Below are 106773 nucleotides of genomic sequence, written 5' to 3' on the forward strand. Positions count from 1 at the left end.
TCCAAGATACATAGCAGACAGACACTTTCGGCACATGATAGCATAAATTATATTTCTGGATGAGCAGGAATATGTGTTCTTGATCTTATAACTCAATTGGTTAGGTCCAATAATGGTATCAGCAGAGTGAATATGTGGACAAAGTTGGCAACAGGGTTTGTTGCAAGGGAAAGTTCCTGGGTTGGTATTAGTGTGGTATGTCCTGTGGTTGTTGGTAAGAATCATCTCGGGGTTAGGTGGTTGTCTATAGGAGACTATGGGTCTGTCTCCCAGGCCCTCTCAGAGTTTAATATCCTGTTCCAGTATAGGTTGTAGTTTATTGATAATGTGTTGGACAAGTTTAAGTTGGGGGCTGTAGGTGATGACAAGTGGTGTTCTATTGTTGGTTTTCTTGGGTCTTTCTTGAAGTAGATGGTTTCTAGGTATTCGTCTAGCTCTTTCAGTTTGTTTTTTTATTTCTCCGGGTGGGTAGTTGAGGTTTATAAATGCTTGGTAGAGATCCTAAAGTTTCTGGTCTCTGTCAGTGGGATTAGAGCAGATGAGGTTGTATCGAAGGGCTTGGCTATAGATGATGGATCGTATGGTGTGTTCTGGATAGGAGCTGGAGGCATGTATGAGTCGGTGGGTTTTCTGTAGAGAGTGGTGTCTAATTTTCCATTGGTGATTTGTACTGTGGTGTCCAAGAAATGGATCTCTCGTGTAGAATGGTCCAGGCTGAGATTGATGGTGGGGTGTAGGTTTATGGATTTTGGGAAGCAGATAGAACAATCCTGGTCGGGGTTCAGAAGGTGTTTCTGTGTGGATTTGTTCCTGAGTAGCTGTAGGGAGGCCTTTAAGGAGACAGTGTAGTTTCTTTTGGTATTCCGAGGTGGGATCAGCGGAGAGAGGTTTGTAAAATGTGGTGTTGGAGAGTTGTCCAGTTGCCTCCTGGTTATAGTCGGCCTTATTCATAATGACCACAGCACCCCCTTTGACAGCTGGTTTGATTATAATGTCCTGGTTGTTTTTGAGACTCTGGATAGCATAGTGTTCAGTGCGGCTGAGATTGTCTGTCGCTTGTTGTCGTTTGTGAATAATGTCAGTCTGGCATTGTTGCGGAAGCTTTGTATATAGAAATCCAGATTGTAATTCCAACTATCAGGAGGAGTCCATATAGAATTATTTTTCCTTTGGTGTTGATAGGGGGAATCTGGTAGGTCAGACTGATGTTCATTGATGGTTTGGAAATATTCTCAAATTCAGAGGCGGCGAAAAAAAGCCTCACGGTCACCACAAAATTGTATCCAGTTTGTGGGGGAGGTGGGGCAGAAAAAGAGACCCCGGGATAAGACAGACTCTTCTGCTGGGTTGAGTTAATAGCTGGAGAGGTTAACAATATTATCTGGTGGGTTGAGGTAGTTGCTGTTGTAGCCTGTGGTGTGGAGCAGTTTGGAAAGTTTATTGTCTTTTCTTTGTTGTAGGGAATAGAAGTGTGTATAGTAGATTTCTTGTCTGGTGGAACAAAAGTCTTGTAAGGTGTTAGTTGGTGTGGATGTTTGTCTTGAGATGAGAATCTCTAAGTTAGAGATGTCATTCTTGATGTTTCTTGTATAAGATACTTATTAGGTGGTTCCTTAATTTTTTGGATAGTGTGAGGCAGAGATGTATAAACAGGGGAATGATCTTGGCTTACCATAACATTAATAAACTATTACTGTGTCCGGTTCTGGTACCCCCATTGTAAGAAAGATGTGGAAACAATAGAGGGCAACAAAAGTAGATCTAAAGATTGGAAGTCAAGCCTCACATTACAAAACTTGAACAGTTCAACCTATACTACTTATCAAAGAGAAGGTTGAGAGGTGACTTGATCAATGCATCTCGACGAGTGGTCATCAACCAGTAGATCAGGATCTACCAGTAGATCTTGATGCCTCTGACAGGGGATCGTGACTGGTTTGGCCAGGAAGCTATCAAGTGCTGTCACTACAATTGCTCCTCCCCCCACTGTCATGCTGATTCCTGCTCTCTGCCTTGGTGCTGCCCCCTGGGAGCCTCCTGCTTGCTGTGCAGGGTATGGGAGGGAGAAGAGGTGGGGATGCTGATGTCAGGGTGTCCTTCCTCCCCCCGCTCCTGTACCCCACCTCAACATCTGTTTGCAAAGTTTGATTTTTGATTATGCATTTCATAATTTTCATTTCTCTCTTAGGGTATGTCTACACTACCACCCTAGTTCAAACTATGGTGGTTAATGTAGGCAACCGGAGTTGCAAATGAAGCCCAGGATTTGAATTTCCCGGGCTTCATTTGCATATTGCTGGGCACCGCCATTTTTAAATGTCCGCTAGTTCGGACTCAGTGCCCGCGGCTACACGAACTAGGGTTGTAGTTTTGACATACCCTCACACTTAAATTTAATTCTTTGAGCCAGTAAGTTCTAAAATGCTTAACCTGTCATGATTGGAGTAATTATCCCTATAATAATTGCTGCTCATAGAAGTGGCTGGCATGTCCCTGCAGCCCTAGAGAAGGGCAGAGCAGGGGGTCTCCTCATGCAGTCCTTTCCTGCAGACTCCACTTCTGCAGCTCCCATTGATCAATAATTAGGAACCGTAGTCAATAAGAAGCTGTAGGGTCAGTGCCTTTAGTTGAGGGGCAGTACATGGCACCATGGACCCATTGCTGTACATGCCAGTTGCTTTCAGGAGTGGTGCAGGGCCAGAGCATGAGTAAGGCTGTCTTAACTCCACTGCTCCACCACCCGGAAGCCATCTCAGTTAAGCGATGCCCAACCAAAGCCTGCTTCCTGAACCCACTCCTGGACCTCGTGCCCCCACCTAGGGCTAAGCCTGGAGCCCCTTTCACACGCTGAAACTTTTGGCCTAAGACCAGAGCCTGCAGCCCTACTCCCTACCCCTGCCTGATGAAAGTGAATGAGGTTAGGGGATGGAGTGAGCAGAGTGAGGCCTTCAAGAAGAGTGAGCAGGGAAGGAACCTCAGAGAAGGGGCAGGAAGAAAGTGAGGCAAGAGTATTTGGATTTGAGGTAGATCTTACATTGCACTTAAATTGAAAAAGTGATCTTGTGATTAAAAAGGTTGGAAACCACTAATCTAGACACTTACACATGAAACATTTCTGATAGTGGGGGCAGGATTTCAATCTTGTTGACAAAGATACAACAAATTCAATGGCTAGAAGCTGAAGTTACACACATTGAGCCTAGAAATAAGGTCCTTTCTCCTACCTCTAAGGATAATTTAACACTGGAATAACTCACCCAAAGAAGTATGGACTCACCATGACTTGGACTCTTTGAGATGAGTAGATGTTTTTCAAATATATGATTTAAAACAGTTTCGCAATACAATTGCCTAGCCAGTTATTCCCGTTCAGTGTTTGTGCAATTTATTTTTTATTAGTGTACTACTTGGAGCGTGTCTTTACTAAATCTCATTGATTATAGATAAATTGGAGAATTAATCAAGATCATTTTGAATTGTAATCTGGGAAAATATTTAAAATTTCAGTCATTTCAAAATGTTATCTATGTACTCACAATTCCATTATCCAAGATCGTAATGGAAATATTAAACAGAAATGGACAATCCACATGGAACCCTAAAACTACTCTTTGAGCACACTTTTTTCAATTAGTTGGGTACTCACCTTGTAGTAAATTTCATGTAGACCAAATATAACACATGTTGAATATGAATTAACAATGTGATGCTATTGCAAAAAGGGCTAATATCATTCTGGGATGTCAGAACAGAAGTGTCATTTGTAAGACCTAGGATAGCAGGAGGTTCTTGTTCCACTCTACTTAACACTACCGAAGTCTCTGCTGGTGTATGATATCCAGGTTTTGGCACCACACCACACTTTCAAAAAGATGAGAATACACTGGAGAGAGTCCAAAGGAAAATAAGAAAAAGGACCGGAGGTTTGGAAAACAGGAAAGACTAAAAGAATAGGACATCTTTAGTCTAGAGAAGAAGAGACAGGTGGTGGATAGCTGATAACAAATGACTGGAAGATAGCTAATGTGGCATCAATTTTCAAAAAGGGCTCTAGAGGTGATCCTGGCAATTGCAGACTGGTAAGACTAATGTCAGTACCGGGCAAATTGGTTGAAACTATAGTTAAGAACAGAATGGTCAAACAGATAGCTGTTGGGGAAAAGTCAACATAGCTTCATTAAAGGGAAATCATGCCTCACTAATCTACTAGAATTCTTTGAGGGGGTCAATAAGCATGTGGACAAGCGGGATCCACTGGATATACTATACTTAGATTTTCAGAACGCCTTTGACAAGGAGCCTCTCCAAAGTAAGCTGGGATAAGAGGGAAGGTCCTCTCATGGACTGATAACTGGATAAAAGATAGGAGACAAAGGATAGGAATAAATGGTAAGTTTTCAGAATGGAGAGAGGTAACTAGTGTTGTCTCTCAGGTCTCCTTACTAAGACCAATCCTATTCTACATATTCATAAATGATCTGGAGAATCAGTTAAAATGAGGTGGCAAAATTTGCAGATGATGCTAAACTGCTCAAGATAGTAAGTCCAATGCCAACTGTGAGGAACTTCAAAAGGATCTCACAAAAGTAGGTGACTAGGCAACAAAATGGCAGATTAATTTTAATGTTGATAAATGCAAACTAATGCAAATTAGAAAACATAATCCTAACTATAAAATGATGGGAATCAAATTAGCTATAACTATTCAGGAGAGAGATCTTGGAGACATAGCTGATTGTTCTCTGAAAACATCCACTCAATGTGCTGCAGCAGTCAAAAAAGAAACAATATTAGGAATCGTTAAGAAAGGGATAGAGACTAAGGGTACATCTACGCTGCAACATTATTTCAAAAACACTAGCATTATTCCGAAATAACTTAGTCTGTGTCTACACAGCAGGCAGTTATTTAGAAATAGTGTCAAAATACTGTAAAGTTGGAGGACTTCTTACTCCAACTCCTATAACCCTCATTGTATGAGGAATAAGGGAAATTGGAGGAAGAGTGCTTTATTTTGAAATAAGTACTGTTTAGGCACTCCTTATTTTGAAATAAGCTATTTTGAAATAGCTACGCAATTGATGTAGCTCAGTTTGCATAGCTTATTTTGAGTTAAGGCCAGCAGTGTAGATGCACCCTAAGGCTATGTCTACACTACAGCATTATTTCAAAATATCTAATTTTGAAATAGTTATTTCAAAATATCTCATTTTGAAATAATGCGTCTACACACAAAATGCATTTTGAAATAGCGTGTCCACACTGATTGGATGCTGAATCGCATTTAAGGCCAGCCAGAACTGGTTCCGGCAGGGCATCAGGTCAGAAGTTACCTTGTGGCCATAGCAACCAGCAGGGCACCCTGAGAAGGGCTGCAGGTCTCCTATTTCAAAATAAGCGTTTACACAGCGCTTATTTCAAAATAGACACTATTCCTCATGGAATGCGGTTTACCAATTTTGAAATAAGCCCTCTGCTATTTCAAATTAATTTCAAAATAGCAGTTGGATTGTATAGATGCTAGGAAAGTTATTTCAAAATAACAACTATTTCAAAATAACTTTGCTGTGTAGACATGCCCTAAGACAGTGAATATCTTATCGCCTCTGTGTAAATACATGGTACACCCACATCTTGAATAATGTGTGCCAGTGTGGTCACCGCATCTCAAAAAAGATATGTTGGCACCAGAAAAAATGCAGAAAAGGTCAACAAAAATTATTAGGGGTTTTGAGTTGCTTTCATATGAGGAGAGATTAAAAAGAAAGGGACCTTTCAGCTTAGAAAAGAGGAGACTAAGGATGTATCTACATTGCTGGCCTTAACTTGAAATAAGCTATGCAAATTGTGCTACTGTGGCGGCGCGTTGGGGTTTTCCCGTCTCCTGCACCCCCGTAATGGCACAGACAGACTCCACCAGCCCGTAGAATAGAGGGAATTTATTGCTTCTCCAGGATACAGCACAGATGTAATATGGTTACAGGGCAGGTCTAGGATGCCTCAGCCCCTCTTGAGATGGGGGAGCCTAGGCCCCTAAATCCCAGCCAGTTGCCTAGGCTGCTTTCTCCATGAAACCAGCCAGAAACCTAACTAACTCACTTTCAACCCTGCCCACAGCCAGGGCTCCACTCCCCTTCTTCCCATTGTTCCGCTCCCTGGGAGATAACTGGTCAGATGGGTTCGAAGCCCCCTTTCATAATGACTCATTCCCTGCCCTGCTGGGCCGTGCTGCAGCCAGCAGCCAGTGGAGGTCACTCACAACCCACTGCCCAGCATAACAACCAGCAAGGTACCCCTCACTACGTCACAGCTACATCAATTGTGTATCTTATTTCGAAATAGGGAGGAACTGCACAGAACTTTTTTTCAAAATAGAGCACTCTTTCTCTGACTTCCCTTATTCCTCATACAAAGAGGGTTACAGGAGTCAGAGTAAGAAGTCCTCCACCTTGACAGTATTTTGACACTTTCAAAATAACTTCTTGCTGTGTATATGCGGACTAAGTTATTTCGGAATAATGCTAGTTATCTTGAAATAGCGTTGCAGTGTAGATGTACCCTGAGAGGAGATATGATAGAGGTCTATAAAATCATGACTGGTGTTGAGAAAGTAAATAAAAGTTATTTACTTGTTCCCATAATACAAGAACTAGGGATCAAGTGAAATTAATAGGTAGCAGGTTTACAAGAAACAAAAGGAAGTATTTCTTTATAGAGCACAGTTCTGTGGAACTCCTTGCCAGAGGATGTTGGGAAGACTAGGACTTTAACAGGGTTCACAAAAGCATGGAAGATAGGTCCATCAATGGCTATTAGCCAGGATGGTTAGGAATAGTGTCAGAAACTTTTTTCTGACAGGCCTCTGTCAGAAACTGAGAATGGGCATCAGGAGTTCGATCACATGGTAATTACCTGTTCCATTCATTCCCCATGGGGCACCTGCCATTGGCTACTGTTGAAAAACAGGATACTGGGCTAGATGGACCTTTGGTTTGACTCAGTATGGCTGTTCTTATGTTAGTAGTCTTCAAACATATTAAGGGCTGTTATGGAAAGGCTGGTTAACAACTATTCTCCATGTCCACTGAAGGTAAGATGAGGCAATGAGCTGGATGTGCAGAATGAGAGAGTAAGGTTGGCTATTAGGAAACACTTTCTAAATATAGGGCTAGATACCCACATCCCTAGTGTAACCATACACTAGAACAGGTTCTCTAAGGAGGAGGTGGAATCCCTCTGGGAAGTTTTAAAGAACAGGTTAGAGGAAGAGGATGTGTCAGGGAGAGGCTAGGTTTACTTGGCCCTGCCTCAGCCAAGGTAGCTGGACTTGTTAACCTCTCCAAGTCTCTTCCAGCCCAATAGATTGTTTTCAATTCTAGGAAACCCAGTGGAGGTTGCCTGTAAGGCTTTGGAGCGGACAGGCAAGCGGAAAGGGTCGCTCTAATGCAGCCAGCTTAGGGGCAAGGCGAGGCGCGGAGGCGAGCCAGGGAGGTGTGGAAGTGCAGGGAGTGTTTAGGAGGGCCGGGTTAGAAGCGGCAGCCAGGAAAGGCAGAAGAGGAGCTGGGCAGAGCCGAGCTGGCGCATCCTGGCGCGGGAAGCCCGAGGCCGCTCCGCCCGTGTCCCAGCTGTTAGGCAAATAACGCGGGCCGGGGAGCAGCTGCCCGATGAGGAAGTGTGTGAGCTGAGCCAGGCTGGGAGGAAGTAGCCGGGGCGGCCGCCGCAGAAAATGAGGAAGCGAGGCTGTCACTCCCTCTGAACGCGAGGCTGGGAGGCAGCGCCCCGGAGCGTCTCCTGCCCAGAGCCGCGACCCCCGCGGTAAATCCGCAGCGGCGGCTGCCTCCGCCCTACCCCCTCCCTTTGCGCTGCTCCGGGGCTGGGGGCGTCCCCCGGGGAACCCTCTCTGCAGAGGCGAGGACCCCCGGGTGGCTCAGCCGGGAAGGCTTCCCGCGGCGGCTCCCCGTCCGCCTCGCCTAGGTAAGCGCCGCTGCCTGCTCGGGCAGGTGAGGGAGCCGCGGGCGGGATGCGCGCTCCGGAGTCCTGCGGGCACCGCGGGGTGTGGGTGTAAGGCGGGGGGAGCTTCGCGTCTAGACTGGGCTGCGCGCGTGGGTAACACACCAGGGCAACCCTCCTGCGGGCACGCGGGGGATGCGCCGCCCCCAGCACGGACCCCTCTGCTTGCCCCCGCGGCGCGGCGCGGGGAGGGTGTTTCGCGCCCTGCCAGGCACGCTGGGTTGCATCCAGTAACAGAACACTTAATTGAGCGGCCCCACATTGCAAAATTCACACACAGGCTCACCAAGTTCGGAGGGGTTCGAATCTGCAGCTTCTCTTTGGGCCCACCTGTAAGATCACATTTAAATTGCTTTCCTGGGTAAAGTTTCCTCAATTAGGTTTCTTTGTTTCATCCCAAGCTTACTTTTCATGTATAAATTGAAGAACAAACAAACAATGTATCATTTACCTAAATAATAAGAGGTAAAACACTGACCATGCCATGGCAAATTCATGTGAATCAGCTACTGATGCTTTTAAAAATATTGAATACATTTGTAAGGAAAAAAATTAGCCCCGAAAAGCAACAGAAGAAAGCAATTCCACAAAGCAACTTAATATGTAAACAAATAAAATATATCAGTTTGTGAAGGCAAACACAAAACTCTTAAGTTATAATTGTCTTTCAAGTCAGCATGAACCAGTAAATGAGCATATCTGGATGCATGACTATGAAACTGGTTTGTTCTGTAAACAAAACAATGTTGTTCATAATTTTCATGAGATGTTATTACCGGGACACTAGGTACAGTATTTTCGTTCAGAGTTCTGAAGCCTGACAATTTTTATCAAATGTCTTTTTTTTTTCTAATAAAAAAGCTGTCACCACTATTTATTTCAATTTTACAATAGTGAAACTCCATTGACTTCAACAGAGTGAATGATATAAAAAATGAGAGTATAGCAAGTGATGTCTCAGGCCAATTTTGGGGCAAAGCCAGCATTCCTTTCTCGGGCACAAATACCTTTGATTTCAGTGGTGTTGGATCAAGCCCAGAATCAAATTTCTTAATTTGGCTTAATTTACAAGGTAGTTTTGGAAAGCATTTCCCTATTATGATTAATTTCCATAGTTCAACAAACCATTTACATTCTCATAATTTTGGTTGGTATCTGTTATTTTGGGCCTTCCCCTGCAAGCCCCCTCCCCGCGTACAAAATATTTGCTTTTTCTGTACCTTTGGAATCAAATGTTCAGTCTGATTCAAATGCATTGTCCTGGCACAGACCTGATAAGAATGTCAGGGCCATAAACAGTTAGCCTGAGAGCATTTGGAGTGGGTACTTTTACAGGAACTATGACGCTTTCCTTTCTCAGCCATTTGTTAAGCTTAAGACGGATAAAAGCAGAAATAAGGAAGCTTGAGACGGGAGTGTGTTTTTATTTTGTGACTTTCTGGGGGAAGGGAGAAAGGTTAAGAGAAGGGTTTCATAGATAAAACAACTCAAAATAAATATTTGAAACCATTTTAGGAAGATCAGAATGAGTAGTTTAATGACTAATATTTATTCTGATTTTCATATTTAGTTGGAGGAATAATTAAAATCCACAGTTGTATTTTATAAAGCTTTCAGGTTTTGTTTCTATTAAATAATAATAAAACACTGTAAAATCAAAGATATAAATTTTAGTCAGCTACATTTCTACTTCCAAGTAAGCATGATTGTATTGATGTCAATGAGAGCAGAATTTGACCTATAGAGTGGGGGGGGGGGGAGGGAGTTATTTTGGAAACAGTTAATGGATGTCTTTTTTAAAGTAGTAGGAGCCAAAAATAATATGTTAATACAATTATATGAATGTTGTTTTCAATGTTTTTAACTTTAATGACTACACAATAATGGCATTAATTAATTTGATTCCTTTCTTTTGCACTTCCTATTTAAGTGCCTGCTATTGCTTCCACTAATCATGTCAATGGTAAAACTACTGTTGAAGTTAGAGGATGCAAGTTTTAATTTTTTAAGTCAACTTACATCTTTCTCTTTCATTCCAAATACTGATATGATATACTGTATTGAGACCAATTTTCACAATGGTGTTCATGTTGTATGAGTCTGATATTATTTGACAGTGTTATTTATGTTAATTTTGATTTTGTAAGTCTACCTAATGAGTTGCTCTTCAAAACCTACTAAAGTTATTAGAAAGACTTACACTAATGCCACTGGACTTTGGATCAGGCCCTAGAGGCAAAGGAGCACAGGGAGTGACTAAGCCAAATTCTTCCTCCATTGACACGTCTTTAAATTCAGAGTAACCCTAGGGTATGTCTACACAGCAGTGTTATTTCGGAATAACTGATGTTATTTCAAAATAACAAAATGCTACATAGCAAGCCATTATTTCGAAATAATGTTGAGATGGAGGACTCCAACTCCTGTAAACCTCATTTCACAAGGAGTAAGGGAAGTCGAAGGAAGTGTGTTCTTCCTTTGACTTCCTACTGTGTAGACAGTGTCAAATGCTGAATTAAGCTGTTTTGATTTCTGCTGTGCAATTGACATAGCTGAAGTTGCGTATCTTAATTCGACTTTTTCCTTGCAATGTAGATGTGCCCCTCGTGAAGTAAAGGAGATTAATCTGGCCAATATGAGGCTACATCTATACTGCAGCTCTATTTCTGGATACAAGAGGTATCCCAAAACAGCTATTTTGCATCTTTTGAGCACACCCATTATTTTGGCTCACTATTCTGATGTCCCTGTAAACCTCATTCAATGTTTCAGAATAGGGATGTTTCAGAATAGCAATTTATTTTGAAATAAATGCCATGTTGACAGTGCCAAATTTCTATATTAGCTCTTTTGAAATTAGCACGAAATAAGCTATACCATTTGTTTAGCTCAAATTGTGTAGCTTATTTCAAGCTCTGAGTAAAGTGTAGACATAACCTGAGAGTGCAAAATTTGGCCCTTTGAAACCATGTGGATTAAAATGGCATATTATAGATCCATTTCACTCATTTGACTGGAGTAATTCCACTGATAGCAGTGGAATAGTCCATATTTACACACTTGCGTAATTGAGCAAAGAACTGAGCTCTGCATAATTAGTTAGCCAGGGATTTCAACAAGGCTACTAAGGTAGTTTGTGATTTGGAGACGCAATGCTTAAAACCTCTCAGGATCAGGCCCTAGAAACTTCTCATCAGGTCTAAATCAACTGATACTTTTTTACAGTTTTGGACTGATCCTGTAATATCTTACTGGCATAAGTTGTTGATCTCACATAAGTCAATAGGTCCAGTCATGTAAGTAAAAACTTCAAGCACATGGACAAGCGTTTGAAGAGTTAAGCCCTTTAGTTGTAACCTGAAAAATTATTGTTTTGTTATGAGAAAAAAAAACATATTAAATTGTATCTGTATTTTATTTTCATTTGAAACAAAAAGAACAATTTTAATGTCTTCCCTTGCATTTATTGAAAGTCTTCTCTTTTGGTATGTGAGTACAGTACTCCTAGGCTACGTCTTCACTGCAAGTTCTTCTGGCAGAAAATATGCTAATGAAGGACTTATTAGCATGAGTTGCAATCTCATTAGCATATTTTCTGCCATTTCTTTTTGTGCAAAAAACCTGCGCGCAAAAAAAAACCAGTGTGGACATTTTTGTTTTGCGCAAAAATCCCTTTTTCCGCAAGATCCTTATACCCCCAAAAAGGAAGTATACTGATCTTGCAGAAAAAGGGGGTTTTGCCCCAAAAGAAAATGTCCACCCTGTTTGTTTTGTGCAAAAACCCCTACCGCAAAAATGGATTGGCAGAAAATATGCAAATGAGATTGTAACTCATACAAATGAGTCCCTCGTTAGCATATTTTTCCAAGAAAACTCGTAATGTAGACATAGCCTCACTGATTATGCCCATAAATAAAGACAAATCATGTGATGAAGATTTGCGGCATCCGTCCCTTTCTCCTTATGTCTTGCTCACCGTCTGCATAGTGGAACACCCGAGGAATACATTAAGCCCACATTTCTCAAACTGTGGGTCCCGACCCTCTCCCCTCCCCCCCCCCGAGGTCGTGAGCAACTTAGAGGGGGGGTCGCGGTATCAGAAAGTTTGAGAACCCCTGCATTAAGCAATTATTACTGGTCTTGTTAGTATTATAATTTTGTAAATGAAAACAGATATTTTGTTGCACAATTATAGTTTAAATTACAGAAACAAAATGATGAAATTAAGCTTGCAACAACAATGGTAACTTTCTCATGTGGAATACATTTTTATGATTTACACCTTACAACTCAAAGAATGACAGCTAAAGATATGCATCTAACCAGGAAAAAAAAAGACAAAATACTAAATGTGCTTTATAGCTGCATTAATGTTGCACTCGAAACCACCACCCCAACCCCATCTTTTTGTTGTTGTTGTTTTTTTGTTTGTTTTTTAAGTTTTGAGTGAGCAATTGCAACATTTCATTAACGTGATGTTTTAAACCTCATGGAAACTGAAGTTCCCTTCTTTGGGGGTGAATCCTCTACTTGAGATGATGTTGCAGGGAGGTACAATATGTACTTCTGCGGGCCAGAGAGATCAATCCAGATCTCACTTTAGTATAAGATTATGGAGAAATATACATATATTTAATAAAGTTTACGTTATAACATTTTTAGTTTCTCTCTTGTTATTCACATTCCAAGGTTAAAGATAGCTTATAACTTCCTGTCCATATAGTGAAATTGAGTGAGTGCTGAAAAAAAAACATAAAAAATAAAAAGCATTTTGACTTTATGGTTTGGGGTTTTTTTGTACAGCTGTCCATGCGTTCATTGGGCTTGAACTTTTGCGGCTGAATATTTTTATCCTTTTTCAAAACAGTGAGCTTTGTAGCACTGCAATTTGAAAATCCAGCTTGGTGAAGTGAAGCAGCTTTTAGGCTGGTAATGCAGTTTAATCTTGCACAAACCCAGAGTGCCTGCAGATGAGTTAGTGAAGGGGATGCAATAATAACAGGAAGTATAAGCATAAAAAGTGTACCCAAATGTTTAAGGATTATAAAGTGCAGAAGCATAAGAACGTAAGAACGGCCGTACTGGGTCAGACCAAAGGTCCTTCTAGCCCACTATCCTGTCTGCCGACAGTGGCCAGCACCAGGTGCCCCAGAGAGGGTGGACCGAAGACAATGATCAAGCGATTTATCTCCTGCCATCTCTCTCCAGCCTCTGACAAACAGAGGCCAAGTACACCATTTTATCCCCTGGCTAATAGCCTTTTATGGACCTAACCTCCATGAAATTATCTAGCTTCTCTTTAAAGCATTTAAAGCTTCTCTTTAAAGCATTTCCTAAACCTTTTTTTAAAACTGTATTAATATCTTTATAGTACAGGTTCATCACAATTAATCATGGTCCTCCTCCCCCATGCACATTTTAAAATTCCCCTTCTTTAAATGGTTTAAACTGCTGAGGTAAGTGAAATAAAATCCTATAATCAAGACCTATATTTTGACCTCATCTACGAGTCATATAGAAGTCAGTGGGTTTGCTCTCCATTTAAAATTATGTAACTGAGACTTAAATTAGACTTTAAAATAGTTTAATTTAAAACGTACACCACTTGGCACCAGTGATCAAATTCTTCTCTCAGCTATACACATTTAAATCAATAGCAAATCCGCAGACTTTGAGGGAATTACTGTCAGTTTAAAATGGTGTCACAAAGTGAAACTGATTCTATAGAGTTACTTGTAATTTAAATTAGTGAACTGGGAGTAGAATTTGGCTCAAACACAGATGATTTTTCAAAGTTATACTGTATTCTGATACAGCATCATTTACATTAAAAAATCCTGTGTAGAGTTTTATGTTAAAGATCAGGAAAATGCACAGGAATTTGATTTGCATTCACCAGCACAGGTACACATACTTTTACAGCACAAGAAGACCTGTATTTTAATACTCCCACTTTTGAAATTTTGGCCCTGTATCATTGATGTGTAAACGGAGACAGTTTAATTCACTCATTCAAAAGGATGGTTTTGACATGGTGGGAAGAACTTTTGAATATAAAATCTCCTCCAACATCTAAGCCTTTTTACATATGATGGTCAATTAATGCAGCGTATGTCTGAGTTAAAAGGGTAAATTTTACTGCACATCAGAGCAGAAATGTGAATTCAATAGGATGCATTTTGCAAGGAGGTCTGTGAGGCAGGAAATAGCATGTGGTGATTATTTTTGTAATCAGATAACTGGGCTAACTGTCTTTTTGATCAAGGGAATTTCAATACATTGACAGGAATTATGAGTTTTATCCAAACTATGATCAATTTTAAAAAAAACCAGAGTCCTTGATCTGAAGTTGTCAGGGTGCCAAGAAGTCGGAAGTATCGAAAAAGTGATTGGTGAAGAAGAGATTCTTTTGGGGTGACAAGTAAATCTTTTATTCTCAGTTCTGTTAGTGCTTTGTGTGTCATGCAAAGCCTGGGTAAACTGTTAGGGTCTGATGGACATAAAAATCCCCGAAGATGTCGTATAGAAATTTGTGCCGAAAGAAGAGTGCACAATTACCTTCTTACTATCCACTGGGTATTTCTCTGTAGTAGTAGTTATAGTTGGCCTGGATGCTGTTTAGTAGAGGTATCCCATGTCCAAACAAAGGGAAACAGCCATAACATTAGTACTCTAGAATCACGTTCCTGTAATGCAGGGCTACACAACTTTGGAAGCCCCAGTGGCCACAACGATACTCACAACACATGCTGAAGGCTGCAACTTAAATGTGGTTTCATGTACAAGGAAGTATATATGCAAATAGCTTCTTTCACACTGATTGGCATGAATACAAAAATTAAGGCAAGACTACACAACACACAGGACCCGTTTAAGTCAGTTCTGCTGATATTAATAAAATGCACTATTTACCCGATTTCCACCCATTTGACAGCAATTTTAGGGTATGTCTAGACTACATGGCTCCGTTGACGGAGCCATATAGATGAGTTTACTAGACATAGGAAAATGAAGCAGCGATTTAAATAATCGTTGCTTCATTTACATCAAAATGGCCGCTGCACTCTATTAATTAGCTGGGTAGCATTTGAATCACTCCTGGGGGGCCTCACAAGCACACTGGTTACAGGGAACACTGATAATAATTAAGTTATGAACTGGTGGCAAAGAAGCTATAAGGATATGAAGCTCTTACAAGTACAAAGTAACCATCATATTCTGATCCAGATCCATCAGCGAGGATAGGCTAAACCTTATTGATACCAGTATTAGTTATTGTTCCATACCTGATGTAGTGGACACTGGTACAGTCATTTTTATTCACATCACAATGGCTATTATTGCTCAGACAACATAAGAGAACGCTTTTGACTGCCAAATATTTTTCCAGCATGGCAACTTCTTATAGCAGCAGCAATGCAAAAAACTAGAGACACGTTGCCCATTGGCCCAGAACACTCAGGGGCCAGGTGCATCCTCTTTCTGCCGAGAATGATAAAGGGGCCTTTATCAAGTGAATTTCTCCCTCCTATTTTGAGACTATTTTGATTGCCTTCTGAATAAAATGAATACATTTCAGTAGTTGCAGCTGAGCTGTTCGTTCTGATCTTCTCTGGAATAGTTTAGACTAGTGACTTAATGGAGTGCTAGGACTTGGAGGAGTGAGAAGCCTTTCATTCCATAACATGTCCTTCATTTAATTGTCCTGGTTAGTTTGTGAAAGCCAGCCAGGAAGAACTGGTTCCACTGTTGGAGGATAGTATCAGAGGGGTATCTGTGTTAGTCTGGATCTGCAAAAGCAACAAGGAGTCCTGTAGCACCTTATAGATTAACAAATGTACTGGAGCATACGCTTACATGGGCAAAGACCCACTTTGTCAGATGCATGTTGGAGGAAAGTGTCAATGCTAGGGAGGTAGGTTGATAACATCTCTTAGGGTATGTCTACACTAGTCCCCTAGATTGATCTAGGGAGGCTAATGAGGGTGACCAGAACTGCAAATCAAGCCCAGGATTTAAATATCCCATGCTTGATTTGCATGTTCCCGGCCGGTTGCCATTTTTAGAAATTGACTAGCCCCAAGTAACTGCCCGTGTCTACACGCGGCAGTGAAATGGGATTCCAATTTAAAACCCTAACTCAAATAAGCTGGTATTCCTCCTGCAGTGAGGTTTACCAGCTAATTCAAATTAGGGGCTTTAAATCGGAATACCGTTTCACTGCCGTGTGTAGATGCGGGCAGTTACTTCGGGCTAGTCAATTTCTAAAAATGGCAACCGGCCGGGAACATGCAAATCAAGCATGGGATGTTTAAATCCTGGGCTTGATTTGCAGTTCTGGTCACCCTCATTAGCCTTCCTAGATCGATCTAGGGGGCTAGTGTAGACATACCCTTACAGAAGCCATTATGTGGACTTTGCTTAAGCCCGCCCAATCCCCAGTGTTTGCAATCTGTTAGCCAGTATATACTATCCTCTATTAGAAATTTTTATTTTTATTATTACCTGGGCTTGCTGAACCGTGGCGAGCCCCGCTCGCCAGCCGCGCTGTCTGGCGATCTGCGCATGCGCAGATTGTTCTGCACATGCGCAGATCGCCGGAACCTGACTCTTCTCAGTTGCAGTCTACTCGCCACAGGCGAGTAGATTGCATTATTTGTCAAGCTCTGATTATTACTATTTTCCTTTTGCTCTTTCTTGATGGAACCCTTTCCTTTGGGAGTGAACTTGTCTGCCAGTATAACTGTCTTTGTGGACATGGGGGAAGTGTAAATTGCATCTTTTCTGCACCTGTGAGGATTAATCTCACCTGTTTCCTGTTGATACCTTAATCTTAGTCTAATTTTTCTAACTCAGTTCAGCAAAGTTTACTGGGAACTTTGGTGGAGAAGCTTCCCCCATTGCTAAGCAGCCTCAGCTTCCCAAGTTGATACGCTTGAATTCAGAGAAGTAACTACTATCCCGGAGCTCATGCTTGAAAGTCGTAAATAAGGACAACTCAAAAGCAGTGTGCGAAGGGATGGTGTGCCTACATATTTAGGGCCTGAGCCTGTGAGGTGTCGAGCCTTTCCTGAATGATGCCAAGCAGCCACAACTTTAGTTGCAATCTGTGAGCGTTAAGGATGCACAGCAGTGTAAGAAGATGCTCAGCATTGTGGCTGTTTCTTTTGTTTGGCAAACAGGCTGGAAATCTCCAAGGCCTGGTGATCTCCTACAGGGTGGGCAATAATTTTCGCAGTGGGGCCACTTCATGATTTTTGGTACATGGTCACAGGCCTGCTCTGCCTTTCCCCAAAACGGGTGGGGTCTCGGGTGGAAGTGGTGGGGCTGTGGCTAGAAAGAGAGAGAGAGTGAGTGTGAAAGAGACACACTGTGTGTGACAGATTTTATGATGTAGATTGTGTGCCACAGAGATGGGAGAATGTATGTGGCAGTATGTGTGTGTGACAGTGTATGTGTGGCACAGACAATGTGTGACAGTGACACAGAATGTGTGTGCGCTGGCTGTTGCTGGGTAAGTTTTTTGAGAGAAGCCATGTTTTATTTCTAAGACAGAGAAAATGGTCCTGCTCTGTTGTCTCCCACCTCTCCTGTTCTGCAGAGATGGGGCATAGGGGAAGTGTATGTGTGTTAAACACAGCGCACACCAAATCATTTTTTAAGTTAATATCAAAAAAAGAATTTAGGTGAAAGTTTGGTTCATATATTACCTTTACTGGTTTGTCATAATGGCCTCAGGATTACCGTCCTGATCGCTAAAAGGAGAATAAGCTCCATCTGGAAATGTGCTTCACTGACACATTTACTTCCACTGCCTCACTGATCCTGAAAATATCCAGGGCATTGTATAGGCAGTTTTGGTTATTTATAGAATTTCTCCTTGCAAAAGTATTGAAAAAGTTCTTGTTTAATTCCTAAGCTGTTTTTCCCAATTCTGCTAATACATTTCACAGTTCACCTTTCTCTGCTGTAATGGCTTCTTTTGGTTTCTGTGTTTAGCATCCAAATTATGTTGTTTTCTTTTCATTTTTTGTGTGTTAGTGCTTGTGTTTACTTGTATCCTTTTCAGTTGCTGCTTTTTTTTTTCTTTTCTTTGTCATCGTATTTTCCATTTTTGATGAATTGTGCCTAAACATAAAGCATACAAAATAGCAGAGGAACAACTTACGGTAATCTTACACCAATGTCTGACCAGGAATGAAATGGGTGCAAACAGGACAACTACACATCATTGACCAGTTGCTGCAGAGGAGGGGAAGAAAGGAAGTGCAAAGAGACCATACAACAGCCAAAGCATCCAGAATTAAATCTAGTCAGCCAGATTTCTTCCTGAATGGTCTTAGGGAGCTCAGTAGAGCACTTACCACACCCTTGAGAATGATGCAAAATATTCCCCTTTCTTAAATGTGGACAGTTCTGCAGGACAGTGTGGAGCAATGATGGAGACGTGGTCCTCACTCGTTTCAAGCAATCAGTGGGCACTGGGGTATGAGAAGAGACTCTGCTTTCCCATGGAATTCTGGATAGCCCTTTAGTAAGAGGTAGAAAAGCTCCTTCCATTGTTTCTTATCATACAGGCTTTGTCAGTGTTGTCAACTTGATAATAGGATAGGAATTAATAAACATCATTACTTTTCTATATTCGTGTACACACAACATCAGATGGAGTCAGTGGGAATTCATTGTGTGCAACCAGAGGCAAATCCTGCTCCTTTTCAACCCCATTTACTCAAGTTGTGCATTGAGTCTAGAATCAAACATATCAGACATCTCAGTGGTGTTGGCATATTTGGTATGCTTGTTTAATTATCAGTACACAGGAAAATCTCATTCATGTGCAAATATTGAGGTTACAGGACAGCTGACCAGAAATGACTCAAATGCTTTCAATTTGGCATTAGCAAATCCCCATCAGGTCCTTAAATTTGGAAGCTGGCAGAGTGAGTAAGGAGTCATCCTTCTATCCAAATGATGCAATTTGTTTCACAGCTGAAATGCTTGCTGTCAGAGGGCAACTTTCTGCCAGAGGCATTGGCTGCATTGATGGCAGCATACACTTTCTCTGGGCAAGAAAAAAGGGGATAGTTTAATAACCAGAAAACATGGGATTTAAAAAAATAAATAAAATATTACTTCTGCTTAAGCTAAATATTAAAGGAAATAGTAGGGCCCTATTCTCATCCCACTGAAATAAAATATAATCAAGGAAATACTCTCATTATGCGAGGCACAAATACCTTACTTTACTTAAAGGATCTAATTAGGATAACTAGATTTTCAAACCAACACATGTCGGCGGGTTGTGGGAGATGAGAAAGTGCACCAGGCTTGGTCTTGTTGGGAAGATGAAGCTTCAAGTGGGAAGGTTTTGGGACCAAAGGAAGGGAAAGGAGGCAGGTTCTGCTCTTCTCTCTCCCTTCCTCAGGCTCAGCACAGAAGCACCTAGATTGGAACTGAAGCAGCAGCTTTATACATGTCAAAACCAGTTCCATTTTTTGTAACACAAACTGGGATGTCAGGAGAACTCTCTCAAAAAAGGGATATCCTTGTTTAGTTTTTCTCTAAGTATTATATCTTGATTATATCTTATTTCAGTATTTACTCTCCCTATTCTGCTCCAGTGTTACCAACTCTTTTGATAGCCGCTATATTTTTAAAATCCTTATCTCCTGGAATTATCTGATTACATGAGACTCACAGACATCACTTCAAATTAAAAAAAATGGTTGTAGCCCATGTGCTTTCAGAGAAAAGCTTGACCGTGTGAACCGAAAAGACCCAAAGGCCAAAGGGAAATAAAAAGAATCAATTTCATTTAAACATTTTAGACCTGTTCATTTTTTATTGAAATATATGAAAGGCCAAGAAAAGAGCTGTCCATGATGTATACATGAACTCAGCGAAAATAGCACTACTGGTTCAGCTGGATGGCGACTTTTTACATCGGGCCAGAAATTGTAGGAGTTACAAAAGCCAGACAAAACAGTATTTTCTGTAAGCTGAGTAAATATACTGGGACAGGTGCTAAACACAAAGACATTCCCGAATTCTGGTTACCTTAAACCCATTCCTGCTCGCAATGTCAATGGCAAAGCTCCCACTGACTACAGGAAAGGGGAACTTTTGGGGTGCAAGATGTGACTAAATGTTCAAAAACCTCCTCTATATGAGTCAGCATACAGTATGCCCTGTTCTCAGACCAAAACATTAAACAGCTCTGTTAGAATACGGATTTGTATTTTTTAACTGATTTTTAAAAAATGGCTTATAAAATGACCCCAAGAAATCCTGGCATTCAAAGTTAAGGGTAAATGTAACTGAAACTCAACTACTTTAAAGTATGAAAATGTGCAAGAAAGCATTCCTCAAACAAGATTATTTATATCAAAATTCTGAGAGTAAGTATTAAGACATAAATGGAATATGCTGTAAAAGGTATTATTAGACCTTCTGAATGTAACAATCAGAGAAGTAATGGACAGAATGCTGCTCAATAAAAAGGAGTTGAGAAAGGAGTATCTTAGAATTTGAAGTAAATCAATTGCACAGTCAAACAGTAATTAGAATTTATGATCAAAGTTAGGTGAAACTGGAGTCAGAAACAAATGCATAGTACTTAAAATGATCAAAGGGGACGGACGTGGTCAGGAGATACAGATCTTATTCTTGACCCAGCATATCTACCACCTAAAGAAGGCAGCTTTATTTTTACCAAGAATGAGGAAACCAGGCTAGAAAAGTAGGAGGGAAGGTTGCAGTTATAGGCTTTGACATGGTTGGAGAGGCATCGGGTGAAGTCTGTAGGACTTATGCCTTAAGCTTTCATACATAGTACTGGCAACCCTCAGGGAAACCTCAGTATGCTACAGGAAAGGTGCTGGTGATCACATGGAAGTCAGTCTTTCCCTGGAATCAGTACTGAACTATGTTCCAGCATGTTGTTAAGGAGCATTGTAAGGAAGTACCATCTGTTTTGAGCTATAAAGTCAAAATGTGGACCACCTATTATCATTAAGGAGCCCATAGGATTTTGTGTAATAAAGAGCCATGCAAACTGGAAAGACTAATTTTTCTAAGTTTCAATTACTCTCCTAAACTGCATATTATTAAACAGTTACTATATTCCTCAACTTCTGGATAATTTTCTCTTTTTCTTACCTATGGGTGTCTTGTGAATAAAAACCTCACTTGCTTTTATTCTAGGCAGTGAAAACCAAAAGTAATCCTGAATCAAATTTAGCAATGTAATTTAAATGCCTAGGCACAGGAAAGTTACTAGCAATCATGATATGTCATGTGTCAAAAATATGAAGATGAGATTACTGATATTTGAAATAATCATATTTGTTAAAAATGTAAGTTTCTACTTTTAAACTGAAGAAAAAAATAAGTATGGATTTATGCATATCTATACCCTTAATTTACAACAGCATCAAAGACAGTATTAAAGAATTCTGTGGACTATATGTTAATCTCAATCCACACACAACCCACAAATACAGATATCTAATAACATCTGAATACCTACAGCTCTCATACTGTGTTATAAAAAATATATTACAGGTGTTCCCTTGCGTGTTAATCTTACACTTTTTCTGCCCATGGATCAATTTGTGGCCTGTAAAGCATTAACCAAGGTGTGCTGATGTAACATCCGTGATGTATATATAATATACTGTATATTTCCCCTTGATCCAGATCCAGCTGATGGTGTCTGCTGATATAACTTTATTGATTTCAACAGAGCTTTTAATTACATTTGCTGAGTCTCTGGCTCCTTTTATTAAATAGCAACGTTCTATCAATTCTTGGTTTTAATAATCTGTCTCACGAATTCACTGCAGAATAGAAGCTGATGCAGAGCAGATAACTCTCACAGCTGGACCAGCTAGTCTTGAAACTGTCACCAAGTATATATTTTTCTTTAGAAGTATGCTTAACTCCTTTTAGTTTTAATGGGTGTTGTAGAAGGAGAAACTATACACCCAGTTATTGGACCAAGATTAGCTAATTTTGCTCATGATAATATTAAATAGGCCAAAATCCTACATACTCTAAATGATAAAAGTACAAAGGAATTCCTCAATCATTATCTAATTCATTTGGAAGACCAATAGAGAAGGCAGTCGTGCATCAAATGTTTTAGGAAAATTGAACATTAATGCTGCTTAATTCTCTTCAGTATGTAATCAGATAATTACAGAAGTTAAAGGTGTAAGAGATCTATAGGATAATGATTTACAGTACTAAGATAGGCTTGTTCCTGTCAGCATCATTGTTTTGTCCAGTCTAGTTTTATATGTGCCAAATAATAAGGGTTGCCACTTCTTTCTTGCAAGATCAATGCAGCATGCTTCATCTTGTTGGTACAAAGTTGTTTTTTTTAATTATATTCAGCCTATTTCACTCTATTACTCCTAGCTGTATCCTTGTACATTACACTCACTTCCTCTACATCCTTGGTTTTAACACTATTAAAATATTTGCAGATATTTCCATATTGATGTTCATATTATTTGTTTCAAGGCAGCATCAGGTGCTGAACATGTGCTGGATACTATATAAAATCTCATAAAACAATGGTTCCTAAGAATAGGCGGTAACAGTTGGACATTATGGATGCGGAGGAAACACAGACATAGCACTTTTGTAACTGCTTTCAAATTGGTACAGGGCATCCCCGCTATAAGTTGCCCTAATATACATCCATTCAGCACTAAAGTTGTTGACACTTGTAGGAATTGATGCTTTATAAGTCCTCTCAGACCCCACTCTTAAGTCACGCAAAAAAAACCCCAAAAACAAAACAACCCCAATTTGAACAAACGGAAGTCAGCTGTGGGAAAATTTTTCCCCGCTTTAAGTTGTTTCTCTAAGTCCAATTTTTTTTTACTTATAGCAATGACGGCCTGAATTATCTATAACTATAATTAATGTGCTACTAAACTCGAGTATAATTTGTATTTTGTTTTTCTGCTTTTTGGGTGTGTGGATAGGTGGAAAGGCCTAGTTCCCAGATATTATGCTCTTTATTATACAGCAAGGGTATGCAACACTGACCGCCTCGTTGGCAACTTTTTCAGCCACCTGTGGTAGCACCTAATTTGCTTATATTTTTATATGTCTTCTATTTTCTTATATATCTAACTTCCTTGATTATTGACACAGGGCAAGGTGTAACTTTGCTGTCTCTCTTTGAACTCAGACCTTTGGCAACAGGCTTTCCTCCTTTAACTTCTCATCCTCAGATCCACTCTCTCTTGGATCTCTGGGCTGCAGCCTCCCATTTCCCAAGTGTATGTACATTTGCCTCTGTATCTCTGCATGGAGTTCTGGTCTGGTGTATCTTCGTGTTTATTCTTCTCCGGCCTTTTCCTCACCCCTCTCCTAGCCTGTTCTGGCATTGCCTAATAGTCCCTATGCCATATTAGTCTGGATGGAATCTTGGTGGGGTTTCAAGCAATTATCTCAAAAGAAGCATTTTTTTCCTACAGTGGTTTAGGAGGAGGGGTGAGACTTGTGCCATAATCAGCTTCTCTTCGTCACTACTGGATTATTGATACTACCACTGAATTTGAGTCCCAGAACCAAAGACAAGACCATTATACAGGAAACCACTATACAAGGAACAACTCTATAGAAAAGTTGTCTTGGTCTTTGCATGTGTGTTTGTGTACTAGCGCATTTCTGTGTGCCATTGTATCAAAAGTTTAAGCATTGTCACTTGACCTGAATACTTCTAACAATACTTGAAGATGAATTCAGACAAGCCTAAGGAAACTCTTACAGAACACTGTCAAAGTTACTCTATCACCATGCACACTCAAGTTTTAATTTGTGATTCTCTGCTATGGTTATGAATAAATTGATTATAAATATTGAAGAGGTCTGTAAGTATTCTTGCTCTTATTTCTGCTATGAATGAGAAATCTTCAGCTTTTGTTTAATAGAGCTTCTTTATTTAATCATCTAAAAAAATTAAAAACTAACATTTTGTCCCTGAGGCCAGTCTTAATATTCTGTCTTCCGGCAGTCACAGGGCAGCTGTGCAGAGAGTGTGCAGCTGTTTCTTAGTTAAACTATGTGGCTTTTGGGTGTCCACTAGTTGCAGTGAGAAACAGAAAGAACTGTGAGATTGTTACGTTGATGGACAGATAAACATCTAAATGCGGAAAAGCAGTGCCCTTGGGGACATTATAAGAGTAACCAATCAAACTTCAATAGGGTTTTTTTACATAAACTGTTGTATGAAACTCCCTGTTTCAAATATTATCTGCTTTAAATGTATACATTTACTGATATATAAAGCCTAATCAGAATCCTTCCAAGCTAGCCAGGGTACAGTAGGTTAAGGATATTGGATCCACACAGGATCAATTTATTCAGGGAACATATTGGCATGCTGGAGAGAAGTGACTGTAGAGCTGCCAGAGAGGAGAAGAGGAAGAGGCTCATGTGAATGAGATCCTTCTCTCTTGTAGACTCACCTCCTAACCTGTGAGTGGCCTGCCTTCCTCATTCTGTGACCCTGAAATTCTAGGGAGTTTCTACAGATCTGAGTTATCATAGAATGGGGGAACAGAATATTGCATCTTGGCTTCAAGGATAAGACATGATTTCTACCTGGGAAGAGGCTTTCGCCTGCCCCAGTCTCCTATTTTTGTTGAGGAAAACTGGACTTTTATAGTATTAATATTCCTCATTCTTTCCTGGCTGTACTTCCTGGTGGAGCTGTCACTGAGGAGATCTAGAGCCAGACCGTCACCTGATGTAAATTGGCATAACTCTAGGAAAGTCACTGGAGCTATATGAATATTCAGTAGCTGAGTATCTGGCCTATAAACCTGCAACCAATTCATAATTCTCCCCTGCCTCACTGGTGCCCCTTACAGAGGTTGATATACAGGGCTAAACTTGAACTCAAAGCCCCATTCCTCCCTGGATGTCCTGTGAGGAACTCCTTAAAAGGAATTCTGGAAGATATTCCTGTAATTTACACAAGCCCCACCTCTGATACCCCAGGGATGGTTTAGTGTGTGCTCCTATCTATGCTCAGCATCTGTGCTAATTGATGGAAATGGCAGGGGAGCTGCCTCTTGGAGAGGCCAATGCCACAGATGAGCTTAGCTCTACACAGTGTCGGTTCCTTCCAACAATGCTATGACTGGGTCTTTCACCACTACATAAAGCTGTGGGGAAGGCTTCGTGCAACCTACACTGAATACGTACGATTAGACTGTGGCTGGCCCAATGCAGGTGTGCAAGGTGAAAAGAGAGTGCAAGAGGAAAGACAAATTATAGAATATTCAGTGCATCCTTCAACACCATTCTGCCGAGCTCAGCTCCCATATGATATTCATGACTCTGTGTTGAGGATGGGGCTGCTATAGACTCTTTTATAATGTGCATGATAAAATGCTATATAAGTGTGTGGTAATATTATTCCATAATCAGTGCCCTTTAGAAGTACATCATGAACCTCTCTAGTTTGGCACCCTCAAGATCTGACCGGTCCTAAACCAGAGAATTTGCTGAACCACATGAGGTCTATATTGCCTAGCAGAGTTACAAACATTTCCACTGCTTATTGGGCTTTTAGAAGTCATTTAGGGATAAATTAGAGTAAGTAATAGCACAGAACACTAGAGCCAGGACTAGTGGCGATAAACAAACTTTATGGGACTGCGGGAAACTTGGCCACACCCATGATAAGTGAATATCCATCTTACTAAAATCATGCTGGATCATGGATGTTACCAGACCAGAGAGTGCTGGACTAGTAGAATATAGCTGCATAGTCCAAGAACTTGTCTTCTCCAGAAGATATGAAGCCTTTTTGATAGCTCTTGTTGAGTTGTTCTCCTTCCAGTGCAACAAGAATGTTTCCTTTCTCACCTCTTTTGAAAGATGATTCTTGATGGAATGATATAGGTTTAAAAAAGAACTTAAAATATTCCCTCCATCCCTGCAAAAAAGCAAGGTAGCAAAATCTTGTCCTTAAGTTGTAGGACTAGCAGTAGGGATGAGTCCTTGTTCTGAACTTAGTTTCCTTTCAGTTCACACGTCTTTGTCACTCATTTGAATTCCACCAGCTAAGGGAGGGTTTTTTGTTTGGTTAGGTTGGGTTTTTTTTGCTTTATCTTGGGCTTTAACTGCACTGTGAAAGTGACCTGGCAAATCTACCATTCTTTTACTGTTTTACTTTTAAAATGCAAATATTACTAAATTGTATTAAACAAATATACTTCATTTTCTAAAAAGAAACCAATTCAGTGACTAATTTAGAGTGGCAGCTGTACTTTTATTGCACAGCCAGTCATTTCCTTTGCCAACAACAGTTCTCACAGCATAAATAGCATCTTCCGTGAAAGAAGATCTCTCTTTTACAAGATACTAAAATCAGGCAGATGAACTCTGACTAAATCCTTTGGGAAGCTACCCGAGATAAACTTGCATGGAGATGTTTCATAAATTCAGACTTCTGACTCCCATCATATAGCTAGAAGTCTTAGAAACTAAGAATTGTCAGTTACTGAAATAATGCAACACTAATAGATTTGTTTATTAATCCTGTCTGTTGTTGGAGATTTCTGATGGTTACCAAGAAAATACTTTGGGTTTTTTTTTAATTTAATTTTAAAACAAATAGTAACAAATAACAAATGCAAAATAAATAAAACAAACTGCACTTAACTTTTATGAAAGTTAATTCTGCATGAAGGTATGTATCTATGGCAATTCTATGAGGGTATGTCTACACTAGCCCCCTAGGTCGAACCAAGGAGGCTAATGTAGGTATTCGAAGTTGCAAATTAAGCCCGGGATTTAAATATCCTGCGCTTGATTTGCATCTTCCCAGCCGGTCACCATTTTTGAAATTTACAAGTCCGGACTAACTGCCCGCGTCTACACATGGCAGGGACCCGGTATTTCGAATTAAAGCCCTAAATCGAACTACCTGTTGTTCCTCCTGAAAAGAGTTAACAGTTAACTCAAACTAAAGACTTAGTTCGAGTTAAGATTTGACTGCCGCATGTAGCTGCGGGCAGTTAGTTCGGACTAGGGGGATTTAAAAATGGGGCCCGGATGGGAAGATGCAAATAAAGCCCGGGATAGTTAAATCCCAGGCTTGATTTGCAACTTCGAATGCCTACATTAGGTTTCAAACTAGGGGCTAGGGTAGATGTACCCTGAGAGAATAAATTGCAGCAGATATTTGCTGTGTTCTGGATGTGTTTTAGTAGCCAGGTGGCACTCATACATGCTTACTGTCTCCCAGCAGTGACACTGTAAAAATTTGGGATTACATGTTTTGTTTAGTTTTCGCTGAACCTACACTAGAGAATTGGTTTAAGTAGGTTCACACTTGAAGTTCACTTGGAGTTTTCAGGTCCATATGAAAACTCAGGAATTCCAAATGAACCTCAAGCAACTTCTAGTGAAACTTGTCAGTTTAGTAAGACAGTATATTTGGGGGCTCATTGGCCCCAGAGTTAAGTAAAGAGTGTTTCACTAATAGCAGCAGAACAAAAGGACCATTTTGAGTGTTCCTGCTGAGGGAAATGGGCACAATGTCTGCTCTATTCTTAGAGATATTTCTTATGCCAATAGGTAGCATGAGGTGGATAGCGTTTGTTGGATGAAAGAGTCCAGGGAGATTGAGAGTGTGTCCTGGGTCTGTTGAAATGTTAAATGATATTCCACAAACCTTAGTGAATGTTAAAGTCATGTGAAATCCAAACCATGTATGTTTCAGTGGTTTGATTTTTCAAAGAGTTGTATCTATTCCTAGTAACAGTAAACATGTTCATTCATTTGTTGAAACTGTTATTAAAGCTACAAAGTAGGCTGAGGGAAATCAGAGAGACTGATACTAGTAAATTTCAGTACAATGCCCCATTCTAAAAATGGAGCAGATGAGCAGAATCATGGAATAAGGAACTCAAATGCCTACATCTGTATGCCAACTGTAATGCTGTTGAGTCCACTTACTGAATTTCACCGCTGTTGCAACACTGAATTTGAAAAGCTGATTTTTTTTTCTTCAGGATCAAGAGGTTTGGTTTGAAGTTACTGTAACTTGAACAGAATAAGGTAGAATCAGATATAGGTCTTTAAACAGAGTTAGACCATAATAGCTCCTATGGATTTCATGTACTTCACTAAGACTTCTTCCCTCTTCAGTCTTTTATACAAATGTTACAGTGGAAGAACACTCTAAAAAGAAACCAAAGGAAAGTGGATGTCTCTCTCACATACTCAGACTCTCACCACAACAAACCAATGGCCAGATCCTTGATTAGTTTACATTTTTACATGTGACTTCAATGGAACTATGTTAATTTACACCAGCTGAGTTTCTGGCCCCATTGGCTAGATCCCTCAAATGCAACTTAAGCTTAATATTGCAATATCTAACAGTTGTTCCCCTCCTGTCTATTGGAATCTTTGGCCCTGAAGTTAGGAACCTAATAATGTAATTCACAAAAGTCAGTACATTGCACAGAGAGCTAGCAGGAAATGCTGAGGAGAGGGATGTGATCTGAGGCCTGTCTCTCCAAAAGGGTTAGGCACTTACCTTCACTTGTAATTCACTTTCAGATCTCCACTTGGGTCTGAACACTCTGCTAGAGTTAGAAGCATAAGCCAGGTCAACCCTTTCTTGCAAAAATGGAGAAAGTAGTGAGCTCCATCTTTTACCCTATAACCCACTGTTAATAGAAGTCATATGGAAAATGGTGATAGAAATGTAGCGGTGTTAGTCTGGTGTAGCTGAAACAAAAAACAGGACTATGTAGCACTTTAAAGACTAACAAGATGGTTTATTAGGTGATGAGCTTTCGTGGGCCAGACCCACTTCCTCAGATCAAATAGTGGAAGAAAATTGTCACAACCATATATACCAAAGGATACAATTAAAAAAATGAACACATATGAAAAGGACAAATCAAATTTCAGAACAGAAACGGGATTGGGGGGTTGGGGAAGGTAAATGTCTGTGAGCCAATGATATTAGAGGTGATAATCGGGGAAGCTAATTATCACCTCTAATATCATTGGCTCACAGACATTTCCCCCCGCCCCCATCCCCTTTCTGTTCTGAAATTTGATTTGTCCTTTTCATATGTGTTCATTTGTTTAATTGTATCCTTTGGTATATATGGTTGTGACAATTTTCTTCCACTATTTGATCTGAGGAAGTGGGTCTGGCCCACTAAAGCTCATCACTTAATAAACCATCTTGTTAGTCTTTAAAGTGCTACATAGTCCTATATGGAAAATGGGAGAGGCATATTCAAACTGCAACTCTACCTCATTCAGGGCAATGTTTTGAATCTGGGTTTTGACCTCCCACATCACTATACTATCAGGCATTCTCGAGTAGGTCTCTCTGTCTCTCCTATTGAAGCTGTTCCAGTTTGTATAAAATACTTAAATAATCCTTGGAACAGGGACTGGAACCTGACTTCCACCTCCTATGGGAGTGCCTAACCATTCAGCTACAGAGGGTCATCCTCTATAGAGGGTCATGACTTCTTTGTTTCGGTCTTCAACGAGAAGTCTGGAGGTGTGCCTAACGTAGTGAATACAAGCAGAGAGAGGGTAAATTTAGAAGATAGGATACACAAAGAACAAGTTAAAAATCACTTAGGAAAGTTAGATGTCAGCAAGTCACCAGGTCCTGATGAAATGCATCCCAGGATACTCAAGGAGCTGATAGAGGAGGTATCTGAGCCTTTAGCTATGATCTTTGAAAAATCATGGCAGACAGGGGAGATTCCAGAAGACTGGAAAAGGGCAAATATTGTGCCCATCTATAAAAAGGGGAATAATAACAACCCAGGAAACTACAGACCGGTCAGTTTAACGTCTGTCCCAGGGAAGATAATGGAGCAGGTAATTAAGGAAATCCTATGCAAACACTTGGAAGGTAATAAAGTGATAGGGAATAGCCAGCATGGGTTTGTGAAGAACAAGTCATGCCAAACTAATCTGATAGCTTTCTTTGATAGGATAACGAGCCTTGTGGATAAGGGAGAAGCGGTGGATGTCATATACCTAGACTTTAGTAAGGCATTTGATGCAGTCTCGCATGATATTCTTATTGATAAACTAGGCAAATATAACTTAGATAGGGCCACGATAAGGTGGGTGCATAATTGGCTGGATAACCATAGTCAGAGAGTTGTTGTTAATGGTGCTAAATCCTGCTGGAAAGGGATAACAAGTGGAGTTCCTCAATGTCTGTTTTGGGACCCGTACTGTTCAATATCTTCATCAATGATGTAGATATTGGGATAGAGAGTACGCTTATTAAGTTTGCAGATGATACCAAAGTGGGTGGGGTTGCGACTTCTTTGGAGGATAGGGACATAATTCAAAATGACCTTAGCAAGTTAGAGAAATGGTCAGAGCTAAACAGGATGAGGTTTAATAAAGACAAATTCAAAGTGCTCCACTTAGGAAGGAACAATCAGTTCCATACATACAAGATGGGAAGCGACTGTCTAGGAAGGAGCATGGCGGAAAGGGATCTAGGGGTCATAGTGGACCACAAGTTGAATATGAGTCAACAGTGTGATGCTGTTGCAAAAAAAGCAAATATGATTCTAGGTTGTATCAACAGGTGTGTTGTAAGCAAAACTCGTGAAGTCATTCTGCCGCTCTACTCTGCGCTAGTTAGGCCTCAGCTGGAGTACTGTGTCCAGTTCTGGGCGCCACATTTCAAGAAAGATGTGGAGAAATTGGAAAGGGTGCAGAGAAGAGCGACAAGAATGATTAAAGGTTTAGAGAACATGACCTATGAAGCCAGGCTTCATGAACTGGGCTTGTTTAGTTTGGAAAAAAGAAGATTAAGGAGGAACATGATAGCGGTTTTCAAATATCTAAAAGGGTGTCACAAGGAGGAAGGAGAAAATTTGTTCCTCTTGGTTTCTGAGGACAGGACAAGGAGTAATGGGCTTAAAGTGCAGCAGGGGAGGTTTAGATTGGACATTAGGAAAAAATTCCTAACTGTCAGGGTGGTCAAATATTGGAATAAATTGCCAAGGGAGGTGGTGGAATCTCCCTCTCTGGAGATATTTAAGAACAGGTTTGATAGACATCTGTCAGGGATGGTGTAGACAGAGCTTGCTCCTGCCTTGAGGGTGGGGGACTGGACTCGATGACCTCTTGAGGTCCCTTCCAGTCCTATTATTCTATGATTCTATGATCCTCACTCTTTGTCTGGCTCAGTGACTATTCACATATGTCTTATAACTTGAAGATCCCACTGGGGCTCAGGAACTGAGCAGCTTGGCAGCATCAGGACTTAAGAGGCTTTGCACATGCCTACTGTCAGAAAGTCAATGTATTTTATAGACGGAAATTGCCTATTGTGTTTAGGTGCCTATAAGGTCCAATGAGGGTTAAGGATCTACATTTTGGACTTCATCTGAAGTGGCAGCTGGATGCCTAAATCCCTTTGTTGTTTAGCCTCTTGTGTTTAGTTAGCAATGAAGTTCTGATCTAAACACAAAAACTCCATCTTCATTCCCGCAAAGCTCCGCAAATAGGAAATAATCTTCATATGGTAATTTATGTCATCAGTTCATATGCTAGATTAGCATTCTAAGTCAATTGGAAACATACATTAAGGTTGCTTGGCATTATGTCAGCTTCTTGTAGGGCATTGAGCTGAAGAAACCCCAAGCTTCTGAACACCAGGAAATGCACAGTTGAGATTACCCATGAAAACCAAACTATGCCTTCTTTCAGCAATACCCTCTACCCCCAATTAATACACACATCTTAATGCTGTTAACTGCACAGCAGCAGAAAGAAAGAAAACTCTTCACCTTTTACAACTGATTTGCTCTGAGGGCTTATATACACTTAAAACGCTACACTCACACAGCTGCACTACTGAGAAGGTTCAGTGTACAGGCACCTATTGACAGGAAGGATTCTCCCATTAGTGTAGGTAATCTACCTCCCTGGGAGACAGTAAGTAGCTCAATAGAAGAATTCTTCTGTTGACCTAGTGTTGTGTACCCAGGGACTTGAGATATGATTCTCCTCATTTTTACACTCCAGCCGACATAGTTAGATCAACCTAATTTTCTAGTGTAGACCAGATTGTTGTGTAAAGCCTCTGCCCTAGCTATTATCCTGTAAATTGGAGCTATTTAATCTACACAAATTTTCTGGAAATGCATTAAACTGTCAGGACCTGACACATGATTTAGAGCAGTGTTTCTGAAACTGTTCAGCGAAACCACTTTGAGAAATCCATTAACTGGTGGCCCGGGTTTGTTTATTTACTGGCACCATGGCCACAGAGCCTCACGGCTCCCATTGGCTTCATTTTGCTCTTTGCAGCCAAGCAGAGCAGCAGGAAGCGGTTGCTTGGCCCACGCCGCTTCCCGCGGCTCCCCTTGGCTGCAAAGAGCAAACAAACCGGGATGGCCAGTTAATGTGTTTCTCAAAGTGGTTTCGCAGAACACTTTCAGAAACACTGATTTAGAGAATGACAAAACCTGCTGCTGATTGCACTGCCATGAACACTGTTTGGGGAGGGAGTCAGTTTACTAGGTCATTGTATTACTGATGATTTTGTAGAAGATAAAGATGGGAATTGTTCTCAGTCAGCTGCTGTGCTTTGGAAGGTATCTTTGTAACTGTTAAGCTTTGAAGCTTTGTAATTGTTTCTTTGTAACTTTCAGCTGCCTTGTTTTTTAAGTTTACAACTTATTGTAAACTCCCTGATTGTTGAACTTTGTGACTTCGTAATCTTTGTAACTTTCAGCCACTTTACTTTTTAAATTCTGTAACTTACTCTAAAATGCATTCCACCCTGTGATACAACAGTGTGTGTGAATGGAGACTGGAGTGTGTTTGGGGTGAGAAAAACAGCAAGGCTAAACTTGGAGTCAGGTGATAACTAATTAAAGCAATTGCAGAGACACCGCTGCTGTAAGCAAACAAAGAACCTCGATCGAGGGAGGACTGGGCATGCTCCTCGATGATGAATGTGGAGGAGGGACTCTGTGTGCATGACAGCAGCCGCCCAGTTCCAGTAAAAAGGAGAGAGTACATGGCAGAAGCCCTCTTTATGATCAGCTCAAAATCCAAGGCTGCAGGCAGACACTCTTGGCATACACATTTATGCAGGCAAAGGGCTGCAGGGAGAGAGAGAAAGCAAGCCAAGGCATAGTGAATGCCTGAGGACATAAATTAAAGAATGAGTGTGTGTGATAGCTCATTCCCCTTGAGTTTAACCCTATAGTGATATTCAATAACATCTTAATCCCCCTTAGTTTAACCCAATAGTGGATTGTTAATTTCTCACTTAATAAATCCATATGCGTGTAACTTGGGATGGTCTCCAGTGAAATTTGGGATAACGAAGACCTGACCAACATGAGTCCATCTAACACTATTTAAAGAACCAAACATTTTTGAAAAAGGTTTGCAGCTACCATCCCTCTACTTCCTTTGAGGAATGGCTCAATATACCCATAATTTCACTATCCTTTGGCAATCTGACTCGGGATGTGCCAGATACTGCTATGCACACTTACACCAGCTAGTTCTCCAGAAAGAATACACAAGTGTACAATTTAAGAACCACTCCACATCCTTTTACAGTTCCCTTATTCTTACAGGATGCCATCTCAACTTACACTTTCGTTTAATCATCATTAAAGCATTTAGAAATCTCTCATATATATTCCACCTCCCTGCTGACAGTTTCCTTTGCAATAAAAACCCAGTGTCCTGCTACTAATGTAACTTACAACATACTGCATAGAAATGATGCATACTGCATTCTAACACACACCAACTTTTTCTCTTTTTTTACACACAAGAAGCTAGAAAACACAGATCTCCCTATGTCACAGTCACAATTCTGGCAACATTTCAAAGTAAGCCAGAGATCTCGCAAACAGACCTCTTCAGATCAGAGCTAATAACTCCTTCAACTGTTTAATACAGTTGACCACACTTGCTTTATCTGAAGTGCAGGCAGATAATAAATGCTTACACTGCTGTCATCTCATAGCTTGATACTGACAACACCCTTTGTAATAAAACCTCTGTGGCCTGGTAGTTCTGCAATGAAGTGCTGCATATTGGATTCTGAATGTACACATATCGCTCTTCCCTTTGTTCACACACACTGAGGGGGACATATCCTATACCACCTCATTTCATAACCACAGCTTTATGACACTCTGCAAAGAAATCCTCCATTGTCCTCATAGCAAAATCATGCCCTTTACAAGCAGACTCCACTACTACCTCTTTTATTTAGTGTTGGTACAATTAACACACTGACTGCACTTGCAGTAGAGTGTATATCCAAATAATTCACTTTGGCTACTGCCATTTCCAGGTGAACAGAAAGAAGGTGCCACAGGCAACGTTTTAACGTTCTTTTTGTTATTTAATGGCCTTACATGGGCTCCTGAATAGATGGGCTATAAAAGGAAGTGCAGAGTTAGCACATTTCAGCAACTGTGTGCAAAGGGGGAAGTGGTGGGGCATTGCTGAAAGGGGGTACAGCTAAAGTTGCAGTGGGACCCTTAACTGTTCATCGCCTCATGTACCAGAGTTTGAGTTTGCTCAACTCTGTGTTCTGCAAGGGGCTGCCAACTCACCCATGTGTGTTAATGTAGGGCTTTTCCTCATTGAATTTCCTAGTTTTTTAACAGGACAAGTTATGTTAGGAGTTAGCTGTCATTTGGGTGGTTGTATACAGTATGTCCTTCAAGGAGCATACTAAGCCAGCCAACCTCCCCCTTTTTAAGATACAGCAGCCATTCTCTTAATATGGTCTACAGAATATTAATAGGAAATCAGACTTGGCCGAGGTCTGTACATGCCAATGGGGACCATCAGTTAGCCTCATTAAAACTGAACCTCTAGGGAGAAATAACAAGCAAGCAGTCCGATCAGTGACCCTTCCTCTGAATGGAGTGAACTTCAGGAGACTCCACTATCCCTAAAAGAATACTCCCAATGGGCCCAAATTGAAGCATTAACACTTGTCACATAGAGCCTTGCAAGCCGACCTTCACCCAACTGGACTTGAATACAAGTATAGGGTTAAAAAGCAAGTCAGGGCAGAAAACAATCTGACTTTCTCTGAATCCGGTCAGGTGGATTCTGATCACCTCCTCCCACCTATAAGGTTGGTGCAGTGGTGGCTGCATGCCCTGCTGCTGCTGGCTGCTGTTACCTTGCTCCACTGTGTGGGCTGCAAAGTGAGTCTTTTGCTTCTCATCACAGACAGCACAGCGAGACAGCGGTGGCCAGGAGAGGGAAGTCCCAACCCAGCCATGCCCCCAAGGATGAGGCAGCAGCCATACTGATAGGGTTTGCAGGAAGTGTTGAGTCTAGGATAGGTCTGAGAAAAGCTTAACGTTCTAGGGGTGGGTTGAAGGTCAAGTCTGGGTCAGGTTTAAAAATCAGACCCAAACAGCCCTCTAGCCTACAGTAACCATCAGTAATAACTCTAGTCCAACAATGTATTTTGGTTCATATCTATTTAAGTTATAGCACTAATTTAATAATTGCCTCATGTGCCGCATCACAGTTAACTGAAGCAGCAGATTATGTATCATATTAGTACATCAGAGCTACAATTTATCAGCCAATAAAAAAAATGTTTTCAATGAGGCACTGAGTATCAGACTTTTCAGTCTGTAATAATTTGTCAGCCTTTAGATAAAAGTGAATTTGTACAAAATCAATGGCAGTTACAACACATACTTCATAATTGTGTCTAGATGCTATGTTGAGGAAGGGTTTAGGAACATGGTCTGGTATGTTTTCCTGTGTAATACAGAGGACAGCGTTCTGAAATGTAAGAGTGCAGATTATGTCCTGTGGTATCTTTTCCTTCTCAATTGTTTTACCATTTTACAAATGTATATATTAATCTTATAATGATGTGTGTTCCACATATGTTTTATCTTTTAAGAATTATATACTTAAACAGCTAATAGAATTATATGTAATTTAATTGCCCGCAATGGTAAGTGAAATTCTTTGCAGTTTGTTTCACTTACCATTTTGCTTCATTTGATTATATTGACATGTTGACACCATGATTTGATTATGACACCATGTTTCACAAAGGATTTTTTTGAAAATATTGAACTTTTGTTTGAATTATAAAGCTGATAAAGTTGAGCCTCCGTTTCCTTCTCATGAACAGCCAGGATACCAGCCCTTATAGTCAGTTACTTTCTGCCTTCTTCACAAAAGAAAAAACAAGGAAAGGAAGCATCTATTCCCTTCTTAATTCATTTTTTTATATCCACTTGTATATAGTGATATTATCTGTTCATTGCAAAATACTAAGCATCATTTTCTGTGCTTCTTGTTTCTTTGAATCAAATAGAAAATGCTATAGACCCAATAGAAATGGTATGTGTATAATTATATAATATAAATTTATAGGAGACTAATTAAACTGGAAGTTTATTTTGTTGAAAGACCCAGGACTGAACATGAGTCGTCCCAGGACCCAGTAAATCCTCTGGCCTGATCTACACACACACATACACTTGTGCTGAACTTCATGCAGGTGAATCATTCCATGGATTTCAGTAGGACTATTCCTGGTCATTTTTGCATGACTGAGGCATAAGAGTAGCTTCCACTCACTCTATCAGGAATGGCTCTTCTGCCCCGATCTAGAAAAGCACATACACAGATACTTCTTTTAATCATGGGATTAATCTCATTTACTTTGGTATTCCTCACAAGATTTATCCGGTGTTGCGTGGGTCCTTTTGGGGACTCAAGGTGGAAGATGCAGTAGGCAGGACATGGAGTGGAGAGTGCAGGACTCAGGGCAGAGGGAGGGCAACTCAGGGTAGGAGATGTGCAGAATTCAGGGCAGGGAGGGTTCAGGCCAGGGGGCTGGGAGATCAGCAGGAGTGGCTTACCCAGACTACCCATGGTGGTGAGGGTGGCACTGCTCCAGTGGCAGCTCCTCCCAGGGGGAAGGGGGAAGACAGGGTTGCATTGCTTTCATGGCTCCTCCTGGAGAGAGGTGGGGGTTCAGTGGCTGCACTGCTCAGCCCCCCCCCTTCACTGGCATCTCCTAGTAGGGGGGCTACCCAGGCCCCCTGGCCAGTCAACCTACCTAGCCCTCCACCTCCAGCAGGTCATTCTGCCCTCCCCCTGGCAGCTTTTCATAGGAAGTAACAGGGCCAGAGCTGGGCTGCCCATCTCCAGGCCCCTGTTGTGCAGTCTGCCCGCACCCCCTGGTAGTTCCTCGCAGGAGGGGGCAGGGGCAGGTCTGGTCTGCCCAGCCTCCCCCTAGCCTTTCCTTAGGGGTGGAGAGCTTGGAGCTAGGCTGCAGTTTCCAGCCATCCTCCCCCCAGTATTACCTCAGGGGAGCAGGGATCAGGCTATGGTACCTGTCCCCCCGGCATCTCCTTGTCGTGAGGAGAGCCAGAGCTGGGCCATGGTTCCCGGTCCCCGTGGCATCTCCTTATGGGAATGGTCCCCCCGGTGGCCGATGATGCTCTCCCTCTTCCCTGGCCAGTGCTGCGCCCAAGTGCCAGAGCAGAGAGGCCACTTACCTGTGGCCAGCAACAAGGACAGCCCTAGCCCTACCTGGCCACTCTGTTCCTGGTGTGGCCACTCTGCAGCGTAGATGCCCACTGCACTTGTTGTTCTGAGGGGTGACTCTGCAGTATGACAGATAGTCTCTCTTATCAGACTCCTCCCTTTCCATGTTATGAGAAACAATCGGATTCCAGGCACGTCCCATTTTCCAGGCACAACTAAACCCTTACCTTGCTTTAAGTTAGGATAAGAGCAATCTGCATACCAAATTTGGTGGTCCTAGCTCTTACTATTTAGGAGCTGTTCTTGAATCAAACCGAGAGAGAGACACACACATTTCTAAAATATATAGTAAAATTTGCTTAAGGTTGAGTATGTGCATGCAGTGACTGAAGAGTTTAGCCATAGTTTAAGTATATAGTGGCATTTCATTTAATTTGTATTGGAATGAGAGGAAAAATGTGACTACTTGTACCTGAAACTAAAACGTTGATGATAAAAGTGATATAATGACCAGTTTAAATGCTTAATTGGAAAACTTCATTACATATAAATAAGGTAAATTATGGTCTATAGAACATAAATGGTTGAATATATTAATGTTAGCATTTTAAAATGTATCTTATGGTATATGAGCATCTAATTTACATTTTGGAACGTAAGTGTAAATCAGGGCTACTCAACACGCGGCCCGTGGGCCACATTAGGCCCGCAGCCCATTTGTTTGCAGTCCACAGTGTGATTTGGGTTTATGCAGAGATCAACACATGGCCCACGGGTGGGTGCCAAAATGAAAAAGTAGTCAATATAATGGTCTTCTGTTGATATGTGTTTTAGTAGTAAAATTCCTGGACTGTCCTTGCTCATTAAATGTGCTGTCATATGGGTGGAAGTCAGGTAAATATTGCATTATATTAATATCAACAGAACTGACTTAAATAGGACCTGCATGTTGTGTACAGGTAGTCCCCGACTTACGTGGATCCGACTTACGTCGGATCCGCAGTTACAAACGGGGCTCGCCCCGGAGGACACGGACTGCGGGACCTCGCGGTCCTGCCGCCCGTGTACTCCGGGGCTTTCTCCGCGTCTCCCTGGTCTGCAGACCAGGAAGACTCGGAGAAAAGCCGCGGAGCCCCCCTGCAGCTTTGCAAACCTCGGGGAAGCCGGCAGCAGGACAACCCAGACGCCCGCGGCTGTCCCGCTGCTGGTGTCCTCAGAGGCTTTGCTCCCCGTCTCCCTGGTCTGCTGGTCTCCAGCAGACCGGGGAGATGGGGAGCAAAGCCACAGAGGACCCAGGCGGCGGGACCGTGGTGCGTCTCGGTCCACCGCCCGCGTCTTCCTGGTCTGCTGGGGTGGGGGGTCGCAGCTAGTACGCCCCCCCCTCAGCAGACTAGGCTTTTCTCTGGACGCCTGTGGCAGAGCATCTGGGGTGCTGCCGGTTGGTCCCGCAGCGCCGCTCTGGGCGCTATTGGACCAACCCGGCAGCACCCCAGCTGCTCTGCCCCAGGCGTCCTGATTCAGCCACTGCTGGTCAGTTTCAGCAGCAGCTGAATCAGGACACCTGGGGCAGAGCAGCTGGGGTGCTGCTGGGTTGGTCCAGTAGCGCCGAGAAGCGGCGCTACTGGAGCAACCCAGCAGCACCCCAGCTGCTCTGCCCCAGGCGTCCCCAAGTCAGCTGCTGCTGAAACTGACCAGCGCTGACTACAGGTCTGCCCCGGGCTTCCTGGAATCAGCTGCTGATCAGTTTCAGCAGCAGCTGACTTGAGGAAGCTTGGGGTTCTTAAGTTGATTCTGTATGTAAGTCGGAACTGGCGGTCAGTTTCAGCAGCAGCTGAATCTGGACGCCAGTTCCGACTTACATACAGATTCAACTTAAGAACAAACCTACAGTCCCTATCTTGTACGTAACCCGGGGACTGCCTGTAGTCTTGCCTTAATCTTTGTATCCATGCCAGTCAGTGTAAAAGAAGCTATTTGCATATATATGCAACCACACCTCAGTTGTGGCCATCAGCATTTACTGTGAGTATCACTGTGGCCTCCAGGGCTTCCAAAGTTGAGTAGGAGTAATTCCTCACTTCTGTTCTAGGACTAATGGTCCCAGTTCAGCAAAATATACACCCAGATGCTTAAGTCCTTCCCTCTTCATCAAAGTACTTCAGCACATGCTCTGGTCTTTTTAACGGGATGGAAGCACATGCCTGATGTTAATTAACTACTTCAGTGCTTTCTGAAAATGGATGGGCTGCTGAAGAAAGGCCTTGATAAATGAGCTGCTGTATTCTGGAACTGTTGTAGACCCTTGTATCAATTTCAGGTGAAGCCCAATTAGGAACACACGACAACAGCCTATCCTGGGCCAACTGGAGAGATGCACACCTGACCAGTAAGTTATTTATCAGAAAGAAGCATCTGGATCCTCTGGGGGTTAAGTAATATACAGCAATAAGTATTCTTCACCATTACTGGCCTCCATTCTGAGACAGGTAGTCAAGGGTGACCTGCAAATTCAGTCAGTCTCACAGTAACAGCGATACTTCCTGAATAATAAACAAACATGCAAAAGCCACCATCTAGGGTCTCAAAATACTCTCTTCTACCCACAAGCAACACCTCTCCCTGTTTGTGCTGAATCTTAGCTAGCGGTTTCTCATTGAGATGATAAAATATCTAGCTAGATTATCCAAAATGTATTTATTAAAAAGGAAGCTAATGGAGCTGTGTGTCATCAGCACTGAAGGGAGAACTGACAGCAGTAAATTTATATTTTTGGTGAAAATCAAGTGACAGTTGCTAAGTGTCTGAAGAAAGTTCCAGGACCTTTTTCTTCTTATTCCTTTAATAGAAAATGACTTTTACAAATTGAACAGCATGCTCTTTGATTGCAGATTAAATTTATATACATATATAGAGAGAGAGAGCGAGAGAGAGAGATAAAACATATTTGCTAGGCAAAATATTGAGAATATTTTTCCATTTACAAAAAGTTCCCTTTTGATGTTGATACCAGAAATCTATTCAGGCGGCTAAAATAAAAAGACAATATTTATATCCATTGTTTTTATAGGAAAAATTGAGTTTTAATCATTCTAGAATCTTGGTCTTTATGAACTTCACCCTACATTTTCATGTCTAGATATGCTGAAGGCAGTGTCTTTTTGTAACCAGCTTAGTATATTTGCAGTGACTGTCACTGAGGCATAGGCTTTTAAATCACGCAGGCATTTTTTAATATTTTGGCCCTGTGACCGCTAAACACATGAAGTGACTGACTTCGGAATCCTTTATTACTTTTAAGAATAAAATGAGAGTTTTCTGAAATGTTGTTTTCATTAAGTTTGTGAATTAACAGCAAAGTAGAAACTTGACACTGTAATGTCAGGTAGAGTTATTAAACTGAATAAAAATCTGAGAGCTCTAAAAGAGAGTCTGGTTGTTTGTGAAGGGGAAATGACATGTCTGGATCTGAAATAATGCTCTCCAGTTACAATTTGATTCAAAGCTCACTGCAGTCAAAGGAATCCTTGATATCTATAACCATTGGATCATGCCTTTAATTAACTAGGAAGCTCAACATTATCCATTCCCATGCTAGCATGTGGGGTTTTTTTCATTTTTTTCAAACATGTTGCTACTAGAAATGGTGCTGCAATGCGTACATGAAAGATAAGGCAAAGACACTGAAAAAAAGATTTATGTACATTTCAGCTTGGAAATTAATCCTTATAAAATATACTAAAGTATTTTACTGTAATTGCCCCAAACGTACAGTTGACAATAATGGCAGTGCCTTGTTTTGAGCAATAGCTGCAGAACAACATACAGTCCTAAACAAGGGAATTACATGATCTTATTTTGGTTTGTCTTCTGATTTATGACTGCTTGGATTTAGCAGTGCCATCATGTGGCAATAAGGAAATGCCAGGTAAAAGTCTGCTACATCACCACTCTGTCCCTTCCTTAGCCCCTGAGCAGCAGCTACATTCCCATACATTCCCAGACTGCCAATTCAAAACACTTCACCACAGAATCCACTATCTATTAGAAGCTTGAAAAAGATCCTTGATCCAGAAAAAATGAATAATTGTTCCTCTTTTTTTGGAAGTAGATCTGGAATATAAATTGTACTCACACACGCTAGATTGCAAAATTTTCTAGCCCTGGCCCTAGTACCAGCCCTACCTCCATCCTCACAGGCAATATGGTTTGTTGGACCTCCACTACTTCCGCTGGTTGTAGCTCTCCCTGGCATCTGGGGGAAATGGACTCTCCAAAAAAGATTAATACAGCCCCACATTGAATAATGTGTATTATTATTAATATACTTTCTGATAAAGTTCTCTGGAGCCAGGGTGGGGATGGATGATGGGTGTTTTCCTTATATTCTTAGCCACCAAAGCAGATTCTGGGTTTGCAGAGTACCTTCTGAGGAGTCCAAAAGAGAAGGGATGCTGCAGAAGGGGCCAAAAGACATATCTAGGCAGGAACAAAGAGTTCCATTGGTAGATGATAATCTCTATTACACTGGGATAGTGTTGGTCCTTCTATCTAGAGTGACTTTAACTGATTTTTTGCAACTTACCTAATAGTCTGTAGGTTGACTTGTTGGGCTGCTTTACTGTATTGCTATTTGGTAGCATTGTTTTTTAATGGTTAACAAATCTGCCATTCCTCTTTGCGAAGACACAATTTATTTACATTTTATTATTGTGCTAAAGTATAAATAAAATCAAATAAGATAAAACAAGATGCCCCAGGAAAGGGGGAAAAGAGCACTATAAATGTAATTAAGCCCAATAGGTAAGCCTTTACATTTGATTATGAATTATTAAAATTGACTGGTGTGTGTTGGCTGAGACCACTCCAAGCACTGCTCCAGATAGAAACACAGCTTAGTGTGGCTTCTGTATTTGCACATTAGACTTCCAAAAGAATATTTTTTCAGTCTCTCAACTGCAAGTACAAAAGACGTATTTAGAGGCATGTGAGATTTGCAGACTAGGTTCTAAGTCCTTTAAGGGTTGTCACTTGCCCTACCTAGCAACCTGCTAATTATGGTCTGCTTGTTTTGGTGCCTATAGGCAGAGAAAAGTGTCACTCATGGGTCTTTAGTTGAACCAGCTCTTGGAGGAGTCCATTGTGGTCTGCCTTAGATCTGTTAGTTCTAGTTAGCTCAATTGACTTGTGGCTGACACCTTTTGTGGAGTAGTCCCTTTTATTTTTCTCATTCCTTTGATAAGTAACCCACAGATCTGGGAATGTGGTATATATGATATTGTATGATTAAAACATAAGTATTGTTGCTACCACTCTTTATATAATTGCTACAAATCTTGTATAAAGTGTGTCAAGTAAGGCGTCAATAGAAAAGATACAGTTTGAGGAATATGATTATCCTATGCATGTATTATTTTGGTATCTGAAGTTATGAATGTTAACTATGTTTCCATATTTCAAATGTCTGCTCTTAAGCTAACACCCACAAGATATTTAGCCAGCACATTGCGAATGAAGTGTTCAGGTTGATGGGTCATCAACGAAGGTAACTAACGAAGGGAGAAGTCTATCCACACCTAATGGAGTTTCATGTGAAAGTTCTAGCTAGACTATGACTAATGGCCTCTATGTGGAGCATGCTTTGCTGAACCTGCAAGGGCATGTGACTAAACAATGTGACTCCAAACTCTATCTTGTTACATATAATTTCCCACAAACTAGAACAGGGAATCTCACAACAAAATTTTTTGTGACTTCAGAGTGTGGCCAGTCTTGCTGATGGCAACGCTGGCAATTTTTCCTAAAATACTTAATTAACTTTAGGTAAGTACAAATACATAGATACATATCTCTAAATCATTGTAATTTATGCAGAGTTTTTTGCAGACTCAATAATAAAAATAAAGTTCAGTTGTTTCTATTTTTTACTGAACCTAAACATAACAGACACAGACATAAGGGCTACGTCTAGACTGGCATGATTTTCCGGAAATGCTTTTAACGGAAAAGTTTTCTGTTAAAAGCATTTTCAGAACAGAGCATCTAGATTAGCACGGACGCTTTTCCGCAAAAGCACTTTTTGCTGAAAAGCATCCGTGCCAATCTAGACGCGCTTTTCCGCAAAAAAGCCCTGATTGCCTTTTTTGCGGAAAACAAATCTGGGCTGTCTACACTGGCCCTTTTGCGCAACAGCTTTGCGCAAAAGGACTTTTGCCAGAACGGGAGCAGCATAGTATTTCCGCAAGAACACTGACAATCTTACATGAGATCGTCAGTGCTTTTGCGGAAATTCAAGCGGCCAGTGTAGACAGCTGGCAAGTTTTTCCGGAAAAGTGGCTGATTTTCCTGAAAAACTGGTCAGCCTAGACACAGCCAAGATGTTTTGCACATTCTTGTCTTTTTTTTTCTTTTGCCTTTTAGTTGCTTTTTTTAGACCTGCTAGCTACTATGCTGCTGTGAAAATTGATATTAAACATACAAACAACACTTTTTACAGCAGACTTACTCAACGTGGCAAACCTGGTGGGAACAGAGTAAGCCCAGAACTAGGAGCTGTGTATAGAGGCAGTGGACAGGGCTGGCCATACCATAAGGCGAACTGAGGTGGCCGCCTCAGATGCCAGACTGGGGGGGAGGAGCACCACTAGGACCCAGAGTGTAGAAAATTGTGTCTGCTGCTGGTGCGTATGTATTCTCTCTGCTCTAGATGCACAGAGCTGGTGGAGTGCTGTGCTGGAGGAAGGAAGGCACAAGAGACATAACAGGCAGACAGGATAAAAGGGAGCATGGGGGCATCATTTGAGCTCCCCGCCTCAGGTGCCAAAATGTTGTGGGCCAGCCCTGACAGTGGAGGCCAGGAGTGATTGAGGGTGTGTGAAATTAGGATCAGAGCTAGAAGCCCCATGGCTAGAACCCATCACCCCAGGATTGAAATCTGACTCCACCACCTCTGGGTAGGTGGGGAACTCACTGACTGTCTGGTCCTCCTGTGTTCATGTCTTCAGAGGGGGAACAGGGCTAAAGCACTGCTGGCTGCCTTAGGGGAGAGGTTGCTGCTTGGCTTCCTCCCACTCATCCCCAATCACTGCCCATGAGGCAGGTTGTGGCTGGAAGAAAAGCCCCGGAGGCTGCATGGTGAACAAGAACAATGCATTTCTCTCCACATGGAAGAAACTGAAACTGTAAAAGGCACTGAAAACAATTCTTCAGTGAGTCTATTTCCTGCTGAACCCTTTGGGCTATACTAATGGGACCATTCTCACCACCAGACTGAGGTCCTTCCAATTAACTGGGAGCAACTAGAAACTTAATCAAGTTAGCAGTTTATTCCATTGCTGCTTCAAATCAGATTCAATAACTTTGCAATTTTTGTCAGACTTGATTCCCTTCATGTTAGCTTTTTTTTCTTTTTATAAATAACTGTTTAGAGATTAGATACTGGTAGCAGCATAATTATGGGGCAAGATCTGAATTCTATATTGATCTGGTTATGTGGCTGATCCTCTGGGATCAGAAGAGCCCTTTGTTTGATTAAATTGATTTTAAACAATCACTCATCATTAAGTTTGATATTTGGGTGTTGAATCAAGGACTGGAATACCGAAGAGGTTGCATTTCTTTGTGTTAGCCAGTGTGGTGAAACAGAAGTACGCTTTTGTATGCTAGTCTGAGTAGATATTATGGAAGAATAACCTTCGGTTCATGACGTATCTGCCTTTATTTCTTAGCAGCTTGTTCTGAATTTGGTATTGTCAGTTGTGACCCATGATAAAATACATTTTTAATGCTATCTACTACTCCTCTATTATTTTGGTATTTAGTTTAACAGTGAGCTGATGCTTTGATAATCATTCAATAAATAGGTGAACTAAACATTATGGCTGTGTCTAGACTGGTCAGTTTTTCCAGAAAATCAGCCGCTTTTCCGGAAAAACTTGCCGGCTGTCTACACTGGCCGCTTGAATTTCTGCAAGAACACTGAGTTGCTACTGTGAGAAATCAGTGCTTCTCACGGAAATACTATTCCTCTCCCGTTCAGGCAAAAGTCCCTTTTGCGCAAAGCTTTTGCACAAAAGGGCCAGTGTAGACAGCTCAGATTTGTTTTCCGCAAAAAAGCTCCGATCGCGAAAATGGCGATCGGGCCTTTTTTGCGGAAAAGCACATCTAGATTGGCACGGACGCTTTTCCACAAAAAGTACTTTTGCGGAAAAGCGTCCGTGCCAATCTAGACGCTCTGTTCCGAAAATGCTTTTAATGGAAAACTTTTCCATTAAAAGCATTTCCGGAAAATCGTGCCAATCTAGACTCAGCCTATGAGCAGAGGTTATTCCTGGAAACACTTATTAGGGCTAATGACTATTATGACTGCTAACTCTGAATGGGAGCTCTTCCAGTTTTGTAATTTAGAGCATAAAATGTAAAATAGTTACAGCTTTGTTTTAGATAATTATTTGTAAAAAATAAAATTTTGCCCTTTAGCACTTCAGAATAATAATAAATCCTAATGTTTATTCTAGTACAATATTCTTTATAAGAAGCAAATAATGGCTTGTATACACGTGTCTGGCCTGTATTTGTCTGTTATAGCCTATTATAATTAAAACAGCTTAAAACAGCTGTGTCTGTAGACCAGAAGCCACTCAAGTCAATCTGCCGACCCAGAAATCCAGAGAGCCACCTCCAGTCCAGACAGTTTGTATTGGGGGATGACAACAACAGTGTTCACCAGTAGTATGTAGGAGGAATTGGAGGTGCTTGCAAGGGACTGGAGGGATTGTTTGGGAGGTGGGAGGTGTTTGGGGGAAGTGCACTGTAGAATCTTTACACCACTGTCAGAGCCTGCTTTCTGAATTCATTGTGTAATTATTAATATACAATTATGTTCTAAGAAACATGATATACACAACATGGAAAAACAACATAGCAAAAAAATGAAAGAATGTTGGATAAATAAAATAGAGTAGAAGCAAATATATTGTTGAAAAAATAAATCACATAAGAAGATCAACATTTAAGCCTCTATTAACCTAAATGTCTCTTTACTGAATGCATCATATGAAAGTGACTTCGCATGTTTGCTTATAAGAGCTTCGGGCTTGTCATTAGATGCCCGATGGATTCATTGAAGACAAGCCTTCCCAGTCTTTATCTTGTGCAGACAGTTTCAATCTTCCTAATAGTTATTTTGTATGAAATCACTGATATATCCTTTCTAAATCACCATTTATCTTATTCTTAAATCAATTATCAATTTTCCTTGATTTTATGTCATTTTCATTTCTTTTAATTTATTATTTTCTATTGAATGCACAAAAGTCATATTAATAAAGGATTAGAATTATGAGCAGAAGCATCCAGATACCACACTATTTGAAAGCATAGGAGAACCTGTCAGCACTGTTGGGGTACGTCTAGACTACAGGGTTTTGTCGACAGAAGTTTTGTCGACAGATACTGTCGACAAAGCTTCTGTCAACAAAGAGCGTCTAGACTACATCCAGTTCTGTCGACAAAGCAAGCCGCTTTGTTGACATGACAGTGTGGACGCAAAGGACAGTGTAGATGCAATAATGCCTTCTATCGACAGAACTCTGTCAACAAAAGGCGTTATTCCTCGTAGAATGAGGTTTACATACGTCGACATAACTCAAAGGCAGTGTGGACGCAGGTATTGTTTTGTCGACAAAAGTCTACTTTTGTCGACAAAACCCTGTAGTCTAGACACACCCTTGGTGACCAAAAATCCCAGACAAGGTTTACAGTTTCTTAAACCACAGACTTTTGCTTCAGTCCAAACAGGGTACTAAATACTATGCTGCATGCTAATATGCCGAGATCTGATGTACATTTAAAAATTAGATTGACCTAACTACATCATTCAGGGCTCTGAAAAAATTTGTAGATCAACCCTGACCACTTATGTAGATCAACCCAATCTTCCAATATATATTTGGCTAGGTCAACAGGAGAATTCATCTATCAATTTAGCTACTGCCTCTTGAAGAATTGGATTAACTAAATTGACAGAAAAACAGTTCCTGTAGTGCATTTGTAGGAAGCACTGACATTGGGGTGCTACCACAACACAGATTTAGCAACATGGCTGTGCTGCTGAAACAGCTTGTAGTATAGACATGACCTAAAGAAAGGGATATCTGAATCCATGCAACATGCTGTCACTAGTAAATTATAACTACATCATTTCACAACCAGTTTTTTCAGATGTAAGCAAAATATCCCTTCTTCCCTGAGGCTATTGTTTCCAAATAAAATAATTTTAAAATTAGCAAATGGGGGAGGGAGGGGTGAAAATAATATAATGTTCTTAAGTCCCTCTCTTCAACCTGAGCTACCTCAGAAGCAACCATGTTTCATTTCTATAATATTTCACATTTGGGCTGGAAATAAGTACAGTATATAAAAATTAGCTGAAAGATATATATTATCTGAAAATTGTAAGCACCTGAAAATAGAAACTTGGAATGAAAGGGCCTCATTAAACCATAAGCACAGCTGCTGTGCTATAAAAAGACATGTTTGCTCATGTCAGGTATAGTCTACTGCTCAACTAAAATGTGCATCACCTAGTTTTTGGTCCCTTGTAGTGGAACAAAGTGGAAGTGAAAAGTGGGAGGAGCTTTTCTGCATCTGTAATCTTAAATATTCTTTTGTAGAAGTCACAGTCCAGTGGGAATCACAGATGGTATCTTTGAACTTGCCAGAAATAACCTGACACAGCAGTGTCCAAAGTAATGTAATAATAATGTAATGCATTACCTTAACCTCTAAAATCCACTGTTTATTTGTATACACACCAGTGAAACTGTAAAACAGCATCTCAGTATAAGTACTTTGGATTAAACATGGGGTTAGTCTCAACTGGTGTATGTTTGTCAGCATTGCTCCATCAACTTCAGCATGGCCCATTCCTTCTACTTCTAACGAAGCACTAGCTTTTTAAAAACTGAAACATTGTTTCAAGTGGATGCCATTAATAAAGTGTGAAGTATTTGCATTTGCTGTGCAAAAGGGAATCCGTCATTCAGATACAGAATCATAAAATATTAGAACTGGAAAGGTCCTTGAGAGATTATCAAGTCCAGTCCCCTGCCCTCACGGCAGGACCAATGCTGTGCACATTGTCTGTATGTTACTATGTATAGTAACATACAGATATATATACACATGTGCTGCCACCCATGGGTTTGTGCTCCACTCTCTTACCTCCTTCAACTCCTCAGGAGCCCAAAGCATGCCCATCGCAGCTCACCACCCCAGCACTGCTCATCTGGAAGCAGGGAACAAGGCCCCAGCCCTGGTGTGCCAAAGATTCAGCACCCACAGCTGATCAGCAGTGCAGTCACTGTGCCCATAGCCCCAGGACTCCAGCAAAGTGTCCAACCCCACTTCCTGTGCGAAGTAGACTGGCCTGGGGGAGGGGCTACAGTTGGCTGTTTGAGGATGCTCAGCCTCCCTCTGCCTACAATACCTGCCACCCATGCTATTCTATCAAGCCAGACAATATATGAGCCAGACAGAGTCGAGTTGTGTGTCTGTCCATGTGCTGAGACACAGAGACCTCGGCATGAGCTAGCAACTAGTCTGCCAACATCACAGCATCTACTCAAGGAGAGATTTTCAGCTTATATAAATAAGGTAAAACATTGTATAAGCAGACATAGAGGAGCACTATAGGACTTTCTGTAATCTATGATCTCATTGTATAGGAGCCTTCAAAACAGGCCAGAACTAAAGCCCATACTTGTTCAGAATAGAAAGGTGTATGCACCCATACATACGCACATGCCTACACATTTTATCTTACGTTTCATGTTCAGATAAATCCACAATATCATACCAGAACAGATGAAATTTTGAAACTGTCTGAAAATTGAGCATTTTACTTGGGTCTCATGAAAAGCCTTAAAACAACTCAGGCTTTCTTGAAAGTTCTATGACTCATTTGGTGCACCCGAGGGCTGTTTTCTAACAACACTATGTTTGGTAGTGTGGGTCTATAGCGCTGAATATCCTTGGCCACATTGTATGGCTTTATTCTAGGCATTTAAAAGCTCCACATCCAAAGTAATCATGGATGACTACAAGGCTGCCACCTGTTCATTGCTAGGCAATGTTTCCTCCTGATCTTAAGTCCAGTCTTCAGGAGTCAGTGTGCAGGGCCTTTATCTTTGAGGCAGGCTATATGACCAACAAGTTACAGCTGGCAATGACCAGTGAGGACTTCGCTCTTCTGGCAGCCAGTTCTCAATAACATAGCCCTGTTACTGATAAAAATCAAACGATCAGAAATGCCCACCAGTCGCTGTTCGCAATGCATGTGAAATGCCTCCAGTCTCCTGCTGTCTTGTTTAAGTAACTGGACTAGAGAGTGAGAGTAGCTGTGAGCTTGGCTCAAAAGCACATTTAACTCAAGCAAAACAGTGTCAACAGACAAGAGAACAGCAAACCCAGGATTACTAAAGAACGGGCAAGCTCCAGCACCAGGGCAGATTCAGACCCACACCTGCTACAGCCCAAGCCCATAGCCAAACCTCTGGATAACGGAGGAAGTTGGAAGCAGCTTCTGGCCTAACCAACATTTAAATAAACAGTTTCTGCAGACAAGAGGGAAGCAAACCTCATATTACCCAGGGCACATGCAGCACAACTTCATTTGGAGTCCCTTCAAATCCCGTCTTAAGGCAGGCAGATGGAAGGTAGGCAGCCTAATCTCTGGACTACAACATACAGAGTTGATGATACCCAAATAATGTAATAATATTAATGATTGATATACTGATAAATAATATTTAACAAAGTGTATCAACTTCAACAGGCAAGCTTAAGGGTGTCCTCAGCCTCCATCACCATAGTTAGCTGTATAACTCAGGCATGTACATGGGCTGCAGCACATCCCTCTTCCCACATTCAGGGAGCACAAAGGGGATTTTACCCAGCAGCTCCCCTAACACACCAGAGAAGCGCTCTCCCCCCTCCCCCCGCCCCCGCTGGCCTAGAGAAGGGAGCCTCATGAACCACCTCACCTCAGTACTAGCAAATCAAAGTGCAACAGCTTTAATGGGTATCTTTGTGGAAGCCCTCATCACTTTGTAGCTCGTGACCCAATGATTAAGGCATTCACCCATGTTCCTCCTTCTCATGAGGAAAGGAGGAAATTAAGCTGGTATGAATTGCCTGACTGGGTCAGACCAATGATCTTCCAACAGTGGCTAAAGCCAGATGTTTCAAAAGCAATGGAGAGAAGAGGACAATTTTCAAGTGATCGGTCAGAAACTCCCAGCAGCTGGCAGTCTGAGGTTTAGGGATGCCTTGGAACATGGGACTGTGTCCCTGACCATCTTGGCCAATAGCTCTTGGTGGATCCATTCTCCATGCAGTTGCTCGCATTTATTGAACCCACTTACTGGTCGGCCTTCACAATGTCAACTAATAAGGAGAGCCACATGCTTGCAGGAAGATGTGCCGCCTTTGGTTTGGTTTAAACCTGCTACCTAATCATGTTCTCTGTTCACTCTGACTCTTGTGTTAAGTGAAGGGGTGTCTAATATGACCTTGTTCACCTCTCCACATGGTTTATAGAGCTCTAGCGTATCCCACCTTTGTAATGGCTTCCCCTGCTGAAATAACAATGAGAAGTCCTATGGCACCTTATAGACTAACAGTTTTATTGGAGCATAAGCTTTCGTGGGCAAAGACCCACTTTGTCAGATGCATGTAGTAGAAATTTCAGAGGCAGGTATAAATATACAGGCATAAGAAAAGAGTTGCAATCAAGAGTAAGGTTAGAGATAACAAGGTCAATTCAGTCAGGGAGGATGAGGCCCCCTTCTAGCAGCTGATGTGGAGGTGTGAACACCAAGGGAAGAGAAACTGCTTTTGTAGTTGACTAGCCATTCACAGTCTTTGTTTAATCCTAAACTGATAGTGTCAAATTTGCAGATGAACTGTAGCTCTGCAGTTTCTCTTTGAAGTCTGTTTTTTAAGTTTTTTTTGCTGCAGGATGGCTACTTTTAAATCTGCCACTGTGTGTCCAGGAAGATTGAAGTGTTCTCCTACAGGTTTTTATATAATTACCATTCCTGATATCCGATTTGTGTCTGTTTATTCTTTTACGTAGGAACTATCCAATTTGGCTGATGTACATGGCAGAAGGGCATTGTTGGCACCGAGGTTTGTTGCAGGGATTGGTTCCTGAGTTAGAGTTTCTGTGGTGTGGTGTGGTGTATAGTTGCTGGTGAGAATTTGCTTCAGGTTGACGGGTTGTCTGTGGGCTACGGGACAAAAAGTTAGAGAACACAGTAACAGGGGCATGGGCAAGAGCTGTGTTGTGAGGGGATGGGCAGGTGGGGCTGGTGGCAGTGCAGTATGACCGGGGAAATGGCACCTCCACTCACGAGCAGTAGCCCGGGCCAGGCCCCATTGGTTAGAAGCCCCGTCCGCACTCACCTGGCACTGGCCTCACTGAGCAGGTAGAACAGCAGCATGCAGGGGCGACCGAGGTAGTGGGGGGTCTTGGCAGCTGCACTGTCCACCATGATCTCAGAAGGTAATTTCTATAAAATCTTTATACATTTTTAGTATGTTATAACAAAATCATTTTACCAATCCCTGTTTCCACTCAAATTTTTCATTATGTGCACTCATTGCATGACTATTTCGAACTCCTTTATATTTAAAAAAAATGCAGTCCATGTTTACAAAAAAAGTACACACACCCCAGAATTCCTGCGTACAGACTTGCATAGAGAACATTTTCCAAACTGGACATGCAGAAGGTCCCTAATTAAAAATACTAAATTTGGGAATAAAAAAAATGTAAGTCACAGGGTTTTTTTATACTCTAAAGTTTGTCAGAGATTTATGTGCAAACACTTTGTAGTAAGTGCAAATCAGTTGTCTTGTTGAATACAACATTAAATATTGGAATACATGATGCAGTCCTTCTCTGTTTTACATTTTCTTCATCAGTATTTCTAAGCTGATTTTATATTTTAAACATACTCTTAAGCCTTCATAAAGTAATCATTCCAGGTTACTAAATATTTAAACTCACTGCAACAAAGGCATTATTTTAAATTAATCAGTCAGAACAGTTTAGTGGGTTCATCACAAAGTTCATTGGATTTAGAAATCTGGAAAATAAATTTATTTTGTGTGATTTTCAGATCAAGGCATGTTAATGAAATATCTCTATATGTTTAAGTTAAAATATGTTTCCAAAGATTTTAGATATAACAAAGGATTTTATATCCTAGTAAGGTACTGATGTTGGTGGGGGAGGAATCTCTTAAAACTAGTTAGTCAGCTAGTCAGAAGTAAAAAGGAAACTCATTTGTCCAGCTATCTGACAAAATTAGTTGAGTGATGCCTTTCTGAATCCCCTCCCTATCCCAACAGGGGGTGAAAGTGAAGTATGGATAGATAGAAAGGACAGAGGGTATGTCTACACTACCCTGCTAGTTCGAACTAGCGGGGTAATGTAGGCATACCGCACTTGCAAATGAAGCCCGGGATTTGAATTTCCCGGGCTTCATTTGCATAAGCCGGGCGCCGCCATTTTTAAATCCCGGCTAGTTCGAACCCCGTGCCGCGCGGCTACACGGGGCACGGAGTAGCTAGTTCGGATTAGGCTTCCTAATCCGAACTAGCTGTACTCCTCATTCCACAAGGAGTACAGCTAGTTCGTATTAGAAGCCTAATCCGAACTAGCTACTCTGTGCCGCGTGTAGCCGCTCAGCACGGGGTTCGAACTAGCTGGGATTTAAAAATGGCGGCGCCCGGTTTATGCAAATGAAGCCCGGGAAATTCAAATCCCGGGCTTCATTTGCAAGTGCGGTATGCCTACATTACCCCGCTAGTTCGAACTAGCAGGGTAGTGTAGACATACCCAGAGTGCATTTTAAAAGCAAGGTTTTGTACTATAATTATTAAAATGTGTAATTTAGTGAAGGATGGTCTTTTGAAGAATTTATCAAAAAAACTACATGTCTGGAGATCTAAGCATTTAAGGCTAAAGCTGAATACTCAGATTGTGCATCTCAATGATTTTTTAGAGATGTGATATTATAATTTTCAGCAAAAAAATAATGAAATATTTAAAGCAAATTTTAGACTACTGTCCTGTAATGCACAACTGGTTTTTTTTGAGAAATTCAGGTTTGGAACATGCCTGTTAAAAAAATTTTCCTTCCCACTTAATGGCTCTTTCACAGGCTCAGTGTTTTGCTCATAGGTCTGGCAAGCAGAAGGCTTTTCATTTTTAAGTTGGGGGCGGGGTAATTACCAGTCTGTAGGAGCAACAACCTGCTTTGAGAGCCTTCAGGAACAGTTAGAATAGGGATAGGAAGAGGGGACAGGTTGAGCACTAAGACCCAAGGAAGGCATTGCCTCCCCTTGCCTTTTATACCTATCCCCCATGCTGCCACCCATATTTGGTAATCTAGTACTCTAAAGCTCACAGTGCTCAGCTTTCTTGCAGATGACGAGCTCATGATACATGTGCAAGACTCAGAAGTTTCAGTGAAGTCCTTTAAAAAAAAAAAAGCTAAATGATAAAAAATAGCATCCTTTGTGCAGGTTCCAGGATCAGACAAAATTGTTCCAAGAGCACTGCTACTCCCAGGGCATGCTATGCATGCACTGTGTAAGTGGACAGCATGCTGTTGCTTCTGTCATCACCCTATGTGCAGAGTGCCCTTTGAGTTAAATGGGAGGTTTGTGTAAAAAACTACAGGAAGTGGCCTTAAGCCTTTCTGGTTTTAAAAAAAAATGGTGATCTCATGTCTGTGTGTGCCTAGAACCCTGTCCTGCTCTTGTTGAAGTCAATGGCAAAGCTCCCTTTGATTCAAATGGGAGAGGATCTTTACCAAATTCCTCAGTGTCTTTTTTTAGTTTTTTTCTATTGGATAATTATTTTTCCATCTTTCCTTTCAGATATAACACATTAGTCTTCGCTGATCCAAAGGAAAAACCATGGCCACCAACGCAGCAAACAGTGCTAACCATCTGCCCTATTTTTTTGGCAATATTACACGTGAGGAAGCAGAAGATTACCTGATGCAAGGAGGACTGAGTGATGGACTTTATCTGTTGCGCCAGAGTCGAAACTACCTTGGAGGCTTTGCTTTGTCCTTGGCACATGGAAAGAAGGTTCATCATTACACAATTGAAAGAGAGCTAAGTGGCTCTTATGCCATTGCAGGAGGGAAGTCACATATGAGTCCTGCTGAACTTATTGACTATCACTCAGATGAAGCTGATGGTCTTGTCTGTCTTTTGCGGAGATCTTTCAACCGGCCACCGGGCGTTGAGCCAAAAACAGGACCATTTGAGGATTTAAAGGAGAACCTCATAAGGGAATATGTCAAGCAAACTTGGAACCTGCAGGTAAATGCAATCACATTTTTGCAATAGAGATGCTTCACTCCAAATTTTTTAAAAGTCACTATTATATGGGTTCCAACCCATTGCTAGTGCTGTGTTGCAGTTAGAGCAGTGTTAACACTGCTCTATTTGCTTGTATTTTATAAGCCTTTATTTTTCAACACACTGTATTCAGTTGCTCATAAACATATTCTTATAGTTTCTTTTTAAGAGTTAGAAGACCAAATCTCTCATTGCACCTCCTTACAGCAATCAGGATTGCTAACCAAAAAAGGAAAATCAGCAATATGTAGTTAGCTGTTAAACACACACACATTTTTTTAAAGAAAGGCTGTTATATACAAAGGGTATGTGTGTGCTTGTGCACACAAATTATTTTGTGTTACAGCCTCTCTTCCTGGCCTGCATTTTTTTGTATATCTATTTAGATTGTATATAATTTAGAAAAGGAACTTCTCTTCCTACCTGGCTATGAGTTTAAACTCAGCCTTTTTATAGCAAAAGCCATTTCTTCATCTGTTTGAGTATGTCTAGACTACATGCCTCTGTTGCCAGAGGCATGTAAATTAGACTACCCGACATAGTCAGTGAAGCTGGGATTTAAATATCCCCGGCTTCATTAAAATAAAAATGGCCGCCGCTCTGTGCCAGCTCAGCTGATCGTCGGCACAGCACGGCAGTCACGACATGGATTGGTCAACAGGGAATGCCTTTGTCAACCACTCCTGTAAACCTCGTTTCAATTTTTATTTTAATAAAGCTGGGGATATTTAAATCCTGGCTTCATTGACTATGTCGGATAGTCTAATTTACATGCCTCTGGTGACCGAGGCATGTAGTCTAGACATACCCTTAGTCCGTAAAAACCCATTTAAACCACTATATACAAGCCACCCCTTGCAGTACACAGTAGAGTTATTTACAGATTCAGCATCCAATCTTCATTATGCAGCATACCCCACTTTTATTTTCTAGCATAGTTATGGTAACTCTTCACCTAATGGAGTTCCAAAGATTCTCTAGCCCAAAATGTTATGTAAATAATTCCTAAACTTAATACAATATGGTCTTCCAAAGATACCCATTGCAATATCTATCAATTACAAACATAAACCGTAGTCATCTGATTCAGATTGTCTGTCTGAATTTTGTTTCTACCCTATGAGTCCAAAACTTGTATAGTAACCAAATTAATTTCATCTAAAACTCTGATTATTCACAGCATTAGGGTGTCTCTCACACAGTCCAGTAATTGGAATATACCTATAACATTATAATGTTGGTTTTTTTGTTTGGGTTTTTTTGCACTGTAACAGAAAGCAATACAGCTGAACCTTTTGTGCTTTGCCAATTGTATAGGGTCATGCCCTCGAACAAGCTATTATTAGTCAAAAACCACAGCTGGAGAAGCTGATTGCCACAACTGCCCATGAAAAGATGCCTTGGTTCCATGGGAAGATCTCTCGGGAAGAATCGGAACATCGTATTCTATTAGGAAAAAAGACCAATGGAAAATTTTTGTGAGTACTTTCAACTCTGTCAGTACTAGTTTCCACCCTGGTTGCACCACATTTTCGATAAGTAAATCATGAATGAGACTGTGAGAAAAGAGCTGGGTCAGTCACTGTGGGAAAGTCCAATGCAGTGTGACATTCATTACTGCTAACTATTGCAGAGCTAAGCAGATGTCTTTGAGATTCGTTTTTCACCTTTACTCAAATGGAAATATAGAGTGAATACAAGGGTCATGTTTTGTTCAAGCAGATATTGAGGTGAAGTCTGCATGATGAGCAGAGAAGTTCAGAGTGTCAAGAAACTTCAGCTTTATATTTTGCATGGAAGTATAGTACTGAGTGTCATACCGAAGAAATACATAATACTACTAAACTAAGTTAACATTCAGTATCCAGAGTTTTTTTCCAAGGAGGCAATGACAATATTTTGTCTTGCAAGTAAGAGGCAGGAAGAACCTAATTAAATAATGCTCTTTTCATGTTATCATTCCATGCTGTGTCTATTTCTCTGTTTACTCACATGGTCCTACTATTTATCTAGCCACAGACTCGACATTTGGGATAATGATTAATCAGAGCCAATTTATCAGGACTAGAGGTGGCTGAAAAATTTCCAGTGGGGCAGTGGAAAAAGCTAATTTGATTCAATCAGAACATTTTGTGGTTTGAATTCAATCAGGAATTACAAATTTTTCTGGTGCCTTAGGGGAAAAAATGAATTTACTGTTCACCAAACAAAATTTGTCTAGGTGTAGTCACAATTACCTCCCGGGTCTGCTCCTGGACCAATGCATGCTGTAAACTTCTCTGAACAAAGGGCAAAGTGACAATCTAGCCCTGAGTCACTTTCCTGGTTCTTATAATAATTTGCCCAATATGTGTTTTTTGTGGTAGAAGTTGAGAAATAAACCACTCCTTTATTGAACAGGAACTCCAGAACTGCTGTGAGTGAGGGACAGGAGCAAAGCTTTAGGTTTCAGGGCACGCACATCACATACATATTTCTTAACAGGTAACAATTTATAGCAATATGTATGGTGAGAATCTGCTATGTATTTATAGATTAAGTACTGCATGCATGTGTTTCTATAATGGTAGTTGCTCCAGAACAGATTACATGTTTTTTCTCTTGCTAGTACAGTCAGGCAAGTCCAGAAGCCACATGGAATGAGGTGTACCGGTAGTTCGGATTAGAGAGCCTAATCCGAACTACGTACTCCGTGCCACCTGTAGCTGGGGGGAAGGAGTCCGAACTACTGGGGCTTTAAAAATGGCGGCGCCCGGCAAGATGCAAATGAAGCTCAGGATATTTAAATCCCAAGCTTCATTTGCAACTTCGGTTGCCTACATTAACCACCGTAGTTCGAACTAGGATGGTAGTGTAGACATGCCCTCACTTAGTAGTAGTAGACTTGAGTCAGTTGTTGTCATCTGACTTCTCAAGCCATTCTGGCCTTTCCCTTTAAAAACAGAAGTAGGTAAGACTGGAGGATTCCTACTGCTTCTACTCTTCTGCGATAGTCTCTTAGAACAGTGGTCACCAACTAGTAGATCGGGATCTACTGATAGATCCTGGAGTCTCTCACAAGTGATCCTGACTGTTTTGGTTACGAGGCTGTCTACAGTTGCCTCTCCCCCTACTGCTGTGCTGTTCCTGGCTTCTGTCTTGGAAGCAGGAATCTTGGAACCTCCTGCTTGCTGTGCAGGTGTGGAGAAGGGGAGCACTGAAGTCGGGGTGTCCACCTCCCCCTTTCCATGTCCCCCATTTCCACAGAATGAGAAGGGATGGTGTAGGGATAGGGCCACAGGGAAGGAGGCAGAACAAAGGTATTTGGTTTTGAGGTAGATCCTGGATTGACTTAAATTCTAAAAGTGACCTTGTGCTTAAAAAGGTTGGAGACCTCCTCTCTAGAACTTACTCACCCAACCTGACCAATTTTACATTTTCTACTTTCCTTACATCTCTTGATTCAGAGCTTAATAAAAGGGTCTGAGTTGCAATATATCTAACTCTTGATGGAATGTAGGTGTATCTCATAGGAGGACTGGTGTTTATCAAACTTGGAAAGTTTTCATTGTTATGATATATGAAGATAATCCGGAAAGAAGATTTTTAAAGGACTCCCCTTATTATTGAGAGATGACAGGTGAGAGAAAGCTCTGCTATCCCTTTAAATGTAGAGCATTATACCATAGAAGCATCAAAACTCAAGTACTCTCCCGTCAGAACAAGCAAAAAAGTAAATAAATATCTCTGGGTAGCTCTGGTTAGGACTTCTCAAGAATCATTTTAAGCTCCTATCTTGGAAAATGAGGAAACAGATTGTTGGATTATTTGTTGCTGGAGTATTTTAGTGCTATTCTGGTTCTCTTTGTGTATTTTGCAGTCAAGATTCCTGCTTCCCTGATAGACAGAACAGTCAGTAAATTCCCTAATAGATAAGATCTTCTCTCACAGATCTACGCTGTTCTTTACATTAGGACACTTTGATCTAATGGCAGAACACTGAGTGGTGCTGGTTCAGAGCTCAGGGTTTCTTGAAAGATATTGCTGACTGTCACCCAGAGGATTGCATTTGGCTTCCCTTGCCTTTTCCAATGAGTTCTGAACATGCTGGATGTATATCTGTGCTCCTCCCAGAAAGTTCTTTTTTTTCCCTCTACCTGGTTTCCAAAGAGGTCTCTGAATCAAGTTTGACCATGTCTGCTTCAGCCATTTCATCTGTACATAGTCCCAGAGAGACAAATTGATGTTCCTCCCAGTATTCAAAAGCTTAATTGGCCTCTTATTTGAAAGAGACCTAGGCATGGACCAATAGTTCTTCAATACACCATTGACTTTCCGGGTACTTATAGAAGCCATTCAGTGCTTTCGGAGCCATGTCTTTTGAACCGCTAAGTACCTAAGAATTATAATTAAGCCTTATTTCTCTTTCAGGAGAATTTTCAGATACTATCAATGTAGCTGCAGAATGCGGGAAGATGTGTCCTGCTCATTTTCTTATCTTCAGTACTGAGGGTTGCATGTGGAGGGTTTACCCTACTTCCTCTACCTCAAGACAATTTGTTTAGTGTCAATTAATTTTTTATTTTAACCGTTATGTCTCTTTCCAGCAGTGTTACTGGATAGGATGGTGAAAGAGAACTATAACAATTACTAGTGAGGAATTTTCTAATGATGCTTAAGTGATATTTATGTTCAATAAAATAGTTTCACTAAAAGTGGTATATTTCTGGCAAGTTGCTGCAAATTTCTTCTGCGAGATTGTGTGTGTGATTTGAAATCCTCCCTGACTGATCTGCCTGTTCAAAAAAAAGGGGGGGAGGGCCGGGGGGGAGACTGAGTTAGATAAGTAATGTGATGTGTGAAACTAGGAAACTGTTTCATTATCCCCTCAGTTTCATGCAGATAATTTTTCAGTTCCTAATAGAATGACTGGATGTGTCATTGCCCTGGATGCAGAGAGATGTAGATACTACTCCTAAATGATGTACAGTACTGGCATTTGAGGGGTGGAAGAGCAAATCAGATTTGGTTTTGTTTTGTTTTTCCATTTTGGAATAGGGAAACATATTTTCTTTGCAACAAAACAAGTCTGGTAAATGTTACACTCCTCCCCCAATTACCACCACAACATATGGTGTTCATGAAATCAACTGAAGAATAGACTGAAAGTTCATTGAGAGATACTTGTCAGCTTTCTGATTATTTCATTGTTCTCTCTGCAGAGCTCTGAAATGTTATCAAAAGTCTAGGTGATTATGAATTTCCCAATAAACTCTGTTTTGGGTACAATATGTTTATGAGAAATTATTATTGCAAAGACACATTTGTATTTAGGCACAATAAGAAATAATATAAATATTTGCCAACAATTACAAATTGGAGACATCTAAAATGCCAGTTTTCTCCTGCACTTTCAATTGGAAATAACTGGTATTTGCCTTTTGTTGCTGCTGCTGCTGCTGTTAGAAGTCACCACTCATGTTTAATTTCTGGTAGGGTTTGCCAGGGCTGGGTCCTGGCATCTAGGCTTGACAGTTCATAGCCCTGGCACCCCCCGGTTTCACTGCATCAGTTATGAATGTGCAAAAATTGCTTGGGCCTCAGCACCTAATTAAGCAAAAGTAGCCAGTATACCTCTTACTTTCAAGTTATAAATTTAATTACACAAGTACGTATTTAGAAGAGGAATTCCTGTTAGACACAAAGGCTAGATTCAGAAATTTAGCTGTACTGTTTCAAATTTTGCAATTTTAAATAAAATATGTAGTTTTGAATATATTTATAAATTCAGCATTAAATACAAACACACACAGCTTCGCTAATGAAATTGCATTTGATCACGTATATGTTAATAGAAGGTTCACAGCCACATATAGCTTGCATATAACTTGAGCGCCCATGTAGAAATATTAGGAAGGAACCAAAACATCATTTAAGTTATCACAAGAATGCCTGCAGTACCTGCTGAGCTTACCAAGGCTGAATAAAGCTAGTTTAATCCATTAAAGTGACCAATGGTATCTTGTCCATCATTATCTGATATATCACACCTGACGACATTAAATGCATTTCTCATGTACTGGCACAACTGACACTCTTTTTTCAAGTGGGAGTCTAGTCTCTCAGATGTCTGCTTTTCTTTTTAAATACTGTAAGACCAAATTATATGCAAAATGCACATCTGCATTATTTATATTATCTCTGTATATATAAATAGGACTGGTAACTGCTGACATATGCCGTCATGAACATAAAAATAGTCTATGATACTTTAAGGAACTGGAAAATTCCAACCAACTATGCTGCTGATAAAGGTATTATGGGATCATATTAGTTGATAAAAGTAGGCCAGATAATTCTCTATTTTAAGGCATAGGGTTAGGATATACTGTATACGTGATCATGAAAATGGGAGGAACATGTGTGTGCAAAATAATGTAGGGAAACCTCAAATCCAACATGGCAACACTGAGGCAGCATTGCCACTGTCACCCTGCCATAATGAGAGCTCTGTAAAACGTCTTGATTTCAGTTATCAAGACTTTTAGAAAACTTCGTTATTTTCAGTTTAGGTAATTCTCTCTTCATTAGTTTCACTTTAATGTTTAGGTTTGTTCAGAATCCATGGGCAAAGGACTGAGTGGTGATCTAAGCACTATATACTTAGCACGAGTTCCTTAGAATTAGTGTAACCTAGGAAACTGTGATCAGTTTTGCAAGTTACCATTACAAAACCAAACTGAAATTGTGAAATCCAGCTTCTAAGAAAACTTCCCACGAACTTGCAAAGGCAGGTAGCTTTTAGTTTTGAGTTGTGACCAGAGGTTTGAAGGGCTTCTGAAAATGGAGACTCTTAACTGAATCATAGAGTTAGCATCTGCACATCACACTGCTATGTGATATGGTAACAATGGACGTGATATAATATTTTGATTTTTTTTTAATTCAAATAGGACGTGTTTAAGCTTGTTCATGGTTTGTTCTGAACTCTTCATTCAGCAATACTGCATGCAATATTTAGTTAAAATTTAAAATTTACAGAACATAAATATGATTGGAACACCGACATGCAGAAAAGAATAAGATTTTTTTCTGAAACCAAAATAGCTTGCCTACTACTTTAAAAGAAACCTGAACCATTTTGTTTGTGGTTTCTTCTTAACATACATAGGTACTTAGCACACTGACTTCCTGTACTGACTGACCAGTCAAGAGCAGCAAGGTCTCTGCTAAAATGGAGAATGACTTGCAGTTTGTTATTCTTTGTATTGCTGTTTAATAATTAAAAGAACTAGAAATACATGTTCAGAGTGGAAGATGATGTCTCCAAAACAGATATGCAATTGGGTTTTACATTCCAGAGCTTTCATACCTCCGTTCAGAAAACAACTTGCATTGTAATCGGAAATATAATTTATTATCTCCAATAACATGGAAAGCAATCATGTATCCTGTATGTTGGGTCCGCTCTACTGAGGCTGATATTTTACACATGCAGAGATTATTACTGTTAATGAGTTACCTTTATACATCCTCTCAGAACCAGCTATCAAGGAGAGAGTAGACTCTAATATAATAAGAATCACACAGGTCAAGGAAAATATCCTCAAGTAGGATACAGCTCTTCAGGGCCCAACATGTGTCTCTTACTTAGTCGACTGATCTGACTCTCACTTGCTACTTCTGCATGAAATCAAGGCAGAGAGAGAGGAAAAAAAAAACTAAATCACACAACTGTGGCTCAGACACTTCAGAATGTGCTGAACAAACTCATCCAGATCGTCGCCACTGGAAGCCTTGTGTTTTCTCCCCAAGCAGGAAGAGAAGAGGAAGGAAAGTTATTGGGATTCCTACCTGCCAAGAGATGATAGTTGAGAAGAAAAGAGAGACTCCTTCCATCTTACGTGCAGAAGAAGAGGGGAAACAAATACAGACAATCAGGAACCAGGAGGGGGAAAGAGAACTAAACCCCCTTCCTTCACCAAATCCAGGAAGTGAGGAAAGCATTGCAAATCCCAGTGTAACTGAAGGAACATTACCTAATTATGTATTTACAAATACAATACCGACAAAATATCTCAGTACCATATCCAGGCTTCATGCCTTATATTTACCTCTAGTTTCTTTGAAAAACTATTTGACTAAGTCATGGAGGTTATGGAACTCATGGATCTTGTGACCTTCAGCAACCTCAGTGACATTTTCCATGTCAGCTCTGGAGCAGAGGGACAGGAGCGGTCAGCCAATGGGGACTTGCTGCCGTAGGGGGAGGGGAGACCTGGAGCTCCCAGTCGTCATTGGTGTTGGTGGGGCTTTGGAGCTTTCAACTGCAGGGAGGTTGGAGGCTGCTGGATCTCTCCTACACCCATTCAGGCTTGGGCTTTAGTCAGCCCCCATTAGTCCATTATTTTTAGTAAAAGTCACGGAAAAGTCACAGGCTTCAAGGAATTTTTCTTTATTACCTGCAACCTGTCCACGACTTTTACTAAAAAATAACTGTCAAAATGTTATCCTTAATAATGGCTCAGCTTTTCCAGTTCTTTAGTACTGTGAACCATTGTAGTAAATACTCATAACTTCTTTCAATTTCATTTAAACTCTAAAAGCTGTTTGACATAGAGATCTGGCTAAGAAGCAATCTTTCCTGCCCATGAATTTTTTTGAATTTTTGCGGCTAAGGGAGTAAAATTAAGAATTTTGTCTCAAATTGGGAGAAAAAGGTCAACAAATTGAAATTTTTCTCAAACAAGAGAACTAAAATGGATTTTTTTAACATATTCTCTTGGCTGCCTGACTCCATACGTGCAACTGCCCGAGAATTTGGGACACTGGCCTGGGGAGTCAGGCAGCCTTGCTGGCCAAGGATCCCAGGGGAGCACTGCAGTCTGACAAATGGGCTGCTCAGGAGCCCAAAAAGGAATGTGGGTGAACTAGCAGGAAGCCAGGCAGTTTTCAGTCTTAATTTTTAGCGTCCCAGAATGTTTCAATTTAGTTGAAGCTGCATTTTCCATCAGTAAGACATGGCACCAGAAAGTTTACTGGCCAGTACAGCTGACAGCCTCCCACCAGCAGTGTTTGAACCTGGGATCTCTGGATTTAAAATCAAAAGTCTACTTTTTGTGCTAACAGACCACAGAGAGAGTAGCACGCTCAAACTGTTACCTGGGTTCAGTCACTGGAGGGAGACAAACCCACGCTGCGTTAATGTGACAACAACGTGCAATATAGTTTTAAGAGTAGTATTGCTGAATGCAGATACTTCATATATTGTGTTCACAACTCCTGCTTAGCCAGTATCTTGGCTGAATGTAAATGGTACACATTTTTCTTGAACTATATTCCATGATGTCTTAGGTCATTTTTTATTATCGTCATTGGTAAGTTAAGGACAATGGGGAAAGAACATGGATCATCTTCATAACCTAATACGACATAAACAAAAATAAGAATTGCACTTGAATTCCTAACACTTACAGACACAGAAACAGGATTTGACTTTTTGCTTCCCACCAAAGATCCATTATGACCAGTGCTCTGTCTGGGGTAATAGCCAGAGATACTTCAAAGAGAGAAAATAATTGCTTGTATAAAATAATAGCCAACAGTGCAAAGCTTTATGCATCCCCTGCAGACCTTGAAGATTAAGATCTAATTTGCTTAGCAAATATTAACATAATAAAATTAGGCTGTTTTTTAAAAATCCTGTTATGTTACTTGAACATGACTTATAGTTAAGGTTAAGATTTTGTCATGGCTCATGGGCACTTCTGCCGTTCCCAGTGGCTCAGAATTCTGGGGCCTCGCCACTGTGGCCCAGAGCTTTGGAGCCCTGACCTGGGGCTGAAGTGGAAAATGTCACAGAGGTCTGTGAAAGCCATGGAACCCATGACATAATGTTATACTTCATGACAGTCAAAAACACCACTGACAGTAGAACATTCAATGTTTCTCTTTGTATTTATACTTATCTTCATGTGCTATTCATTTCGGATCTCTCTCCCCCTCCCCATCCCAGTCTTTGTATTAGGATAGAGGATAAAAGAGTGAATAATCACTCTTTTCACTGTATCCACTTTTTTTTTTGAAGGTACCAGAGATATGTAATACAACTGTCCTTAACTTCACTAGGCTTTGGATCAGGCCTGCAGTGCACAAAAGTGCCTGCATTCAGAGCTCTTGACTGACAGAGGGCAGATCTACACTGCTGCTTAAGCTGCTCTAACTTTCATGGCTCAGAGGTGCGAAAGACACACACACACACTCTGAGCAAGACAAGTTATGACTTAAGAATCATCCACACGAGTGCTATGCTCCTAGTATGCATGTTGTGCAGAACACAGAATTCTGCTTTTCCCCATTTTCCATGTTTAGAAAATTCCCTTTCATAAAATTTATGCTAAAAGTACATGAGGGTTTTCAAGGAAGTCCTCAAAAACTGGGATACAGATTTAACCTTATTTCCTTTGGGAAAGCTAGTGGAAAATATTTTTTTTCCAAAATACAGACACTTGCTACTAGTTGAAAATAACCTTTGATATTTCTCTTTTCATTTCAGACTCAGGGAAAGGGACAACAATGGCTCCTATGCTCTCTGCCTGCTCAGTGAAGGAAAAGTATTGCATTATCGTATTGACAGAGACAAGACGGGAAAGCTCTCTATACCAGATGGAAAAAAGTTTGACACACTCTGGCAGGTGTGTTAAATTAGTCAGCTGAGTGACTCTCCGCCTGTTTCTATAGCACCAAATAAGGCAGTTTCTGTTTTACTTTACCATGCATCTGCAATCTTTTGCTAAATGGCAGCATGTTTGGGACAGTAATTTACCACATATTTCTAAATTATTTTTTAGTAATTTTCATCCTTTAGGGGAAAAAAGGGAAAAGTATCTTTTATTATAGAAAGCTTTATAAGTGGCACAGATTTTGATAGTGCTTTTTTAATATGTTAGCTTAATTTAAAATTACTCTAGTTATTATTTAAAGAATTGTGTATTTCCTTGAATGAAAAGGAGATTTCACTTGTAAAAGCGAGATTAAATAAGAGCACTGCGGCATTTCTGTCACATCTCTTGTCACATGCAAAAGACAGAATTGGGTTGTGGTAACCACACAGGGAATAGTTTAGGATGCTAGGCACACACAGTACGGTTTAGCTCTGTGACTCTCTAGCTAGCCAACTGAGAAATACAGCCTACCCAGCATTACCAACACTGTCTAAAATCCTGGCCCAGATTAAGCAATCATGAAGTGCATTGCTAATTATACTACACTCTTTAATAGAGATGAGGCATTGCAACAAATAAATGTGGGTATATTGAAAACACAAAAGGAAATGAAACAATAGCAGATTTCTGCTGCCACCTATAGTTTAAAATTGTATTAACACAAATAAATTGCTGCTGTATAAATGCTATGCATATAATGTAAGTTTATACTTGTATATAATAATTCTTAGCCTTTCCCTTAACTATCCATGTCCTTCCTATTTATTACAAAGCTGACAAAAATGTTGATTTACTAGTGTTCTTCACAGTTGATATGGAGATCTGGATGGGTAAAGCAAATTCCTCCACCACAAATAAATACTGACAAGCGGCAACATTTGCCTGTGATCCTAGGGCTCTGTAAAATAAGCTAATGCATATGCATGTACGCACACATGCTCACACATGCTGAATACATACTATAAATGCTGAGCACACATGGGCACAATGACTCAGTGTGGTCTCTGAATAGAGCTGAAAATCCTGCTTGCATCCCCCAAACCAACCTACAATAGACAGTGGAATGACCAATTCCACTTACTGTATGGGGGTAAAGCAACCCAAAAATGCAAAGGCCAGTTCTAATAACAATATTTGTCTTATTAATATCACAGTATCATCTACAGTCCAAGCCAAGACACTGTACAAGCATACAGTCAGAGGCAGTGCCTGACCTGAACAGTGTGGACATGACAGACGCCAAGTGAGATAGGAAACATAGGCACAGAACGATGAAATGTCCAGATCAGTGGCAGAGCCAGGACTAGAAATCAGAGTTTCCTGAATCCTACCCAAAGTCTTACTCAAAAAGACCTTCCCAAATGTCTAGACATACATTAGGAAGATGCAAACTCGATACAATAGTACATACCCTAGTGCACACAGCATATACACACACATTAGGTAGCCAAAAATATAAACTACTGACCACACCTGTAATTACCCAAATTATTGCCCAACATTTTTTTTCCTCCATTACCTCTCCCTTCTGACATTCTCTCTTCTTTTTTGTCCTGGTAGTTAGTTGAACATTATTCATATAAGCCAGATGGGCTGCAAAGGGTCCTTACAATTCCATGTGCACAAGTTGGCTCAGGAAATGGTAAGTTATTCACATGACTTTAAAACTCTAATGTTCCTTCTAAAAGATAAGATATGTGCATTTTCTTTATCACAGGAATAGGAACATGCAGAACCTTATGAGGAATTGCATTGGGATAAAAGTGGTGAACCCAGATATAGAGTTGAATTATTAATTTTGCTAATGATGTAAAAGATATAATAAGCAGAAGAGGTGGAGGGGAGGGTTTCTGTATTAAAAAGAGGCATATTCTTGCTCCCCAGTGAATTCTAATCCTAATGGTCATAAACATGGCTTTTCTTCACTTAGAAATTAGTTCTCATTTCATAAGACCATACTATTGCATCATTGTGATAGCTAACGTGATGCTGAAAAGGACTTATCAATCAGTGAAGATGATGATTGCTGTGTTAAGTATCTTGTGGAACCATTTTATATAAAATCAGTGGCTTGAGGAAGGGTCATCCATCATGGGAGTTTGCTTTTTTTTTTTCCACTGCTATATTTCTCACTCTTGGTAAGAATGGCAGCAATCTCTGTGCTTGCAAAATAATTCTTATGTTTGATTCCATTATAGCTAACACTGACTTTCTACCTCCACTTCCCGGAATCCATCCTAAGGTAAGAGTAAGAGTAGCATTAATGCATATGTTTAAGAAAAGCAAGTGAAATCCTTAGCATGTCCTAACATTTTAGGAACTTTAATGAATGCATATCACTAAAGCAATTACAGGCAGTCCCCGGGTTACGTACAAGATAGGGACTGTAGGTTTGTTCTTAAGTTGAATCTGTATGTAAGTCGGAACTGGCGTCCAGATTCAGCCGCAATTCTGACTTACATACAGATTCAACTTAAGAACCCCAGGCATCCCCAAGTCAGCTGCTGCTGAAACTGATCAGCGGCTGATTCCAGGAAGCCCAGGGCAGGGGCTTCCTGTAGTCAGCCACTGGTCAGTTTCAGCAGCGGCTGACTTGGGGACGCCTGGGGCAGAGCAGCTGGAGTGCTGCTGGGTTGGTCCAGTAGCGCCGCCACTCCTAGGCGCTCCTGGACCAACCCAGCAGCACCCAAGCTGCTCTGCCCCAGGCGTCCTGATTCAGCCGCTGCTGAATCTGACCAGCAGTGGCTGAATCAGGACGCCTGGGGCAGAACAGCTGGGGTGCTGCCCGGTTGGTCCAGTAGCGCTCAGAGCGGCGCTACGGGACCAACTGGCAGCACCCCAGCTGCTGTACCACAGGTGTCTGGAGCAAAGCCACGGAGCACGGGGGCAGTGGGACAGCCCAGACGCGCCGTGGCTGTCCTGCTGCCCTCGGGCTCCGTGGCTTTGCTCTGCTTTGCCCCCCGTCCCCCTGGTCTGCAGACCAGGGGGACGGGGGGGGCAAAGCAGAGCAAAGCAGAGCCAAGCCGCGGAGCGCGCGGTCAGCTGACAGCCCAGACGCGTCAGCTGGCCGGGCGCTCCGCGGCTTGGCTGTGCTTTGCCCCCCCCGTCCCCCTGGTCTGCAGACGGGGGGGGGGCAAAGCAGAGCAAAGCAGAGCCAAGCCGCGGAGTGCGTGGGCAGCGGACAGGGATGTCCGCTGCCCACGTGTTCCGCCACTTTGCTTCCTCTCCCTGGTCTGCTGGAGACAAGGGAGAGGAACGGCCCCGTTCGTAACTGCGGATCCGACATAAGTCGGATCTGCGTAACTCGGGGACTGCCTGTAATTGATTTTCTTATCAGTGTTGTATATAGCCCACACATGGAAAAAGTTCATTACCCCAAGTTTGAAGTGTTCTAGGTGGCTTATTCCGTTGACCAGTTTTTGCTTGGAGTTATACACCACGGGTGAGTCTACACTGGCAAGATTTTGTGCAAAAGCAGCTGCTTTTGCGCAAAAACTTGCCAGCTGTCTACACTGGCCACTTGAATTTGCGCAAGAGCACTGACTTTGTAATTTACAAAATCAGTGCTTCTTGAGCAAATACTTTCACATTCCCGCTTGGGAAAAAGCCCTCTTGTGCAAGAATACTTGATCAAGAAGGCCAGTGTAGACAGGGAAGAACTGTTTTGTGCGAAAGGAGAAGGGAAAAAAAAGAAAAACTTAAGAAACAAGATTTCCAGTTAGCACTTGTTGCTGACACCAGGCTTTGAAAAGGCCTGATCCAACATGTGCTTAAATCATTAGGATTTTTTCCACTGACTTCAGCTAGTGTTGGGTTGGGCTATTGCTGACTGTGAGGCTAGAAGCACCCTTGTTCAACCTCAGGCCATGCACCCTTTAGGATGTGGTTTGCAGGCAGAGATTACAACCAGGACTATGTGCTGGGCTGTCTGGAAACATTCTGCCCTGCTGCTTCTGCAAAATATGGAAAGGTGGTAAACGATTCTCTAGACTTCCTTCCTTTTTTTCTCCTTAGTGCAACAGAGGGCAGGATTTGGCCCCAAACTTGAAATTTTAATCACACAAAGCACAAGAACTTCAGAATTGAGTTTTGCATCCAACAGAACTCTGCCTTGCTTGCCCATATGGATTGCAAAGGAGTCTTTAATTACATATGCACCAACACATGCGATCATACAACTTGTTATATTTTAGGGAAAAGATAGGGATGCTTTTCAAGGTATAAATGGGACTTAGGTATCTATCTTCCAGTAGTATTGAAAAATATCTAAAAAGTAGATTTTGTACCTGTAACACTTATGAATGTTTACACTTAGAATTCCAATTAGGGAAATGTCCGATACAGAAAAACAATACAGAAAGAATACAGAACTGTTGAGCTTTAGAGCATTCTTTCTGGGGAAGAGTATGAGAGCCAACATACCCAAACTAAGACTGTGTTTTAGGCTTACAGGAGCCCATATCAGTCAGCTCCTATTAAATATGCAGTAGTAGGTGGATTGTCCTGGGTCTCCATGAATGACGACAAATTGAAAACAAAATGCCATTTAGACATGCAAGTGTATCATACATAAGCTTGTAGCAAAGTGAGGACTGGTGATAGCACTTAGGTAAACAGCAGCACAATACCCCTATCTTCAGCCTTTTAGTGTTATTTGGTCAATAACAACAGAACATGGAAGAAAGTGATGGCAGAGATAAAATATTTAAAATAATAATAATTTAATACTTTCAAGCAAAGCACAAAAGCACAATAGCATTGCTGCCTGCATGTATGTACACAGGCTTCTTGAATTCTCACATTGGTCTCAGGGACAACTTTGATTTGGTGTTACAAACTAAGGGCCCGGTCTTGCACTAGCTCACATGTGCCAGCTAGAGGGGTGACATTATTAAAGCCATGTAAGGACAGGGGATATCCATACCATACGTTTTAAAAAACAAAAGAAATACTTTTTCTCATATAAACAAGATCTGTACATCTTCACCTTAATCACAAGTTTTGGGTGAAATCCTGGCCCCATTGAAATCAGTAGGCATTTTGCTATTGATTTCAGTGGAGCTAAGACTTCACCATGTGTTTTAAAAGAAGAAAAAAAATTCTCAAAAGTGCTGCTTCCATTCCCTGCTGGTCCAGATTAGCTCTAGCTTTTGTGCTGATGTTGGCATGACTGCTCAAGCTGTCTACCATCCATTCCCTTTATCACAAAACACAACCACCTCTTACTGCAATGGTAGATTGTTCAAGTGGCTTTTTCCAGAAAGAAATAACCTCAGGAAATACATTCATGAAAGTGAGAACCATCATACAATATCTGGATTTGGCCAAAATTTCAAAAAGATGGCTGCCTGAATTTTTGGCCACTAGCTGAAGACATCTTAACGGGGCCTAATTTTCAGAGGTAGGAGGCCTGTGTTTTCTGTAAATCAGGCCTTTGACATATGCACCGCTGTTGAAAATCTTGGTCTTGAGGTTTGGCATCCTTACAGCGTATGTGTAACTAATATTAAACATGTCAATGATACACAAGTCATCTTATTAACAAAACCTTAGTGAAGACAGAATGTAAATACTACCTACATGCTTGCAAATATGTAGAAAAAGTTGAAGTTTAAACAAACATGAAAAGTAAACCCTTGAAGCTCTATAAAATGTTGTAAGGTACACTGTTAAAGGTACAGTTTTCACTTTGAAATACAGTAAAAAATATTACTGCATGTTAGCTTATAGAATAATGTAGTTCTGTTTTTTTATATATTAGTTGAATAGTAGGTTAAATGGACTAATGTTGCATGATCATGTAATGAAAGAACACAGGCCAAACTTTTCTCTCTCTGCTTCATTAGTGAAATTGCTGTGCAACTCTAATTCTAGTTGTGTTGTTATAATTTAATGTTATTTATGTCTCCAAAGTTGTTAATGATTCTTTACATACTATGACTCCAGTACTGTAAACACTTAAATGTGTGTTTTTACTCATGTGAATAGTCCCATTGACTATGAAAGGCCTGTTCACACGAATAGAATTCTACACATACATTTTTAGGATTAGAAGGGACTTAGAGGTAGACTCTTCTGCCGTAGAAGTGAATAACAATTGTGTTATTGACCTAATTTGAAGCAGTTTTGAGTCCATTCTTAGACATGTGGTAAAAGAGTAAGGAGGGTTTTGAGAGGAAAAAGATTCAATGAGATAAGCATTGTGTGCATACCTTGGTAGTTCCTTTTCTAAAATTATTGCTGTAGTCAGACTATGTGGTAAGTAATGCATAATGTATCACTTTTTCTGTAATTAACACCTGAACATTGGTGTTGCATTGAGTTTCTTGTATATCTTTTCTTTGCTTTTTAAATATAAAGGGAAAAAATAGAAAATTACATGGAATCCTGTTATCTACAGAGCTCAAATGGTTTACTTACCATATCTGAATTCCCATATGGGCATCCTTGTGGAGAAATGGTAACTCTTGAACTGTTCAGTTGACCACTTATGCCGCAGTTCTTATATACAAGACTTAAGTTGAAAAAGAATTCAAACTACAAAGATAGAAATGCATACTCAGAAGAATGCAGAACAATTCAAACACTGATGCAGGCAGTGTAGAATCTGCAGTTAACCAGCTATTTCTAATACACCATTTTCAGAGTGTGCTAGATCTGCTCTAAGATAACAGTTTTCAGAAATCCTGGAGGATTGTACCTCTTGAATTTTACAAAGCTGGATGGCAAGGAGCTCCTCCCCTTACCTGTCTGTTCCTTTTTAACTGTAGCAGTCAAACCCATTCCCTTCCTCCCACAGACAACCAGCATACAGCCCAAGTCCTTCCCACCTGCCAGGGAACCAACAGGATTCTCCTCACCAAGGCAGATTTCACTCTGCTTCTCCACCTACCTTCACACGCCTTATTCCATATAGTTCTGCCTTATTCTCCCTGTCCTGCTCCAACAAGTCCCCAGAACCTACCTATCATTTTCTGGCTGCTTTCTTCCTACCCTACCATACCCTGCTACTCCTGCTTCCCTTAGGGTATGTCAGCAGAGGCATGCCGGCAGAGGCATGTAAATTACTACCCGACATAGTCAATGAAGTGGGGATTTAAATATCCCCCACTTCATTAAAATAAAAATGGCTGCCGCGGTGTGCTTCATTTGCATAATGGCAGCCACACGTTCTTTCAAAAACAGGTATTTCAAAAGTGAAACTGCCGTCTAGATGCAGTTCTTTTGGGGGAAAAAAACTTTTTCAAAAGATCCTGTAAACCTCATTTTTTGAGGAGTACAGGATCTTTTGAAAAAGTTTTTTTTTCCTGAAAGAACCGCATCTAGACCACGGTTTCACTTTCGAAATACGCATTTTCAAAAGAACGTGCGGCCGCCATCATGCTAATGAAGCATGGGAAATTCAAATTCCGGCTTCAATTGCAATTTCAGTCTATCTAATTTACATCCCTCTTTCGAAAGGGGGATGTAGTTTAGACATGTCCTAAGTGTCATCAGCAGACCTAGTGGAGCTCACTTGCCTCCAGGTCACTGGCTCTCAGCTCCACTGGCCAGTCCCTGCCACTGCAGCTCTGCTGCCTTGGGGCCATTAGGCTCCACTCACCCTAGGGCTGCTAAAGCTCTAATGCCCAGGGACTTCTGGGACTCACTATCCCAGGGCCATCGTGGCTGGGCTCCCATGCCTCTCAGACACCAACACTGCCACAGCTCCACCATGTCAGGACTGCTATGGTTCTGGAGCTGCCAGGGCTCTGCTCCCTGGGGCTGCTGGACTCCATTATCCTAGGGCCACTGCAGCTTCCCAGCTCCAGCACTGCCAGGGCTCAAAGCATCAGGGCTTCCACGGAAGCCATGGCTCTGCTCCCCAGAGCCACCAGTACTCTGCTCCTTGGAGCCAGTGGGATTTCTGCAGCTTCGCTTCCCTGGGCTGCCAGAGCTGCTGTGGATCCGCTGTTCTGGAGCCACCAGGGCTCTGCTCCTCGGGGCCACAAGGGCTGCCATGGCTCTGCTGTCCCAGGGCTGCCATGGCCAACTCCTGGGCCACCCATCCCTCTGGTCCAGGCTCTCTCTGGTCCAACAGTATCCGTGATCCTACCAAACCACAGATGTTACTGAACCAGAGAGTCCCAGTTAAGAGAGGTTCAACCTATAGGAGTAGAAAAGGTTTACAGTGAAAATGACTGGGAGAAAAGTATAGTGGTCTTTGATTTATAACTGTAGTCAAATATGCCTCTAGTATTTCAGCAATCTGGTGTGTTTTCCAACTTTGAAAATTCTATACAATATGAAGGAATAAATTTTTCTCTACACACATAGAAGTCCACTAAAATTAGTGGGACTGCACACATGTAACTGGAAGCAGAATTTCTCCCAATGATGCTAATAACAGTTGTGTTTTCTCCTTTATATTGGGATATTATGGTTTCTAAAGGAGAGATTTAGAGGAGGAGGGAGTGATATGGTTTAAGGGAGAGCTGTTAGAGATTTCACATGCTACTTTTGCTTTTTTTTTTTTTTTTTGATACAATGTGATAACTTAAAAGTACGTTTAGAGGCACAGAATAGAGAAATACCAGGTACGTTCTGGAAGATTGTTCTTGTTAATACATCTGTTTATAAGTTACCTTGAGAGATTTTCCTGACACATTTACTGTTCCTCTTTGACATGGTTTCTAGACTTGGTCAGCAGGTGGAATTATCTCAAGATTCAAATCGTACACCTTTCCAAAGCCTGGCAGCAAAAAGGTGCATAATACAGTCTTTGTAGGTTTTTTGAATGAGTGAAAGGATTTACCCACACTTGGCTAACCTCACTTCCTTTCCAGCTTACTGCTAAAGCATGTGTCTGGCTACTAACAATTTCCTTGTGTAAATTTGATAATCTTTTTGCTTATAATCCTTGGTTTATCTAATCACAAAACATATGCACAAATGTGGTCTTGGTTAATTAAATTAAACCAATACCTAATCCTTAGCAATGGTAAAAAAAATTAGCTAATTTACTCCTCACATCCAGAAATGTTAGCACTGTTACCAGTATGCCTGAGATAAAATATAAGGGAGATATATTTAAAAATAATGAATTATACTAGCACAAAACTATTATTAGTTGTCAGAAAATTGGCTTGTGTTATGCATTAGTGAATACATTTAGGGTCAAATATTCAAACAATCACTAAAATGTGCATAGAAGTCCTACAGAATTTATGTGCACAGATTATGTCATTAAGTATTGGGGTTGATCATGCACTGTGCAAGTGCACAATGTTGCAAGAATAAACACAAGGGAAAAGGTGATCAGGGTTAGGCGATGCGGGAGAACTCAATTCTGCATTAAAGAGAATCTCTTGAATGGCCAACAAGTTACCTCTTCACAGTGATAGGTAGAGAGTCAAAGCCTCAAGCACATACCTAACAGCTTCATTGCATGTTGAGAATAACACTTTGGTCCTTTCTTCATCCATCTCACCCTTTTTTATCCTATGTTCTTGAGAGTAAAGAAGCAGACACAAAAGACGCTTACAATTTACTCCTGGTCAGTGTGGAGAACTATACTATGCTTAGTGCTTATCTTATTTGTCATGCTGGAGCACAAAAAACCTTTGCTGTCTGGCTGGGCACCAAGTAGGACTTGCAGAAGAAGGCCCTGCTGTAAAAGCTCCATTTGCATGCACATGTGTGCCCAAAGCTTTGGACACACATTTTTAAAGCCCATCTGAAAATGATGTTGAATATGAGGAGTGTGGGTGCTTTTATTTGATTAAACTGATGTTGATTAATCAGCTCCTTGGGGCTTCAATTCTTGGCAGGTATAGATGGGGGGAAAGCTGCTATAAAATCATCTAGTATCAGATGGGGATTGATGCAGATCCTGGATGGTGCACCCACATCACAAAAAGCAGACAGCCTCTGTAAGAGAAGTTATAATATTTCACAAATCTTCCAGTTTCTTCCCCAAACTTACCAACATGACATAAATCTACTGCAGACTGAGCCTCAGATAGCTCACCCTCCTCTAGATTCCAATCTCTGGTAGACATAGACAAGAGTGAGCCCACAACCACTGCATCAGAGGGACCTAGAAATGGACTGTCAGCATACCCGCAGCACCATAGTCCATTTACCTTCAATACTTTTCTCCCACCCATCCTTTTCAACAGGTTCACATGTACACTGGAGCATAGGGAACATAGAGTGGAATTCTGTGGTGAGCATGGTCAGAAAAGAAAAGTCACTGGACATCACTGTATCTATAAGCACTCAGGATATGTCTACACTACAGAGTTTTGTCGGGAAAACGGCTGTTTTTCCGACAAAACTTGAGGAACGTCCACACTACAATTGCATTCTTCTGCAGGAAAATTGAAAGAACAGAGGGGTTTTTCCAGCATTGGTAATCCTCATTCTACGAGGAAGAAGTCCTTTTGGAGGGGGAAGAGGGAGTTTTTTCAGAAGAAAAGGAAAAAGCACAGGTGTCCTCGTGGCCATTCTGTCCATTGCAATCACAGCTTACATGCTAGCGAGCGTCCATTCAGTCTGGACGCTCTCTTTTGAAAAAGCAGATCCATTTTTTTCATGCACTTTTGCAATGTGGACGCTCTCTTTTGGAAGACGTTTTTTCAGAAGATCTCTTCAGAAAAAAGCTTCTTCCAAAAGAAGCATGTAGTCTAGAAGTAGCCTCAGCAACAAAAGACTAGCCAACCACCAGCATCCTTATTTGTTCCTTCTTCAGCAAGTCCGTACACCACCTAACCAGTGGTACTGCAAGCAGCTTATGCTACCATCAATGACTCCTAGCCTTTTTTCATTTTAGGTGACTATCAACATTCATAACCAATACATTAATAGTGTTTTATAAGACAAACTATTATTTCATTATATTTCATAGAAAAGTCTGTGTCCAAGGATTTAAAGAGATTTTCAAAGACAGAAATGGAAGGACGGGGAGAAAGGGGTTTACACTAGGGGTAACTTACCCACGGCCAGTAACTGGCAATATAGAGAGTCTGGGCCCCAACTGGCCACTCTCTTGCTGTTGTAACCATTCTTCTCCCCCCCACACACACCCTGCCTTTGGTCACTATGTAGTATAGCTGGCCCTCCTTTCAGACCCCCCTGTCTTTCCATATTATGGAAAACAATTAGATTCCAGGTATATCCTATTTTCCTGGCATAACCAAACCCAAACCTTGCTTTAAGTTAGGATAGGAGGAAGCTGTATACCAAATTTGGTGGTTCTAGCTCTTATCATTCAGGAGGAATTCTTTAACAAATAGACTCACAGACAAAAATACAGACACAAACTTTCTACAATAAATATATAAATGTCAAACCAAATGTTTCCCGGGAGCTTCTTCAGTGACTCAAAATAGGCAGTTAAAGTATTATTTTAGATAAAGGAAGTTCAAGTCACCTTGTGAAAAAGAACATCTAAATCAACTAGTGCCATCTACTGGGGACTAAAATGTCTCCAACAATACCTTAATAGAATAGTAAAACAAACACACCAAAAGCTTTACATCTCTTTTCTAGATGCTAAACAATTAAAGGAGGGGGAGGGAAGATTTAATTAATATTTTACAGTACCCAATAAAATGCAACCCAGTTCTGAGTGGAGCAACTGTAACATAATACAAATAACAGGCAAGATATTAGCTTGGCCTCAGCACCTGCATAGGGTCATGAGTGAGCATAAGATATTGTGCTACTTTCATATATAAGTATTTTATGAGTAGGTAACACTGCTTCCCCAATTTTGGATGCAGTTTTGCCAATATAAAAGTGCCTACATCAACCTATACAGTCAGTTCTTGAAAGGGAAGGGAAGTGTATAATTGTGCCCACAGGAGAGGTTATTTATACCCATATAACTATTGGAGTTAAAAAAAAATACCCCTCCCCCCACGAAACAATTACAGGCAGTCCCCGGGTTACATACAAGATAGGGACTGTAGGTTTGTTCTTAAGTTGAATCTGTATGTAAGTCGGAACTGGCATCCAGATTCAGCCGCTGCTGAAACTGATCAGTTTCAACAGCGACTGAATCTGGACACCAGTTCTGACTTACATACAGATTCAACTTAAGAACCCCAGGCGTGCCCAAGTCAGCTGCTGCTGAAACTGATCAGCAGCTGATTCCAGGAAGCCCGGGGCAGAGCAACTCTGCCTCGGGCTTCCTGTAGTCAGCCGCTGGTCAGTTTCAGCAGCGGATAACTTGGGGACGCCTGGGGCAGAGCAGCTCGGGTGCTGCTGAGTTGATCCAGTAGCGCGGCCGCTCCTCGGCTCCCAGCGGCTGAATCAGGACTCCTGGGGCAGAGCAGCTGGGGTGCTGCCGGGTTGGTCCAGTAGCGCCAAGGAGCGGTGCTGCGGGACCAACCGGCAGCGCCCCACCTGCTCTACCACAGGCCCCGGGCTTTGCTCCACATCTCCCTGGTCTGCTGTGTCCCCCCCCAGCAGACCAGGGAGACGCGGAGCAAAGCGGCGGAGGACCCGGGCCGGACCGCGGCGCTTCCAGATCAGGGAGATGCCGAGCAAAGCTGATCTGGAAGCGGCCGCGGGTCCGGCCCCGGGTCCTCCGCCGCTTTGCTCCCCGTCTCCCTGGTCTGCTGGCTCCCCCAGCAGACCAGGGAGACGGGGAGCAGCTTTTCTCGCCCCGGAGGAGGCGGGCGGCGGGACCAGGCGTCCCGCCGCTCCAGTCCTCCGGGGCGAGAAAATCCCCGTTCGTAAGTCGGATCTGCGTAACTCGGGGACTGCCTGTATACCCAAACAAAATCTGTGCACACACCAAAGCCTAATGCACATTCTTACTCAAGTACAGGTTGTAAATTGACAGTCAAAACCAAGAATAATACTAATGAGACATATGCTGTGTAATATCAGAGCTCTACAGTTCTATTCAGAATGGCTTTTAGATTATTTTTCTTTTTCCAATTATCACTTTTCACAATCAGACCACGTATATACCCAGATAGGAAGAGTATGAGATCAAATCCTCCAGCCTCTCCTCAATCAAAGCTCCCGCTGGCAAACTACTGCAGACTGAGACTCTTACACACATCATTTAATAAGAATGGCATCCTCTGATGTTATTACACAGCACATGTTCATGCAACAATAAGCACCTCCCACACACTTCTAGTCATTTGCTCCGAAGGACATGCTATTGAAAAGAAAAGCAAAAACCAAAAAGCAGCATATTCTGTAAGCCTTCATTCAGTCAGGTATAAAAGACAAAGAAAGCTGTCAATTGCATAACAAGTGTAAATGGTTTGCATTTCCTGATTAGTCATGCAGGCAAAAAAGCACAGACTTTTGAAAATGGTTTGTTTATCAAACTGTAAGTTAGAATATAATTCAGCCAGCAATCCTAATGAAAATAGGGGTTTGCAATATAAAGGAAACTCTGCTGGGATATATTTGAACCTGCAAATGTCCAACTAGAATAGAGGAAAGATGGTCCTTATTTCCCAGTTTAGCAAGATGCCAGAATAGATACGAGTGCTTCAAATATCAGTAGTCATGATTCATCTTGAGTGATAAACTCCTCCATGAGATGAATAATGCTAGTTCACTGTAATGTAAAAGCTGTTTTTACTATGGCATCTTCAGAAAGACAACAGTATACCAGTTCACATGTGCAAAGCTTTCTTCTCAAGTAGAATGGTTATTCACTGAATTAATTTAAAAATTAAATGACTGAAGACGTGAAACCATTTCTTTCTGCTCTCTTTGCCCCGCTCTTTGAAGCATAAGATAGAAAATCACCATATATCCTCATCTGGGGATTTACTGCTCCTCCACCTCCAGTACGGAGGCTTGTTAGGTGTGTGGCCAGAGCAGCACTTTGCTTCAGCTATTTTCTGCTGGTGAGTCATAAGTGACAGGCATGCTTTGCAGAAGCCAAAATGCTCTACAGTATGCCAAGTCCATCACAAAATGGGACCCAGATTCATGGAGCTACAAGTGGCTCCTCTGTGTCTTGTTGATATTTTTCATTGCAATGAAATTTGCTCCTTAAATTCTTCAAAAATTGTGGGGGTGGAGGGTGTCATGTCACTAATTACCACCAATCACTCACTTTATTTGCTCCCTTGTTATCCTAATAACAATGTTTGCCTTTTGTTACCATTACCGATGACACTAACCAGGAAGAACACATGTCCTATATAAAATGGCACAATAGAACTACTCTTTGGTCTTTCATAACTTTACCTCTTTCTGATTCTGGCTCCAGGTATGTACTACTATCAAGCATGTATTTGGCTCATAGTTTCAAACAAGTTCCAGTCCACCAGAAATTCTGAGTTTATTAGTTTTTAAGCCTTTTCCCCATTTATATCCCATTTCTCCTGAGCTTCTGTTAGAACGAGAAAAAAATTGGTGCGTAAAATCTTTCCTCATCTAAAAAGCAAAGAGATCCGCTGAATTTAGCAGAAGCAATTATTCCCTGTTATATAAGCACAGTAATTGTACAAACTCTAGAGAACATTCAGCCAATCATGAAAAGAAATAAAATGAAAATATCGTGCTGCATTTTTTATCTGGGAGCTACAGCTATGTCAAAAGGGCTTTACTTAATCATGAATACAGAAAAAGTTTCCTGCATAGGCTTTTAAAGTAAACCTCAGGGACCATTTCATAGAATCATAGAATCATAGGACTGGAAGGGACCTTGAGAGGTCATCCAGTCCAGCCCCCCGCCCTCAAGGCAGGACCAAGCTCCGTCTACACCATCCCTGACAGATGTCTATCTAACCTGTTCTTAAATATCTCCAGAGAGGGAGATTCCACCACCTCCCTTGGCAATTTATTCCAATATTTGACCACCCTGACAGTTAGGAATTTTTTCCTAATGTCCAATCTAAACCTCCCCTGCTGCACTTTAAGCCCATTACTCCTTGTCCTGTCCTCAGTAACCAAGAGGAACAAATTTTCTCCTTCCTCCTTGTGACACCCTTTTAGATATTTGAAAACCGCTATCATGTCCCCCCTTAATCTTCTTTTTTCCAAACTAAACAAGCCCAGTTCATGAAGCCTGGCTTCATAGGTCATGTTCTCTAGACCTTTAATCATTCTTGTCGTTCTTCTCTGTACCCTCTCCAATTTCTCCACATCTTTCTTGAAATGTGGCGCCCAGAACTGGACACAGTACTCCAGCTGAGGCCTAACTAGTGCAGAGTAGAGCGGCAGAATGACTTCACGAGTTTTGCTTACAACACACCTGTTGATACAACCTAGAATCATATTTGCTTTTTTTGCAACAGCATCACACTGTTGACTCATATTCAACTTGTGGTCCACTATGACCCCTAGATCCCTTTCCGCCATGCTCCTTCCTAGACAGTCGCTTCGCATCTTGTATGTATGGAACTGATTGTTCCTTCCTAAGTGGAGCACTTTGCATTTGTCTTTATTAAACTTCATCCTGTTTACCTCTGACCGTTTCTCTAACTTGCTAAGGTCATTTTGAATTATGTCCCTATCCTCCAAAGAAGTTGCAACCCCACCCAGTTTGGTATCATCTGCAAACTTAATAAGCGTACACTCCATCCCAATATCTACATCATTGATGAAGATATTGAACAGTACGGGTCCCAAAACAGACCCTTGCGGAACTCCACTTGTTATCCCTTTCCAGCAGGATTTAGCACCGTTAACAACAACTCTCTGACTACGGTTATCCAGCCAATTATGCACCCACCTTGTCGTGGTCCTATCTAAGTTATATTTGCCTAGTTTATCAATAAGAATATCATGCGAGACTGCATCAAATGCCTTACTAAAGTCTAGGTATATGACATCCACCGCTTCTCCCTTATCCACAAGGCTCGTTATCCTATCAAAGAAAGCTATCAGATTAGTTTGGCATGACTTGTTCTTCACAAACCCATGCTGGCTATTCCCTATCACTTTATTACCTTCCAAGTGTTTGCATATGATTTCCTTAATTACCTGCTCCATTATCTTCCCTGGGACAGACGTTAAACTGACCGGTCTGTAGTTTCCTGGGTTGTTCTTATTTCCCTTTATTCAAGGCATTGGGTTCATAACTTTGCATGCTTAGCACACTCGTACAAATCCAGGCAATTTTAGTGTCAGGCTGGGCACCCTCAATTCCCATGGAACAACTTCCAATCATAAGTTGTGGGCACATGGCAATGGCATCCATGCCTAAGGTAGTGGGCAGCCCACGATCCCCAGACCCACACAACTTTAGTTAAATGTTTTAGATGCTGTGCTAGCTTACAGCTCGTAGAATGCAGAGCACAAGGGAGCTATTTTTTTAAAACCTCAATGTTTCTCTGATATTGAAGAGCCCACCTCTGCCATGCATTTTGGAACTCCTCACTTCTAACTCTACTGCAAATGCTGCACAATCAAAAGAAGAAGCATCCTTCCTAAATAGCTTCTCAACAACTTTTTGGGGCATTTACCCCATTTTTTTCATCCTTCTCTTCAATGCCTTTTGACTGGATCATGAATAGCTAATGGGAAAACTAGAAGAAATTAGGATTGACCTTATGTGCTCCGACACTATGTCCCTAAATCATCAAAATGGCTTCTCTCCAATCTCTTTCACTTCACCATCCCTCAAGAGCTCCGATTTCTCATCTGTAGCCTCATCCATTATCTTTTCTTTTAAACTCCTTCCCCTCTTGGTCACATGATTTCATATTTTCCTCCTGGCTTCCCCATCTTTCCTTCTCTTAGTCTTCCAGCCCCATCTAGCTTCCTCCTCACCCCTAAAAATGGGGGATACGGTTTTCCCTAATGGCCAGCCTCCTCCCCTAGCTCTTGCTTCCATTGACTGGCTCCTGGAGCACACTCTTTTAGGTAAACAATTGAAATGCTTCACCAAGGACAAGTCAAGTTATATCATGTCCACAGCTTTCCCCATAGCCACAGAGTCAGTTATCTCATCAGAGGAGGCAATTAGGTTAGTCAGGTATGACTTGCCCTTGGTAAATCCTTGTTGACTGTTCCTGATCGCCTTCCTCTCCTTCATGTGTTTCAAAATGGATTCCTTGAAGACCTGTTCCATGATTTTTCCAGTGACTAAAGTGAGGCTGACCAGACTGTAGTTCCCCAGATTCTCCTCCTTCCCTTTTTTAACAATGGGAATTACATTTGCTTTTTTTCCCGGTCATCCAGAACCTCCCCTGATTGTCATGAAGTTTCAAAGATAATGGCCAATAGCTATGCACTCACATCAGCGAGCTCTCTCAGCACCTGTGAAGCATTAAATCCAGCCTAGGACTTGCGCACATACAGCTTTTTCTAAACAGATCCTTAACCAGTTCTTTCAGCATGGAGGGCTGCTCAACTCCTTCCAATACTGTGCTTCCTAGTGCAGCAGTCTGGGAGCTGACCTCTTTGTGAAAACTGAGGCAAAAAAAGCATTGAGTACTTCAGCTTATTCCACATCATCTGTCACCAGGTTGCCTTTCCCATTCAATAGGGGTCCCACACTTTCCCCGACCATCTTCTTATTGCTAACATACCTGTAGAACCCTTCTCATCATCCTTCATATCCCTTGCTAGCTGCAACTCCAAGTGAACTATGGCCTTCCCGGTTATACCCCCGCATGTTCAAGCAATGTTTTTATACACCTCCCTAATCATATATCCAAGTTTGCACTTCCTGTAAGCTTCCCTTTTTGTGTTTAAGCTCACCAAAGTTTTCACTGTTAAGCCAAGCAGGTCACCTGCCACATTTGCTATTTCTTCTGCACTTTGGGATGTTCTGTTCCAGTGCCCTCAACAAGACTATTTTAAAATACAGCCAGCTCTCCTGGACTCCTTTCCCCAGCAGTTTAGCTTCCTAGAGATCCTGCCCATCAGTTCCCTGAGAGAAATTAAAATCTGCTTTTTTGGAGTCCAGGTTCTGTATTCTGCTGCTCTGCTTTCTTCCTTTTGGCAGAATCCTGAACTCAGTCATCTCTTGGTCACTGGTGCCCAGGTTAATTCCTTGGGTCTGAAAGGACTAATTTGGCCCATGACCTGAAGTTAGGGTCAGAGAAAAGGGAAGGTAGTTTTACACCCTCTTTTTGGCTCCTCAATTCTGGAGGTAGCCAAAACCCAGCTTGACCCCTGCAATAGGTCAAAGAAGCCTCAAGAATGCTCTAATTTATGCTTGTTTGCATATGACTCTAAGGGGACAATCCAGCCACTTGGACAAACCAGAATGATACCATAGGGAAGATTATAGATCCACTCTGCCAGGGCAGTGGCATAAATGGACAATGGTGGCACTCCAGAGCTCAAGTTCACCCATTATTTGTTGTTTACGCTACAATTCTACATAGTCTATTTGCAAATAGAATAGCACAAAGGGGGCAGAGTAGGTCAGAGAATCTGGCCCATAATCTTTAATTGCCTAAGGCTAGGTCTACATTTACCCCGAGATTGACTCTGGGGAGGTTGGTCTTCCAGGGTTTGATTTAGCGGTCTAGTAAAGGATCCACTAAATCAACCACTGATGCTACGCCCATCCCCACAGAATCACGAAGAGTAAGGGGAGTTGATGGTAGAGTTTTTCCCGTAAACCTCCCACAGCGGGGAAGCTGCAAAAATTTGATGTAAGGTACGTAGACTCATACCTGGAGTTGTGTATCTTAGGCTGACTTTCTTGTGTAGTGTAGATATGGTCTAAGAGTATTAAAGTCATCACTGCCTACTTTCGTTTTCCTCAAAATAGTGGAATAGGAGCCATTCTACAATATATGTACTGCCTATAGATATAGACAAATAGATCTATAGGTAGATAGATCTATATCTATATTTGTTCTCAAAGAATGTCTGTGTGGCCTGGATTTGCAGAGATTTAATTAGGAGATAAACAATTTTTTTTAAAGACCAAGGATTTCCAATGTTACACTAAAATCAGATTGGAAAATTGCATGTAAATTAAAATGACCACAGGATAAGATTTGTGCATGACCCATTGAAGTTAATTCTCTCAGAATCAATGCTCTGAATTATATGCAGTACCTTGTTATGCTTTAGCAGCATATGTTTTGTTCGGCCTGCATATTTACACAAGCAATAACCTGAAGGATGAGAGAAGCTTGGTTTGACTCCTTTCTTTCTCTCTACTTCTCCACCTTTATCTTTCATTATGCCTAACGCTCTGAAAAAATATTAATTCAAAGACACCATTTCTTAAGCAAACTGAAAATTCCATTTGTGTGCTGCAGTTATATCCATCGCATCGTCATCTGCCTGCAGATTCTGCATCTATTAATCCCTATGTGCTGCAGAGGACCAGAGCTCTAATGGGAGCTGATCAAGGTAGGAAGAGATATGTTATGTCAATACTAAAGCCTTTACCTCCTACTGCCGATAATTATCACCACCAAGCCCAGATATACAGATAAGGGTAAACTTGCTTTACTCAGCTGTATTTGTTTTCCACTGTGCAGTGGCTACTACTGCAACACCATGCACATGGCTCAAGTTTGGTAGTGGAGAACACTGTGGATCAGTGTCTGTAAAAGGAGGCCAGAAATTTGATTGAAGGATCCTTCCTTCTTCTCTCCCTTTCGCATGGAACCTTGACACAGAGTCTGAGGTTGTATTGAACCCCACTAAATACTCAGCTCTTTTCTTATGAGCAGAAAGACATTGATACTGCATCCTGGTCAGAGAAGTTGGTACAATATGAATAACTGCACATGGGGGATTTAGCTTATTTCTCCACCCGCCCTTTGGTCAGGAATAGCACAGGGCCCCATGCTGGCATAATGCCCTTAAGAAGTCAGACAAATGATTTGGTTGTTGTCAACTTCTAAAATGTATGAATATTTCAATGCAGACACTTCAAACTATTTAAAATGGTTGCTACTTATGGGCTAGTCTCTACTACATGCATCCTTGGGCATGTTAGAGGGACAAAGCGGGGCTGTGCTGCCTCTGGACCCTGCAGGAAAGTTTGCCCAGCAGTGCTCCTGCACATCCCTACCGTACCAACCTGTACCACTTGAAAAAGAGTGCAGAATATCCCCTGCCCCCCAACACACCCATCTCTAAACTCTGAGACATCAGGTTGTAGAGGTGCAAGTGGGCACCCAACTTGGTTACCAGTATCTTCATCACCAGGCATGATGTAAGAGAAGGAAAGGTCCTAACAACTTGGACTTTTGGAACAGGTCTGACAGTTAGTAAAACCTCATGTTCCTTTTAAGACAATAAAATTGGATCTGGAAATCATGCCAAGAGTAACCACAGAAGCTCATGGTGCTGGCTTTACCAGTCACTTTTTAGAATAGCACTGTGCTTTTAAGTTAATGGCTGTGGATATTTATGCTGAATGGAAAATGTAAGGGCATACAAAGAAGATGTCCCCATATAAGTGAGCTTTTCCCAAGATTACACAAATATGAGCACAGGTTAACACGTACAATAACACACAAAGCAGAGTGTGTCCACAAACACTGTCTTTGGAAGGCTTCACTTATATGTAATATTTTATTTATTTTTCAAGTATACAAGGCTGAAAAAATATTCCACAAGTGTCCTAACAAGGACAACTCAGGTAGTGATGACAAACATCACACTTTCCACTAGGGATGTTAAATTTAGCGTAATCAACTAATCAACTAGTTGATGGAATATCCATCAACTAGTCGATTAGTTAATATGCAGAGGAACTGCAGAACGATTAGCACCCGCCTCCGGGAGCTAATACATTTAAAAGGCAGAGCCACAGCAGGGTTAAGAGCCAGCAAGCTCTTAATACATTTAAAAGGCTAGTGTGCAGCGGGGAGGGGGCAGGCAATGCAAGCCAGGACAGTGGATTCCCAGCTCACACTGGGTCCCTGATGCTGTGCTTCTGCTTTTTAAATGTATTAAGAGATGGCCAGCTCTTAATGCATTTAAAAAGCAGAGGTGTAGCTTTCTGGGACTGAGTACAAGCCGGGAATCAGCTGATTCCTAGCTTGTGCCCGGTCCCCACCGCCCTCTGCCTCCCCTTCCCACCACGGAGCCAGTGCTGGGGAGAACCTGCTTTTAAGTCAGCTCCACCCAGCACTGGCTCCTGCTCCACCCCCTCTTACTGCCTCTGATAGAGGCAACAAGGGGAAGCACCTAGTCAAGGGACTAGTCAACTATCCAATTATGTTTATTGGATAGTTGACTAGTCGCTTACATCCCTACTTTCTACTGCTGGTGGTAGTAGAAAGGAAAATTCACAGATAAAAAGATGAAGTAGATCCCCATTCTGTCCCCCTATCACTTCCCAATGTGAGGAGTGCCCTGTGTATATGAAGCAAGCAGCAGCTGGGCTTTCTAAAAGCAAATATTCATACAGCTAAGTCAAAGGTCTAAGTGACAATTCTGGTTACCTACATTGTGGATACAGTAGTTGTAAAAGCAGGCACTGCCATGAGTAATGGACGTACTATAATTTGATAACTCGTTCATTGGTTGAAATGCAGGAGATCAGAGGGAGGCCTTGCCCATGGATACAGAAGTCTATGAAAGTCCATATGCAGATCCAGAGGAGATAAAGCCAAAAAATGTCTACCTAGACAGAGCAATGCTGAATCTGGAGGACGCAGAACTTGGCTCTGGTAACTTTGGTACGGTAAAGAAAGGGTTCTACAAAATGAAAAAGTAAGTTTTTTACTACCATTTTATTTAGTGTGACAAAATGATTTATATACAATGAATGAGTAACTGAAATTCTCACACATTTCTCCCTCTCTGTCCAAATAGAAAGCTTCATGTACTCACCAGCCATTATTTCAGCCCGTACAATGGAAAAGTGCCCAGTACAGCTATGTAGTTTCTATGAGGGGCTGTACATCGTGGTATTTTGTGGTCTCTAGCTTCCTCCCGTAGTGCATACGAGCCAGTCCCCTTAGTGCTCCCACTCCAGTCACTGCAGCCTCTCTATGGGAATTGACTGGTGAAGAGGATCCAGTGCGCACACTGTACAGCTTGGTGCATTTCAGTTTAAATAAGTATAGTGAACATCCATTTCAGTGCCTTAATGTGCACCTTCGGGAAGCTCCTTTAACACGGACGCATTTTGAGCATTACCCAATAGCTGCTTCACAGGAGGAGCGCTTCTTTGGAGTGGCTGGGGTCTCTGTAATCAAAGCGAGAAGAACAGCTCCTGTTTGTACTGATAAAAATGCAACCTCCCCAATTTTCATGAATTTTTATCCTGAAATATTAACAATGGTTCATTGAAACATGTGGACCGTATGTGTAAGAATGATCAGCTTTTAAATCTGGACATGTTTCTTGTCCTTAAGTGAGTCTTTCGTGGTTGGATCATGAGCAGTATTGAGCAATGCTGAACAGAGTCTTCATTCCATGTTCACTAATCTTGTTCCTTGGTGACAATTCACGGTTATCCAGACAATGACCTTGTGCTTTAAGTTACAGCAGCCTCCCCTGGCTGCCCTATCACCTACAATGTTGCATATCCCTGCCTTGCCCCCAGTACCCGCACCACCATACCAACATGCCCTATACAAGGACTTATTGAAGGCAGCCTTATTAGCGATCTTCTCTGTACCCACACCAGGGGAATTCTCCCCAGCCACAGAGAGAGCTTGCAGGGCTTGGAGTTCTTTACAAGACCCTTCTTTTGGGCATGTGCACATTTTTTCTATAATTCCTTCATTTCCATCTTACATTCAGCTGACTTCATCCATTGTAAGAGATGCTTTTGTAGCACTTTTTGGCCTTTCAGTGCCAAAAAGAATTCAAAAGTCCTTAGTATGTCACCATTTCTAATCTTTCCTATAAGCCTAGAAGTATCAATGTTGGTGTAGACTTGAGAAATGTGTCTGCGTGCGTGTGTGTGTGCGTGCTCAACTTAAAATTTTTGTTACTAATCCCACAACTGAACTTATTTTTTATAGAGGTGCCAAGCCAGTAGCTGTAAAAATTCTTAAGAATGAAAACAATGACCCAGCTGTAAAGGATGAATTACTGCGAGAAGCAAACGTAATGCAGCAACTGGATAACCCATACATTGTCCGAATGATAGGCATATGTGAAGCTGAGTCTTGGATGTTAGTAATGGAGATGGCAGAACTTGGACCACTAAATAAATTTTTGCAGAAAAACCGGTATGTTGTCTTTGAGAATGTTTTATAAGGTTTTAGCACACACACACACAAATGAGATTAGTATTCACATTTTTTAAAGTTACCAATGAAAATGGGTTCTTTTTTTAAATCTACAGGGTGGGTGGAGGGGAGGGTACTGTAAGACTCTTCTGTACCAAAAATTTTCTGATGAGACTGCTATAGTTTCCAAACGTTCCACAATCACTGGCCTGTTTTGAGTATACAACTCTTATTTTTTGTTCAAGAGGCACTTCTGTCATCTATTTTAATCAAAGTTTATTAAAACATTAAATGAACAAGATGACCCATATGATGTGAGGAAGAACATTTAATGAATTTGTAATATAGCACCATTAAAAGTCATGAAAATGATCTACTGACTTCTTACAGACTCAATTATAACTTTCAGGCATGTCAAGGAAAAGAATATAACAGAGTTGGTGCATCAAGTTTCCATGGGGATGAAATATTTGGAGGAAAACAATTTTGTACACAGAGATTTAGCTGCAAGAAACGTATTGCTAGTTACCCAACATTATGCCAAAATTAGTGACTTTGGGCTTTCCAAAGCTCTTGCTTCTGATGAGAATTATTATAAGGTAAGATTAATGAAATGTATATGACTTTGACACTATTATGTTTTTATGGAATATTTTCAGCTGAAGTAGAGTTATTCTAAAAGTTGAAATACAGAACATTTTTGGTTATTTTGTTGTCTGCTAGTAGGTAATTAAAACAAAGGAATGGCCTTACTGAAATGGATAGAACTGGTTGGGGAAAAATTCCATGGAATTTTTTTACTCCTTCCATGGAGATTTATTTTTTCATAGAAAAAGAAAGGGAGGTGGAGACTTTTCAGCCAAAAAGATTGTTTTGGAGCTAAAGGCAAAAACTTTTCAGATTTTAGTTTTTGATTAAAAGTCAAAGTTTTCCATGGAAAGCAGACACTTTCCTTGAAAAATGTGTTTAGTCAAATGCCCTATTTGCTGTTGGAAAATAGTTTCCTCTAAAAAAGTTTTGACTAGTCCTAGAAATTCACTCTAATACATATCAGTGTCATTCCACATTTTTGTATATTTTGCACTCAAACTCTTTCAACATCATCAACCAAAACTAAACCTAACGTTGTTCAGATTACTGAAATACAAGCAGATTGAATAAAAACAGTTGGGTTAAATGATGGCTAAATAAATCCTTCTACTGAGGTATTGTTTAGTTCAACACCCAAAGGAAATGAAGTGTCTGCCAAATTTCATAAATATATAACAGCACTTGGGATTAAACAGAGATCTTTGAGTCTGCCATTAATTCCCTTAATTTATATTCCTATTTTGCTCCCTCTGTTCCTATCACAGGGTTTTATCCTTTTAAAGCTTGTCTATGTTATGTCCTGAAGAGCACAATATCTGGGGCAAATGTGTGATCTGCCTCCCCAGTGAGAGGTTCATTCTAGGATGAACCTGTGATACCAAATTCTCCCTATGCTTTTCACTGCTCTGACTTCCTTATCAAATTAAGGTGAATAACCAGATATGCCTGTGAGGCCTTGCAGTTCAAATCATTCCTTGCCCTTGCCCTCTCATCCTCTACTTCCTACTCAATAGATTTATCATCATAGGTAAGTTAGAGGTCAACCTTCATGAAGGCATTTCTGATCAATGAGCAGTAGAATTAAGGAAAGTGTGAAGATACTCATTACCATTGGTGTTAGGGAGGGGCTCAAACAGCAGAAATATGTTTTTAATTAAAATTAAAATGTTTGGGATGAGCTTTTCAAGCCCACACTTTGCCTCAAGTGAAGAGGGGACCTTAAGTGAAAGTTGAGGACAAATGTATGTTCTTCTTTCCAACTGCAAAGCATAGTGGACTTTCATTGTCATGTTGCCTTGTGATAACTTGGTATTGCCACAGAAGAGTGTCAAGAAACAACTTAATCAGATTGCAACTCAGTATCAGTCTCCAAAGCTATCTGTTCTTTTGCTGTTTTGAGATAAAAAGAAATATTTTCTTGAGTCCAAGTCCTGCCTTGAAGGAAGTATGTGCCTTGGGTTACGTACTCATGTTGTACAAATGAGACATGATATGAAACCTTAATTTTTAAAAGTGTGACAAATTGATTGAATATTAAATAAAAGAACAATGTGCAGTAGATCTTATTAAAACATGACCAAATATCATTTGCAGGTAAATTTATCTTTTCTGTGGTATTCATGGCATTCCTATACTGTGAATAGAACAGTAACAATTCCATAGATGCCACTACAAAATGTCTCTTTTTATGGGAAACATGCCATCTATTTTATGGTTCTCTGTGTGTAAACAGTTTGATGGCATTGCTTTGCATTTTTTCAGTTCACATGGCATATTTGAATGTTGATGATATTTATAATTGTGTCCACTGCCTGCTTTTTCTTTGTGGCTCATTTTTAGGCACAAAGTCATGGAAAATGGCCAGTCAAGTGGTATGCTCCAGAATGTATGAACTTCTACAAATTTTCTAGCAAGAGTGATGTTTGGAGCTTTGGGGTTCTAATGTGGGAAGCTTTTTCCTATGGGCAAAAACCATATAAGGTATTTTTCTTCAATTCACGTTTTTCAAAGATAGTGAAAAGTAATTGTTTTACACATGTGTATCATGTGCATGCACACCTATCTACCTGATAGATATATTCTCCTACAACAAGTGATTGTCCCATGCTAGGGTAATCCCCAGCTACCCATTTGAGAAAGCTTGATGAAACAAATGGTTTGTGGTATGGCTCAGATGTTTGCTGTCTCTACCCCTCTCGTATATTTAAGGGCTAGTTTGGCTGATGTATTCTATCTGCAACTCAGGTTTTATCATTCTGCTTTAGGGAATGAAAGGAAGTGAGGTTGCACAGATGATTGAAAGAGGAGACCGAATGGAATCTCCCGAGGCTTGTCCATCTGAGATGTATGACTTGATGAAACTTTGTTGGACATATAAGTAAGTACAATGTGATATTTTATCTCCTGATCATAATATTTCTTATGTCTATATGTATAAAGAAAACAAGACATTTCAAAACATTTTCTTTCAGCTGATGTTTTAATTAGAAAAAATAAACTTCAAACTTCAGGCAGTCCATCATGCTTTCAAACCACAAGTTGCTGTGAAACTTATGCACTTGCTGTCTATCTACCAAATACAAAATTATCTGATTCCAAATGTGAGATTTTTCACACTTCTTAAGCAAAAATAAGGCCTAAAAATGTTCTGGACAATAAATAATTAAATACATAAAATAAAACAGGCTTTCATTAAAAATCAAAATTGTTCACAGGCAAATGTCACTTTTGATGATATTTTTAAAAGCTATTTTAGTTCCATTTCAATTTTTAAAAACAAAAAATTTCTCAGTATCAGGTATTTTTCCTCTTTCCCCAAAGCAATAGAAAATAATTGATGTCTACTTTTTCCCTTTCAAAATACCCTCAAATTTGGAAAAGTTATTAAGAGGCAAAAGGAACAAAAGCCTCTGACTTTAAGACTGAAGTTTTGAAAAGTTACAGAATGTCTGAGTTAGTTTCATTTTTCTGCTCCATAGCTTTATTCAGTTGAAATTTTGAAAATTTAAAGCACAAAAATCCACTCTAACTATAAAAACAATGAATAGTCCTGTGGCACCTTCGAGTCCAACAAAATATATAATATAATGGTCTTTTACTGTGCTAGGAAATAAATAGTTAATTTTTTATATTTGAAATATTTTTACTTTGGAAAACAATTTTTTTTAAATATATGTATTTTAGAACCTTGTAAAATGGAAACAACTAGCAACAGCTGCATAGTCTTTTGATGTCTTCAACTTTAAACTCAAATTGTCATTTAAATTTATGCTTTTCAAGCTTTAAAATAGCCAAGATGAGAAGATGGGTTCCCAAAGCAACTATTACAAATTCCTGCAAAACACTACAGAAATTGTATTGTAGGCATCACAGATACATTTGAAAAAAAGATAATCTTCCACATATGAAAGCAATGGGACAAGCTCTGCTTTCGCTTACATTGGTATGAATTGAGAGAAGTTCCTTTCAATTTATGTCAGTAAATAACTGAAAGCAGAATTCACTGGCTGGTATGTCATGGCGGGAACACAGTTCTCATGAGCACAGGGCTTCTAGAAATAACAAAAAAAAACAAAATGGCTATATCTACACTAGCAGGTTCTTGCACAAGAACTCTTGCACAAGAACACGTCCACACTGCCGTGTGCTTTTGCACAAGAGCATCCATGGCAGTGTGGATGCTCTCTTGTGCAAGAAAGCTCTGATGGCCATTTTAGCCATAGGGCTTTCTTGCGTAAGAAACCCCTGCCAAACGTCCACACCACCCTCTTGTGCAAGAGAGCTTACACTTGTTAGAAAAGAGCATAGTTCTTGCGCAAGAAGCCCTCTCTTACCATGCTTTACTGTAAATCTTCTTGTGCAAGAGCAGGCGGGCAGTGTGGACGCTCTGAGGAAGAACAGCCGTTCTTGAGCAAGAACCAACGAGTGTAGACATAGCAATGAGACTTACAGAAATATAGATTCTTTCTTATAATCAGCCTGACTCACTTCCCTGATTAATTCAATGAAAGCCATAAACACTTGAACACATCAGAATCACTTATATCAGGATTAATTACAAAGTCTTAAACACTCAACTATGATATAACCCAAAAAAGGTTCCCCATCCCAGATTTGAGGGCCACTGAGCCACAGAAAAATCAGTGAGAAGCAAAACAAAAAACAAAAAAATCCCCCAAATCCTAACTGTCATGGCCCCTAACTGAGGAGAAAGACACTCCCCACATGATCCTCCCACACCAGAGCCTAGGGTGGCCGGGGCTACTAGATTTTGTGTGCTCCAGCCCTGCAACGTGGCAATGGAGGGTCTGGAGCACCAGTGCAGCCTCCCCGATGCTGACGGAGAGCCTTGGGAGCCACATCCAGCCCCCGGTCCTGAGGTTCCCCCCTCCCCCCAGACATAAATAATAAATTAATCATGAGAAGGCTGATTATTATATCCACAAATTAAGGCTGCGTCTACACTGGCATGATTTTGTGCAAATACTTTTAACGGAAAAGTTTTTCCGTTAAAAGTATTTGCGTAAGAGAGTATCTACACTGGCATGTGCCTTGTGCAAAAGATTTACTTTTGCACAAAAGCATCCGTGCCAGTGTAGATGCTTTCTTGCGCAAGAAAGCTCCGATAGCCATTTTAGCCACTGGGCTTTTTTGCGCAAGAAATTAACGTTGCTGTCTACACTGGCCCTCTTGCGCAAGAGGGCTTATCCCTGAGTGGGAGCATCAGAGTATTTGCGCAAGAACCACTGATTTTGTACATTACAAAGTCAGTATTCTTGCGCAAATACTCGCGGCCAGTGTAGACAGGCGGCAAGATTTTGCGCAAAAGCAGCCACTTTTGCGCAAAATCTTGCCAATGTAGACACAGCCTAAGTGTACTGGGGAAAATGCTAAGGACAATACACTTGTGCCATATGAAGTAAACGAATCCTTGTATAATGCAAATTTCACAAAGACTTGTTCTTAATTTAATCAGGGGTCACCTGTGTTAACAGTGGATGCAAGAAAGGCATTTTAGCCATATATCCAAGGACCACTCCCAGAGGTGATGAAAAGCAATTCCAGGGCTGGGGTCATAGCTCTCATTGTGCGTCAGATGGCGTACTGTATGGACTATCTTCCATACCTTACAGCTGAAATAAATGAGGTAGAAGGTAAAAGGAAGCAGTTTTATTCTTTCAAGTACAAGTATACATGTGCAATATATTGCAATGTAGTGACGATGGGTTGGTTGATCTGGCTGTAGTTTAGTGTGACATTCACTGGTGTTCTTTCTGGTGATAACTGTAATAGTATAATCTGGGCCATTTACAAGAACCTTCAGTGAAGTCTAAAACTATAAGGAGATGGAACAGTGATTAAAAGGCCCTTCCTTTCACAACTTTCGAATGTCTATACACTCATCTTTTTCTTCCTTTTACAGGGTTGATAAACGACCAGGATTTTCTGCTGTTGAGCTCAGACTGCGAAATTATTATTATGACATTTCACAGTAACAATGTGGATACCATGGACCTCGTGCTCACTTTGGTCTGCTGCAAGCTCCCTTTTGACAATGACAGCCAAAAGTTTTAGCTTCGGAAAACATAATGAGTTCAGTTTGACAGCTTGAAAAAGCTTCAACAATGCCAAAGTTCAAAGTGAAGCCCTTTGTAAGAGTCGCCTTTGCTTGCTTTCAGTGCAATTTCTAACCCATAAATATCTTTTTAAAAAGCGGACATTGCTACACTGTGTGCAGCAAAGACAGCACAAAGGAGCTTTAGAAGTCTACTAAATTAAGTTAATTTTACATGCTTCCTTCCTGGCTTTGGAGGGAGGGCATATGTATTGAATATTTTTTTCTCTCTCATCCTCTCATGCATATATTTGAATACAGAACCAGGATTTTTTCATTATTGGTGCTTGCCCTAAGAATTGCTCAGACATCTCCAAGAGTAGGTATATGATAAAGCTTTTTCCCACAGTGAGAGAAATGTATTAATTTTTGACAGCATATTTAGTTCTTAGGTTATACCCTAATGTACTCTATCTAGACCACTGAAATCCTCTCAAAATAAAGAGCCCTACATTCCCTGCAGGAACGCTAGTAGAAAGGAACCAGAATTTGTGAATCACTGACATGTGACAAGGAAGCACCCATTCCCCTCTGAATTCCCTCTCCCATCCCCCGCCCCCATACCTCTCCGTTTGTATTCAGAACTTCCCAGCTAACTAGGATATTGGTCGTATATGCAGAAGGAGTCCTTGGGACATACTCTTATGCCTCAGGTAATATTGTTCAGTATTAAAGCTATTGTCTGTGCCTACATTAGCTGAGGGAACATTGGTTTGCCAATGGGAGCACCTTCTTTTCTGTCTTACCTTTCTCTTCTTCCGCCATTGTCTTTATGGATATCACAGACTCCCTGACATTACATGCCAAACGGCCGCCACCACCATCTTTCACATTACTCCTCTTCCACATTACCCATCAATCCAACATCCAGAAGGGACAAGACATTTGAAATGCAACCAAATTTTTACTTCTCTATCTGCAGACTTCAGAGCCTACACCTCCACTCCTAATCGCTTCGCCCAAAGTGATGCATTCCACCTCAATTTCTTTATCTTTGTCCTCCCCACAATGTCAGAGTTTGTGCTAACTTTATAGCTTTCATCTTGCTTTAGAATGTAAGCCCTCAAGAAAAAGTCCCTATCTTTCTATTTGTTTGCAATGCACCAAACGATCTCTGGCACTGTATGAAGATAACAAATCATACCGTTCCTATCGTTGTTCCCTGTTGTATGCTTTTCTCCAATCTCATTTTAAATATTCCAAGTTTATCCAGATATTCAGCCTAAACATTCATTCCCTTTCTTAAATTACAGCTCCATAATCCAATACTGTTTTTGATCCCTGTGTGCTATATAATTCTTTGTGTTTATACCGTCCAAATATATGTAGACTATTCATATAAAACTAGCCAATTAGCCCATCATAAGACGGGATTTTCAGGTCTCTCCTCCACTTCGGTCTTCTCTCCTGAGCCTCCGGTCTCTTGCTCCATCTCTCTCTCTCTCTCTCTCCCCGTGCTGCATGGGGAGCGCGGAGCCCAAACAGCCGCTTGTGCCACTTGCTCCCACGCAGCGGCCTGGCTGAGCAGTGCAGAAATCAGCCGAGAGCCACGGCAGGAGACGAAGGGAGGTAGGGCGGAGACGTTTATGGCCAGGGGGCAGGGCCTGGAGCCGCTATCACGCCAAATGTCACCGCCCCACTTTCCTCCCCCTCCCGCTGTGGCACTTGGCTGACTTCTGCGCCACTCAGCTGGGCCGCCACAGGGGAACAAGCAGAGCAAGCGGCCGTTTGGGCCCCGCACTCCCCATGCAGCACGGGCCACTCAGAGGGAACAGCCAGCATTTCAGTGTTACAGACTCACAGACACTGGGCTATTATATATATGATAACTAATTCCCAAAATTAATGTATTGGCATGCACATAAATTGATGCACATTTTACTATTACAGGAAATACGGGTATTTAAAGGTACTGAAGAATAAGGTTTAAGGCTTGATATATTTATTTCTATGTCTGTTCAGAACATATGTATTTTTCCATGAAATTAACGGGGCATTTTTAAAATTAGTTTAGATATTATTCTCCTTTGGGAAAAAATAAATTAAACAATGCCAATGTTTCAAAAATATAAACATGGCAGATGTTACAGAAGTTTGGTTTCCCTTGTGAAATACTTGTAGGTACTGGAGATCTAATGTAAAATAATTTGTTTCTTTGTACTAAATTAGGGTATGTCTACACTACCCCGCTAGTTCGAACTAGGAGGGTAATGTAGGCATACCGCACTTGCAAATGAAGCCCGGGATTTGAATTTCCCGGGCTTCATTTGCATAAGCGGGGAGCCGCCATTTTTAAAACCCCGCTGGTTCGAACCCCGTGCAGCGCGGCTACACGGGGCACGAACTAGGAAGCCTAGTTCGAACTACCTAGTTCGTGCCCCGTGTAGCCGCGCTGCACGGGGTTCGAACCAGCGGGGTTTTAAAAATGGCGGCTCCCCGCTTATGCAAATGAAGCCCGGGAAATTCAAATCCTGGGCTTCATTTGCAAGTGCGGTATGCCTACATTACCCTCCTAGTTCGAACTAGGATGGTAGTGTAGACATACCCTTAAAGATCAGTGGCCTACATTTTCAAAAGTGACTAATGATTTCAGTGCCTTAGTTTTGAGATGTGCAACTGAAGCCATTGTAAAGGTGTACCTCAGATTTAAAGACACTTCAAACCACCACCCACTTTGAAAATGTAGGCCAAGCGTGATCAGTGTATACATTGAAAAGCTACATATCTCAGCCTCAGTTTTTCTGCAGTGCTATTTGATTTTTGAGCATTCATTTTTGCCCAGACAAACTCCATATACAACAAGCCACATGTGAATGCAAACAGGATGTTAAGCAAGCACAAGTGATATTTGAGTATAAACCCAATCACCAAGCAAGTGCTAGGGTTACAATTCCAAATGCTCTCCATCCTTCTGAAAGCAAGGCTGAATGTGACCAAGTTGGGGAGCCCCAACCTCCTCCCTTTTCTTTTTAAAACCCTTTTTTAAAATGAAGGAACATCCTGATTAGTATTAATTTTATTGTTTATTTAGCTTTGCTATAAAAGCCTATAGTGTATGAATATGAACTTTTTTTGGCCTAAATGAATATATTGTTAAATTGAAAGTAAAATTTTGTAAAAGGTTTGGTTGTAATAAGAATCCTTTTTGAAAATATATGTGACTGTGATATAATTACGGTACGCTGTACTTACTGTTTTCTAGTCAAGATAGACAATATATACTTGCCAGATTACTCTGATTGTCTGTTTATTTTGAGCCCTTACTCAGGCCTGGTCCATCAGGATTCTATGTGTGACCCACAAGATTCTTTGTTTACTCGTTGCTCACGTGCAGGGTTGACAGATTCCACAGGTTTCAGACCATGTCGATTTTTTCCTACCAGTATTACTAAAGTGACATGCATGTAAAGCAAGGGCATATGAAGCGAGGTGCGTGATTATTGCATACAACAGTAGCTGTGCACGCCTTCTGCATCCAATCAAAGTGCTGCTGTGGTTCAGTCATCACACTCTGCACATTGTAGGTACTCAAGCACAGTTACCAAAACTACCCTATCCCAGGAGAACGCCTTAGTTACGACAGACTTGTGGCCCACTGAGATGGAGGGCCACACATGAGGCCCACTCACTAAGCGTTAGCTGCACATTGCTGACTTAAATTGATTTAGATTGGCCTAACTCTGTCATACAGAGTACAAAATTTTGGCCCTGAGCAATGCAACTAACACCAACTGTGTATGCAGAGAGATTAATGGAGGAATGTTCCATGCATTTAGTTATTACCTCTCGAAGAGGTGGATTATATTGATGGGAAAGCATAATCTCTAAGATTATGATTTTTGTAAAACATTCGATATCATATCAGTTACCACTTGTTTTAAGTTATATTCTGCTCCCATTCACTTGTCTCCCCCTCCCATTGCTTACTTAAAGAAACTGAAGCACCAGTGTGTAGCTATGTTCTAAAAGGAGAAATATACCAAATTAAGGTGTGTTTTTTTAAATGGAGAAACAAAAATAATATTCATAAATTGCATCAATTAAAATAATTAAAGCTAGAACAAGTAACAGGTGCAGACTAAATGTCTGAAACTGTTTTTATTTTTAAAAGGTCAATGATATTCCTCAATCCATTTAGAATTATGCTGATGTGGCTGCAAGCAGCACATCTTGCCAGCAGATGTCAGTAATTGTATAGATGTAATGCTGTTAATACGCTCATTCTCTAAACACCTTATCTTTTATTTTTTATACTACCTTTAACTTAATTTTTATTTTTACTTTAGTTGCTTCCTTTTTTCTGGATATATAATCAGTGGTTTCTACCACCTCTGAAGTGCAACCAACCCTGCAATAAAACATGACAGCTGTTTAAAAGCACACAGTAACACACTGCACAGTTTAGAGCAGGTATGTCCAAAGTCCGGCCCGGGGGCCAATTGCGGCCCGTGTTCCGGTTTAATACGGCCCCACAGGTAATTTGGCAATATCTATCTTTTATGGCCCCCAACGAATCCATATGTATTGAGATGAATACATTGTAAAATCTCAGTTAATGTCAGTTGGTCTAAATCAGTTATAAATATATTTGGACACAACATGTATACTTGGTGTTATGTTCCTGTTCATATTTTTTGAACTTAAAAGTTGACAGACAACCTTTATTACCAATAATATGTAATGTACTTTACAAAGTTCCTGACATATATTTCAGCTTCCTGGATTTTTTTTCATCTGGCCTTCAGATATGAAAGGCAGAGTGATTTAACACCTGTTTAGATTTGTCATCCATGTGACGAAATGAAAAGTATGCCGTTTGCAATAAACTTTGCATAAAATAGTTAATTTGCATTTAATTTTAATGGTTCAAAGAATGTCAGGCAAAATGGTCGGCCCTCACGCATGTTCACTTCATCAAATCTGGCCCTCTTTGAAAAAAATTTGGGCACCCCTGGTTTAGAACAAGAAGATGAGAAGAATGTAATCAAATAAATGAGAGTGGAATTCTGAGCCTAGCTGAATGTAATTTCCTGCAATAAATTTTGTCTAAGAAAATGCACCTCTAATTCTTGCAAAAAATATCCTGGGATATTGTAATGACCACAGTGGAGAAAAGCACCTCAAAGAGTACCTTCAGAGGGATGCATGACCCGAACTAAATCAGCTGGAACAGAATTGTGGCCTGTCAGTCTAGGGTAACTTAGCTTCCCTCTAGGAACACAAATGAAAGCAACAATATTAAATAACATTCTATCAATTTAGTATAGTTATACAACAAATGCCCGTGTTTCCCTTGTGCCTTAGCGCTACCTATTAGTTGAGGTGAATAGCACCTTGACACTTTAACATACAAATATTAATATTCACTGAGCCTAGAAATGGCTTTTTTGAATGGATGAGAGAGAGGCACATTCACCATTCCCTTTCAGTCCCCTCAGCATTTTGCAAAGAGCACCAAGTCTCTATGGTCTCTCAGAGCTCTCATTTTGGTGAGACTCCTTCACAGCCAGCAGGTGTAACTATAGAGATACCAAAGATTTCCCATCATAAGATTTCTTGTTATATTAAGATACGAGTAATTGGCTTCAATGGCAGCTTATGGCTGCACAAGAGAAAGACGGGGTACAAGACTGTCTCTGCCTGACACTGCTGCACAAAAGCCAGCCATAGTCATTCTGTCTCCTTGAGCTTCCCTCAGGGCCAAGGGAATGCAATGGAAAGGATTCAGCACTAGCCTCCCAGTGCTTCTGCCCAGCATGAGAGAGTGGGGAATGGGCAGCCGTGCAAGAGGGGTTACAATAGCTGCCTTTCCCTTTTCAAAACAAAGGTTGAAAAGCACAGCAAGTAATTTGGCAGACAGGCCAAAGCTACAATTTTAGGAGTGCAATTAACTCTTTGAATGCACATTTACAGGTATACCTGTAGACACTCTCTGCTGTGAGTATACATCCATGGTTTTCTTTTGCACATTTGGAATAAAATATGGCTGGTTTGTGCAATATGCCTTCTGGACAACAGCAATATCACTAAAACTATTACACTCGTGCTAAACCAGGAAAGCAATATCACTAAAACTATTACACTCGTGCTAAACTATTACACTCGTGGAAAACCAGGAAAGGGAAACTTTTTAATTGTTCCCACTCTGTGTTTGAAGAGTTGGACCCCAAAAAAATCCTTTCCCTTTCCTTTTTGCCAGCTTTTGTTTTGCAACTGCTTTTTAAAAATTGAACCTCAAGTGAACAGGACTGTGTTTTTTCTTCTTGTGTTTGCCAATTTTATCAAAGCCACCGAGATGCAGGGCAGTTCTAGCAAACTCATTTATTGTGTCTCTTCTGTATTTTCTAGAGAGACAAGCCAGAAACACTGCTGTCTGCAAAACAATGGCTATTATGTCTTGATTTTTTATTTATTGGAGAAGGACGACAAAGACAAGTAAGCATGGGTTATGAGAGAGAACAGTGAATTAAAGAAATGGTGCATGATTTAACTTTTCCCCGGTTGCATTGCAGACAATGATTGTAAAATAGGGCACATGGACCATGCCTGGTGTTGGTCACAGGTGAGAATGACAACCTCAAGGTGGACTGATAAATACAGGCCAGTCACACCACTCATCCTACCCCTCACAAGATGATGGTTTCTTCTATAATTAGGGTTATCAAACCAGTAACAACATGAGCTTTTGTAGCAACACACTAGTTAAAAAGAAGCTAAAACACAGTCCCCTTCAGCAATCCAATCCTTACCACCACCAAAAGGCATCTGGTCTTTATGATGAGAGGTTGCTGAAAATCAGCTTCCTTGGCTATACATTTCTTCTAATCCCGGAGAATCAGCCTCTGCCCCAGGTCCAGGTAAACTCAGCTCTTATCCAAAAACTATGCTTGTAGCCAGACCTTAGCACCTAAAAACTAAAGGTTTAATAATATGTAAAGAAGAGTATTATTAAACGGTTATGGCATCACATACATTACAAGTGATTGTCAGAGTTTGCAGGTCAGAATAATAGCAATAAGGTTAAATCTGCTAACTTTTATAGTACTTCTTATGTTATCCAAATACTTAATTAGATTTTCAAATGCCAGTTTTACTTTATTACTCCAGCTCTTGATGACTGAGTTGGCAGGCACAATTCCTTGTTTGCTGGAAATCAGGTAGGGGTTCTGCATACTGCAATACACAGCCACTGTACAACTCTTAGCGGTGTCACTGTAAAAACCCAGGCCAAATATGATGATGTATTTTTGGTAACTGTTCCCATCTTTCACAATGTTACTACAGCCACTTTTGCTTTATACATTCAGTTGTGGGCTCTACCCTTGATGTGCTATTGCAGAAACTTCCACGGATCCACTACTATTTTTAAATTCCTCCACATACTGTAACTCTGTCCATCCACTCACAGAAAGCGAAGGGGCTTAGGTGCAATAGATTGGGAATCTGGCATTCTTGACCTGTTTATGGCTTCTATATCTACTGAGTGAGTAGAACAAGCACTGACTCGTCTTAGTGATACAGTACTGCACTATTTAGGTCAGTATCAGGCAACCAAGAATAGTGAGTTGGCCACATGAGTGGCCGTCCATCTCAGTGGGCTACAGCAGCCCATAGCCTACTTGTGGATCCCACCTGTGGCCCCATAAACCCCACCTGCCCCCCGCCTCACCGTGCTTCTTGCACACTGGGGCACTGAAGCCCCACACCTCTCTGCTCCTCTGTCCTCCACCCAGCACTTTCAGAGAGGCACAAATCACCTGATTCACACTCTGTCCCTGCTCCTCCCCCTTACTCCCAGAGTTTGAATAACTGATTTGCGACATTCCAGTTCTGGGAAGCAGGTGGAGGAGTGGGGATGGAGTGCCAAATCATGTCAGGAGAGTGGGAGAGTAGGAGGGAGTGTGGGGCTCTGATGCCCTGGTCTGCAGGAAGTGTGTTGGGGAAAGGGCAGGCGGGGGGGTTCTGCCAGCCACAGGTGGAGCCCCAGTGGGCTGCAAGTTGCCCACCACTGATTTTGTTTGAAGGATGAAGTATTGACTAAATCATGCCTCAGAAAGCTACTTCAATTGTCTGATTGTATCCATTTTAATGAAAACCAGAGCTTGCAGTACATACAAACATGAATTCAGTGCTTGCATTTTGTTACCAAAACTCCCACAGCTTTTGTTTAAAAAAAAAAACCTCTTGTATTTGTTTATATAACTTTATACACGGGAAATTATTGTGCAATTCTTCTTTGTTACATCCAAACTGTTCCTTTCAAAATCTTAACTATTATATACCTACTGCAGTATTAAGTTCTTACATGTTTAATTTTTTTAGCAGATACTTTTTAGCAGTATATACCATATACATACAAGAAGTAAAATAATCCTGAAATGGAGTCTCTGATTTATATTTCTGGAAATCTACTGGCTGATCTGAACTCCATCTGTTATGTGCTTGCTGTATTCAAAAGAACTGAGGGGGAAATGAAATGCTTTCTGTAGGAATCAAAATTTGTAGATTTCTTCTGCTCTAAAACAAAAGAAGATGCCCTTACTTATAGTCAACTTTTCTATTCACACATTTACATCGGAGTCCTGAGGGCCATGGCCACTATAATCTGAGGCAAAAACAAAACTTACCTGTACTATGTGGAAGAAAGAGTTAAATTTTAGTTACCAACAACACTAGACTATTAAGATTATCCTCAATATGCTCTTTATTCTCTAAGGTTATGTCTAGAGTCTACAGCGCTCTTTTGAAAGAGTGATGTAAATTAGGCAGATCGAAACTACAAATGAAGCGGGGATTTAAATATCCCATACTTCATTTGCATAATCGCATCACAGCAGTCTTTCAAAAAAGAATATTTCGAAAGTGAAACCACAGTCTAGACGCGGTTCTTTCGAAACAAAAAAACTTTTTTGAAAGCTCCCGTATGCCTCAAAAAATGAGGAGTACAGGATCTTTCAAAAAAGGAGGGGTGTTTTTCGAAAAAACCGCATCTAGACAGCAGTTTCACTTTCAAAATACCCTTTTTCGAAAGACAGCTGTGATGCAATTATGCAAATGAAGCACTGGATATTTAAATCTCCGCTTCAGTTGCACTTTCGATCTGCCTAATTTACAGTCCTCTTTCAAAAGAGGGCTATAGTCTAGACATGCCCAAAGAGTCAAATTTTTGCATAGCTATCTTTTAAGAATTCCAGAAGAGCTGGAGAACCTGGGGTTCGACTGTTGGTCTTTTCTTTTGATGGTGGTAGAATTTTGTCCAAAAATCTTTTATCGATCCAGAGAGTCGAAGGTCTCTGTGTGTTATTAGAAAAGTCTCTAGCTCTTTGAACGATATAACTGATGGGAAATGACGGTGACAGAGCTTTCTGCTGTAGTTCCTGAAAGGATCGCTTCACAGATGAAAATCCTCTTAGGCTTCTGCTTGGTCTGTAGAACCATAATGCAGGAGGAAGGTACAAAAGGAGATGTCATTTGACAAAGCCCCCCTACATATGTGCAGGGGCCAGCTCTAGCCATTTCTGTTCCCAAGGCAGCGGGCTTGCAATGCTTGCGCGGGTCTGCCCCCGGGCACACGGCGCATGCGTGGCCCCCCCCCCCACGCATGGCACCCCTTATAGCTGCCATCAGGTGTCCCCCACAGGTTGGCACCCCCCCTTAATCCGGCCCTGTGTGTGTGTGTGAGCACGCGTGCGTGTGACCACCCGCCCACTGGAAGAAAGGAAGCAGGCCCCAGCCTGCCCAAAGACCACTGAGGGGTCTACTGTTGGTCTTTTCTTTTGATGGTAGTAGAATTTTGTCTAAATTGGTTTATCGATCCAGAGGGTCGAAGGTCTGTGTGGTTTTAGAAAAGTCTCTAGTGCTTTGAAAGAAATAACTGTGGGGATGGCTCCCACCATTGCCACCCAGAATGGGACAATGGTAGGGGTGTAGCAATTGGGTCTTCATGTGGTGAGGGGAATGCTATTATCCTCAGTAGTCCTTGAGCCTCTGAGTCCCATTAACTCCTGTACCTGATGTACAATATCAGGCAAGTACAATATCAAGACGCAAATAAGAAAGCTGACAAGGAGAAATAAGTAGCTATGAAATATTTTACTCTCTGCAGTTGCCTGCTGATTGTATAAACAAGACACTGGTTTGCCATGGAAAACAGAGTGAAGAGAGAATGTTCTATGATTGTTTCATCTGGTGCAATAGCTTTTCTGGAAAATATCCTATTATCCTCTAATGTACATGTTCTCTGCTTGCAGTATTGTACAGGACATAACGTACTAAAACAAGCAGCACTGAGGACAGCTGCTGTGTGTTGACTATTCAGAGCGCTGCCATAAAATGCAAGGCTGAAGCTTGTATTTTTCTCCATATGTTCCTAGTTTATTACCCTTCCTATTTTGAAATATTGTTGGTGAGTCTCTCTATTACATATTTTCTACAAGAAAAATACATAGTTCTTCTCATCTTTGCACTCAGGGACATCCAAGCACTTTACAGTACTATGTAACTACCTAGTTTAAGATTCTATTAGACGTATTAACTATTTAATATGGCTGGAAATATAATTTATTAATATTTAATATATTTATAGATACAAACTATTTAAGATTGATATTATGTTTCCAGAAAAATACTATGTAAAGATGGAGTCGGGGGTTGAGTGTATATAAATTATAAGGGCTTTGAGGAAGGGACTGTTTTTTTGTTTGCTGTACAGAGTCTAGCATAGTGGGACCTGAGCCATGAGGTGCTATGGTATAAAAATTAATAGTAATAGGTATCAGTAACAGACAGTAAATCTTATTACAGGGATCAGGCAAGTATTCCCAAGACAAATGTTATAAACCTGTGAAATTCTGAGGGAAGCTTTGACATAAAAGAAATCCAAATGTGGTAAGGTATGGAAATAGTTAGGGCATCTAAACCATCTTCACTGTGACCTACAGTATTCATGAACCATATGATGCGGAAGGACCATAAGTCCTTTTAGTGATTCACGTATTAGAGTCAATTTATTTTAAGACATATTACCCCATACTTCCCACCTGCTGACACTAACCACAAGGCTCTCCCTGTTCATGGAAGACCTTCCATGGCTGCCCCTTCCCCTCAGATGTAGTCTCCCCATTTAATGCTTCTCAGTGCCACAGCAAGATGCAACTGTGTATAGCCAGACCATGCAGGGGATGAGGGGCAGACAGTGATGATACCCCCAAGGGAAATTCCTACCCTCAAACTCCTCAGGGCCCCAACGATGCCCTCCCTGAAATTTCTCTCCCTCCCCTCACACCCAGTTTAGGAGGGGAAGTCACATGGGGATAGAGTCAGCTGTCATGCCAGAGGGCGAATGTGGGTAATGCAGGAAGCGATTCCAGGGCAGTTGGTACATGCTCTAGCTGACTTAGTCAAAGCCTCCAAACTAGCTGCCTGCACTGAGAGACAGGAACAAATGGCAATAAGCCGCCTTTTGTACCCCGGCCATGCCCTGTCTCCCCAGCCAGGCTGCAAAGGGACGTTAGGTAGCTGGGCATGCCTCCCCCTGCGTACTCTGGCTGTGCCCTATCACTGCAGCCTAACACAAGGGAACATAATGAAGCTTCAGGTCCCACCCGTCTTGCCTGGGCAGTGCTCCATCTGTCAAACCTCATAGCAGGAAGTCCAGTGCTGCTCACCGTGTTCTCCTTCTACCCACACTGCTTGGTTTTCCCCCAGACAGGTGCTATGATTCCTTGGGTGCATCACTACCCTGGCATCACTGCTGTCC

The 106773-nt window shown here is 41.1% G+C and overlaps 1 protein-coding gene across 3 annotated transcripts; it reads left to right on the forward strand.

Annotated features, from left to right (window-relative positions):
* The first annotated feature begins 7551 nt into the window (after positions 1-7551).
* SYK (spleen associated tyrosine kinase) lies at positions 7552-95437 on the forward strand. 3 transcript variants are annotated; one of them, XM_075931891.1, is made up of 15 exons: positions 7552-7974; positions 39899-39967; positions 54532-54984; positions 56341-56501; positions 65558-65696; positions 67287-67368; positions 67925-67968; positions 74403-74471; positions 84923-85016; positions 87161-87338; positions 88601-88810; positions 89220-89409; positions 91241-91381; positions 91666-91778; positions 94824-95437. In XM_075931891.1, exons 3-15 carry the CDS (start codon positions 54571-54573, stop codon positions 94894-94896), a joined length of 1908 nt encoding a protein of 635 aa, XP_075788006.1. In that variant the 5' UTR covers positions 7552-7974; positions 39899-39967; positions 54532-54570; the 3' UTR covers positions 94897-95437. The 3 variants fall into 3 exon arrangements, with proteins under 3 accessions (XP_075788006.1, XP_075788005.1, XP_075788007.1); XM_075931890.1 differs by lacking the exon at positions 39899-39967 and having other exon boundaries at positions 7554-7974; XM_075931892.1 differs by lacking the exons at positions 39899-39967; positions 74403-74471 and having other exon boundaries at positions 7554-7974.
* Positions 95438-106773: the final 11336 nt, after the last annotated feature.

Source organism: Pelodiscus sinensis, chromosome 6 (genome assembly GCF_049634645.1).
Source record: "Pelodiscus sinensis isolate JC-2024 chromosome 6, ASM4963464v1, whole genome shotgun sequence".
Taxonomy (NCBI): Eukaryota; Metazoa; Chordata; order Testudines; family Trionychidae; genus Pelodiscus; species Pelodiscus sinensis.

Bases quoted from the DNA above. Each gene is read 5' to 3' on its own strand.
- SYK (XM_075931891.1), top strand. From the start codon at position 54,571: ATGGCCACCAACGCAGCAAACAGTGCTAACCATCTGCCCTATTTTTTT. The intron at 65,697-67,286 runs GTGTGTTAAATT...TTGTCCTGGTAG, and splicing joins AGTTTGACACACTCTGGCAG to TTAGTTGAACATTATTCATA. The intron at 91,779-94,823 runs GTAAGTACAATG...TTCCTTTTACAG, and splicing joins AAACTTTGTTGGACATATAA to GGTTGATAAACGACCAGGAT.